Genomic DNA, 103,034 nt, shown 5'->3' with positions numbered 1-103,034 from the left:
CACTTGTATACGCTTGCCTCAGTTTCCTCATCTGCAAATGGAGTGAGTTCCACAGGATCATCTGTAATTCTGTTTAGTAACTTTTTTTTTCAGCATCTTGCCTGTTGGTGCCATTGGGCATTCAGAGAGGGTCAAGGCCTGGCCTCTGCCCTCCAGAAGGAGAGGGGACAGGCACGCACATGGATAACTCTAACAGAAGACACGGTCCCACGGAGCTGCTGAGTTCCTGAGCATGAGAGTTTGGGGAAGGGGTTTCTGGAGAGTTCAGTGGGGAGGCAGTGCTTGGCCTGGGCTTTGAAGGACCAGTAAACAGAGATTGTGTCTGTCCTTGCTGAAAACCACTTTGTCCTCAAGACAAAGACCAAATTTCCAACTAAGCACACAGGTTCCTCATGATCTCCTCAGCTCCCTTCTGCTGCTTCTCCACTGTTCTTTCTGTGCACTGTGATACTTGCAATTCTTGAAACATATTTTATACCTTCCCATGCTTTCCTTCCATCTTTGTGCATGCTAGTTCTTTTGACCGGGGACTCCCTCCTCCCTCTGTTAGGAGACAGCAGAGGGGACAAGCAAGGCACTGGGGACGGACTGGGGGATTCATATCCTATCTTTGCCACTGAGAGGCCAGTGGGGCACCTGCTGTGTTCCTCAATCCCTAGGTGAGTCAATGTCTTCATCTCCAAAACGGGGATACTGGGTAACAACAGTGACTCCCTCAAAGGGCACTGGTGAGGATTAAATGAGGTAACATACGCAAAGTGCTCGCCAGGCAGGCCCACAGTACTCACTGAATAAATATGGACAGTGTGGCCCACTCCTACTTGCATTTCAGGTCCTAGCTTAGTCATCACCTCCTCTGAGGTTGGCTGTGTGCTCCGGTAATACACGGATCTCCTCTTCTACCATAGCCCGGCACCTGTCATCCCCACCAGACTGCAAACTCTCCGAGGCCAAGAGCCTGTCGACTGGGTTGGCTGCTGGTGCGGACGCATAATAGGCATTCAGGAAATACTGAATAACACGGGGTGAGGGTCCCAGTGATCCGAGGGCGTGCAGAGGCTGTAGGGGGCAGTTCGGGGTGGGGGAAGGTCATGAGACCGAATGGGCAGGCGGACCTCAACTCTGCGGGGGACAGAGAGAGTGTAGGGGTCCAGGCTGTCCAGGGCTCCTTATTGCCCTGGGACTGACCCTGGGAGGGCTCAGCACCCTGGGAGAGGATGGTGCTCAACTTTAACCGGGTCGGCCCCCTCGGGAGAAAATGCAGCCTGACTGGTCGGGTGAGCAGGCTCGGCCCCGCCCCGCCCCGGCCCGGCCCCGCCCCCGGCCCCACCCCCAGGTCTTCCCGGTGCAGCTGGAGCTGCAAGTATCCGGCGCCGTCCCGCGTCGCCCCCGCGCAGGGCGGGCCCCGCACGCTTATTCGGCCCGGGAGGAACGCCGGCGTCCAGCCCGCTACAGACCGCCGCTGCGGGATGCTGCGCTCCACGTCCACGGTCACCCTGCTCTCGGGCGGCGCCGCCAGGACGCCCGGGGCGCCCAGCAGGAGGGTGAGTAGCTGGGGGCGGGACCCGCCGCCGTCCAGTTCCCCCATCCCGGCCGCCCTCTCTAGAGGGGACTAGGGATGGGAAAACTCGGGAACCAGCACCTGGCCCCGACGCCCCACCCTGGGCTCAACTCCCCGGTCCTGTGCCGGCTCTGGCAGTGACCCTCCCTCTTGAGGTTTCAGGGGGCCCACCAGCTGGCAGGAGACGGCTTAGGGGACTTTATGGAATTCCCAGAGATTTCCTCTCCTTCCTGCCTCTCTGTCAAGCCGAGTTTATTGGTGGCACCAGTTTAAAAATCAAGGAAGGCATTTGTGCAGTGTCCCTACCTTGAGACCGAAAATAAAGAATGTATTTAAAACTCAAACTTTCCTTCTTCCATTAATTAAAAGAAAGACGGCGTCACTTGTGTCCACTAGTGATAGGGTAATTCTGGAGTGGGATTAGCCAAGCCGGGCACCACTGTGCAAACCAGAACAGCAGCCGGCCGCCCAGGAGCCCAACTGTGTGGGACTCTGGTTTATGTAAACCACTTCTTTCTGATTTAAATATTAGCACAGTGACAACAGTGGCAGCACTGAAAGCCCGGGACAGCATCTCCAGGGAAGGTTTCCCTTTGGAAGTGCTGTTTCTTTTTTATCTTTGTGCCATCTTTTCCCATCTCTCCAGATGCTCTATAAAAGAAATACTCCATCTTTCTAACAGGGTCAACGCCTTCGAGCAACTGCCAGGGGCTTGGCTGGTGGCTTTTTAGTTCTTCCATTTATCATGATCTTCAGTACTTATCATTTGGTACCTCTTTACTCTGAGACTTCTGTAATCGTGTTTCCTCAAGATTTAAACAGGTAGTTAAGTCCAAAGCAAAACCCCCACTGGTCCTCCTGTCTGCGTGCAGGTCTTGGACCTGCTTATTTGCTTTTACATGTCTTAAGCGAGTGATGGTGGTCACCTTATAAGCTGTCTTTCTTTAGCTCTAGAAGAAAGATGTGTTACTCTTGGGCATAGGCCAACTGATGGATTCTGAGGTGTGCGTGTGTGTGCACTCGCCATACACTTAGGTTGTGTACACACATGCACGTGCACACACACACCTCAAAATCCATCAGTTGGCTCACGCCCAAGACTGACAGAACTCCAGTTGTCCAATCATTAGCATCATAGAATAAGATCCACACTGGGTACAAGGGGGTTTCCAACCACAGTCCTGGCCTTGCTCTAAGTTGGGTGTTTGTATTTTTCTATGGAAATCTTTCTCAATTTGAACACAATTGCAATTGAGAAAGAATGAAGTCACTGAAAAGCTAATCCTGAGCCCTGAGAGGATCATATGTGTAACCAGACTGCATGAATTGCGTGAAATTCTCTGTAACTTCCCTTCCAGAGCTGGGGATTAGTTGGGGTACCTAACCTAATATGGTGGATTGATGCAAAAGTGACTAGTATACCAGATCACATTTCGGAAGATTTTTGCTCAAACATTTCCTTCGGAGTATTTCTTTAATTGTAGGTGCTTTGGTGTCAGGCACATTGTGACACTCTTGAAAAGACTTTGCCTTTTGAATAGATGGCAGACATATTTTGGACTGGAGAACTCAGGGCTCAGGTTCAGGCCATGCAGGGCTGTCCTGAGTACACTGGTACTTGTTTCTGGAAAGAAGCTATCTAAAGGGTGTTGGGTTCCCCCCAACTTTATGGTTTCTAGTTCTGCTCATGATTTGCAGATGTTACAGGTACTATCTCTGTGTGTGCTGGGGATTGTGTGTGTGATGGGAAGCTGTGAGATGTTGATTAATTGATTTATTGAACATTCATAAACCTTTTTCTGTGTGGTAAAGGGCTGGCATTGGGGTCCACTCTACCTGTAGAGGCAGACATTGTCCCAAACTAACATCAAACAAAGTGGTGATGGTTATAGTGAGGTGAAGAGTTTACAAAGTTCTGTAGAAGCTAAAGTAAACGTTCTTCCTGAGACATCAGGGGAAGGCTCTCACTACAGGTATGTTTTTTTGAGATGGAGTGTCACTGTGTCACCCAGGCTGGAGTGCAGTGGTGTGATCTCGGCTCACTGCAGCCTCTACCTCCCAGGTTCAAGCAGTCCTCTTGCCTCAGCTTCCTGAGTAGCTGGGACTACAGGTGCACACCACCATGCTCGGCTAATTTTTGTATTTTTAGTGGAGACGGGGTTTCGTCATGTTGGCCAGCCTGGTCTTGAACTCCTGACCTCAAGTGATCCAGCTGCCTCAGCCTCCCAAAGTGCTGGGATTACAGGCATGAGCCACCCCACCCCACCTACAGGTGATGTTTGAGTTTAATCTTGCAGGATGAGTAGAATTTGTAGGGGAATTGACGTTATTGGGATACTGAAAGGAGGAATACTGGAATACTTGGCATATATAGTAATGTACTGTATAACCACATTTCGGTCAACAACAGTCAGCATATATGATGGTGTTGGAATGGTAGGCTATATCATATCTCCTAGGTGTGTAGTAGGCTATACCATCTAGGTTTGTATAAGTGCACTCTATGATGTTTATGCAATGACAAAAATCACACATGATGCATTTCTCAGAATGCATCTCCACAGTTAAATGACACATGACTACTTTATGATGATGGCAAATTGGACCTGCTTTGGCACAAAATGCCTGTTGTTTAGAAAAGCAGGAACAGGATGTCCTGAAAAAAAATTGTAGACCAAATAATCATTGGAAGTGTACCTGAAGTTGAAAGTTGTTCAGTAAATACTGTATTGTTCTGTTATTCCTCTCTGATGGTGGACAAGTGATGGTCTTGAACATGTTAGCCATTAAAATTGTGTTTCTGGTTCATCCAAAGAGCTCACCAAGTTTGGGACTGCAGGGGAAACCAGCCTATGTGCGTCCAGATATTCAAGCCAACCAGAAGTGGTGGTGACAGCTGACACTGAGCAGGGACTCCTGCGAGCCAGCTGCCAAGGGTTATGTGGCTGACTGGACTGTCACCAGCTAGCCTTTGTTCAATGGCTGCCACCTGCAATTTGTATTTCCTTCTTATCTGAAATCATCTCTCAAGGAAAAAAAAACAAACAGGTGGAGAGAGTAATTTCTGTCAGCTGATAAACAAAGCTCTGAAAGGCATTTATGGATGCCAACCAGCAGAAGTTGTGAAATTAAAAAAACTCCCTTCAAACCAGTTGTGCACTAAAAATAGTTTTATCTATGGCAACAGCAGGAAGACAAATTGACTGGAGAATAACCACAGCCAGAAGATGACCTTGGGGAATGGGGGGAAACAATTTTAAAAATATTGACTTTGCTTCATGCTTTTGAAAGGAATTTTATAAATGCCAGTTAGTCTTGCTAAATGGGCCTTTGAAATGGAAGGTTCGTTGTGTGGCTAGGTTGTGTGCTTTGTGGGGAAGGCATGTGTTGCTTTGTGGCTTCCCCGCAAAGCACACAACCCAGCCACACAACCGACCTTTCGGCATGATACTTAGTGCCGAGTATTTTTGGCTAAGCTGTTCTGCTCCCGGGCTGTGGAATGATAGACCTGTCAAGGATCTTCTCCAGCACCTTGCTCTCTTGATAATAAGAGACTGTTGACTGGTGTTGCTGGTATCATGACCCCTCACTGGCACAGAAAAAAAAACAAAACCCAACAAGGTCACAGGATAGGACTATCTCCTAGCCTGCCCTTGCTGATACTTCTTTCTATTTGGCAAAGGCTTCCTCTGTTAAACACTGGAATGGGCCTGCTAGTCATTGTTCCTTGGCTAATGTGCCCCTCTCCTATGTCCCATTGCTGCCTGACTGGCTGAAAGTAAAGAATTCTCTTTAGCTGACTTCTGAATGATCAGACAGGTGTTTACCGCACTCCCCTTTCTCAGGAGACAGGAACGTCTGTGCACATAAGCTCTCTATCATCCCACAGGTTCTGAGGAAGGGACCCAGATGTTGTGGGACCCTTGGCATCTGGTGGAAGGAAGCTGGCTGCAGCATTCATTGGGGAAGGGGAGGTGGATCCTGCTGCACCCAGAAAACAGACTGGCTGCACACAGGGCCCTCCTGAGCCAGCCCCGATGGGCTAAGTTGTGAGGGTTTGGAACCGTGGCGTCCTCTGGGCTAAGGGCAGGGCTTAAACCACTGCTGGTCAAAAATGACAGTTGTAGGCTCAGAAAAAAAGGTGCTCAGCTCTATGCTTTTTTTCTTTCACCTTGCCTTGTTTGATATAGGATGAACAGACGTGAATTCTGGAGACTCGTAAGGAAACTTGATTTCTCCTAGACATTTATGGAGATCCCATGGCTTTTCCACAAAAGATGTGGGATGTAATTTTGACCCATTTGTCTCTGGGGCACTGATGGAGTGCTGTGGATGAGGTCCCTGTTGTAGTTCACCTATGCCGTGCATCCGTATGTGAACAAGAGACCTGGAGGCTGGTGTCACCAAGCCCTGGTCACTGGGGAAGCTTTCAAGTCAATTAGCCTCAAATGTTCTTGTCTAATTGAGTTCAAGGAGCTGTGGGTGCAGGGCTGACTAACTAGAGACCATGTTAAATCTTTCAACCCAAGATACTTCTCAGCACTCATCATGCCTTATGGTCTTATGGAGTTCCAGTACTTCTCCAGCACACAAAAGAGCAATACAGTGGTGTTTACCTCTTTCCCTCTTTGGTGAGTGATAGTTTCTAAGTGTCAGCCACACTCCTGGCTCTTTTTCACTCTTAAGGGCCGGGGTGACCTTTCTAAAATGCTAAATCTAGTCTCCTGACTCCTCTGCTTCAAGAGCCTCCTCGGTACTGCAAGGAAAAAGTTCACACTCCTTAGGGTAGCATCCAGGCCCTCTGGTTTGGCCCATGCCTGTCCTGTTTCCCCTCCCTATATGTACTCTTCTCAGATATTCCGAATCGTTTGCCATTCCCCTGAGCTTTCGATGCTGTTCCTTGCCTCTTTGCTTTTCTTCATGTTTCTCCTCTGATAAGGGTTGTCTCCTCCAGGAAGCCTGCCCTGAACCCTGAACCCTCCTTCTCGTGTTCCTCTAGAGGCCTGTGCATGCCACCATTACTTGTGTCACCTATGATTGCCTACTGGAAGACAGGGCTTAGGAACCACCCCTCCCCAGACCTGGTGGAATAGGCACTTAAAAACAGAAATCTCACCAGGTCCTGCAGGAGCCACGGTTAACATTGAATGGGCAAATGGAAAAACAGGAAGAGAAGCTTTGGGTTAAAGCCATCCCATCACCTCTGACCCACCTGGGCAGGAAACGGGTGACAAATACGTGGGAATGCTGGCCCAGGTGAGGAGTTTGACAGTTCTGGGAAGTCCTCCAAATATTCGAGTTGCCTCATCCTGCTGCACAGTTGGAGCTTCATCCCTTTGATTCAGTCAGTGGTTCTCAACCGGTTATACACAGAATCACTGGCAGGCTTAAAATAACCATGTCAAGGCCTCATCCCAAACCAATTAACTGGAAACCTCTGGAAGTACGGAAAAGCTAGGAAGCTTCCCAGGCGATTCTAATATGCAGCAAGCTAAGAATATTTCTTTAAGCATTACTCTCTTCTATAGCTTTCTTGGAAATGCAGACACTCCTGGGACAGTGTTGCAGAAAGGACCCTTGGGCCTTGTGGGATGAAGGGCAGGGTGGTGGTGGGGCAGGGCGGGGGAGTCCTCACACTCCCAAGTCACACTGGTATCTTTGTGTGCCTTCATCCACCTGTGTTTTCTCTCTAGATCTTGGCGTTTGGGGCACATTGTGTGCCTGATACAGAACGCAGCCACAGAGAGCAGGAATGTTTTGTATGCCTCTGAGCTAAGACTGGTTTTTACAGGGGCCTGCAAAACCTAAATATTTACTGTCTGGCTCTCTACAGAAAAAGTTCGCCCCACCCTGATGTAGATAACTGGGCTGCAAGTTCAGGGCCACAGCAGAGCCAAGAGGTCTAATCTAGATGGAGCATGTTCCGTTCTGCATGCAGCCTGCTGCAGGCTCCTGGGATTTGCTACTTGTGCTGAGCAGAGAGTCTGGGGTCTGTTCCCCGCAGCCACACTTACAAGGGCCCCACCTTTTGTCATTAAGGGGAGCTGGGCAGGGACCCACAGTCACAAAGTGGAACAGGCCTGAGAGAAATGTAAATACACTCGGCTAATTTCCTCAGGGAAATCCATCTCTGTAAACTGTTTAGCAAACCCCTGTCACCTCCCTGAGTCATCTTCTCCACCCCCTTTTTATTTGAGATGGATATTTTTCCCCTCGGTGAACCCAGGTGCCCGAAGTTGAGAGCATGATGATACTGGATCTGCAGAGTACCCCCTAAATAAGACCCAGGCCATCCGTTCTCCACAAAAGGGTCAGAAACAAGGCCCAAGGGGACCCATGTCTCTGGGGCACTGATGGAGCGCCCCCAGAGGCCCTGAGTTGCCAAAAAGGGTTTTGTTGTGCTTTTTCTTGTGGAGGAAACCTGAATGCTACCTGTCCCTCCCTTGCTATCCCTCCCAGGGGGGTTGGTTTCAAGAAAGTGCAAGGCACTCCAGGGAGTTTCAGCTATATTCTTACTTTGTTTTCGTTCAACCTAAAAAAATTACAAAACCCAATGCTGAGTGAGTGCCCATCATGTGTTGATACTATGCTAAGCACGGTAGGGGCTATAAAAGTAGTGATGGTACAAAGCTTGCTTGATCACTCCCCCTGTGTTTTCCCTTCCATCCATGTTGTAGTGCATGGAACACAGGAGGCACTGAAAATGACCAGTTGGATTATTGAATGAACTCAGATTTGAATGTTAATCTCTTCCTCCAAAGATTTGAATGGCTCCTTATTGTCTTCTGACTAGAGCCAGTGCTTCTCTATCATGCATTTGTAGATTGATAGCTCAGCCCCTACCTATTTGTTCATTTTCCTGTCCTACCCAGGCTTAGGTTCTTATTCTTGGAACTTGCCAGCTTCTGTGCCCTTGGCACAGACTGGAACGCTTTGCCTGATAGCTGTTGTTGTTATGATGGTGGGTTCTCCAAACCTCACTGACCTGAGAAGTTCTTCCTGTCCTTCTATACCCAGCTCAAATGGTATCCCGAGGGACTTTCCCATGTACTCCCACCTCCCGTTAAGATTAGTGTTCTTCTTCCTATATTCCTGTGATAATAAACAATGCTGACAGAGTGCTTAATGCGTGCCAGAAATTGTCCTAAGCTCTTTACACACATTAGCTAATTTAATCCTCACAGCTTTCCTAAGAAGGTGCAGTATTGTTAGCTCTGTTTTACAACTAGGGTAATGGAAGTACTGAAGACTAAGTGGCTTTCCAAAGGTCTCAAAGCTAGTAGGTGTCAGAACCAATATTGGAAGCCAGGAAGTGCATTTTCACTGTGCTTTAACCACAAAGCTATCCTGTCTCCATACACCTTGTATTGGTTATTCCAAGTGTTCTTGATTGCCTTGTTGGGGTATATTTCTAGATTATGTACTCCTTGGGGGCACAGCTATTTTTTTTGCCATCGTGGTACCCTCATAGTCCCTAAAAAGTATTTTGCAAGTAGTGGGTGCTCATTTACTGAGTAATAAAGTACGCTGAGTACAGCTTCCTGCTTTGATTCCCTGGAAGAGACCCTTGCCCCCAGGGACAGCTGGTCAGGTAGCAGTGGTGTTCAGGGTAGGATGCAGTTCTTTACATTGTTCATAACACAAGCCCTGAACCAGCTGCTTTGGGAACCCCTGGGAATAAAGTGCCCTACCTGCCCTTCAGGCACTGCCAAGCCTGGGGCAGCTCTGGAGATTGTGTATATGAGTTTCAGGAGACCATGGAGATCAGCCTCGTAAAATGCTCGGAGGTAAGAAATGTTGCCTTGATGTTACTCAGGGGAAGATTTTCCCATGGGGAGATTGCTGAAAGTGAATGAATGGAGGGAGGTAGATTGTACTCAGTCAACTTTATGGGTGGTTCAGGGGTTACTGTCCTTAGTGCTTCTGTTAGGGATTCAGCCTACCTTTTAGACCTTTAGAATGTGCCTCTTGCCGCTCCTGAAGCAGTCCTGTGGAAGGATTAGTCTCTTTCTGGATCTGTCTCTTTCTGACATATTTTCTCCTAGTCTTTATTATTACTATTACTATTAATATTTTAATTAAAAACTTACATATACTTAACATTGTTGCCACCAACACAGAAATGTGTTTCCTTAAGAATATTTTCACCCTACATCTACACAAGTTATCAGGGAATATTTAAAAAATAAAAATAGGATTATTCTTAATGTTTTGTTCTGCAACTTTCTTTTTTCCCCATGACCATACATTTGGCTGTCTTGTAAGGAATATGTGTGATCCTGTTCTAAGCTGGGTTTAAATTGCTCCTGAACAGCCAGTCCGTCAGTAGGTCAGTATTTATTAAAGAAAAACCCGCTGTGCTCCTTAATATTTTGATAAAGCACCTCTGTTGACAAGAGTAAACTTTAAACAGGGTGCTGCAGTATCCTCAAGCACCTGCTGCAACTGCCAAGTGTCTTTGAAGTCGTGTGTTTTGTTTTACAAGTTCATTTTATTTTATGCATTCTGTTTACCTTGTGGCTTTGTATACCTCGGGGTATTGCTCAGTGTGAGAGCTTCATATAAGGGTTGCCCAGCCCATCATAGGAAGCATGTTGAGGAATATAGATGGGCAGATGAAGAATGGGCTCAAGCCAGGGGAGGGACCATCTCACTTTGGAGTGATTGGACCCGTGGGGTCCCCTTTCTGAAAATTATGACCATTAAGGACTACCCCTCTAAAATAATCAACCAACCGAAAGTCATCACTTACAGTGTTAATGTCTCTGATTCATTGACCAAATTGTTATTTTCATGGAAACAGGGCTGTGAGGCTAAGCAGGTCTGTTTCATTTTGAAGCATATAGTGTGATGATAACATCTAGATAATAGTGAAAATATCTGGCTGTGTGCAGTGGCTCATGCCTGTAATCCCAACACATTTGGAGGCCGAGACAGGAGGATTGCTTGAGCCCAGGAGTCTGAGACCCACGTGGGCAACATAGTAAGACTCTTTGTCTACCAAAATAAAAAATTAGCCAGGCATGGTGATGCTTGCCTGTGGTCCCAGCTATTTGTGGGGCTGAGGTTGGAGAATCACTTGAGCCCAGGAAACTGAGGCTGCAGTGCTATGACTGCACCACTGCACTCCAGCCTGGGCAACAGAGCAAGGCCCAGTCTCAGAATAAATAAATAACCAAATCAAAATAAAAATATCTAATATTCATAGAGGCTTACTATGTGACACTCTCCTTTTATCCCATTTTACTCTTGAGATTCAGAGAGATTAAGTAACTTTCCCATAGACACACAGATAGTAGATGTTGGTGCCTGTGTGTGTGTGTGCGTGCATAGGATATATGTACATGTGTGCACACTCGTGTGTGTGTGTGTGTGTGTATGGGATGTGGTGCAGGAGAAAAGGACTTCCTTTTCCTTGCAGAATTATGCATGGACTAGACCCAGCCTAACAGGAGATTGTTGAGCACCACAGGTTTGGACTGTCTATATGGTCTGAGTTACACTTTGATGCTTGTGCAAATGGTTGAAACCAGTCTGAGGGGCCTGGAGCCAGAGGGTTGCCTTTCTCTGGAGAGATTAAAGATTCCCATCAGTGTTGTTGCCCATCAGGAAAGAGAGCTACCTGGTAGTATGGCTTGGTTTCTTTTTGGCCAACATGACTGACGGTGAGCTTTGAAGGTTGCTTGCAAAGTTGGCCGCACAAGAGGCAATGATAACCGTGGGGGTCAGGCCACATCTGATTCCGGGGTCCCCTGGGGGATGATGCTTGCCAAGAGGAGGATGAGGATGGAGAGGGATCTTGAAACCAAGTCATGTGATTTAAAGAACTGGGGTTGTTTCGTCCAGAAGAAAGGAGGTTCAAGGGACAGGAGGACTATCTAGAGAAAGGGGAATTATTTTGCAGTCCAAGGACAACCCTGGGTCCATTAGGTAGAAATTCTGGTGTAAGGTCAGATCAGGAAGTTAGAGGTGCCTGGTAGCAAAGTGCAATGCCTTGGAGGGCGGCAGTAGTATATGTGGAAGTGCTAACATGGGTCCCAAACCTGGGATCCCTAACCTGTTCATGGAATATGAACAGGCTGGTGCCACCTGTCAGGTACATTTTTGGGTGCTGGGTTTCTTCACAGGTGGGCAGGTTGAACTCAAGAGGTGTTTGACGTTCCCTGTAGCTCTGGGCTTCTAGGCTGCAGGTTAGTTTTGCTCAGAGGCCACCCTGTGGACCAGTGCAGATCTGTCACCCTGCCAACCAGACTGGGGCGGGGGTGGAAAGGGTTTGTTTGCTAGGGCTGCCGTGAAAACTACCACAACGCCAGTGGCTTAAACAACAGAAATTTCTTGTCTCACGGTTCTGGAGGTTAGTGGCCCAAAATTAAGGTATTGGCAAGGTTGGTTTCTTCTGAGGTCTACGAAGGAACTATCTATTCCAGGCCCTTCTCCTTGGCTGTTGACAGGTCGTCTTAATGTTTATATGACGTTCACCCTGTATGTGTATCTGTCCCCAGATTTTGCACTCTTATAAGGACACCAGTCATTTTGATTTAGGGCCATGCTTATGATCTCATTTTTACTTGATTACCTCTATAAAGACCCTGTCTCCAAATAAGGTCACATTCTGAGATGCCAGGAAAGTGGTTAGAACTTTAATGGATGAATTTTAGGGGGATGCAATTCAATCCATACTAGGGCGCAAACAGCACTCCCATGAATCGAGCCCATATGGCATTTCAGGCATGTGATGGGGGCCATGAGTATAAGAGCTAAGAATGAACTAATTTGAACCCAGAGACTGCCTGGGTTCAAATCTCAGTTCTGCCATTTCCCAGCCATGTAACCCTTCAGAGGCTTAGCTTACTTATCTGCAAAATGGGGCAGGTAATAGAATCTATTACCATAGGTTTGTGGTGAGGGTTAAATGAATAAATACCTGTAAAGCACTTAGAAGGTTCCTATACATGGTTAGCTATTACTATTATTACTGTTATTGTCCCCTTGTACTACAGATTATAGTAGTCCATTTTTCGCGCTGTTGAGTAGGAATATGACTTTGCTCCTAGTCACCCTTTGTCAACAGAATGTGATAAATCACACAAGTTGTAGCTTCTCTCACTGAATGGTGTAATGCTTTTTTATTTTTAACAGAAATGGTACAACTTAGACTTTAAAAAATCATTTAGGAACCTTTATGCAATATTTCTGTGAACTTTGTTGGCAACCTTTAATAAACTGACATGAGGATCTCAGTGACTAGTGACAAATGTTCATGCTGGTATAGCTAATTAAGGAGTCAGATGTCTTACCAACTCGTAAGCATTACATTTTCTTCTCCTATGCCTTTCCAGCTAACTGTCTTATTTTTAGTCTGTATTAAGTAAACAGGGACAGCTTTTTTTAAATTTTTAATTGTAGCAACGTACTTGTGAGATTTACCATTTTGACCCTTTTTAAGTGTATGGTTCAGTAGCATTAAGTGCATCCACACTGTTGTGCAAATGGCACCACCATCTATCTCTAGGATTTTTTTCATCTTCCCAAACTGGGATTCCATGCCCTTTAAATACTAACTTTCCCTGTATTTTTACCTGCTGGCCACCACGGTTCCACTTTCTGTCTGTATGATTTTGATTACTCCTGGTATCTCATCTAAGTAGAATCATACAGTATTTGTCTTTTTGCCACTGGCTTATCTCACTTAGCAAAGTGTCTTCAAGGTTTATCCATGTTGTAGCATGTGTCAGAATTTCCTTCCTTTTTAATATTGGGTAATATTCCATTGTATGTATAAACCATATTTTGTTTATCCATTCATCTGTCAACAGACATTTGGGTTGCTCCCACCTTTTGGCTATTGTGAATAATGTTGCTATGAACATGGGTATGTGGACTTTTTTGAAAAAAAGTTGTGATTAAACATGTACATGTATATTATAGAAAAATTAAGTATATAGGCAAGTAGAAAGCACCCTCCCATCTCAATAGAGATATCCACTGTACATATTTTGGCTTCTGTCCCTCTAGCTATATTTTTGCCTATACTTGTGAAATGAGATCATTCTATACATATTGTTATGGAACCTGAGCCATTGGTAAAGAAATGTTTGAAATGGATCAAGTGATGTGGTAGTTTCCTTCTTTGAGCCCCAGGGTGGTGGTTCCCTGTGCTGTACCAAGCTGGCCTGGTACTGTGAAGATAAGGCTGGCCTTATCTCCTGTATGGCTCCTGTATGATCAGGGCAGTGATCCCCATTGGAAGTAGGGGAAACAGGCTGTGAGAAGCCCAAGGTCATCTGGCTCTTTCTGCCCCAAATGCTGACTCCTAACTGGCCTCTCCTTTCCCTCTCTTCTAGGCAAATGTTTGTAGACTACGGCTGACCGTACCTCCTGAGAGTCCAGTTCCTGAGCAAAGTGAAAAGAAGATTGAGAGAAAGGAGCAGGTAAGGTATCTCTGAGGCAAAGCCCCAAAAAGTTCCAGTCTCTACCCTTAACCCACTCTCCCATCTCCTAACCAGGCCATTTCCAGAGGCTGAGTGTTTGCGCCCCTGTTGAGGAGAAGACCCCCTCAACCTTCCCACCTCATCTCCCGTCTTCCCAGAAGACAGAGAGCTCTCCCCAGCTGGCTCTGCCAGCGACGTGCCCTGCTCTTGTTTCTTGGTGAACACTGTGGCTTTGTGTTGCCTTGAAGCTGCAGGGACACTGGCCTTAGTGACAGGTGCTATGGCAGGGAATGTGGGTTTTTCTGAAACAGCCCAATCCAGTTGCATCAAAGGGCCTATTGTGAGCAGCTGGCGGGGCTGGAGCCTTTCTCAGCAGCTTGGAGCAGCAGCCGGGGGCCCTGCTCCCGCAGAAGAGAGGAAGGCCTGGCAGGCAGCATGGTGCGGGGAAAGGGCACTTTCTTGGCTGGGGGTAGGAGGCATTCCGCAAACATTTTTGTGCCAGCTCCTGTGCTAAGTCCTGAGGCCAAGAAGATAAGTATGTCCTTGCCTTGGAGGAATTTGCCGTTTTCTGGGTGAGACAATGATGATGCGATATTTCAGGTGTTAGGATCCATCCCTGTAAGACGGAATCTGGGAACACAGAGAAGGAAATAACTGACTGCTTAGGAGGTGACCGTGAAGTAGGAGGCTTGAAGGATAAAGAGGAGGTCCTGCTGACCTCTAGGCCTGTGGTCCTGGCCAACCCATTTTACTTATTCGTAATTATGGGGCACCTACTGCATTCCAGGCACTGTTCTAGACAGTAGGAGTATAGTAGTGAACAAAGCAGTCAATCAAATCTGTCATCCATGGAACTTACATTCTAGTGGGACAAGAATGAAAGTAAACAAAATAATGAAGTACATTTTATAGAGGTTAGGAACTGGTAAGTGCTGATGGAGACAAAGTAAAAGAAGAGGATGGGGTGCTAGGAAGTAGGCAGTACTTTTTCTTGTGCGTGTATTTTATATGATTATAAAATAAAATAAAATGATATGATATAAATGTCATAAATGGAGTCACGACATAGTGACCTCTTGAAATACAAGCCTTGCTTTGGGGTTAATCATGAATGTGGTCAACTATAAAAAAGAAAGCTTCTCATTGACGGCGAAATGTTTGATACTGTCCCTAAGTTTACCGTAGGCCTCTGTCTGTCCTTGTCGTCTCCTTCCCACTTTCTACCAAGGACAGAGAGCTGCCTGTGCTGATGCAACTGATGAATGCCAGGGAAAGGAAGTAGGGAGAAAGGAAAATGAAGTTCTGACTAGAGAAAGTGAGAAGAAGTAAAATTGCTGATCTGCCTACAAAGAGTGGATGAGTTCCACTAAAAAGATCCAGAAAAACAGCTAGTTCTGGGTTGCAGCAGGGAAAAGATGAGGGGGATATGGGACCTCTGGAAAATAAAGTGCCACTCAGAGACAAATGGGGTCCTAGTATCCTAGTAAAGGACGAGCAGCCAGTTTGAACGGGCTTTTACTGGCCAAAAATGGGAACAACTGGAGCATCAAACAGAATAATGACAGTCGTGGGTTATAACACAATGGATATTTTAAAAAATCCTTATGTTTATAGTAATAATTGGAGAAGAGGAGTAGAGGCGCAAGATGAGAGGATAAAAAAGGGAAGCCTCCTTTTTTAAATAGAACACTAGCTAATCAGTTTAGAAAATCTCTGTTTTGTAACCTCCAGGTATACTCATCAATAGATGCAAAAATAAGTTGGTGAAAGATTATTGTAGGTTACTCTCAAAGTATCACCCCAATGGATTACTGATTCTAAAGGGACAGTACCTTCACAGTGGAGTAGGCAGGCAACCAGCATTTCAACTGAGTGATTCAACCTAACTTCACCAATAGTGGGATGAGCTGATGTTACATGACTTCTGAGGTGATTCAGCTAAGAGGTGCACAACATCACATACGTAATATTCATGCCAAACTTGTTTAACTAATAATAAGGAAACAGAAAACCAGAATGTGGGACATTCTACTAAACAATTGGCCTGAATCCCTCAATAAATTCAATGTTATTTTTAAAAAAGATGAGAATTTGTTGCAGATAGCAGACTAAAGAGACTTAACATTAAATGTAATGAGTGAATCTGGATTAGATCTTGGCAAAAAAAAAAAAATCCTATAGAAGATATGCTGGGATGGCTATACAATTTTGTATATGCACTATATATTACGTATTATTAAATAAATGTTAATTTTCTTGTGATAATGGTACTATGGTTATGTAGCTGAGTGGCTCTTTCAGCTTCTGTGTAGCTTCAAACATTCTCCAAAGACAAAGTTTGGGAGTAAAAGTCCTAAGCAGAGAGTGGAAGTGGTCAGGCTTCAGCCGCTGCACACCTGCTGATGAACAGGACTGAGTGGGGCCATCTGTCACTAGGCAGTGTCCTCTTCTGTCCTCACTGCTCCTCTCCCTGCCTGTCCCTTTTAGAGCTGATGATATGGTCCAAGACATGGGCCTGGGCTGTGTCCAGGTGCTCAGAGCTGCTTAGAACACTTTTTGAAGAAGTGGCCTAAGTTGGAGTGAGGGACAGGACAAGGGCCTGGTGGCTGTTCCTGTTGGTACAGATGGTAGAGGAACTGGGGAATATAGTTTTTTGGAGTTAGACCCAAGCTTCGTGCCTTGGGAGATGTTTGAGAAAGTTTTCTAGGTGCCAAAACTGGGGTATTAGGTGCTGGAGGACCCTGGAGGGTCTGTAACCACTGAAGAAGAATCAAGTAATGCCACGGAAGGAGCCTTGTGTGTTTAGCGGTGTTGAGTGGAGTCAACAAATTGTGTGCCAGTTTGCCTGTTTGTCTTGAATAGTGCTTTTCAAACTTGTCAATAGGACCCTCTTTGAAAAAAAATCAAAATGTTTTACTGAACCCTTATATGCAAACCAAGCAAAAGTGGTGCTAATGGGGGCCCAAGTCCTCCCAGTCTCCCTTTACCCCTCAGCCCCCAGAAACCCTCCTGTGGATGCTTGAGAACTCCAAGGCCCTGAGGAGCACAGGACAGGCACTGCTGGGATAGCGTATGCACCAGGATACTTCTTACACCAGGTGGACCAGGCGTGCAGTCTAAGTGCCTGTGTGTGACACATTGGTGACTCATTGCAGAAGAACTGGGGTAGAGGGGAGGAGGGTGGGGCTGTTGTTTCCCTAGGGATGAAGTCCTTGGGTGGTGTCTGCCCTTGAAGTTTCTAGGGGTAACTGGGAGGTTGCTCTGAGTGATTTCATTACCATGTCCTGGCCAGGTTCCTGGCATGAGTCACTGAGGGCCAGGGCCATGCACCGGCGAGGAGACTCTGTAGGGGCCACTTCCTTGGATGTGGTTTCAACATGGCTTCCCCTCCTTGGAACCCATGGAATTGCAAGATGCCACGACTCTAGATGACCCTACGTGGTCACATGACTTTGGTTCCTTTGAAGAGGGATCATCTGTGTGCAAAGGCCAGGGGATTGGAGCTGGCTCAGATATGTGAATAGAAAGTTGTAAGTGGCCCGATTGACTTCTGTTGAAGTGAGACTTCTCAAGGATTTCCAGGGTCCTGTTAGAGCTGCAAATGACGAGGGCAGCCTGGGCCTTCCTCAGACTTTCACACTGTTGTGGGAGGTGTTTAATATTGCAGGGATGCTACAGTGTCATGGGACAGCTGGCCATGCATAGAGGCTGCTGCCATTTGGGCCATTCTTCCATCTGCTGTTCTCCAGTCATTGGAGAGAGGAATTACTCCCCATGTAGATGTGTTGTGGATGGCGTATTTTGCCCATTTCCACAAAGGTGTGTTTGGAGGCTGTCGGAGGCAATTACAACAGGGTCAGCACCTTCTGATGGAGTCAAGGGTTTGTGGGGGTGTATTTGGAGGTTTCCTACCCCTAAGGCAGATCCCCTGGCTGCCTGTTCCTTTTAGTCCTTCAGGAGACATCACCTGCCCCGAGACTGCTTTCTGCTGACCACAGATGAGCTCCCAAATGCACAGCTTCCTCATCCTTAAAGTAGACACAACGATGCCTGGTTTCAAAGAGTAAATGAGCTAATACATGCAAAATACCCACCACAGTGTCTGGTTTGTCATATGGATTAAAGAGATAATGACTAAACGCTGAATCTCTTCCCTTTGAATGCCAAACCCAGTGGCCCTGGGTCTTTGTTTTTACCCCCTTAGACCTTCTGGAGTTATTCTCCTGCCTGAAGCTGCCTGTCCTGCCTCTCCTCCTTCCTGACTTTATTTTCTATACACATAGCATCTCTTCCCTCCTCTTAACCCTTGCTGAGGCCCTAGCCATGCTTGGAGTCCCTTCCCTGCCATGTCTCAGTTTATCCAAGTCTTCCCTGTCCTTCAAGGCTCACCTAAAGGCCCACTTCCCTTCTGGTAACTTCCCTGACTTCCATGTGCTGTGGTCACTCTTCCCTTAACCTACAGGACACCCAGGCTGCCCCTTTCATTTGGCACCTAGCCATGTACTGCTAAGAACTCCATGTAGGCATACATATATATTTTTTGCAAAATTTGTGTATAACGTATATGTAGGCACATACACACAGAGAAATTAGGTTGAGTCTTTTTATTCTCTCTTCCCAAAACCTAGGTCTCTGCCTTGCACATAGTCGGTGCTTAATGAATGCTTGTTGGTTATGATGGTTGAGTTTTATATTAGCTTCCTAGGGCTGCCACAACAAAGCATGAAAAACGAGATGGCTTCAGTAACCGAATGTATTCTGTCACAGTTCTGGAGTTCAGACGTCTGGGATCAGGGTGCTGGTGGTGCCCCCTCTGAAGGCTCTAGGGGGAGAGTTCTTCTTTGCCTCTTCCAGTTGCTGGTAGCTCTTGGTGATCCTTGCCTTGTGGCATTATCACTCCAATCTTCACATGACATTTTCATGTTTCTGTGTCCAGATTTTCCCCTTTTTATAGGGACATCAATAGGGCCCAGTCTAATGGCTTTATCTTAACTTGCCCTGCTCTCCATATAAGGTCAAATTCCTGGGTACTGGGGGTTAGGACTCCAGCATATCTTTTTGGGGGACGCTATTCAACCCATAACTAGGTTCTTTGAGGAAATCACCTTGAATGATATTAACAACTCACATGAATTAGCCATGGGCTTTTATTCAAATATTGAACATTAAAAATCATTAATAATATGGGAGGGTGCTGATTAGTTTATGGGCACAAATTACATGTTGAGAAATTGATAAATGTAGAACATAATGTTTATAAACATGCCAAACATTGAAATTAAAATTGGTAATAAATAGTTTTGAAATTAAGTACCTATTGTTTTCAAAAAACTCTGAATTTATGTATCCATATTCTTCTCCATAGTCATGCGCAACAGATTCCTATGTGTATATGCAGGGACACACACACATACACACAGAGACAGAACCCACACCAGCTATTGCAGACTTAGCATATTGAATCAGGGCCTCACTGCAGAGTTGAATTTTAGGGAATCTGATTTGAGTTGCTTCTGAGTCTTTATGATGGTAAAGTCCTGTGCGAATAGATAAAATAGCTTGAGGCAGATACTGTTTTAAATAGCTATTGACATCCCCACTTTGGAGGTGTCCTTCAGTGACCTGTTGTTTTTAAAGAAGCTGTTTTCTCTCTAGACCTTTGAGAATGCTGAGTGAGAGAGAGCAGATGCAAGGGTATGGATGTAGAGTTGGGAATTTTCATAACCCAATAAAATGTTGAAAAGGAGGAAGTCTTTGCCAGTAGGTTTTATAGTCTTCTTTCCTTTAAAAGCCTTGGATGAATAAGCCTGCTGAGTTTTCGTCCTTGGTGTGACTGTTTACACAACCTCGCGGGTTGTTGCCAAGTGAGCGAGTGTGCTGCCATGATTCAGAGCTTCAGGTGGGGGCCGGGCTGCCCTTTGTGACAGCACACCAGGGACTCTGCGTGCCCCTCAGAGATAACAGCCCCTGGAGGATGGGGAGAGACCTAGGGTTTGAGTCCCGGCTTCCTCATGAACCCCTGTGGTGGTTGGGCCAGTCAGGTTATCTCTAGGGGTCTTCATTGCTTCTTCTAGCAAATAGAAGTGTTAGTCTAGAGCCAGTGTTTTTCCACACATTCCGTTATTCACGTTGGTAAATGTGGAAGTGCTCTTGGTAAAGTGGTCAGGGTGCAGCAGGTGGAGCTGAAATAAGATCAGGGCTATGTTGGCTGCCTCCAGCAGGCCCCCAACTCTTCACCTGACAACCTTGACAGACACGGAGGAGGAGCTGGGAATAGGGTCTGAAAACCCACTGGACTACACAACTCTTTTCCATTTTTTCTAACCTTCTGAGACTTTGTGATTCACTCCCCATGAAGAGAAACCAAGGACAGTTTGGGGGTGACTATTGCGCTGTCAAAGCCAATTTGACAACTGTGATGAGAATAGCAAAAAGACTAAGAAGAGGGTGGACAGACAGACAGACTCATTCAGATAGACATGTAGAGTTGAGTAGGAACCCAGATACTAAAAACTCACACCACTGATACTAGAAACTCCCGGTATCTACTAGTATGCTATCAGCGCACTAGGTGTTTTGTGTATTTTATTCCGTATATTCCTTAGACTGCCCACTGAAATTGGTGGTATGATCCCCATTTTACTGTTAAGGACCCTGAAGCTCTTTAAAGTACAGAAAATAACTTTCTTGGGGCACACAGCTAGTAGACAGTGGATTGGCAATTCCAGCTCAGGTCTGTGACGGGCCATGTTGCCATGGGAATATTGACTTGCATGCTTTCTCCTATCAGAGAAACTCTGTTTAGGATATTTACATTGTATCAGTCAAGGTTACCTAAGGTGTGTACTATACCCATGGGTTCCAGAAAAGCAGTTCCTGATTTTTTTTTTCTCCCATGTATTCTTCCCTTTTCCGCTGGGGTTATTAGGCCTAAGCAACTACTGTCTGCATCGAAGCTGGACACTAGCTGTACACTAGTCTGCATCGAAGCTGTACACTAGCTGTACACTAGCACTCCTGTCAGGGTGCTGTCATTACAAATGCCACTCTCTTTGGGACTTCTGCTTGGCTAGAAGCTTTCCTTTTCCTTCTCATCTTAAGCTTGGAAAGTGATCTTTTCTCCTGAGTTTACTTAGGAAGTGAGCACTATTCAGTCTTTGAGACTGTCAGAATTAACTAAATTAGTTTTATTTTTTAGAAACAGGGTCTCACTATGTCATCCAGGCTGGAGCGCAGTGGCTGTTCCCAGGTGCAATCATAGCACACGGTTGCCTTGAACACCTGGGCTCGAGTATTCCTCCTGTCTCAGCCTCTCAAGTAGCTGGGACTACGAGCATACACCACTGTGCCTGGCCAAGTATTTGATAAGCCGAAGGTTTCAGTTTTTCTGAGAATACGGGCCTGCCCATTTCTCCCTGTTTCTTTCCCAGGCTCTGGAAAGGCCCTTCAGGCTCAGAGGTGATGTTTATTTTTGTCCAAGAAAGCAGAACAGTGTCAAGTATGAGTAATGACCAGGGCCAAATAATTTGCTGAGATAGATACACAGGTTGGACAAGCCAGAGCACATTCCTGAAGTGCCAGCCTCTGCCTGCAAGATGGGCAGGGAACCCAGTGGCTCTGTGCTCAGTAGTCCTGGGTTAGCTGCTGCCCTCTGGCTGGAGAAAAGAGGTCTGAAGTCAGAAGTTTTGGAAATAACTTGGCTTCCAGTCTGGAAGTCACGCGAGTCACGTTATGGCCCTTCTCAATCATACTGGCAGCCAGGATGTGTGACCAGCTGCCCATCCTGGCCGGTGGGGCGGGGCGGGGGACTGGCTGTGTTAGTCTGCTATTGTCAGTTTGATGTACGTTCAGTGGCGTTTCCGCTCTTATTTCCCCTAAGAACCCTGATTGACCATGGGATTTTCTTGTTTTGCACAGATTAATCCTCAGTGTCAAGGATGAGTATACTCCAAATATTCCATCTTTCTTTTTCCCTTCAAAATGTACTTATGAAGCATCTGTTTATGCTGGGTACCAGAGATAGAGCAGTGAAAAAGGCAGATGTAGTCCCTGACTTTGTGGAGCTTGTTGCATTGTAGGATCCTATATTCTCATTTATGATTTGGACAATATCGTTGGCCTTGTTAACCCAGACTCTTTGATGGCCAGTAAATCCCTTACGAGAGGAATTTAGGCTGAGTTAGTTTTCTGTGGCTACTCTTTCTTTCTTTTTTTTTTTTTTTTTTTTTTTTTTTTTTGAGACGGAGTCTCGCTCTGCCGCCCAGGCTGGAGTGCAGTGGCCGGATCTCAGCTCACTGCAAGCTCCGCCTCCCGGGTTCACACTGCAAGCTCCGCCTCCCGGGTTCACGCCATTCTCCTGCCTCAGCCTCCCGAGTAGCTGGGACTACAGGCGCCCGCCACCTCGCCCGACTAGTTTTTTGTATTTTTTAGTAGAGACGGGGTTTCACCGTGTTAGCCAGGATGGTCTCGATCTCCTGACCTCGTGATCCTCCCGTCTCGGCCTCCCAAAGTGCTGGGATTACAGGCTTGAGCCACCGCGCCCGGCCGCTACTCTTTCTTTCTAAGGCACTGGCTGCCAGATGTATCTTTAGGGAGGTCAGCCATAGTGTGGGTAGATTTTAAGCTGTGAACACTCACGGGGAACAGCTTAATCCAGAGATTTTGTGTATGTGTTGAGAGTATGGAATGCCCTTTTAGTCAATTTTCCTTCTTTGTAATAACTTTCTTTTTATTCTACACATTTATTTGGCCTTTTATTTTCTTTTGTTTTTTGAGACAGAGTCTCGCTCTGTTGCCCAGGCTGGAGTGCAGTGGTGTGATCTCAGCTCACTGCAAGCTCTGCCTCCCGGGTTCACGCCATTCTCCTGCCTCAGCCTCCAGAGTAGCTGGGACTACAGATGCCCGCCACCACGCCTGGCTAATTTTTTGTATTTTTAGTAGAGATGGGGTTTCACTGTGTTAGCCAGGATGGTCTTGATCTCCTAATTTCGTGATCCACCCACCTCGGCCTCCCAAAGTGCTGGGATTATAGGTATGAGCCACCGTGCCCGTCCAGGCCTTTTATTTTCAAGCAGATTTTATCTAGTATTGTTCCATGCCCAGGAGGCTTTTAATAGGTCTAGAGTACATTTTTAAAAATTTGATTTTTTAATACCAAGTAGAATTATAAGGAGGCTTTTGATTTTTAAATTAAATTAAATTAAATTAAATTTTCTTGAGATAGGGTCTTGCTCTGTCGCCCAGGCTGGAGTGTAGTGGTGTGATCATGGCTTACTGTAGCCTCAACCTCCTGGGCTCAAGCAATCTTCCCACCTTAGCCTCCCAAGTAGCTGGGACTACAGGCACACACCACCACATCCAGCTAATTTTTGCATTTTTTGCAGAGATGGATTTTTACCATGTTGCCCAGGCTGGTCTCAAAATGCTTGGGCTCAGGCAATCTGCCTGCCTTGGCTTCCCAAAGTGCTGGGATTATAAGTATGAGCCACCGTGCCCGGCTATAAGGAGGTTTTAAAAAACTTAATTTTGGAGAGTTTCAAACATACAAAATGAGACTGGATCGTGTAATGAGTCACTGGCCCTTTCCCCAGCACCACCTACCTCAATACATGGCCAATCCTGCCTCATCTACATCCATGCTATATAAGGAAATAAATATACATCATCTGTATCTCAGCATGTTTCTCTAAAAGAGACTGTTTCTTAATATCATCATAATGCTCTTCTGCCTAAAACGTAATACTTTTCTTATTGGGAGGTATTTTAAAGGATACAAGAGGAGAGAAATTTAGCCCCAAACATCTTGCGCAGCATATCAGCTTTTTTCTTTTTTTCCTATGTTCAGTTTTTGACCAAAAGCATGCTGACATTTTATAAAAATGATAGACATCTCTGCTCCTAGCAGCTTTTCTGGGTATACATGTTGTGACTGGGGTAAACATCAACTGTCTATTCCTCCATCTAAGAAGAATAACAGGTATTCGCTTCATTTGGACCATATTTATGTACCCTGAGTAATTCTTAGACCTCTCTCAACTTCTAAAGTTCCCTATTCATTCAGCAAATAGTTATTGAGAGACCATTGCATGTCAGTCACTGTTAGATCTGGGAATTACGGTGGAAAAGAAGACAAACTGGGCCCTGGACTTGCTGGAATTTCAGTTGATAGGGAAGCAGGCCTTCCCCACACAAGGATACTGACATATCCCAACAGTCGCTGGGCTGCAGCTGTGGCGAGTGTCGTGGGGAAGTGCTGTGAGAGTGGACCGAGAAGACCTCAGGGGTCCGAAGGGTCAGGGAAGGCATTCTTGATTCTTGAGGAAGCGACATTTCAGCCCGGCAGTGCAGATCGAGGGAAGAGCACGTGTGATTACCTTGAAACAAGAAGGAGGTTGGCTCCTAAAGGAACGGAAGGGAGACAGTGAGGCAGGTGTGGGGTTGGGGATGGGTGGGGGAAGTGGAAAGAGCCCCCCACCCTGGGCCTGCCTCTTCCAAATGGCCCTGAGACCTGAAGGCAGGCTCTTGGCTTCCCTGTGACTGGAGACCCTGGGATACCACATGGAGACGTGAGTTCCAGTTGCTCTCCTGACTGTAGCACTGTGGTGAAAAAAGAGCTCCAATTTGGAAAGACATAGGCAGGCACTCGCAGGCTGTTACCCTGGAAGAAGAGAAGTAATACTAGTTACACAGTAGGGTCACTGTGAGGATTAAAGGAAATATTATATATTGTATATAATGTAATATATGTTATATTATATACAATATGTTATATAACATATATGTTACAATGTATGTTATATGTTATATATATAATAAAATCACCTGACAACAAATGTCTTCCCCCTCCTCTTTCTTCAGTAACGTTCTTCTTCACTTTTCCTGTCAGGGCCCATCAGCTACTTGGGCTGCCTCAGGAGTCCCCTCCCCTGGCGTGGAGAGGACTCCATCTCCACTGCGGGTAGAGTCCTGGGGCCGTGCCCTTCCCGGGGCCCTTTTATTTAGACCCTGACTTTTACACAAATGATCAATTCAAACATAATGCTTTTTTCTTTTTGCCAAAAAACATTCAAAGTCCACAAAAGAACATGAAGGAAAAAGTGAAATCTCATTTTCCTGAGGAAACTGTCGTTAGAGATCTGGATTCCATCTTTCTAGAAGTTTTACATACACAAACACACAGTCTTAAAAAACAAAAATTTGAAATTTATGATTTTTCACTCAGTGTATCTTGATCTCTTTCTGTGTGTACAACTTTGAGACCTGGGCCGCTCAGGAGTGTTCTACAGACCTCAGTGTTCCTGGCATTGCTTGTGTTTTCCCCGCTCCGTGGCGGCCTCATCTCCCTGCCCAGGCCAGGGGCAGGATCCTCTGTGTCCAGCCACCTGAGTTTTCCTGCAAGCCAGTTCACCTCTGAAAGCCTTTGCTTTGCAGAAATGCGTTTCACCAAAGCTCTGTGTCGTAATTGGCTTGTTTTTGAGGAACTGCGTGGAGTCTGTGACTGAAAGATCTTGCTTTTGTTTCCTGGTATTTGGGGAGTTTCATTAGAGCTTTTCCTCTTCCTGGTTATATGTCCGGTAAACTGGGGATAACTCAATGCCAGTTTGTGACTCTGCTGCAAACTATTTAACAGCTCAGTTACCCAAACTTAAGCACAAATGTCAGGGTAGCATCAGTGCTTTTGGGACCCAGCTGTAAGGGACTCAGGAGGAAGCGTTTACCAGAAGCAAGTACAAAGAATCACAGCCCCTTGCATCCATCTCTTTCCAAGTGTGGGAAGAAGGGCGAGAAGCAATGGTTGTTGTATTGTCTTACTTTTAAAAAAGCTTACATTGAAACGAAGCAAAACAAAACAAAGAACAAGCAAGATAGAAAGGTATAAATAAAATGACAAAAGTCCATCCTGATCTCTAGCGCCCCCACCCTACCCGAGGTTCCCTCCTTAGAGACCTGTAAGATTCATCATCATCACGTAGCTTTCTAGACCTTTCTTTGATTTTGTAAACTTTGAATGAATGGGATCATAAAGTACTTACTGTTCTGCCACAGTGAATGATTTCCAAATGCAGACTAAAGTTTTGTGTATTAAAAAATATTTTGTGGGCCAGGTGTGGTGGCTCATGCTTGTAATCCCAGCACTTTGGGAGGCCAAAGCAGGCAGATCACTTGAGATCAGGAATTTGAGACCAATCTGGTCAAGATGGTGAAACCTTGTCTCTACTAAAAATATAAAAATTGGACGGGTGCAGTGGCTTACGCCTGTAATCCCAGCACTTTGTGGGGCTGAGGTGGGCGGATCACAAGGTCAAGAGATCAAGACCATCCTGGGCAACACGGTGAAACCCCGTCTCTACTGAAAATACAAAAATTAGTTGGGCATGGTGGCACACGCCTGTAGTCCCAGCTGCGCAGGAGGCTGAGGCAGGAGAATTGGTTGAACCCAGGAGGCGGAAGCTGCAGTGAGCCGAGATTGCGCCACTGCACTCCAGCGTGGCAACAGAGTAAAACTCTGTTTCAAAAGCAAACAAACAAAATACAAAAATTAGCTAGTGTGGTGGTACACACTTGTAATTCCAGCTACTTGAAAGACTGCGGCAGGAGAATCACTTGAACCTGGGAGGTGGAGGTTGCAGTGAGCCAAGATCACGCCACTACACTCCAGCCTGGGTGACAGAGTGAGACTCCGTCTCAAAAAAAAAAAAAGCGTTTTTTTTTGTTTGTTTTTGTTTTTTTTTCAAGTACATGGCAAGAATCTCTGTGTAAAGGCAGTTGAAAAGTTAGCAGGAGAGCAGAATTACCCTTATGGAATTTGGGTTTCTGTGCTGTGGGATTGTCGAGGTACCTGGGTCCGCCCCAGGGAAAATTGAGAGAAGACCAGTTTGTCTGGAGTCTCAGTCCTTGATCTTGGATTTTTTCTTACTTCTGTCCCTTCTGTGTTGTGAAGGCCCCTACTCTGTCCCCTGCATCTAAACATAACCTGTGGTATGGGGAGGTGCTTAATGTCAGACAGAATCACAGAGCCAGGCTTGAATGTAGATGTCTGTCTATAAGCAAGTTGTCTAACCTCTTTGAATTTCAGTTTTCCCAGCTATGAAGTGGAAAGTACAGAAAGGACAATTACTGTGTCACAGAGTGGTTGCGAACATTAAATGTGCTTAGGAATATTTCTAGCTTATAGTAGGCGCTCAACAAATCTTAATATACCCCTTTCCTGCTTGCTAAGCCTTCATTCTATAAAAGCGTGTTAAGGCTTGGACATGTTACTGTTTCTCAAGGGTATTTGCATTTCAACAATGACCAAAACTTTAACTGAAGGAATTAAGAACCAGCCAACAGGACTGGGGGGATCCTTTTGGGCTGCAGTCGCACCACCTCTTCCTGGCTTTTCAGAAATATTTCATGAATGATCACAACAGGTTACGTACTAACACTACCCCCTTTTCTCAGAACTTGGCCCCAGGACCAGCCCTACCCTCAGAGGACAGTTTGGCTGCTAGATGACCGCCAGCCTCAACCTTGTGCATTGTAGGCCATGTATTTAGTGATGAGGTTGGAGTCATATGGAGAAGCTGGGATAAGGGGAAAGATAGCATTATTAAGAGCATGAGGTTTCAAATGCTTGCTCTTGTTACTAGGACAACACAAGTCCATCTGGTATCTTTGTGGGAGTTACTCCTAGGTGAGTGGACGGGCCCTTATAGACATTAGCAAAGGGTGCTCTTCCTCCGGGATACATGCAGCCCAAGCTTATGCCAAATCAACTTGGTGAACAGAGACCAGGTGGGATTTTTGCTCCCTCCATCTCCACTGCCAGGCAATGAGTGCTGGGCACAATTTGCATAATCATACACAGTGGGCCCATTATTACAACTGTTTGCATGAGGCTTAAAGAGTCATTATTCTTTTTCTCTTTTCCTACTTTCTTTTAGCATCTTGACCTGAGCAATGGAGAACCTACCAGGAAACTTCCTCAGGGTGTTGTTTATGGTGTGGTGCGAAGATCAGATCAAAATCAGCAGAAAGAAATGGTGGTGTATGGGTGGTCCACGAGTCAACTGAAGGAAGAGATGAACTACATCAAAGATGTGAGCCATTTAAGAGTTTTTGCCCCCATCTGTTTTCTTTTTGTAGCATGCAAGAGGATGGAGTTGGAAGCATTGAAGTGAATGTAATAAGGTATTTTGAAAGAATTCTTAATGTTATCATTTTGGCTGGAAATGTTTCTGTGTTTGGTTTCTGGAAATGGTAATGTTAAAGTACAGATGTAAATCTGCAAGGAAGGAAAGGTTGAACTTCTGCTGGATGGATGTTACTAGGTAAGTATACTTAGGAGAGCAGATGGCTTCCTCCTTCCGTGTAGGGTTTGGAGGCTCTTGAGTGGTTTTTCTTTATCACACTTACCAGTCCCAAATCCATCCCTGGCAAAAGGAATAGGAAGAAATGTGGCTGATTCGGACCAATCAGTTGGGTTGAAACAAATGCTAGGAAGTCAACCACAATAGACTTTGTCCAACCAAGCCAATCAATGCCATTCACTTCCTTGTATTTAATAGTTTATTTCCTATCTTTTAAATTACATGTTCTTTTGAGAAAATTTGGGAAATACAAATATGTATGAAGAAGAAAATAAAATCACTCATAATCTCACCATTCAACCAAAGCAACTGTTAACATTTTGGAGTATTTTCTTCTCTCTCTCTCTCTCTCTCTTTTTCTCTCTCCATTTCTTTTCATTCCATCCTGTGTTCCCCTAGATTGACTGATTCCCCTCTTGACCAAACCACCCAGCTGGTATGGAAGAGGAGATGGGCTGCTCTGACACTGATGGGCTCACATTATAGACCAGTGGCTTAGAAAGTGCTTGTAAGAGGCAGTGTGGGGCCAGGGAGTCACCCAGGCCTGTGAGCTCACAGTCCTTGCTTTGAGCTCCAGCTCTGTGTCTGGCCCAGCAAGTCACTTTTACTCGGTGCATACTTCAGTCCTCAGGCTGAGATTGTGGGGGTTGGCTGGGCTTTAATACCTAAGGTTAAAAACACAGCTCTGTGAGCCCCATTTTATTTTGTGGGTTTTCAGATAAGATGCAGACTCACGATGTCTTAGCTTTTGTGTGAGTTTTTAAAAGGAACATTTGTTGAATTTAAAAAATAATAAATGCTTAGCAGAAAGTATGAGGAAAAGCCAGAAAAATTAACATGCATATACATAATGTGTATGACAGCCACCAACCTCAAACTCCTAGTTATCCCAGCTTTCAAACATAATTTTAAAACTTTATTTTATTATATATTTTTGAGACAAGGTCTCACTCTGTCATCCAGGCTGGAGTGCAGTGGCACAATCACAGCTTACTGCAGCTTCTACCTCCCCAGCCTCAAGTGATCCTCTTGCCTCAGCTTCCCAAGCAGCTGGGACTGCAGGTGCGTGCCACTACCCGTAGATAATTTTTTGTAGAGTCGGGATTTTGCCATGATGCCCAGGCTGGTCTCAAACTCCTGGACTCCAGTGAACCTCCCACCTCAGCTTCCCAAAATGCTGGGATTACAGGTGTAAGCCACTGTGCCTGGCCTCCAGACATAATGTTTAACCTTTCAGAATATTCAATTCTTGAATTTCCTGTTAAGAATAGCTCAGACATTTTAACTTTCTTGTATTTTTTTCTCAAGGAAATATATAGACCTTCCTCATTTAAATGCTCCAGAGGCATGGCTCCTCTCTTAATAACCTTCTAAACAGAGTCCTGAGTCCCAGATTGCCCAAGACAAAGACAGGAGGAGATGTTGGCTAATCCTAAGTCGTGGATGACTTGTGCCAAAGTCACATGACCTGGAATTACTACCCTCCACTGTGATCTGCAACTTAAAACTAACTTTCAGGTCCCTCCTGCCACAGGTGGCTTCGGTATCATCCCTGGCCTGGTCGTTGCAGTATTTGCCTTTAGCTCAAGATTCCACCCACTCAGCACTGGGAGCAGCGCAAGAGCCAGCTCAGGGCCACACGTGAAAGCCGTTCTGCCTGCCTAGAATGAAAAGTTGTACTTTTAACCTCATTTTCCCAAAATGTTTGTAGTTAATGGCAAGAAAGTAGACTCTATTTTTAGAATTCATATCAGGAAGTCTTGGAGTCTTGATTCTCCTTTCCCCCAAATCTCCACCAATATCCAGTAACCCCTAATAAACATGCTGTCTAATTTAAAACAATGTGCTTCAAAATTAAACCTTCCAATACTATGTCCTAAACACTTCCATTCTAACCAAACTGCTGCCTTTAGGCCCTTCCTAAAAGAGAAATTCTGGAGTGTGCTGGAGAAAACTCCCTTGAGACTTCCTGCCCTTTTTGAGGATTCCTGAGTATTTCCCCCATCCTAGGGACACCAGAAGAAGAGAGGAGACAGGGACTGTTTGTAAGGTCTTTTGTTGTGTTTTTAAAGTTTTTGAGGTCCTGCTAGGCCTCTGAAAGTAGTACTGTAGAGAAACTTGAACAGTGTTTGTGTAAACAAGTGTTTTGGGGATCACTTGAACTTTTGTTGTGTTTACTGCCTTGTGTGTTATTGGTGATTATTGAGGAACTGACTTTCCAATTTATGGGCTCTCCAGGGTTCATATTTCACTTCCTTCCATTCCAGATATTTAATTGCTCTTTGGCAGTCAGAGCAGAGAGAGGGAAAATTAGAGTTTGCTTTTTGGTTTCTTTGCTCCTCTTAGCCATGAGTCTGTTAAAACACATTCTATTTGTAAAAATACGTGATGGGAAAAGGGCAAAACCTTGCCCAAATGTAATTTGAGGGTGATAGGTGAATTTCAACAAACTATTTTTTCTTCAGAGTTCATTTGGCTAATTAATATTTATTATTATATTTATGTGTAATTATCTAGAATTATATGTAATTAATATATCATATTAACATATATTTTAATATATTCTATATTAATACATGCCTATATATTTTATTATGTATATAAATATACATATAAAATTATACATATAAATTACTTGGATAATTCCTATCTAGTTTCTAACTAATTGTTGGGGGTGACCTCCCTTAATTTCCTGACTGTCTTGTTCTTAAGAGTATTTTTATGTGGGTTCCTTCTTTCTTTAGAGTTTCTTAAAAGTTTTGGAAAGCTTGTATGAAAATGTTATAGCTTGATCTCTAACTAGTATCTCTGTGGGCTACAGGTGAGAGCCACTTTGGAAAAAGTGAGAAAGCGAATGTATGGAGACTATGGTGAGATGAGGCAGAAGATTCGACAGCTCACCCAGGAACTTTCAGTAAGTCATTCTCTCAGTTGCTTGGAGATAGGGAGGCATGGCAGAGCTCAGAGTGGTCTCTCAGTTGCTAGTGTCTAAAGATATTAGAGTATCTAGTCTTGTTTATCAATAGAATTATATTTTAAATAAACTGAGGAAGTTTTTATCACAGAATGAAATGTGTTACCTAAAGGGACATTTTTTGTGGCAAGAATAATCTTCTTCATGTTCAAAGCATTCCCACCAAAGTCAGGAGCAAAACAAGGAAGCCAGCTATCACTATTATTATTTAACATTGTTCTTGACATACTAGCCAAACAAGAGAAATAAACATATAGGTTTAAAAATGGCACAGATAGATGGAAAACTATCACTGTTTACAAACCATATGATTGTATACCTGGAAAGCCCAAGTGAGCATGAGCTGATGAAAGAAAAACTACTATGAACAAATAAGGAATTCGTTATTTGTAGCAGGGTATAAAATTTTATACACACACACACACACACACACACAGAGGATATAGAATTAATATATACAAACAGGTTTCAATGTACAAAAAATTTCCAAAATGTCATCAACAGAAAAATACTACATACCTAGGAGTCAACTATAATAAGTGGAAAGAAACACCATGTGCTTTGAAAGGAAGACTCAGCATCATAAGATCCACGTTACTGTACCAATTTGATGTGACCCAATAAAAAGACCACAGCACTTTGGGAGGCCGAGACAGGCGGATCACGAGGTCAGGAGATTGAGACCATCCTGGCTAACATGGTGAAACCGTGTCTCTACTAAAAAATACAAAAAAACTAGCTGGATGAGGTGGTGGGCGCCTGTAGTCCCAGCTACTTGGGAGGCTGAGGCAGGAGAATGGTGTGAACCCGGGAGGCGGAGCTTGCAGTGAGCTGAGATCCGGCCACTGCACTCCAGCCTAAGACCAACAGGTTTTGTTTTTTTATAAGTGGAGTAGGTGATTCTAAGGTTTATATAGAAAATAAATAAAAAGAGTTGCAAAAATAAGAAAAAAGAGCAATGAGAGGGAGTAGCCTTATTAAATGTTAAAAGAAAGTGAAAAAGCCTCAGAGAGTGAAACAGTATCGTAGTGGCACATAAATAGACAAACATCAGTTAAAAATACTCCAGAAATGTACCCCAATATGTGATAAATGTAGCATCTCAAAAAAGGAAGGAAAATGGACTAGTCAATGTGCGCTATTAGGAAAACTTACGTGCTGTTGGAAGTCTTATACCTGGATAAATTCCAAATGTACCGAAGATTTAAATGTGAAAAATAAAACCCAAAAGTGCTAGAAGAAAAATATGTGTGAATTCATTTATACCCTTGGGGTAAGGGAATGCCTTTTCTTATTATGACATAAAATCCCAAAACTGTGAAAGGAAAGGCTGATAACTTTGACAACTTTAAAATGAGAAACTCCTGATGGTAAAAATGTCAAAGTCAAATGATCGGGAAAAATTATTTGTCCTTCATGTCATAGATAATAGGCTCATTTTCTGAATATTTAAAGTTCCCCCACGAATCAAGAAGAAAAAGGCTACAACTCATAAAAATAGACAAAAGATTTGTAACAGGTACTTATACTAAAGGAAAGATGGAGAGCTCTTACGTGTATGACAGGATGCTCTGCCTCCCCTGTCATTTAATGCAGGTTAAAACCATCCCATGATATAATTTTTATCTATTAGACCCGCCAAAGTGCAAGAGGCGGGCAGGACATTGTTCACAGGCCTATGGGCAAACAAGCGGGTTGCTGATGAAAATGCAATTCGCTATTACTCTTATAGAGAACAATTCAGCATTATCGATCAAAATTACAGATGCTTAGATCCTTTGACCTAGCAATTCTATTCCTCTCACATATGAAGAAAGACATAAGGATAGACTTATTTATTACAGCATTGTTTGTAATAGTAAAATCATTGGAAACCTAAATGTCTATCAAGAAGGGGAAAGTGGCCAGGCACTGTGGCTCATGCTTATGATCCCAGCACTTTGGGAGGCCGAGGCAGGTGGATCATTTGAGGTCAGGAGTTTGAGACCAGCCTGGCCAACATGGTGAAACCCTGTCTCTACCAAAAATGCAAAAATTAGCCGGGCATGGTGGTGCAGGTAGTAATCCTAACTCCTCGGTAGGCTGAGGCAGGAGAATCACTTGAGCCTGGGAGGTGGAGTTTGCAGTGAGCCAAGATTGTGCCACTGCACTCCAGTCTGGGTGACAGAGTAAGACCCTGTTTCAAAAAAAAAAAAAAAAAAAAAAAAAAAAAAGGGAAAGTAAGATAAATTAGGTATCTCTACAATAGAATATATGCAGTTGTAAAAGAAAAAAGAAAAAATGCAAGTAAGCCCTTGAAGGGGAGACACAGAGAGAGATGTAGACGGTGAATAAAAGCAAGATGCAAGAAAATATGTAGGAAAATTTTGCTACCATTTGTATAAAACAGGAAGAGAAGAGAAACATATCAGGATTGTTCTGTGTGTGCACAAAAAGTTACTAAAAGGATAATCCAGAAAGTAATGAACTACTGTTTCTAATTGGGAGGCAGGAATGGGCAGGTGGTAACTGAGCAGGGTGGTAATTTTTTATAAAAATATAAAAGTAACTTTATACTTTTTAAATGTTTGCACCGTGTGAGTGTATTACCTACTCAAAAATTTAAGAAAAATAACCTTCCTCTAGTTTAGCCAAGCTAATGCTTGTGGACATTTAAAAAAATTGGTTATTAATAATCTCAGAGATAAAAGTCCCTGTCTATACGACATACCTTCCATAAGAGTTAGTATCTGTGGGGAAGAAGGGCAGTTACAACAGTCATGCATTAGAGTTCAATTTATGGCTGGGCTGTGAGATTAAGTGCTTAAGTAACACCTACTACCTTGATGATAGGAGTGGGGCTATGTAAATTTATCCACCCAGCTCATTCCCACTGGCATGTGGGAGGACATTTGTGAAATTCTCACCTGCTTATGGAAAGTCATTCTGCCATGACTGTCATCAAAGCCAAAGAATTGGATTTGCAATATATGCGTAAACAAGACTCTGCTCCTCGCTTTCCATCACCGTCTCCTACACACCCTCATTTTCTCATGCTAGAATTGTCCCCGAAACCCTGTCTCTCTGCCTGCAGGTCTCCTCCTTCTCCAAGCCATCCTACATATTGCAGCCAGATTAAGGTTGCTAAATGATTGCTGTTGAAACACACTGCTGAACACAAAGCTGCCACGTGCTCCTGGGCCTGGTCTGCTGCTTCAATTCTGTCTCCACTCTCCAGGGTGCACCTCCTGCTCTGCTGGGCCAGGGCTGCTTCCTGCTGCTCCCAGAGGACACATGGGGGGCCTTCCTGGAGACTTCTACCCTCAGTCCTAACTATATCTAGCCTCTTGCCAATATCTAGGTCAAGACTGGCCTCTGACTCAGACATGTTAAACACGCACACCCAACAAAGACAGCAGCAACAACAGCAGCAACAAAACAACTCTTTTGTTTTGTTTTGTTTTTTAAATGAGATGGAGTTTTGCTGTTGTCACCCAGGCTGGAGTGCAATGGTGCCATCTTGGCTCACTGCAACCTTGGCTCACTGCAACCTCAGCCTCCAGGGTTCAAGCGATTCTCCTGCCTCAGCCTTCCACATAGCTGGGATTACAAGTGTGCGCCACCACGCCTTTCTAATTTTTGTATTTTTAATAGAGATGGAGTTTCACCACATTGGCCAGGCTGGTCTCGAACTCTTGACCTTAGGTGATCCGACTGCCTCGGCCTCCCAAAGTGCTGGGATTACAAAAACAACTCTTGAGAATTGAGTGAGACCAAAGCATATTCTCTCCATGGTGACTACAAACAGCAAGGTGGCTGCAGAAGTTATTTCAACTGGGTTCTAGTTCTAGGAGTGCCGCTTCTGAGCTTTTTGACAATGAGCAAATCACATAACCTCTCTGATTATTTTCTTCCTTGCAAAAGACAACGTTCTGACTCCTGCACAGTGTTGTTGAGAGGGCTCAGCGAGGGTCTGTGAGTAAACACTCACCAAAGGAAGAGGATTCTTACCCTTCTACTCTCTGGGTCGTGCAGACGTTGACTTTTAATTTAAAGCTTTACTTTAGATATTGTTGAAGTAGATGTGGCTTCTAACTGAAGAAAGTTCCAGCCTAACTGAAGATTGTCATGAACGTGTAGGGATTGATTTTGTGTGACTGTCTCCTTGATCTGTCCAGGTTTCCCACGCCCAGCAGGAGTATCTGGAGAATCACATCCAAACCCAGTCGTCTGCCCTGGATAGTTTTAATGCCATGAACTCAGCCTTGGCGTCGGATTCCATTGGCCTGCAGGTACTCGTCTGGTTACTGCTATGACAGGGCAACCCAGCTGAATCAAGAGGGGGGCCTGTGCCTTTGTAGAAAAACAAGTCACAGAACATCCTCAGCTCATCGTTCAGAATTCTTTAAGCAGAACCACTGTGAAGACTTATGTCCAGAAGACAGTGAAGGAAATTGAACGAAGCATTTCCAATCTGAGACTTTAAGGCTTTGGTTTTGCTCTCACTGAAAAGGGAATTTAGACCCTGAGTTTAGTGTGAGAGATGTCGCTTGCTCCACCAGATACCCGAGTGGTCCTTAGCATCAGTACCTAACCCCGCACATCAGCGCTCATCCTCCAGCCCCAGTGCCACAAGAAGCACCACCTAATCACAGAATAACACAGACTTCACCAAAGACAATCTGTACTCTTTCATGGCAAGCAATAGAGAAAAGGCTTGTAAACACTTTTTTATAATTAGAAATTATTTTGTATCAGAAAGAATCATGGGTATTCCATGTCTTGTTGTAGCAGACAGGGAACCAGAAAGACCCAGTATCTTATATTTGTGAAAATGCATGTTGTTATCTCACTTTGAGGGATTGTTTTCTTGGTTGATTTGGTTTACTAGGAGCCATTCAAGTGCTTCCCATTCTTACTCTGACAAGTCCCCTAACATGCAAATTAACTTGAAAATGTTCAAAACAAAGCATTATATGTGTTTGAAATAGCTTCCCTTGGTCTTCATTTCCAAATATGTGAACAATAGTTTTTACCTCTCCTCCAATTTTATTTGGCTTTTTTCTTTTTACCCTCCTCTCAGAAGTTCCAAAAGCTATTTCAAATCCTTTCTGGTTCTACATAAGTAATTTATCAGATAAACAAATTTTCATGTTGGGATTCTCCACTTCCCCTAATTCTCTGGTAACAGTTGGTATGGGCAGCAGTGACAACAGCAAGGCTCGGCCACTGTCCTGGAGTGGGTCTGGGTGGCCTCGTGTTTGGGTTCGTCTGGGATGCCCATTTCTGGTGGGGCCTCTGAGTCCCACCCTTTTCCTGGCTCTCTTGAGTGTATGCCAGCTTTCCCCTGGCCTCAGGCCAAGCCCCACTGGTTCTGGTTTGCTCAGTAGCCTTTGTTTTCCCTTCCTCCTGTGGTCAGGGGGCTTGCCAAGGCTCCCTTTCCTTCCCTGTCGGATGCCATCTTATTCCCAGCCCACCAGCAAGGGCTTTATCTCACCTGAGTTCAGACTTAGTTGGTATTTTTACTACATCTCTGGTTTTTCTTCCCAGAAAAAAAAAAAATATATATATATATATATTTGCTAGTCTTTTCTGGCAATTCTTCTGCTTTGCCATCTGGCCAACACTCTGGCATTTACTCCAGAGGCCAGCTGTTTGACTCTGACCCAGGCACGTTGACTGATTCCTAGTTATCGTGCAGGCTCTTAGTCCTGGAGAGCCAAAGGAGCCTTATAGCTAAAACCGCTGAGAGAAAGTGACAAAGAGACAGAGAGACAGACAGACAGAGAGAGAGAAAGAGAAGGAGAAGGAGAAGGAGAAAGAGGTGCCATCTCACAGCAGGAAACTCAACTTGCTGGAGGAAGAGGGCTGATGTACGGTGTACTCCCACTGATGCTGAGGACCACTCAGGTACCTGGTGAACCAAGTCTGAAGGTAGCTGGTTTCTTCCTTATGCAAGATCCCAGCCTCTCCCACTGGCCCACTCTACCCACTTTCATTATTATTGACAGGGAGGCCAGACCCTTGGTTTGATTCCATAGAATGTCAGCGCTAGAAAGAACTGAGAGGATCTCTAATCCCTTTGTTTTATGAGTAAACAAACTGAGGCCAACAGAGAGAAATGACACGAGCAAGATGCCTACCTAGTGACAGAGCCAGGATTAGAAGAATCCTGGTCTCTTGGGCCAGAGTGTAGGTTTTTTTATGGATACAAGAGTAGCATCTGTGAAGCCAGTGGGGCTGGGGGAGTGGGTAGCTGGCCTAGGTGGTTTCTAAAGCCCCTTGAAGCTCAAATGTTCTGTGACTCCATGCTTCCAAATGGCTTCAGTATTTCCTTTAGTATCTAATCACCTCCTTCAGAAATTCTTTTTCTCGATTCAAGTAGGTTTAGGAGCAAAAGGCTTATATTGCCCAAAGTAGAGGCTGAGGAATTGAGGAAGCTTCAGAGACTGATCATCTAGACAAGAGCACAGAGGTGTTAGAAATAGTGCCCAACACCAGGGTTTTCACATCTTCTAATGCAAAGTTGTAGATGACTGGGGACATAGTACAAGATGCCTTTCCAATGGCAGGGATTCTATGAAGGCCATTTATCTCTAAGGAGAGTTAACCAAGTAGAAACCAAAGCAGTAAATAGCAACACGATTTTTTTTCTTTTTCTTTTTTTATTATTTTTTTAGAGGTGGGGTGTTGCTCTGTTGCCCAGGCTAGAGTGCAGTGGTGTGATCATAGTTCACTGCAGCCCCTACCTCCTAGGCTCAAGTGATCCTCATGCCTCAGCCTCCTGGGTAGCTGAGGCTACAGGTACACACAACCATGTCTAGCTGGTTTAAAATTTTTTTTTGTAGTTGCCCAGTCTTGAACTCCCACCTCGGCCTCCCGAAGTGCTGGGATTACAGTCATAAGCCATCACGCATGGCCAACACTATTGATTTAAACATCCTCGCTTCAGTGTAGCCTGGAGCAAAAATCACTTGTCTGCATTACCAAATTCTGTTCCTTAGTACTTCTTTATTGCTACCCCTCTCTGCCTAAGGGAGGAAGGTGAAACGTTTGCAGGTATGCGAGTATTCTCAGTCATGTTGTCACTATCCTGGCAGGCAGTCTAGAAGCACAGAAGGGATAGCTCTTTTAAGAAAAAGAGGAGGCTGGGCGTGGTGGCTCACGCCTGTAATCCCAGCACTTTGGGAGGCCGAGTCAGGTGGATCACAAGGTCAGGAGTTCGAGACCAGCCTGGCCAATATGGTGAAACCCCATCTCTACTAAAAATACAAAAATTAGCCAGGTGTGGTGGCAGGCACCTGTAGTCCCAGCTATTCAGGAGGCTGAGGCAGGAGAATCGCTTGAACCTAGGAGGCGGAGGTTGCAGTGAGCCGAGATCATGCCACTGCAGTCCAGTCTGGGTGACAGAGTGAGACTCTGTCTCAAAAACAAACAAAAAAAAAAAAAAAAAAGAAAGAAAAAAAAAGAGGAATATCTTTATTCTATAAAGCTCATATTTTGTTTTCTGATTTCATTGTGGCAATTTGGGAAATACAGAAAAAATAAATAAGAAAATAGATATCCATAGCCCTATCACATAGTGAAAACTATCATTCAGATTTCCTCCTAGTCTTTTTCCCCCCAGTGCATAAACATGTATTTGAACCAATGCTTATACATAGTTTTCAAAATGGGATTGTACTATACTGTTTTCAAAAGCTGGTTTTTATTTTCCCATGTGAAATGATGTATTATAACACTTTTCCTTGGAAGGGCTCCATTTTAATCCGTTTCCATCCATCCTAAGCAGTGACAAGTGGTGTTGGCAGCAGCTATGGGATGGTATGGGAGAGGCTTTCAGTCCCACCAAGCTACAGGGGCAGACCTCTTGGCCACCATGGGAGACCCGCAGTCCCTCACAGCACAGGGTCCCAGACTGGCAGCTGCTGGAGCCTAGCACAGCTACCCCAGTGGTTAATGATAAGGGGATTTCCCAGTGCGTGGTGCAGCCCATGTGTTTTCACGCCACCGGATCTGGTTTTGTTTTTGTTTTCATCCTCACAGAAAACCCTCGTGGATGTGACTTTGGAAAACAGCAACATTAAGGATCAAATCAGAAATCTGCAGCAGACGTATGAAGCATCCATGGATAAGCTGAGGGAAAAGCAGAGGCAGTTGGAGGTAGCGCAAGTTGAAAACCAGCTGCTGAAAATGAAGGTGGAGTATAAAAGCCTAGATTTATTTTCTATGAACCTTTCTCCTCTTTCCTTCTCCCTTTTCTCTTCCCATCTTCAGCTTTTCCATTTCCTTTTTCCATTCTCTTCTTCACTGGATTTTTTTTTTTTTTTTTTTTTTTTTGAGACAGAGTCTTGCTCTGTCACCCAGGCTGGAGTGCAGTGGCACAATCATGGCTCACTGCAACCTCCACCTCCCGGGTTCAAGCAATTCTCGTGCCTCAGCCTCCCAAGTAGCTGGAATTACAGGTGTGTGCCACCACACCCAGCTAATTTTTGTATTTTTAGTAGAGAAGGGGTTTCACCATGTTGGCCAGGCTGGTCTCAAACTCCTGACCTCGGGTGATCCGCCTGCTTTGGCCTCCCAGAGTGCTGGGATTACAGGCGTGAGCCACCGTGCTTGGCCCAGATTGGGGGTGCTTCATAAATGCCCCCCTGGGCATGCCTTTCTTGGCCTCCAGTGGCCTCAAGGGCTATTTAGACACTCACCATGGTACTGCCGTTACGTTACTGAGAACACGCTTGGGATGCCCACAGATCTGGGACGTCAGAAGCCTTGGAGATCTCTCCCTTCACTGTTTAGATTTTCTTTGAGGTCCCAAGGCCTTTCTGTTTGGCTTGACAATAAAGAGCTGAGGGACACACAATTATCTGGTACTTGGGCTGTGACCCCTTCTCAAGAAGAAAGCTGGTGGGTGACTAGGGACACTGGGGGAGTGTCCCATTTGGCCCCCTGGGCTGGGAGCGTTCCTTAGCTGGACTTCTAGTGCCCTAGAGGCATTAGTGCCCCTCCCAAATTTAAACCGTGGATAGACTTCCTACCCAGTGACAGGAGCAGATCCGTGAATGGCTCCTGGAGGGCACTTAATAAATTATGTCTTGGATGAATTCCTTTGTATGTAAGTCTGTGGTTTTAAAATTTTGCTCAGCGCAGACTCAGGCTATAGTATGGGTAGTGTATCCACATCGTTTGTTGCTCAAAGTAGAATATGTGAGGGAGTGAAAGGTGGTACTATTGGTAATTTAGTTCACTTCACAGGGGTGGGCTGGGTGGGGAGGAGGGGCTGCCGGTGCACTGCCCGGTCTCTGTATTGCCACCCTCGGGATCTGCTGCCAGTTCCCCTGGCCTGCCACAGCCATGGGGCAGATCATCTCCTCTCTATGTTCACTTCTAACAGGGCAGCTCTTCTTTTCCATATATTGCCTTTCTCAGTAAGAGCTAGTTTGCGGGGGTGGGGGGTGGGGGGGAGCTTATATTGCTAAAAAAGCCTGAAATTACTGATTTAAGTATTTTTTTTCAGCTGAGGGGATTTATTCAATCATTCATTCTACAAATATTTATCGAGTGTCTACTCTATGTGTGTGTCCTGTTCAGTCCTGTTGGTTCCAGAGGTGGCCTGTCACCAGGCATCTGGGGACATCATTAGGCTGCTTGGCAATCTGGCTGCTTCCCTGGAGTCCAGGCCTTTCACTCCAGCCCACAGTTGCCTGTTGTAGAGACTGAAGCTTGTTTTCATCCTGACAGTGGAGTTAAAAAGGTTTTTCCCACTCCTCCTATTTTACTCCCCAAATTGAAAAAAAAAAAAAAAAAAAAAGCTTCAGGAACTCAGGGTATGTTACATGACCTGGAGGCAGAGTGAATGGGCCTCCAGGGACAGAGCCCTTCCAGCGAGCTGTGCGTGCACTGCAAATGGAGCACACAGCACACAGGGTCTCTCTCAGCTGGTGATAAGCTCTGTTCAGGATTTTCCACTTTGGGACTTTGTGGTGCCAACACTTGCCCAGTGATGAGAAGGGAGAAGTCAAGGGCATCAAGAGAGACTTGTCACATCTTGGAAATAAACATCATGTCACCTATTGAGGTTGTAGAATGCCTCCCTTTTCCAGAGTTTAGGTACGCAGCAAACTCAGCTGTCTGCAATAGGCAATAACCTGGAAGGAGGGAATGAGAGCAAACCTTCTGCAGCATAAAATCAATGGCGGGAAGTCTGTGTGTGAGGACGTGGCCTGGCAAACGGGAGGCACCAGCCACTACCAACCTAAGCCCTGCCCACCTGCAACTCCACTGACTTTTTCTTACCTCCTAAGCCAGGCCTGCTTTAGCACCAGGGGTGCCAGCTTAGTGTTCCCCACGCTAGGCTGGAATGTTTCCAAAAGCAACATTTAGGAAAGCACAAAGGTGTGGAAAGGGTGAGTCCAGATTTCTCCTTTGAGCTTAGCTGGTCTTACCTAGAAACTGGCTTGGCCAATGCAACTAATGAGATTGCTTGGAGTTTCTACCTTTTGAAAGAGTCACTCATGTGGAGGATACCTTTGTCCTGAGCCTGCCCCCAAAATTCATGTGAAATGCCACTTTTTATTTTTCTGTGGCTCTGCTCACCCCTCTTCCTCCCTTTCCCTGTTAGGTCTTGCTGCGTCTCTGCCGTCGAACTCAGTGGATGGGCTCACTGCCTCTGTGAGTCCCCACACGAAATGCACAGAGTGGAAGCCGCCAACTCCCCTGGGCCCTGCCAAAGCCGTCATTCTGAAATGAGTGTCTTTGTAGGTGGAATCGTCCCAAGAAGCCAATGCCGAGGTGATGCGAGAGATGACCAAGAAGCTGTACAGCCAGTATGAAGAGAAGCTGCAGGAAGAACAGAGGAAGCACAGTGCCGAGAAAGAGGCTCTTCTGGTGCGTGTGTTGTCGCTGCTGATGTAAACTAACCAGGAATTGTTGGTTCATTATTGGTGGTGACGTTTACTTAGTAGTGTTTATTCTTAGAGGTGGGTTAGTGGGCTTGGCCATGGGTTAGGGATCAAGGAATTATTCATTGGCTCATTCACTCCCCTCCCCTCTTCCCGTCTTCCCGTCTTCCCCTCTTCCCCTCTTCCCCTCTTCCCCTCTTCCCTTCTGCCTTTATTCATCCCCATCCCTGCTCAGAATAGCCCCTTGTCTCTGTCTCTAAATACACACCTTTTTCTAGCTCATCTGACAATTTGCCAGCATCTAAGCAGATCCTGGGCTTGCCTGCAGTTGTGCCCTCCCTCCCTCCCTCCCTCCGTCCCTCCATCCCTCCATTTGCTTCTCTCTACTTGAAATTTCCTCCTTCCCTGTCCTTGATCTTGCCTAAGCTCCCTAAAAGCCTTAAATGCCACCCTCTCCATGCATGGAGTCTCCCAGTCACAAAGCCAGAAGTGTTATCTGCCCTTAGGAAGCTCACTCTCTCTCTCTCTCTGCCTTTACTGTGGAATTCTTTTATACCTGCCATTAGAGTGGGGCTGCTTATCTCACATCTTGGCTTTTCCAGGAGATTATAAGTTCCTGAAGGCAGGGACCTCATGTCTGGCTCATCTGTGTCCTTAGAGGCTTAATACATGTTCTGATGATTGACTGGGTTTTCTTGTTAGTAATGAGCTGATGCATTGCATTGTGGGAGAAGGATCTGGGAATTCTGCATTCGATTCCAGATCTGGTTCTAATTCCCTTTACACTTCTGGCAAATACAATGACATTCCGAGTACCTACTCAATGTTATTAAACATTTATAGGCCTTTTTCACACCTGTTGGACATAAAAACTCAAGTAAAAAAAGGGGGAAAAAAGTAGTGAGGCCCATTAACCAGCCACACGATATATCTTTATTCATAGGTAAGAACCAGAACCAGGAGGTTGAGTTCATGATCTGTGAGACACTTTCAGGTTCCAAGGTCATGTTTTAAAGAGAAATCATGATCTAGAAGGCCAGAGCTGCTTGGATTCTGATGAGTAGCCTCGATACTCCATGCCTGTACTTAGGAGAGTATATTTCTTTTGCAGGAAGAAACCAATAGTTTTCTGAAAGCAATTGAAGAAGCCAATAAAAAGATGCAAGCGGCAGAGATCAGCCTAGAGGAGAAAGACCAGAGGATTGGGGAGCTGGACAGGCTGATTGAGCGCATGGAAAAGGTAGGACACAGCGTTGGGCCTATGCCCCACTTGCCAAACTTTTCCCTGCAGGTCTGTCTGAGATATGAGAAGCCCTGGATACGAATTCCTCTCACCTCCCAAATTTACAGATAAAAAAAAAAAAAAAAGACAAAGCTATAAAATAAAGTATAAGAAAGTCCAACAAAGTTCTAATTTTTCGGCCAGGCGCCGTGGCTCACACCTGTAATCACAGCACTTTGGGAGGCCGAGGTAGGTGGATCATGAGGTCAGGAGTTCAAGACCAGCCTGGCCAAGATGGTGAAACCCCGTCTCTACTAAAAAAATACAAAAAATTTAGCTGGGCGTGGCAGCAGGCACCTGTAATCCCAGATGCTCTGGAGGCTGAGGCAGAGAATTGCTTAAACCTGGAGGGGCGGAGGTTGCAGTGAGCCGAGATCGCACCATTGCACTCCAGCCTGGGTGACAGAGTGAGACTCCGTCTCAAAAAAAAAAAAAAAAAGTTCTAATTTTTCCCATGGTAACTATTTTGATGCTTTTTAAAAATTTTACTTGTGAAATTCTTTAGAAAAATTAATATTTTAGCAGCCTCATTTTGCTGTTGCCCCAGGCGTGAACTTAGTTTATCCATTGAATTATCAAGCCCTATTTAGGTGTTACATCAACACAGCAACCCTGTTGTTTCTGGGGCATGTGTCTGAAGAGTTGGCTTTTCCTTGACATGCTGGGGACTTGAGGGAGTGGGGAGGCCCCATTTCTCTAGGCATGGTCAGCAGGCTGATGAGTGGGCTGCGGGGACTTCAGGAAGGTGGGAGTTCAGCTGGGATAATGAGGCCTGCCTAGAGAAAGGGAGGAGGCCAGGAATTAAGCAGGAAGTGGAGGAAAAGGAGGAAGTGGTGGGAGAAAGGAAAGAGAAAAGGAAGGAAGAGAAGGAAGAGAAAGGATGGGTGACCTTTAGCAGGTGATGACTGACTTCTGGACGCAGGAGTTCAGGGCTGAGGTTGTGGCTGGTTTCTGGCAATGGCTTCCTGGCCATTGCAGGAAGAAACCAATAGTTTTCTGAAAGCGATTGAAGAAGCCAATAAAAAGATGCAAGCGGCAGAGATCAGCCTAGAGGAGAAAGACCAGAGGATTGGGGAGGTGGACAGGCTGATTGAGCGCATGGAAAAGCGCATGGAAAATGGCTCCCTGGCCATTCCCAGAGCTTGCAGAGAGCAGTGACCTGCCAAGACCCTGGCATTATTAGCACCCTGTGACTCATTCGGGATGCGGAGAATCTCCAGTCTGATGATGGAGGCAGAGGAGGGGCAGCAAGAGCAAGGTCACTGTCAGGCTTCATGTGATTCTGAGAAGAGGTCGCCTGACCTCATGGTGTTTGCAGCATAAGCCCCTCTACTGTTCTCTAACAAGGCGAGGTGTCGCCAGTATGGGAACTGCATTAAGTTCAGTACTTTGGAGCTTCAGAGCTCACTGGGTGCTTCTTTTTAGCTCTTTAGCTTTTTACTTGGGAGAGACGGGCAAACTAAAGAGTCAATTACAAGCTTACTTTTATCCCCTGGGAAAACAGAATCCCATCTTTTATTGAAGAGTAGATGATTGGCTTAGTGAGGACTAACATTAGTATTGACCAGAGTGGGTAGTGGTGAAGATTGGGCAACAAGGGGGCTTTCTAGAACTTGGGTGAGCTTTCTCCCACATTACTGTCCTCTTACAACAGCAGAAGATGTCAGTTAACTCAGATTCTCACTCTCTGGGTGGCAGGTTTTTCTGCAGCATAAAGAAGCAAGGTGAGCAGGCAGCATAGCGGGGTAGTCTGGGGAGAAGCTGTCATAGAGAGAGACCACAGGTAGTGGTTATGAACATAGGCTTTAGAATCAGCCTGGGGGTTTGAATCTTTCTAGTTTCTTTCTTTCTAGTTGTTTGCAGTTACTTGATTTTTCCAAACTCAGTCTCCATTTCTGTAAAATGCTGATAATGGTACTTCTTATTCTTAGGGCTTTTGTGAGCAACGCATGAGAAAAATCCACGCCAAGTGCTAAGTGTGGTTCCTTGTATATAGTAAGGGTTCAGTCATTTGTGGCTGTGATTTTTACTTTGTTACAAGGTTGCCTAAGTGTCTACCCTCAGAGTCAGGTTGTTTTTAGCTCGACCCATTTCATGCTTATCTTCATCGTACTCTTGAGGTTCTGCAAGTTTCTTGCCTTTCCCCACTGATTTTCGCATGGAGCCCTCATGTGGGGTGAATGGGTAGAGCCAGGAAGCTGGTCAGGCCAGCCCTCCTTGCCAGCATTTAGGAAACACAAAACCTTCCTCAAGTGGTGTTGGCTGCTTCTTTAGTGATTGGAAATTTATTGTCCTTTCTCTAAATCTTCCTTTCCATTTAGGCTAGAGAAATGCTGTATTTATTGAGCTGAGATTAGATAGGCCAATTTATGCTGTTTCCTTTCCAGGAATAAATCTTTGAGAGCAGGAATCTGGCCAAATCCCTGTCTCACACTACGTGAACGGCATGTCCCTAGGCAGGGCTATGGCAGTGTACATATCCTGCTCTCAGTTTTGGATTTTGCTCAAGGACAAACCATGTGCTTTTGAATGGCTTCTCTGCCATATACCTTAGTGTACTGTTTCTCTTGTTGAGCATTGTATTTCAAACACCTTTTTTTCCTGATCAGTAAAAATCCTTTAAGGAGTGTTCTCTACCAGGGACCCTTCTGGAGAACAGATAATCTGGGCAGTGGTTTCACAGATGTTTACAAATGTAAGAAATAATTGTGCAGTGTACACTTAAGATTAGTTGTGCCTCAATTAAAAAAAAAAACTGAATGTTGTAAGTGCGCTGTAAGTTAGACCTTGCTCTACTTTACGACAGCTTTTTTTTTTTTTTTTGGAGGGAGACATTCACTTGTGAAAGCTTTTATCACTGTTATTTCAGGGCTAATGTAAAACTTCCAGCCACATGGGGGCAGGAGGAACGTTCTGCTCAGGTCAGGCCATAAGAATGTGCATTTGCTGTAGAGATTTAAAAACAGTAACAAAACCCCAGTCAAAGTTGATCTACCTTTGTTATTTTAAATATTTCAGTGATATACTCTTCCTGCTTGAGGTGGACTGTTTCCCCACCCCTTTGGCCTACCTCTTTGTATACCACTGCTTAGCTTCAAAGTTGTGGCAGTTAAATTTTCAAAGATTTGCGTTTAATAATTTGGTAGAAAAGAGGTTTGGAATTTATGTAACTAGTAAGAATTTGCAGGGTAGAATTTCTGAACATCAAGATGAGGACCATTAGTTCTCAGAGAAGGACCTAAAGTAAAATAATCTCCCAGTTAGTGAGTGGGATTTGATAAACTTCCATTTTAAGGACATTTGTTACACTAACATCTGTAATGTATTGTTAGTGCAATTTCAGTTATGAAGGGCACCATGTCTTTATGAACATTTTTCAGCTTTGTCCAAAGAAGTGACTCCAGACTCCTGTTTTGGACAAACTCCTAAATATACATAGATATAGCAAAGTGTACAAAGTGCACAGCATGGTGCATGTATGTTTCCTGTTGCTACCATAGCAAATTTCCGCAAGGTTAGTGGCTTAAAACGACACAAATGTATTATGTTACATTCCTAGAGGTCAGAAGTCCTAAAATCCAGGTGTTGGCAGAGCTGGATTCCTTTTGGAAGCTCTTGAAGGGAGTGCACTTCCCTGCCTTCTCTAACTTCTGGAGGCCACCTGTACTCCTCAGCTTGTGGCCCCCTCCTGCAGCTTCAGAGGCAGTAGCAGAGCATCTTCCAGGCTCCTTCCCTCTGATTCCAACCCTGCTGTCTCCTTCTTAGAAGGGCCCAACTGGATAACCCAGGATCTCCCCATTTTAAGATCCTTAACTTAATCACATCTGCAGAGTTCCTTTCTCCATGTCAGATAACACATAGGATTCAGGAATTAGGACATGGACATCTTTGGAGGGCCATTATTCTGACCACAACACATTTTTACAAGTGAATACACCTGTGTAAACACCACAGGTTAGAATATAGGATATTGCCAGAATTCCAGAGCCTCTTTTCTTGACGATTCAGAAAATAATAAAGAATTTTACAGTACAACAAGCCACCAATTTGAAGTATTGATTATCGTTATTTGGAGCTATACATTTTCACTGAGCCTGGGCTGATGGAATACTTTTAGAAAATAAATCGTGAATGGTTTTATTTGGGATGTTTGTCTCTGACCCATAAATATATCTATACATACACAATAACTGACTTGGCAGTTTTGAGCCTTGTTTGGGCTTTGCTGAGCAGGTGTGTGAAACCCAGGGGGTGTCGTATAAACTTGGACTCCCTAGTGCTAGAATTGCTAAATAGACATTCTCTGTCGAACTTGGGATCCATTGATTAAAATATCAGTTTCTGTTTGTTTTAGGAACGTCATCAACTGCAACTTCAACTCCTAGAACATGAAACAGAAATGTCTGGGGAATTAACTGATTCTGACAAGGAAAGGTAAGACGTAATGCCTTTCATCTTGTAATGGATTTAGGTTGTGGACATGCTGTGTTTTTATGGCCTCATTTGACCCTTGCATTTTCATTTGTGTGGTTGTCCCTTGTTACAGACTTAAGCATACGTGACATTGGGCTGATAGCTTCCAATATGGAGCAAGTTTCTTTGGAAGCCTCCAGCCACATCTTGCAGACCATGGCTGGTTGTTAGTGTAGTAGAACATGTCAAATACTTTCACAAGTGCAGAAGTTCAGTCTATTAATGTTCTCCATCGCCTTGAACTCCACAGGATACACCTTGTTGATGAGAAAACTCATCAACTGTGACTAATACCATTTGCTTTGGAAACTAATTTTAAAACATCTTCCTTTGTTTCCAAACTTTGCTTAGTAAAACCTTGCATTGTCCTCTGGCTGTGAGTATATAAAGCTCTGCATGAAAAGCACGGTATAGTACACTGTGTCTTCTAGAAATCAAAAGACAGAGAGGCCATTCAGGAGTCTCTAGTGAAGGAAAACAAGGTTGAGATGATTTGAGTGTTTCGGGCAAGTGACTTAACCTCCCTGAGTCTTGCTTGTGCAGCATGGAAATTCATCTTTAAAGGGGGGAGACGGGTATGATGGTGCTAACGGTGCCCATCTCACTAGGTTACTATTGTTAAGAGAATTGTTGGACTTGCTGCCTGCCAAATGGTATGTGCTGAAAAAATACCCATTTTTCCTTCCTCAGTTGCAATTTCAGAGTTTTCAAAGTTATATGAGGCTTGCTAGTCTTTAACATAGTGCTGAGGCAGAGATGGGGCACAGGAAATAGACCACCAGACCATTCCTCCAGTGCTCAGCCCCAGCGGCCCCAGAGAATTGAAGAGTCCAAGCAATGTTGGAGAATAACTTGTGCTGTTGTAAAACAAAAGTATGAAATGTCTTGTGATGTGGCTTGCTCTGTTTTGATGTAGAGAAGGTCTTTCAACTTGTCCCCCATTTGCCAAAAATAAAGGATATGTAGAGCAACTGTGATTCCAGACTTTTCGGTACTCTGCCATTGATTTCAGATATTTTATTGTGTTACTGGACCCCTTCTTCCCTGTCCCCCCATCAAAGTAATTTACTGGATGTTCCAATATTTTATTAACCCCAAAACAGATAGCTTCTCATATCTGTAAATGGTGCAAAAAAAATTATTTCTCAGTCCCTGGAAAATAATCATCCTTTTATGGGATAACACTTGCAAATGGGAGCTTGAAAAATAATTCTGTGCCCCTCGGGTGTGGTAGTTTGTTGGTAATCACACTACTTTGTGTGGCCGTCACACGAAGTAAGAAGAATGGATCTTAGGGTTTGATTTCTTGTTCTTGGCAGTATTTTTAAATTTTTTTAAGTTTACATTTTTTTTTAACCTAACCTTCCTCAAAAGATACATGTTTTCTATTTTTATTTTTATTTTTGTGTGGAGATGAGGGTCTTGGCATGTTGCCCAGGCTGGTCTCAAACTCCTGGCCACAAGCAATCCTCCTGCCTTGGCCTCTTGAAGTGTTGGGATTACAGGCATGAGCCGCCATGCCTGGCCCTCTTGGCAATATTCTTTAAAGCTGTGACTGTTGCTACTGCTGTTGCCGCTTTGGTTTAGGACTCATTTGCTTTTTTCTCCTATTTGTGTTAGGTATCAGCAGTTGGAGGAGGCATCAGCCAGCCTCCGTGAGCGGATCAGACACCTAGATGACATGGTGCATTGCCAGCAGAAGAAAGTCAAGCAGATGGTCGAGGAGGTAAGCATCTGTAAAAGGTCACAGGCCTGGGATTGCTTCCTGTGGTGGGGAAGCATCCCCAGAACAAGTCTGCCTTGCCGTTCCGTTTCCTGTGGCTCACAAGCCGAGGTGCTCGGGCCACTGCCATCTAGGCCCGGAGTGGGATTTCCCCACATGTCCCCCATGGACTGGTGATGATGCCCCTAAAAGAGGGGTCTCCTCAGGTCAAAGGGTTACAGTTAAGAAAACTGGAAAGTGCAGTTCCTAAACTCACCCACTGTCAAAGGACAGTGATAGCCTGCGTGAGTACCCACAGCTCAGGGGACCCAAGGGGGTGATGGGAAGGGTCAGTTTAGCCCAGGTCCCTGCACTGCCTCCATAGCCATCCATCTCTCTCTCTCGGCTGCCATTCTTGTCCTTTATCCTTTTCTGGGTGTGTCTTTCATTCCCTTTCCTTGTCTGTTTCTCTCTTTTTTCTCCCTCCTTTCTCATTCTCTTCTCCCACTCCTGTTTCTTCTTCCTTTTCCTTTACCACCATCCTTTCTCTCCTGTCTCTGTAACAGGAAACCGAGCTATACATTTACTGTATGGACATAGTTCACTATTCTCTTTTTTCTAAATGGAAAAAAATGGGTAAGTTGAACATTTGTATTTCTCTAAGAGGAACAATTTTGTTTTAACTTGTGTCAATGTAATCTGCCTCTCTCGTGGTGATGTTCCAAAGAAGAAAGTCCGTGCTGCGTAAGGCTAATCACATATTATTGTAGTTTTCTTCTTGCTCAACTGAAAAATCCGATGGAAAAATCTGATAGAAAAAGAGCAGTTAGTACTAATAGGGTTATAAGAATTCCCTCGAGTCTAATTTTCTAACTTGCAAAGAAAAGGTTTCAATTTAATTAAATATTTGGCTGGCAGTAGAAAAATGAAAAAACATTTTCCTTATATTAAGCACTACTTTAAAAAGTTGTGTTTTATTAATGAATTATTAAAATTAAAAGCATATCTACTTCTAATAAATCATGTACATGACAGATAAATGGAAGATTAAAAATATATGTATTTTATTAATCTCTAATATATTGGAGATATTAATGTTGTGGGGTTAAGGTCAGAGAATCGTGAAGATGGGAAGGGACATCTTTTTTTATTGTGTGTAGGATAGACATACACATTAGATAAAAGTTTGTCCGTAAATGAGAAGTGCAGTTATACTGTGTTGAATCATGTACATCTTATATTGGTTCACACACAAGTTTTTGGGGAGCAGTGGAATAGCAGAGGAAGCCATGCACGCACCTTTGCAATCGTTTTGTGCATCCAGGCAGGAGCACTGCCCATGACAGTAAGGGGGAGGGAGATCCTGCCCTATGGTCAACATTAGGTAGATGTCAGAAGTGTGTTTTCCAAGGAAAAGCATCACTTTGCCACAATTAGCGTCTCAGTGAGCCTTGGCTGTTGGCGCATAGTTTTTCTGCTTTCGAATTTCACACCCACGAAGCCTGGGGCAAGGGCATCCCTATTTTCCCCCATGTGAGTCTCTAACTGTGGGTACTACATTTCTCCCACCTCACCACAGGGGGGTGTCTGTGTCATTCTTGTATCTAATCATTAGCGAACTATTGAATAAAACCTCATACTGGTTGGCTTCTGATTCATTTAAACCCTTACCTGTAAGAGGTTAAGGCTGTACCAAATCAGAGGCACCTGTTTTTTTTAAAAGACACTTTCAAAGAAGTTTAGAATTCTCCATTTCCTAACCTACTTCCAGAATATAACAAACATACCAATTTGAAGGGAGTGAAGGAGGACACACACACATAGAGATGTACATACACATACCAATGTGTGTGTGTATAGGGATGCATATAAAGATCACTGTCCATGCTTTGCTTTTTTCTACCTGTGATTTCGTATCTTCCAGATAAGCTTCTGTAAGCTTTGATGTGGTCTGTGGTCTGGAAGGCCCAGTCATTGGAATGAAATCACCAGCTAAAATTTAGGATGCCATCAGAGTTAGCACCCCCTAGGGGCTGTATAGCCACCACCAACAACATGAACAAAAAAAGAGAGAGACACTTTTTATTCCTAATAATTTTTACTGCCTGATTTAGAAAGTTTGTGTTTGCCCAGCATACTACATTAACTTATATAAGAAACGGATAGCTTAAAAAATCTCAATTGCTATAGCCGTTTATGTGAATACATTTTTTAAAAAGTTAGAAACATGGTCAAGGGGGATGGACAGATGAGCACATTCAGAAGAGCAAGACCAGGTTGGAAAAGAGTTGAGAACCTGAGTAATTCAGGGAACTGGGAAAGACATGCCCAAGGTGGGATGAGAGCTGAATTCACATCTTAGAAAACATAAGGGAATATGTTTTTGTTTTGTATTGTGAAAGAAGGCCAGGCCAGAACCACTGGGTGACGCTTTCAAAGAGGCAAAATGCAGCTCTTCATTCAAAGCAAAGAAAATATTTCTAGTCCTGGCTGCACTGGTAAGGCATTTAGCCCTTTATCATGAATACATTCCTTACAAAGTAAGAAGCTGATTTAGAAGTTCTCTAGTGTTCTTCCACAAATTCTGTGTTCTATATAACCTTAAATACTGTGTGGAGGAAGTCTGGTAACTTCAGTTAAGTGTTCATCATACAAAGAATTCTCTACTGTTTACTATGCTGTGCCTGTTTTTATGAGCTCAGCCTTATCATTATGTTGCATGATGAGCAAAATCAGCAAAGTCGTAACTAAATCACTTCAGCTCACTTGGAGCAAATTTTGAAAAATCCAGACTACTGAATTGGTCACTTGTGAAATTAATCTTGAAATCTGACTCTAGAAGAGAACTGTGTTTTCATCTGTGAACTCTGGCTCCCCAGGCATATAGGCAGCCTTTAAGTGTAGTGGATGTTAGCGACCCTTTTTCTTCCCTCACATGGGTCTGGAAGCTCGTCTTCATCATAGCCTCACTTTCCCCATGGATGGGAGTCTCGCTTTCATCCGTTGTTGGTATCATTTTCACCATAATGTCCATGAGGAAACTTAGTTTTTTTAGATGATGGGCTTCTATTGTTTAGCTCAAAATGTCCAGGTATTACTACTGAGATCCTTGGGAATCCTTAAATGTTAAGCAACATGTTTCTTCTCACCTCAGTGGAGCATCTTTGTATCATAGTAATAATAAATAATAAGATAACAAATAATAAAAAGTAGCTGGCCCAGGTTTTGTCATCCTTAGCTCAATAATGACTTGATTTCTATGATGGGAGACAGTAGGACTCGTACTATGTAGGAAGGGCTCATGGTGGGGGTGAGCCCTTTTGAAATGAAGGATTAGTACATATCTTACAGGGTCAAGTTCATTGAGAAAAGACAACGCAAAGCGTCTTCTGTAAAATGTGGGGCCAAGTACCTCTCACTAGGCTAGGTCTTTCTACTGAATTAAGTCTCCTTCTGTCATGGATGTCAGGGGGTTGGGGATCTCCCCGATTACTAGTTCTTCCAGCTGATTCTGACTTTGATAAAAATGAAAAAACAAAGCCAAAAAAGCCCCACGTGTGCCTCTTATAGTCAGAAAATACAGAGAAATGCCGAGGGATTGGAACGAAAAAGCCCTCAAGGGGAAATTAATTCAGTCATCCATTCAGCAGATACCCACTAGCCCCGGCTTCATGCTGGGGCTGGGTACACAGTGGGGAGTCATGCAGGCATGGGCCCTGCTGGCACGGATCTTACCCACTGGTATCACCCGAGTTCCAGGGTAGTCTTGCCTTTGGGCTTTATTATCCTGTTGAAAAGCCTTGTTGGGATTGGTCTTTGGTCTCGAATCAAGCTGCATTCTTTAGATTGCCAGGAAAGGCACCGGGAGAGCTGAGAGGAGTAAAAAGTGAGAGAGCATCCTGAGGCCCCCACAATGCCCCTCTGCTCACACAACTTTGAGTGTGACTTCTTCAGTCCACAGAGTCATTCACACCCTCTTTACTTGCTGTCACCATGGCTCACCTGCTGCCGACCAAAGCAACTCTCCTGCCAAGGGGAAAGTGATCTGGAGGAAAAAATAAATTATTTGCCTTCCAAGAGGGTGGATTTACATTTTTGCCAATGGGCAGGGATATTATTCAGCTGAATGAACAGTAATTTCTTAAGAGATTTTGTTTTTAGCTATTTCCCAGTACAACCATTAGGCATCCTTTCATTTTATCATGTCTTTCTTTTGATTTCCCATTGCCACTTGTGATATAGGAAATGTTTCTTCCAACAGGGTCTGAAGGGAGTTTCTTTTCATTTGCAGAGGAGGCATTTTCTTTAGACGTCTTTTGCTGAAAGCAATCGCACTCTACCCCACTTTGCTATAATTGAGATGTTTAATAAGTGCAAAGGTGCAAGGAATTGATTTTCTCAGTGCTTCTCCACCCAAGCTGCACACTGGAATCACCTGGGGAGCTTTAAGACATGCCTGAACCTGGCAGATGGGATGGAGGCAGACTGAGCACTGGGTTTTGTTTCGTTTTAAAAACTCTACACGTGATTCTAATATGTAGCCAGGATTGAGAATTGCTGTCCTGGATTCTCAGAGCAGTGGCCTGGCTCTCCTTGCTGGGTTTCATGTTCGTGCATTTGGCCAGCATCCCTCAGAAGCTCCTATGCCTGAGGTGGGAAGCTGCTGGTGAACTCAGCATAGGAAGGGCTCAACAGAAAGCAAGCCTGGGAGACAGTCAGCAGGGACCAGGAGCACAGAAGTGAGAAAGCTGGTCCAAGTCTGTGACTCTCTGGGCACTGTCAGGGGACCTTCACTTCTTGCCATCCCCTGGTCCTGGGAGGATTCTGTGACAGCTCACTCTTTTTTTATTTTTAATTTTGTTTTAGAGACAAAGTCTTGCCCTATTGCTCAGGCTGGAGTGCAGTGGTGCAGTCATACCTTTCTGCAGCCTCCAACACCTGGGCTCAAGTGATCCTCCCCACTCAACCACCCAAGTAGGTGGGACTATAGGCACGTGCACCCACGCCCAGCTAATTTTTGTATTATTATTATTATTTTTCATATAGAGACTCGGTTTTGCTATGTTGTTCAGCTGGTCTTCCAACTCCCGGTGTCTGGCAATCTTTCTATCTTGGCTTCTCAAAGTGTTGGGATTACAGGCGTGAGCCACTACACCTGGCCTGGTAGCCTAATCTTAATAGCTGTACTGGCCTGGTGGTATCCAGATAATACAAACTTCCCAAAGGCTATTTAGACCCATTTAGAGAGATGTTTCTAAGGTGGGATGAGGTACACTTGTTAAACAGATAATAGAAACTGAAAGGGACAGAATCCAATCCACTTAAGTCCTTGAAAGCTGGACTACCACGAACAGAGACTAAGAGTGATTCTCATGGATCCTGTTCCAACTGTGCATGTATGCACATGTCTGCCTTGCCCTGGTTTAAATTATTCACTTCTGTCTATACAGAAGACATTACACTTGGCCACATGGTATCCCTTTAGAAAGAGAAGAAAAAAAATCTTGGTAAAATAATTATATTAACAATGACCACTTCTCAAGTTTAAGGCAAAGCAGAATATTATTGTGTTCCTAAGGAATGATTTCGAAAGTATTTAATGGTCATCTCTTAGATTTTTTTAAAGAGTGATGCTATAGTCATAATGCAGCAGTTCCTTGGGGGAAACAAACTGGATCAGGGAGAATAGATGAGTAATTCAGAGAGTTGAGGCTTTGAGTATCTGGCTGTCTAGCCAGTTGGCCAAACAAGGCTTTACGTTACTAGTCCCTAAATCCACATGCACCTGCAGTTAGAGACCTTTATGTGTATATAACGAAAGATGGCCTAGAAAAATAGCAACGAGCATGGACTTTAGCATCAGACAAACCTGATTTATTTATAACTAATAAAGTTATTAGTTTCCTTGTCTATAAAATAGGGTTAATAATAGTATCTACCCAATTTTTTGTAAGAGTTCAATGAGATGACATGTATAAAATGCACAGCATGTTAATTGGATCATAAGAAATAATAAATATTAGTGGCTGTTATTATTACCACCAGTAAATGGGTTCCTGCTGTGTATACCTAAAGTTAAGTGAGTTAAAAGCAAAAGTAGCTATGTTGATTTCCTGACCAATGCACAGGGCTGCCTTTCATCTTTCCCTTTGGGAGTTTTGTTGGCCACATTCAATCTTTGGGTATATTTCTCTCTGCTCTTTTGTGCTCTGTGCTGTTTTCTAGCTTAGCCGTCAGTCTCTTGGCAAGAATTATTTATACAAAAAGCAATTTTTAAAATGTAAATTTTCTTCATCGCAAATATCTTCCATTTTTACATGGTTCAGTCATTTGCTGGCACACAATTTAATTTAAAACTGTTGTGTGGCATACTGAAATGTGCCACACATGAAAGCACACTCTTACTGAATGCCGTGTGTTTAGAGAATTTCAAGTACTTCTCATAATTTGTAATTAGCCATATGGGGGTAGGGGAAAGGAGCCATAGCACTGAGCCCACAAACCTAATCCACTCAATTGAACTGTCTCCAGATCATGTCGCACGAACTCTTCTCCAGATTTAGTCTCCGGCTCTTTGGAAGATGATAAATTGGTAGCCTGCTCTGGGTTGGAGGCGATTCCTTTATTGTTCGTGATTAGAAGAACACTTGTACACTCTCTGCTGGGAAGAGGTGGTATTTATCTATGATGAGCCAATGAACAAAACAGGAAGGACGTATTATTGAAAGGAAAATTTGACCATGTGGGGCTCTTGTTTGTGAAAACACCCACATACCGTCACCCTGACTTGTACAGCCTCAAGCTGCAGAGTCAAGAGAACTCACAGATCCACAGAATATTTTTAGGAACTTGAGTAGACATCGAAGAAGGAACTGCAATGGAAAAGACTACTGTAAAACCTTTCAGAAAGTTCCAGGTGGAGGCTTGGAAGATGAATCTTTACTTACGGAAAAGCTGCCAAAGACATCTGCTAAGGAGATGGGAAGAGAGCTTGAAGAATGTTAGTGCTCTGGGAAGGAAGTGCTCCCACCAGATCACCCCCCAGAAAGTACAGAAGCAGCCAGGTGTCCATGTGGTTTGGTTCTATTTGTATATAGGAGGTGGCCCTGAAGGTGTCCTTTCTGAATGGATATCAATACTCATCTTAGGACTCTTCTAAGAGGAGTTTAGCTTGCTTCTATCACCATCAGCATTTTGCCTGAATTGGTGCAACCAACTTCACGAAAATGAGTGTATCTGATAAAGAGAAATCTATTTGACTGAAATATGTTGAACTGAAACATCCTTCATGTATGCTTTATTTTTACAGAGGTCTTTCTTGAGATTGCTGCAGGCATTGGTGTTTTATCAGAACATGACGGTTTTGCTGAGAACTAGCAGTAGTAGCTGCAGTCATAGCAATGGGTGCCATGAGTCTACATAAGCTGGGAGACTGGGCTGGTGGAGTGAGTGCGTTCAGAGGCCCAGTGTCCCTCAGATGTTGGCTAGTTCTCCACTCTACCACTCCTTCATGGCAAAGCAGGCACAAAGATGCTTTCTTGCTAATATTTGCCTTTGCTTTCATTTAGATGCTTCTGCCCAGCGTAAGCAAGGAGGGAGGGGATGGGAAAGAAGCAGATGAACACTTCTCCACATTAGTAATTAACTGTTAATATTGTTCACCTGTGCACGGTGCTGTGTTTAGCCACAGATCCCCAGATACGATGCTGGGTATTTAGACTTCCACTAGAGAGACAGAGGCAGATTTGAGAATCTCATCTGGATGTTAGCTTAGTGTTGTTACCTACACTGCTTTTGGGGGATACCTTTATTGCTGTAATGTTTTTCTAAGTCACTGGCATTTGTTCTAGCAGCATTGATTCATTACCAAGTTTTTAAAAAGGAAATAATTAAGAAAATGCAATGACCTTTAGAGAAAATGGGTCACCCATGTGAGTCCCGCTTTCAGGGTGGTGTGCTTTCTTCTGCTTTTAGAGTTTCTTTTCGCTTTTGGGCTATGAACAGTACCTGGAGGCCAGGCAGGCCTTATTCTGGAGCAGATAGTGAGTGAGGTTCCTGGAGTACTGCATAGCCTGAAAGTGCCTCCTAAGTGGATGCCCTCCACGCCTCCTGCACTTGGCCCTGGCACTGGGTCCTAGGCTCATTGTTGATCTTCTTAGATCTGGGTTCCTTGCATCGCAGGACCTACCTCAGCCTGCTCTTGTCTGCCTTTGCTGTGTGACCCTCAATTCACCTCTTTCCTGCCTGTACTGTGATATGGGTGAGCTTGACTTACTGCTTGTCACACCTGAGTCATATGCTCAAATCCTGCCCCGCCACCGCTTTCCTCCCTTAACTGGATCCTTAGCCTTGGACTCCAAGGCTGCAGCTCTGTCTCATGGCCACTCACACCCCACCCAAAGGAGGTGCTACTCAAAAGTTTGAGGCAGGAATGATTTATCGTAAATGACAATGTTATAGTTTCTAATTCTAGTGTTGAACATGGTATTATTCACTTATTTATTTTAAAACCTTAGACACTTTATCTAAAATGTCAATTTTTAGAAGGTATCAGAGCACAATTGTGGCAGCCTTTTTTCTGTATGTATTGTATGTATTAAAAAAACAGGTTTACTTTATGACAGGTGTTGGTTACTGTATTCACAGTATAAATTGTCTTTTCAAGGGAAAAGATATTTTCTTTGGAAATGTTGTTGAACCTATGTTCTCTTTATTGAAATTGTTCTAATTGACCTTGAACTGTTTCTCAGACACCTGGTGCCCAGTTTCTGGCCGTAGACACTATGTGAGGCTAAGTAATTCATGTTTCAGGTCACTACCAGTCACGAATGCTTCTCTCATTCCAAGGCTATGCATATGGATGTCACACTCCCATGCCAGTCATCTCTGGAAGGTATTATTTGCCCAGTTTTTTAAGCATGGGAAACTGAGGCTTAGAGTCTTAAAAAATAAGTAGCTGGCAGTCTCTCAGCAAATAATGACGGTGCTGCACTTCACACCCAGATTTGTGACTCCAAAACTAGCCTTTGTTCTTTTTTTCTTGTTACTTTTTAATTGGAAAAAATTTTAAATTGCAAAAAGTTGTAGAGAATGATAAAAAACAAAAACCCATGTACCCTCTTCTAGGATTAACAAATGTTGCCATTTTGGCACATTTGTTCCTGATTTTTTTTTTTTTTTTTTTTGAGACGGAGTCTCGCTCTGTCACCCAGGCTGGAGTGCAGTGGCCAGATCTCGGCTCACTGCAAGCTCTGTCTCCCGGGTTTATGCCATTCTCCTGCCTCAACCTCCCTAGTAGCTGGGACTACAGGCGCCCACCACCTCGCCCGGCTAGGTTTTTGTATTTTTTAGTAGAGACGGGGTTTCACCGGGTTAGCCAGGATGGTCTCAATCTCCTGACCTCGTGATCCGCCCGTCTCGGCCTCCCAAAGTGTGATTTTTTTTTTTTTTTTTTTTTTTTTTTTTGAGACGGAGTCTCGCTCTGTCCCCCAGGCTGGAGTGCAGTGGCCGGATCTCAGCTCACTGCAAGCTCGGCTTCCCTGGTTCATGCCATTCTCCTGCCTCAGCCTCCGGAGTAGCTGGGACTACAGGCGCCCGCCACCACGCCCGGATAATTTCTTTTTGTATTTTTAGTAGAGACGGGGTTTCACTGTGTTAGCCAGGATGGTCTTGATCTCCTGACTTCGTGATCCGCCTGCCTCGGCCTCCCAAAGTGCTGGGATTACAGGCTTTAGCCACCACGCCCGGCCGATTTTTGTTTTTAAATAAAAGAACACATCACAGATAAAGAAGAGGTTCTCTTTTTACCCCTCCCCGATTCTATTCCTTTTCCTTCTTTCACCCTCTCTTCTATTTCAGAGGCAATTTGGTCTCTAGCTGGGCCATGCCTTGATGATCTTCCTGTGTGTATGTATATATAAAATTAGTATATGGCTTAGTTTGTGTTTTAAATTTTATATACATTTTAATTTATATATTAACAATAAATTTTATTGTACATATTTTGTGACTTATTTCTCCATTTTGTTTTTGCTGTTATTCCATATAGATCTAGATTATTCATTTCAATGGCTAATATCCTTTTGTTTGAATATATTGTAACTTATTTATGCTATTGATAGACATTTTTATTCTTTTACAAACAATACCAACATGTCTCCAGGCTTCTCTAATTAGGAAATATACTTAGAGGAGGCATTGCTAGGGCGTGGGATTGGCACAATTTCACCTTTTCTTGATATTGCCCAATCGCTGCCCACAGTGCCCATACATTTCCACCAGTCACATGTGAGAGGGCAGATTTTCCAACTGCTCACCACCACTTGGCACTGTGTGGACTATAATTTTGGCCAGCTAGGAAATGGCATCTCATTGTTTTCATCTTAATTTGCGCCAGCCTGATTGCTACTCATTGAAACTTGTGAGGTTGGGAAACTTTTCTTAAGCTTATTGGCCATTCAAGTTTCCTCTTTTATGAAATGGTTGTTCATATCATTTGCTCATTTTTATGTTAGGTTGTTTTTCTTTTTTCCGGCTGACTTGTAGGAACTCTACCTCTTATCAACATTCATCATTTATCAAAAATTATTTGGGTGCCATTATCTTCTCCTAGTCAACGTTTTTTGTTTGTGGTATCTTTTATAATACATAAGTTTTTAATGTTGGCAGAAGTAAAGTTAATCTTTTTGGCTGTGTTGTGTGTCTTGTTTGATGTAAAGATAGTTTCTGTAATAGTTTTGAAGTTTGATTGTTCATCTTTAGGTCTTCAGTTACCACCTGCACATCCATCCTCTCTATCTTCTTTCTTACTCTGTTTTTCTCCATAGCACTTATCATCCAATAATATGTCATGCAGTTTATTTATCTGTTTTGCATGTGTATTTTATCTGTTGCCTGTTTCTTTCCACTAGAATGTAAGTCCCATGAGGGCAAGGACTTGCATCTATTTTGTTTGTGGCTGTATCTCTAACACCTGGGATAGTCACTGACATATGATAGCTGCTCAATAAATACTTGTTGGACAAATAAATAATGATCCATGTAGAATTTATTTTTGTGTATCATATGAATAGGACTCCTTTTATTTTTGGCTCACAGAAAGCTTGTTTCTCTAATAGCATTGCCATACTGATTTTTTTCATGTCACTTTCATCAAGCTGGAGTTGTTTCCCCTGTGCCATTGTCTTTGAACAATCCTGTTTTCCTGCCCATCTGCTCAAGACTGAAGGAAACCCATTCCTTGGGCTTAAGAGTGGGAATAAGGATGAGGAGAAGCCAGGTACAATTTATGGGGAGCTTATGGGACAGTTGGTACACATTTAAGAAGAGCCTCTTATGAGCATGAGTGCAAAAATGGACATGAGTTCCTGCTCTCAGAGAACCTTCTGGCTGACATTTAAACTCATTAGAACTTGAGGCAGTATGTCATAGGTGCTGGGAACACAGAAGCTGGGAAACTTAGTGGTTAAGTTCATAGGCTTTGAGTAAATTCAGTCTGCTTTTGCATCCTGCCTCTGCTACTGACTAGGCTTTGTATCTTGAGCAAATTATCCTCTCCAAGGTTCAGTTTCCTTACCAATAATATGGGAATGGTCATAACATTGCCTCCTCCAGAGGTAGTTATAACAATTGACTGATATGATGTGTGCTAAATGCTTAGCACAGTTCCTGCCAGTACAAACTAATTCTGATGTGGGTGGAGTCTTTAGGGAGGAGGTAGTGTTTGACCAGGCCTTGTAGGATGGGTTGGATTTTTCTAGGCAGGGAATGAATGGGTGGACATGTCAGACAAGATATAGAATAAATAAAAGCAAAAACATGCAGACCAGAAAGTATAGGGTGAGTTCATAGAGCATTCATCTAGTTTGGATGGTATGAAGGAGTGAGAAATGAAGAGGCTAGAAATAAAGGTCGACACCAATTGTGATGGTTTATTAGCACCAAGCCAAGAAGGATGTCCTTCATCACTCTGCTCATAATTCCTCAATGGCTCCCCATTGCCTGATCAGATCTGAGCTCCAGAGTGGTGCCTCTGGCCAGTGAGTGCTGGGGGAGAGGAGCAGGGAGGACAGCGAGAAGGCTCCAAGGAGAGCCCTGGCTAGTGCCGGAGAGTGTTCACTTTCCATGCACTTGAACTTTAGGAAGAGCTTTCAAAATGCAATTTTTTAGCATCATCTTTGTGCCAGATGTGGAGCTAGGGGCTTCCGTATATATGTATTACATGATTTTAAAACAGTTCTCTCCCTGGACACTCCTGTTCAGGATTTGGTGTTTTGTCTCTGAAACTGAATTCATCAAGGAAAGCACAGAGGTAAATAAGCTTCTTCCCTATCTCCATTCCACCAGTCTCCTCTTGAATCATAGAGGGAAAAAAAGAACAGCCTAAAGAATTAGGGCCCCAGCAGATCCTTTGTGACAGACATGTCACATATCAGCCTTCTTCCCAGCCCTGCCAATTCTCCAGGACAGCTTGGCAGCCATAGGTTGTCATCACAGGGAGGATGGAAGCAAGCAAACCTCTGAACAGGGTGTGGTGTGAATAGGACAGCCTGGGCCTTGCCCTCACAGACACTTACTTGGGTCTTAATCTCAGCCCTATCAGCATCTGGATGATTGTGAAGGGAATGAATGAATGTTGAAAGTCTTGGAACCTCCGTTTCCTGGTCTGAAGGTGATAACCACATAGGGTTGTTTCTGAGAATCATGAGCTAACCCAGCAAAGTTCCTGTAGCTTGCACGCTCCTTCTTTCTTCCTTCTCAGAGAATGTGCCCAGATTGGGAAGCAGTTTAACCGTCCTTCCCTGACATTTGTATAGCCAAGTCATATTTAGGTATCCGGGGGAGCCAGAGTGCTCCTCCTCTCCTTCAGGAGAAGTTGGGTCATCTTTAATATAAGATAGAAATCAAACCAAATTACATTATTTTACCTCAGAAGCCAGTTGCAACCGATCCTTTTGAATGGTATAGTTCTATTATTATATATTACTTCAAACTTAATAGGAAAAAATTGATTAAAATATGTGCCATGTTCATATCTAGCCTGGCTGAATGCCACAAGACACATTAATTGAAAATGAATTTCCACAAACCCAATCAAGCATCATGAAGATGAAAAATGTACCTTTTCCCCTCCATTCCTTCATTGATTTTTCATTTTCCCCACTCGGTGCTTCATTTAGCAATTTTTCAGTTTCGTTTTGTTGTGGCCTTAATTCATTTCCTTTACTCCCCCCCAAATGAGATAATGTACCATTTTCTTCATCCTTATTAAACTCTTCTTTCGTGCTGCATTAGTGCAGGGCAGATTCTGATCTTGTCATATTTCTCTATGCATTTTTTTTTTGTTAAAAAGAGGCTGAGCTTTATTCTTTTTATTCTTACATTTTGTGGTGGCTTTTATCAAAGAGAATGCACTTTTAAAAATACAATAACTATGAAATTACAATGTTACAGGACTTCCAAAATAGAATTAATGAATGCTAGAGCAAAACTAAAACACTTTTTTCAGAGGAAGAATGTAAAATATCAATTATTCTCATATTCACAGCGGGTGTGTGGAGATCAAACACAATTCCTCTTTTGTTAAGGGAAATGGAAACAATGGTTTGCCAGATCATAGAGGGGTCAAGAGTTGGGTTAAAGACACGGCACTGTCAGGAAAAGAGCAGGCAGAGGGAGACAACGGCTGAAGCCTGAGTGAGCTCTAGAAGGTTCTGTCCCTGACCCAGTCAGTTCACCATTTCCCTGGATTTCTAGGGGTTTCGAAAACAATAACGGTGATCTTCAAGGTATTTCTTTGTAAAATTTTCAAATTTTCAAATAATGTATTGGCATAAATTTCCCTTGAAAAGGCTGTAAGAACTCACAATAAACTATCGTATTGCTCTATTTTGACCTAGAATTCACAGCCCTAGTAATCTCATTTTGATTAGATGCTTTGATTGGCAGTTATACATCTTCGATAAAGTTTTCAGTGTGAAAATGAATTATTCTTTTGTAAAAGCTGTTTTAAGCAGAATGTCTATGAATGAGGGCCCGTGAGAAGGAATAACAAAGCAGGGGTGTTGGGGATGGTGGTTGGGGAGCTTTGGAGTATTTATGAACCTGTGGTTGAGTTTTGCGATGTGTGCAAGTACACACAGCCCCGACACTCTGATTTTGAAAACAATGAAATGAAAATGAAATGAAAACATTATAAACAAATTTCAAATAAAATAATTTAAAATGTTTATTTCAGGGGAAATTTATGCCATTACATTATTTGAAAATTTGAAAATTTCACAAGGAAATAGCTTGAAGTTCTCCATAGAAATCCAGGGAAATGGTGAACTGACTGGGTCAGGGATGGAATTTTCTAGAGCTCACTCAGACTTCATTCATTTAAAATGAAAACAAAATAAAACAAATTTAAAATAAACAATAATGTCGAATAAATGTTCAAATATAATAAACTTAATGTGGATTTAAAATATTGAATTCCATTTTCCTTATAAGATTTAAGCAGTTTGATTAAATGTGACCGTTTCAGTTTTGTTTTTCATTTTCTGTTTTTAAAGAGTTTATTTGAGCAGGCAGCACCAGGCCACAAGCAATTGAGGGCTTCACCTAGGGCACTTGAGGGAAAAGCTTTTATAGGTGTTTATGGAAACAAGACAAGGAAAATATTTGATTGGTTAAAGCAGAAAGTCCCTACTTAGGCCACACCTGTAATCCCAGCACTTCGGGAGGCTGAGGCAAGAGGATTGATTGCTTGAGGCTGGGGGTTTCAGAACAGCCTAAGTAACATAGCGAGACTCTGTCTCTACAAGAAATTAAAAAATTAGTCAGGCACAGTTGATCACGCCTGTAATCCTAGCTACTTGGGAGGCTGAGGTGGGAGGACCTGTTGAGCCCAGGAGTTTGAGGTTGCATTGAGCTGTGATTGTACCACTATGCTACAGCCTAGGTTACAGAGGGAGATGTGGTGTTAAAAAAAAAAAAAAAAAAAAAAAATCCCTATTTAAAGGTTAGTTGGTGTTTCCTGATTGGTTAAATTTTAAATTTCATCTTCCTAAGCCATGATCATTCACTCTGAGCTGGGTTTCAGTTTGCTTAGGTTAGAACCCAAGGCACTGGAGCCACCTCAGCCTAATGGACTCCCAATTAATTATGTTAATGGTTCCCCTCTTTTGGCTAGCCTTTCATTTGTGAGAGATTGATCAAGTTTTGGTGTGACATTTTCTGTTACCATCGTGGCTGGGTTTTCTTTGTCTCAGCGGGAAACTCTTAAGTATGCCGTCAGTTTTAACCTCCTCCTATTATCAGTAAGAGCGGACAGGAGGGGAGTTGATTGTACACATGACACTCCCAGTACATAATAAAAGTGATGTGCACCTTTTATATGCTCTGGTTTGGAGTGTGTCCTGTTTTACATAAGGCATTTTTCGTGTTTGTTATCCTTTGCCAGCTGGCGAAAGAAAATACCCTGAAGCACAATTTATTAACAGCCCATGTCAAGTGCTGTCCGGTATTTAACACTCATTTGCTGCTGTGTTTTCTTCATTCATTTGTCTCCACAGTCCCCAAGTTCAATACTGAGTTATGTTTCATGAGTCTTGCACAATTGAGTGCTACTCACATAACTGCAATGCGAGAGCCATCTCATTTCTGTCCTCTGATGTGAAATGGACTGTGTCCTCCATGTTACTAATGGAAAGAAATTCCAGGAAGTTGAGAAGCCTCACAACTTCCAGCTGTGGATTCCTCACTGAATCCATACCAGAACCATACTACATTTTTGTACAATTTCACTTTGGTCTGGTTGACATATAAGCTCTTTTAAAACATATTGGGGGAACTTTTTTTTTTTTTTAAGATAGCAATCTGTTTCTAAAGCAGTTTTTCTTTAAATGTGTGGATTGGCAAGGGTGATTTCAGCTCCTGACAGAAGTTATCTTTTATATGAGATATTTGATGCACTAAACACTTGTTCCCTGTGGGTTTGGGGCCTAGTACAAGGGAAAGAAGTCAACCGAGGATGGCAGTAACCGTGATGTGTCCTAACAGGGGTAGGTTCAAAGGCTGAGCCATCACAGAGGAGGGGGACATGAAGCCAGCCTGGAGGACTTGGAAAGCACCGGCCTGGGAGGTGGCTGTGGGTGGATTGTGACAGTAGCAGTTTTTCCGGTGGAAAAGGGGATGGAGGGTGGGGAGGCATTCCTAATGGAGACACCAGCCTGTGTGTGCAAAGTCCTGGAGGCAGGACCATAGTGTGTTCATGCAGGGCTGAGACGATGGAGTGTCCTAAATATAGGGTTCATTGTAGGGACAGTACGGGCATGAAATGAAAGTGGGAAAATAGGGAGCACAGCGGAAGGGCCTCCCGTGCCATGCTAGTGAGTCTGAACATTAAAAATGTAGGGGGTTTTTAATTGAGAGAGTGAGATATTCTGCATTTCTGGTGCCAGAGCATCTGTATTTTGTAAAAGCTCCCGCCATGAGATTCCAGCATGTGACCATGGTTAAGGATGATTACTTAGCTCAAACTACCTATGCAGGTAACTCGATTGTAGCTAATGGGGCAGGGGAAAGCCATGATCTGTTTTAAGAAATTAAAAGAACTTTTGTTTCCCCTCCCTCCTTAAATATCAAACTGGCCTGTATTCTTAGAGACTAACATCCTGCATGATTGATCGGGCTGCAAGGCACATATTCACATATTCAGTCTGAGTTACAAAGAAACATACTCATCAAAACAAAAATTAGAAAAAATTATATTAATATCAGTTAAAAGGTCCCAGATTTTGTGAAAATGTGTTTTTCCCCTTGTTCTGTAAGGGGGCCTACTATTTCATGTTTAAATTTAGCTGTTGCAAGATACTGTTCTTGCATAAATCAAATAGGTGAGGTCCAGAAAATCAGTGCTTCTAATGTCTCAGTTCTTAATGCCCTGATTGGAGCCTGGTGCGTTGCGTCATTTACCACCACCTGGTGACAGCTAGAACTAAATGCAGCTTTGTGAAGGGTAAATTGAAGGTCAAACTTAAACATGTAATACATCAAGAAGTGAGAGCAAAGGTGCCTAATGGATTTCTTGCATACCAGCTATATGGTACCCTGGATTTTGGAGTAACTCCTGATTTGGGGGTTGCTCTGGGGACATGTGTTTAGCAAGATCATCTTGGTCCAACTGGGACTCCACGTGTCTGTTCCAGACAGTTTTTGTCCTGAAGTCTATGGGATGGATTGTTTAGGAGTAGCTGGATGGATTCATTGATTCATTCATTTGTTATCTGAGAATATAAAGATGATCAAGGTCTTTACTCTTGGGAAGCTCACAGTCTAGGGAAGGAGAAACATCAGTAATCACATAATAGTAGCTACCTTTTTAGTGTTTTTCATATGCTAGGTGCTACAAAAGACAATATTTCAAGGTTCTTTGAAGTTAGTAGTCAGAAATAATACCAGCCACACAAGTGTGTGACTTAAAGATTGTGAAAAAAACAACCAAAGGCTTGAGAGTCAGATGTTCCTAGGAGGCAATCAAACCCAGGAGCATGTGAGTCTACTTATTTTAGAAACTGAGTGCATCACTTGGGAAAGGCATGGGAGGTTCTTCAGGGCAGACCACTGGGGAGACTAAGTTAGGATTCAAGGTTGGCACCCCTTGGGGCCAGCAGTGCACTGACTCTGCCAGCCGTAGCATCCTTTATGCTCTTATCTGAACAAGTCAATTCAGATCACAGAATATACTAGAAAAGATGTTTCTGTAAGAAATGTTCCAGGATAAAAGCTAATCTGCACAGACAGCATTCATTTAGCACAATAGCATAATTGCTTCTTGGAGCACCATTGCCGAAAACCATGAGCCTTGTTAGAAGCTACAGCACCCTCAAATCCTACTGCTGTCCGGCTCCTTCTCCCCAGAACCAGGTGTCTCTCCAGGCTAGCATCAGCCCTCTGCTCTCTCATGAGAATTCCAGAGACCTTCTCCCTACAGCATTCTCTCTAGGTGATGTATTTGCCATTGATTTATTTTTTAAACTACAATCTAGGGGACAGTGACCAGTAGAATCCTCTCAATATCTTACTATGAGCTGCTCATTAAGATGTTTTAAAACCACCTTTCTTGCTTTCCTTGCCTCACAAGCCACTCTGATTTCTTCAGAGACAGTGAAACGAGTGTATTTAACATCACTTTTTACATCATTTGATTAAATATTACCCCTGACTTTCTTGGAACTTTTTAGTTCCTTTCATTTAAAGATTTTAAAAGTCAACATTAACAATCTTAATACTATAAAAAGGAAAGAAAAAGGCACACTATGAGAGTATTTTTTGGAAATTATTTCTACAAAAATGGAAGGAAGTTTACACAAAACAAACTTTAACCCAACCACAACCCCAGAAGTATTTCATTTATCCAACTTCTGTTCCAGCTTTTACTTTCATCATTGTAAACTTTTGCTTTTCTATCCCTTGAGGCTTTTTGTAAACTTTCCATTTTGCAGTGTATTTGTTTTTAGTGTTTGTGTAATATACTCCATCAAATTGATATTTTGTAATTTATTACCCATTCCTTTAGTGCTAGACATTAAGGTTATTTCCATTTTCTCTCTATTATAAATAATGGGAGCAAGAACATCTTTATATATAGAGCTTTTTCCTATGTTTGAATTATATCCTTAGGATAAATTCCCAGGAGTGGGATTAGTGGATCAAAGGGTATGAACAGCTTTATGGCTCTTAATATTTATTGCTAAATTGCCTGAAGGGTCATACTAATTCACAAAGCCACCTGCAACACAGGAGAGGAGCTGCCCCTCCCAGCCCTGCCAACACTCATTTCTTCAGTCAATAGTTTTGGGCAAATTTAATAGGTAGTCAAGGGTAACCCATTACTGTTTTTAATTGGTAATGTCTTTAATTATTATTAACATTGGACATTTTTTCTTATGAGTGTTTCTATTCTACTTTGTATGGTTTACTTTTCGTGTCAGAGGATTACATTTTTTTGACACCATGTGAAATTTAAAATATTTGATAATGAAAATGCCAAATGCATGCAGAACAGAGAGAATAATTGATGGAGCCCTCTACGTTACCCAGGTTCAGCAAATAGCAAGATTTGGCCATACTTGCTTTATCTACTCCTTCCTCTTTTTTCCCCTCTTGTGCAGTATTTTAAAGCAAATCCCAGACATTCTGCATGTGTTTCCTATACACTTCACCATGCATCTCTGAACATATGGACTTTTTCTTACATAATTATAACACCATCATCACACCTAACGAAATTAATAATTCCTTGCTGTTATTTAATACCAACCTGCAATAACATTTTCCGAAGTGTCTTTTTTTCTGATGCTTTGTTCCAATCAGCATACATTGTGTTTATATTTAGTTATGTTTCTAAAGTCTCTTAAGCTAGAGCATTGCTGCCCCCATCTCTCCCAACTAGTTTTATTCCTACTTAAGGACTGAGTCAGTTGTCTTGTAAAAATGTTCACATTCTGGATACAACTTTTTGTGTTCTTATTAGCTCTAGAAGCTTGATTAGATCAAGTTTCAACTTTTCGGAAAGGCAAGAACACTTCATGGGTGATGTGTGTGTTTCATCGTATATCACTTCTGGGGTGTAGAATGTCTGGTGGTTCCACCTTGGGTGATGCCAAGGCTGATAATGGAGCCAAGAGGTGACAACCCAAAACATGGTTGAATGTTTCTTCATCAGCTTTCACCATCACTGTTTAATCTACTGATGATGAATGCTTAAAGCCATTATTTCATAGAAATTGCAAAATTGTGATTTTCTAATTCTGTCGTTCCTTGGCTATTGATTAACTGGAATTATTCTGTCAAGTAAAACTTTTCCTCATAAACTAGGGCTTTTTAGAGTCTCAAAATGCATTTTAAACAAAGAAGGCAAGATAGATGCTTTATTTTTTCCTCCAAACTGCTTTCCAAGTAAGGAGTTGATGCCTTTTTTACATCCATTGGAGTTCAGTGAGCTGTTACTGTTTTTTTTTTTAAAGAAATATAATACTTATGTTCTTTGATATCTGTATATTTCATGTGTTTTACTCAATTACACTCATTATTATTTTTGATGTTCAGAATGTTCCATCCTTGGCCCAACGGTAGACACCTCATGTCCTTGTTTTCAGGCGTAACAGGGTATCTCAGGTTCATCTAGTTTATTTTTTGTCCCCTGAAATGAGCCATTCCACCAAGATGTCCTGTGTTTTTTCAGTGGCGAATGCTATTTAGAGACCACAATCTGGACATGTTATGTTCTTATTGTTTCCAAATTTTCTCAGTAGATAGAATAGGGATACGTATTTTACAAAAGAAAATAAAAAATGAATTCGTACTGATATTGTCATTTTAAGTTGAACAAAACTTTGTTTACTTCTTTGATTTCATACTTGTATTGCTTTCTCTTACAGTAAAAATCTTGGTCCCAAACATGATGATACTACAATATATATCAAATGGTTTCAAAATAACTTCAGTGTTACTACTAACAGTCTTCCAGTGAATGAGAGATTGCTTTGCAGCTCTATTTATCTTTGATAATCCACTAAGAATATTGAGTCAAATTACTGTATTCTAACAACACTTGAATTAATACTTCTTACCAATTTGTGATACACATCATTTCTTCAATTCAGTTTGTTCTCAGATTTTAGGGTTCACTTTTTTCTTTTTGGCTTCATTGTATTTTTTGAATCTATAAAATAATGCTTTCAAAGTTAAACTTATGTAACTAGGCTTATGTTTATTACATAAACCTATGTAATAACTTATTCTTTCTCCTTCACCTAAGTTCTTCCCTTTCCCTATTGGTAACTGTTTATTAATAATTAGGGTTTATTTTGTTTTTGCCGTGTTTCTTTTGCAAATAAATATGCATTCATGTGTCCCCGCCTGTTTTACATCAAAGCGAGTATACTGTCTACCTTGAAATACACTTCTTCAGTGTTTCCGAGATCTGCATTTTTTGGAAGGTTACATAGACCTCCATCATACCATGGTTTATATAACCAGTCACTTATTGATGGAGTTCTGTTTTGTGTTTCCTAAAATAACAAAAATCCTTTGTTCATATCATTTCATATTTTGGCTGGTGTATCTTTGGGATCTATTCCTAAAAATGGAATTACTGAGTCAAAGGGTTAATGCATATGTACTTTTTCTAGATACTGCTAGATTCACTTCCATAGGAATATTGTCATTTTGCACTGAGAAGGATTTTAAAATTTGTTTTGTTTTGATACAGGGTCTCACTTTGTCACCCAGGCTAGGGTACAGTGGCACCATCATAGCTGACTTCCACCTTGACCTCTTGGGCTCAAGCAATCCTCCCACCTCAGCCTCCCAAGCAGCTGGGACTACAGGGACACACCACCACACCCAGCTAATTTTTTGATATTTTGTAGAGACAGGGTCTTACTATGTTGCCCAGGCTGGTCTCAAACGCCGAGGCTCAATCAATCCTCCTCTCTTGGCCTCCCAAAGTGCTGGGATCATAGGAATGAACTACTGTGCTTGGCCTGAGAGTGCTTTTTAAAAATTATTCTGTGAGCACAAAAATTTAATATGCAAGAGTTTTGGAAAGTTAATGTGTTATTAATGACCCTACATACTGTTCCCATTATTATGCATAACATGGCCTGGTACAGAGTACTCTGGTTCCTGCCTTCAGGGAAGCTACGGTTTTTCTAGGGAGACATGATTGGAAAGCAAAGAGTGATCTAAGATACAATATATTATAAAAACAAAGATGGGTCTTCTTAGGAAGCCTTTCTTGCTTACTCCAGGCCACATGAGTCTTCGGTCCTCTGAATTTCAACACTTTTAATGAGACTTCTAATGATCCTTTTTTCAAACCAACTTTTGACACTTGGTTGAACAAATATGAATGTATTAAATAACACAGCCAAATGTTTGAAATGCAGGCTGCCCTATAAATTCAAGCTGAATAATCATTTTTTGGAGAGTTGTATCTATATTTCCCAAAGCACATTCTCTGGAAGATCGACTGGATGTTTTAAAGGGTTACACAGTAAAATCAGTGTGGAGATGTTGGATTAATCAAAGCTAATTAGCTGTGACTCCAGAATCATGTCTGCTGCCCCAACTTCGCCTGTTCACAAAACCCCCCTGTCATGGAACGTCTCGTGTTAATACTGTTCCGTGAAACACAGAGAATCAGCACGGAGGCTGTTTCAATGAAAACCATCCAGCCCCACTGGAAATGAGGAAAAATAGAAATAAAAATAAGAATAAATGAAAACTAAAGGCATCTATTCCAGTTGATAAACTTGTACTTGTACAATTATATATTTTTGGTTAACAATTTTCCATCCCTTTCTTTCTAGATTGAATCATTAAAGAAAAAGTTGCAACAGAAACAGCTCTTAATACTGCAGCTTTTAGAAAAGATATCTTTCTTAGAAGGAGAGGTAAGAATCTGTGTTTCTTGCAAGTTGATGTCTTCCCTACCATTAAATTTTATGTTGCTAAGCCTACCACCAACACTTAATTAAAAATATGGCTATTTCCCGGCCTTGTAAAATTGATTGAGGGTTAAGTGCCAGCCTCGAAAATGAGGTTCTGACAGCTGTTTTTCCTTTACCGTCAGACTCTCCTCATTCCAGTTGCTGCTCACTTCTGCTTTTTAGTTCTACTTTTTCTTATTAAAGAATCATCCTAGCGAGCCTGATAAGCTGTTGATTAGCACTGATAATTCCCTACATTTGTCCAGTGCTTTATAATTTGTGAGATATGTTCATGTACATTCCTCACATGATTCTCTCTGCAACTTTCAGAAAGGCAAGACTAAGATTATTATCTCTGTATTGATAAATGAGAAAACAGAGGTACAGAGATGACAGGTGGTTTTGCTGAAGGTTGCCCAGCTTAATAAATGTCAGAGCCAGGCTAAAAGACTCCTAAATGCAGTGCTCTCCTATCACATCGAGTGAAGATGTTTTAGAGGGGACTTAATTTTACCTGAAACTTTCAGATGCTTAGTATTCTTGACTTTCTGGCTTTTTGAAAGTCATTTGGGGATTTTGTAAAGGTTCCAGAGAAGAAAATTATGGGGTTGGAAGAACCTTACAAGGTTAGGTATTAATAGAAGGAGAAGTCAAAATCTATTTGCTCTAAAGGTTCTTTATTAAGAGCTTGGCATTGAGCCTTTGCCTTTTGAGACTTCGTGAAAAGCTGGTTTGCCAAGCACCTGTCCTTGTCTGTGTTCCTTGTTATAGTCCTTCCCCAGTGAGAGAGCCCGGCAGACAATGATGAAGTAAGAAAAAAGAGAAAGAGAGAACTTCGATTAAGCCTGGGTGTGTGTTGGACACTGTTAGTTACTTTGGATATGTTCTGTATAACACAGAAGTTAAGAGTGGAATCCAGCTTACCCAAGTGTGAACCCTGGATCTGCTTCTTATCAGCTGGGTGATTTGGGGGAAGTTTCTTATCATTATAAAGGAGGGATCATAACTGTGCTACGTGTGGGTGACGGTGAAATGAGAATGTATAGAAGGTGCCTGGCATGTACTAAGCACTCAATAATTTTAAAAGTATTATTGTCGTTCTCTCTTTATTAAAAGGGATGCCCTCTGAGTTAGATGATATTTTCCCCCTTTTATAGATAGTGAAACTGAGGTTTGGGGACATTAGGAAGTCTGCCCAAAGTTACAATAGAGATGGGTAAGCCCGGATCCAGAGCCTGAGCTCTGAACCACCATGTTTGAGTGGGTAGTGAGCTGGGCCTTCATTTACTCTGTTTTTGAAGGGTTGCCTTACAGCAGTCATAACCAGAAGTCCCTCGTGGCCCACAGGGGCCTGGTACCAGATTCAAAGCCCAAGAGTCTCTGTCTTTTGAAGCTGAGTAAATGGGTGTTTTCCCCATTTCCACTCCTGTCTTCCCCTCCACAGTCATTGGCTCAGCGCCAGCCTTGTGAATGAACATTTCTGTTTCTGAGATTCCTTCCTGAAATTGCAGCTCCCTGTGGGAGGAAGCACACCTTCCCCAGTAAGAGTCAGAAAATGAGTGCCCTAGTGGAAGCCCATGTAAGCCCATGTGTCCAAAGAGGGAGCAGTCACAGGAGAGAGGAAAGACGTGCTGACAGGAGAGGCAGAAGGTCCCCCAAGACTGTCCCCCACGCCCACCTCTGGCTGTGCTGCTAAAGCAAGCTCTCCTACTGGTAGATTCTTAAATATCCAAGGGAATATTGCACATGGGGAGTAGTCTTAGAAATCGCTATGTTTGTTCATGCTCAGTGTATTAAACTCATCTCTTACCTTAGTTTGGGTTGCTCCAGACCTTGAAATGTGGAGTCCAGATAGTTTATCTGGGAGGTGATCTCAGGAAGCCCCACTAGGGGAATGGGGAAATGAGACAGGGAAGGGAAGAGAGCCAATAGCGGTGCCATATTAAGGAGGTCTCCCTAGGGACAGCTGAGGCTCATTCCTGCTGGGGATCTCTGGGAGATGGTGTGGAAGTGACCCTGAGCTTTCCTTACTAGAAGACCAGAAAGCTGGGGCATTTATCCACTAACTCCCATCAGTCATTGGCTGAGGCCCACTCCAGAGGGTTGTGGTAGTTCCGGCCTGCCCTCGGCAGAGCCAGTTGGACTCTGGTGGTCAAAGGAAGCCCCCACATGAAGAATCACCAGTGGCCTGTTAGGAAACAGGAATGCCCAGAGGATGTTGGGGGGGTGGGTGGCAGTGTCAGCTATGTCTATCTGATAAGCAAGACTTTGAAAACCAGTTTTTTTGAGCATATCAATAATGATTATCAATTTGGTTGATTAAATTCCCTGAAACTATTTAAATTCTAATACAAATTCAGTATGGCTAATTGCTTTTGGCCACTTCAGACATCCACCTTTACAGCAGACAATATATACAAAATACGTTACATAATGACAGGATTTAATAATACATTTAGACTTAAACCTATTCTAGAATACTAAATATCATGGGTTTTAATTTATTTTGTCATTGTTTCTGTTCTTGTTTTTTTTTTTTTTTTTAAAGTTTCCTGAGGCCATTGTTTTACTTCTTTCAATATTTTCTGAGGGTAACATCATTTTGACACCTTCCAGACAGGTGCCATCATCTTTGAGATCCAAAAGAGAAAGGATGCCTTCTCCAAATTGCTAAGATTAGAGGATGTGGGTTACATAGGTTCTTGGTTGGGTCACAGGACTCTCAGTGGCTTCTTCCAACGTGACTCAAACTCAGGACTCCTTATCACTGTCTTTAGCACTATTAAAAATACATGTATTCTTTATCAATATTTCATCATACATAGCTGGGCCATGTAGAGATCTCCTCTCCTAGGAGATCAGAGGTGACATTCAAATACTTGGTTTTCCTCTTTGACTCTCAGACTAGTTGATAATTTACACACACTCTGCTGACGCTGTTCCTTGCTAATTGTGAATGATCGCTAATGCTGACACGTTGCTGCTCAACTCTCCACCTGATTGCTCTACGGTACGGATGCTGAGCAGTCCTTCTCCAGGCCCTGAAGTCCTGGGGTGACCTAACTTACATGTTCTTTTGTTATTCTTTCTAACATAACACAGAAAACTTTTAAATAGATATCTAATTAATACCTCCTAAAAGAAACCACAAAAGTTTTGGTAGATAAATCTGGTAACTCCCCTTCTTATTAATAAGTAGCTACGTTTGTTAAGGGCACAATTGCAGACTCCATACTCATACTACCTGAGTACAAATCTCAGCTCTGCCACTTAGTAGTGATGTGATATTGAGCAAGTTAATTAACTGTCCTATGCCTCAGTTGGCTTATTGATAAATAGGAACTCTCTGTGAAATGGCTTCCTCTCCATAGAGTTGTTATGACGATTAAATGTGTTAATACTTAAGTGATTAGAAAAGTACCTGGCTCATGGCAAATGCTGTATGTGTTACTGTTTCTTTAATTGCCTGGGTCCCAGGGTCTCTTTCATTATCATTGATAAATATTTTAGATTGATAGCTATGTCCCATAATGAATCACTCTTTCTCTTTTGCTCATCCTCAAAGTTGGAGACTGGCATCAAACTCAGCTGTGTGATAATTTAAAAAAGAGAATTTCACCTTTAGGTGAAGAAGAGCAGGGATTGGACAGGCCAGGTCCTACTAGCAGGCCATAGGGCCCAGAAGTCCTTTGTCTGCAGCAACCTGAAAGGTGCATCCCGGGAAGGTGAGGCTGGACGTGAGTCTTATAGGCTGGCAATATTGCAGCTTCTTTTAGCAGTTGGCCCCAGTGTTTGTTGAATTCATAGGTGTTTGGGATTCATATCAAGTCTTAGAGTTTGAGTGTCATAAGCTGATGGTCTTGTATGATGTCATTGCTCCTATTATTTGTTCTGGCTCCATGCCCCGGCAGTATTTGGGGATTTATTGATCATGCCTGTGCTTCTCTTAGCCACAATGCTGTTGGTTTTAAAGAAGCAACCCTTAGTTTCAGACTGAAGAGCCTTAGTTCTTACACATGTCCTCAGTCCAGTTCCTAGCTGTTCCCCAAGAATATTTTAGCTGTTCTCCTTCTTGAGCTACGGGTTCAGGACTGCACGGCATATCCAGCGCTGTGCTGGAGCTGCTTCATACCGGTTAATGAAAGTGGAAGGCATGCATCGCTTCTCAGGTCTCCATTCGGGGATGTCATGTTGGTCACTTGAAATTAGCTATGGAGGAGGTCTTTACATCACAGAAATTGACATATGTCACAATCAGAGCTTTTTAACCTAGGGATTTTATTTTCAAAAATTTACTAGTGCACCATTAGTATTACATAACTCTGCAGTTATATCTAAGGGCTTTGTGTTTTTACCCTGACACCTCTGCTTACAAGCAGAGTGACTCTGGGCGGGTAATTCTACCCCTCTGAGCATCAGTTTCAGCGTTTGTGAAATGGGGATAATCACTCCCACTTGAAAGAAATTTTTTATGATTAAATAATATATACAAAACACTTAGAATTGTGCTTGGCACAGTACAAATGTTAATTCTTTCTTAATTACTCAGCCTTTTGGAGACTTTGGTTCTGACTCACATTCTGCCATTATCTGTGCATGACCTTGGGCAAATCATGCCACCAACAGTCTGGGCTCAGGTACTTCATCTTTAAAAAAGGGAAAAGGCTAAGATCAACTCTGAGATTATTACCATTTTTAATGTTTGAAAACTTTGTTGAAATGTTGAAATCACATTAGGCTCCTGGACAAACAGTGAAGGGAGGACCCTCTACCTCATCTTGGTCTCAGAGAAAAGGACAGGCCCTTTTCTAGGTCATGGCTGACACTCTAGAACCTTTCTTCTTTTCTTTTAAAACAGAGAATATGGATCATTTTAGTCCCTGGATTCATCATTTGTGCTTACCTGTGTTTAAACTCATTAGATTTGGAACTCCCTCCTCCCTCTGCCCCAAACCCAAATGACACAGCAGGCTCCTAAAAGCTTGCTCTAGCCTGGCCCTGTCAGACTACATTTTCATCAACCAATTTAAAATCTTCTTGATCCCGCTGATAAGTGAGAACATGCGGTGTTTGGTAGACATAAACATGGGAACAATAAACACTGGGGATTACTAGAAGCGGGAGAGAGGGAGGGGGAAACGGTCTGAAAAACTACTTACCAGGTGCTATGCTTATTACCTGGGTGATGGGCTCGGTCATACCCCAAACCTCAGCATCCCGCAATATACCTTTGTCACCAACCTGCACATGCGCCCTCTGATTCTAAACTAAAGGTGAAAAAGAAAATCTTCCTGATAACAAAAATATGCCCATTCTTTTTTCTTTCTCTTTTTTTCCAAACAATTTTTTTATTAGCTCAACTTCTAGAGAAGAAGAAATATTCTCCATTTCCAATAGAGAAAATGTTCTTAAAATAACATTGCAAGCATTTATCTTCATAAGCTTTTTGAAACTCTGAACAGATTTCGTTACACTTTTCTCTGTTGGAAATCCTACACTTACAGCTCAATTCAAAAGTCAGAGGAAAGGAGTCAAATGTCTTGGTTTTGTCCATCCTGCATTTAATGTGTGCTGTGTAACACCTGAGCCTCTCAGTGTGTCTGTTGTGCATTCTTGGAACTATTATTAATTTTTGTGTGTAATGTTGGAGTGGCAGCACCAGGCACCAGGCTCCCCACATGCATCTTATGGAACACACATTCTGTGTATGTGCTACAGCCCCCCAGCTGCCCACACCCCTGGGCCTGAGGGAAATGGTGGGGGAGGTGACTGCCAAACATTCGTAACATAATTTCCAAAAAATGTTCAGAAGTGCTACACATTTTCTCCCTTCGCAGAGGGCACATGCGCCTCCCAAGCATCGGGCTGGTATTCGTTACACATACAAACACAAGGGGGTAGTGTTTGAAAGCAGGAAAACCATGCAATTTGCTTCTCAGTCCCAGAAGCAATCTTTTCTGTAGCACAGTCCAGGCAACAGTCTGAGGCTATTCTTTGTCGTTCCACTGTAGTCATATTCTGCAAGACTAAGAAGCAGATAGTCTTGTTTTATTGTATCAAGTCCGTTAATTTAATTTTTAAAAGTATTTCTTAAATCTGCCCCACACTCTCTAACTCTCCTCTTATTGCCCATGTTCAGGCTTTCATCATCTTTTATTTTTACCTTGTCAACTTAGTTATTTATTAACTTACATAAATAAGTTTCCGTTATTTATTAACTTACATAAATAATTGTTTCTGTTTAAGCGTATAATTCACTGAGTTTTGACAGTGTGTATACCCGTGAAATAACCACTGCCATCAAGATATAGAGCATTTCTATCACCCCACCAAAGATTCTCTCTTTCACTTTGCAACCCAGCTTTCCATTCATCCCTAGGCAATTCCTGATCTTTTTTTTTTGGAGGTGGCGAGTCACTTTTTATCACTTTTGGTCACTATAGATTCCCACTTAGTGGGAATCCACTGTATGATTTCCATTTCTAGAAATGGAATCCTATAGCATGCACTCTTCAGTGTCGAGCTTCTTTCACTCAGCATAATGATTTGAGACGCATCTAAGTTGTATGCATTCCCTTTTGTTGCAGAGTGGTATTCCGTTGTATGAATATATCACAGTTTATTCATTCACCTGACAAAATACTTTTGAGTTGTTTCTAGCTCAGGGCTATTGTGACTAAAGCAGAAGTGAGCATTACAGTACAACTCATTATGTGAACATAGTTTCAATTCCTCTTGGGTAAATTCCTGGTAGTGGAATAGCTGGGTTGTAAGAGGAGGCATAAGTTTAACTTTCTGAGAGACCGTCAGTTTTTCAAACGGGTTGTAGTAGTTTAATTTCCTACAGTTTTAGTGTACCAGTGTCTCCATATCCTAACCCAGACCTAGTATTGCCAACCTTTTAAATGTAGCCATTCAGTTTTGTAGCTTTTTTAGAATTTGTCTAGCAGGTTTTCTGGCTTTGAAAGCCCCCAAAATAAAAATAAAAACAAAAGAAAATAAACTGAGCCGTGCTAGGGGATATAGAGTGCTGTCTCATTGTGGTTTTCATGTGCAGTTCCTTGTCAACTGGTGATGCTGAGCCTCTTTTCTTCTTTTTGAGAATCTTTTCGTATGCTTTTTGCCATTTGTAAGTTTCATCTTTCGAAGTGTTTGTTCCAATCTTTAGTTCATTATTTTATTGAGCTTTTAGTTTTTTTACTATTGAGTTGGAAGAGTTCTTTATATATTCTGGATTCGAGTCCTTTGTCAGATATATGTACTATGAACATTTTTTCCCATCCCGTGACTTGCTTTTTTGTTTTCTTAATGATAGCTGAAGATACATATATACATATTTTTTTGCAATGGGGTCTTGTGCAGTCACCCAAGCTGGAGTACAGTGGTGCAGTCTTGGCTCAATGCAGCCTCGACCTCCTGGGCTTAAGCTATCCTCCTACCTCTCAGCCTCCTGAGTAGCTGAGACTACAAGTGCATGCCACCACGACGCTTGGCTAATTTTTGTACTTATAATAGAGATGGGTTTCACCATGTTGCCTGGGCTGGTCTCAAATTCCTGAGCTCAAGTGATCTGCCCACCTCGGGCTCCCAAAGTGCTGGGATTATAGGCATGAGGCACCATGCCAGGCCCTGTTGAAGAGATTTTTTATTTTTGGTTTTAAATTAACCATTTATTTCTGTTATGATTTGTGTGTTTTCTGTCCTAAGAAATATTCTCCTACTACAAGGTCACAAATATTTTCTCCTGTGGTTTCCCCTAAGAATTTTATAGTTTTTACTTTTTTATTTAGATGATCCATTTTAAGTTGATCTTTGGGTTTTGTGTGAAGTAAAGGTATTAATACTCCTTTTTTTTTCTACACAGATGCCCAGTTCTTTACTTTTAATGTCTCTTTAATTTCTGATATTGATTATTTGTACCCTCTTGATCTCCCTATCTTACGCACTCTATGTCTCTGTCTCTCTTTCTCTTTCTCTTCTTTGACCAAATAGTGGGTTATCAATTTTTGTTGATTTTTAAAAATAATTAAAATAGCTTTTGGCTTTGGTGATTTTCTCCATTGCGTGTCTGCTTTCTATTTTATTGACTTTTGCCCTGATGTTCATTACTTACTGCCTTCTAATTATTTTGGGATTACTTTGCTTTTCTTTTTCTAGCTTCTTGAGGTAGAACTTAGGTCATTGATTTTAGACCTTTCTTCTTTTTTAATATAAACCTTTAAAGCTATAAATGTTCTTCTAATCTCTGCTTCACCTGCATCCCATGAGCTTTGATATACTGTAATTTTATTATCATTCAGTTTGAAGTATTTCCTAATTTCCCTTGAGATTTTTCTTTGATTTATGGAGTATTTAGAAGCAGGTTATTTGATTTCCAAATAGTTGAAATTTTTGTTGATATCTTATTTTTATTTCTAATTGAATACTGTTATAGTCAGAGAACACAGCTTGTATGGTTTTAACTTTTAATTTATTGGGACTTATTTTATGGCCCAGCATATATTTTCAATTAAATTTTTGTGAAAAAATATATATTTTGCTGTTGTGTATGTTCTACAAATATCAATCGGGTTTAGGTGGTTGATAATATTGTTTAGATAACTGACATTTTTCTTGGATTTTGGATAATTGCCGAGAGAAAGGTGTTATAATCCCTTACCATGGTTTTTTACACTCTCTTTCTTTCTTTGTTAGTTTTTACTTTATGTATTTTGAAACTCTGTTACTAGGTAGATATACATTTTTGTTATGTCTTGATGATGAATTGATCTTTACAATATGAAATGTTGGTCCCTACCTTTGTTAATACTCTTTGTCTTGATATCTATTTTAACTGATATCAAGTTTTTACCCTGTTATATTTACTGTTTACATGATATATATTATTCCAGTCATTTATTTTCAACTGATTTGTATCTCTGTATTTAAAGTACATCTCTTATACACAATAGTTGGGACTTGCTTTTTAATACATTTTATAGTCTTTGCCGTTTAATTGGAGTATGTAGTTTACTAATATTTAATTATATTGATATGATTGGATTTAGATCTACATTTCATTATTTGTTTTCTGTTTGTTGCTTCTGGTTTGTTTTGCTTATTTTGCTTGCTTGTTTGTTTTGTTCTTCCTTTTTGCCTTTTGGATTATTTCAGTTTTTTAAAAATAACATTTTAATTTATCCATTGGCATTTTTGCTATATCCCTTTTCTCTAATATGTTGGTGGTTACTCTGGGTATTGCAGTATACATCATTAGCTGTTCACTGTCCACCTAGAGATAATATTGTACCATTTCTTGTAAAATGTAGAAATCTTGCAATGATATAGGTTCATTTACTGCTGTGCCTGTGGCTATAATTTTTATATGTATTGTATCTACATACATTATAAAACCATGATACATTATTATTTTTGCTTTAACGATCATATGCACTTTAAAGAAATTAAGAGAAACTAGATTCTTTCATATATACTCTATTTCTGAAGGTCTGATTTTTCTCTCTGACGTCATCTCTCTTCAGCCTGAAGACCTTTTATTTAGAATTTTGTGTAGTGCAGGCCAGGTGGTAAAACATTCTCTGAGTTTTTCTTCTCTGAAAGGCAGGTCTTTATTTTGCCTTCATTATTGAGAGATATAGAGCTCTAAGTTGCCAGTTTATTTCTCTTGGTACTCATTGTTTCTGGTTTCCATGGTTTTTAATGAGATATCTGTAGTAATTCAAATGATGATGCCCCTGTATGTAACAGGTTGCTTTCAAGATTTTTCTTCATTTGTGGTTTTCAGAAGTTTGACTGTGATGTGTTTCTCTTTGAATTTATCCTGTTTGGGGGTTTACTGAGCTTCTTGAATTTGTAAATTTCTGTCTTTCACTGAATGTGGGGAGTTTTCAGCTATTATGTTGTACAGTGATTTTTCTGCTTTAATTTTCCTCTCTTTTTCTTTGATTAAAAAATCCATACGTTAGGCTTTTCAAATTGCTTCACAGTTCCACAGTGCTCCATTTATTGTTTTCAGTCTTTTATTTATCTACTTTCAATTGGGTAATTTCTATTAATGTATCTTGAAGTTTACTGACTTTTTCCTTTATCATCTTCAGTCTTAAGTCAATCTGGTGACTTAAAAAAAAAATTCAGGTATTATACTTTCCTGTTCTAAAATTTTCATTTAGTTCTTTTTTTTTATATTTTCTACTGATTTTTTTTACTACTTCATTAATCGTTAGCATATTTTTCTTTGTCTCGCTGATCATTGTTATGATGACTGCATTAAAGTCTTTGTCTGAAAATTCCAACATCGGAGTTATATCAGGATTGGTGTCTGTTGATTCTCTTTTCCCTTAGGAATGGGTAATATTTTCCTGACTCTTTATATGTCACATAATTTTGGATCATAAGCTGGACATTGTGAGTGCTTTGTTGGGTTTTTGTTGTAAAAGGCAATGAATTTAGCCAGACCCAACTACATCCTGCTTGTCTGTGATGGTGATGGCAGATCTCAGTTCAGTTCTTTAAACATTAGCTGCAGACTTCTTTCATTTTTCTTCAGACATGCATGGTTCAGTCGTCTACCAGTGACTTGAGCTGAGTCTATATACAAGAGTTTAGTGTTTTCCCCCTACTCTGACTCTTCTCTTTTGCCTTCTCCCCTACTGTTAGTAGCCCTGGCATCCTTCTCCTGGTTTCTTCCACCAGAAAGATGATCTTTCTGTTAATATTTTACTATATCTGTACTGCCACCACCATGACTATGCTGCTCTCAGGGCAAAGCTGCCAGCAAAAAGAAAAATAATAAAACACAGAGAATACGGAGGACTACTTGCCACGTGCTTCAAGTTTCACCTCATCTCCAAAACTTGCCGGTCTTTGTTGACTTCTCTAGAGACCTCATTAGTTGTTTTTAATCTGTTATTCAGAATGTATAGCTGTGACTTGCAGCAGGATCAGTTTGTTGAGTGCATACTCCTTTCTACTGCAAATGCAACCCCCACTCTTTAGCTGAATAGTTGCAGTGGCCTTTCTGCTGCCTTTAGTCTTATTTTCCTCCAATCCAACTTTCGCTTGGGAGCCAGGTGATTAAAAGAAATTCTGGTGCTGACTTTGCGATTGTAAGATTGGTTTCTAACTTCTTGTAATGGCATACGTAGCCTTTCGTAACTAACTTCTGCACACCTGTGTAATGCAATAAGGTGCCTTTTGTCAACCCTGTGTGTTTCCACAGTTCTGGAATACTCATCTCCTTTGCTTTTTCTTACTCTCTTTCTCTTGCCTAACTCCAGAAACTCCACCCTTGTCCCCATTTTGAGTCAGATGTCCCCTCTGAGTTCCCTCTTAATATTCTTTGGGTCCCCCTATAATGTTACTTAGCACATTGTTCTCTTATTTGCTGCTGAGTTATCTGTATCCCCGCAAGACCAAGCTCCTCAAGGGTTGCAAATCATGCCATATTTCTTTAACTTCTAACTCTTCCCTCAGCTAATTTCACTGCCTGATATATAGTAGATATACAATAATTTTTCTACTGATTGCATTATATACTCATGGGTATACATTTTTTATTTCGATTTCTATGGGTATCTGTCATGCACACACAGAGTTCCCATGAAATAGAACAAAGGATTTGGGGTCACTTGTCCACTATTCACTGTGTATCAGTTGCGGCATATTTGCTAACCTTGTCTTTTAGGCCCCCTACCTATAGGTATTAGACCCAGCATGCTGTGAAATCCTCACGATTAAAGTCTTTACACTAAGAAGGGATAAGGCTCTGGGGTTACTGGAGCATCCAGCAAAGGCAGGCCTCTTCTGCCTTTCTCTTTCCTTGTAAATTAGAGAGTTTAGACATTGTTGGGGAAGCGCTCTCTCGCTCTCTCTCTGCGTGGGCGTGTGTGTGTGTGTGTGTGTGTGTGTGTGTGTGTGTGTATGTGTGTATGAATGCCGATGACTCTCTGGGAATAAGCCAGCACCATTCTTCCATACTGGGGATGAGGTGATAGATTCAGAGCCTATTGATCTGTCATAGCATGTCATCTGCTAAGGGATCTGGAGAGCATTCTCTTCCTTTACACCATTTCTTATTTATCAGAAGGGATTCATTGACCTTTACACTGTACAGAACATGGATTTTCACAAGAACTGATACTTTGCTCCTTGGTATCGACCTTTCAGAGCAGGAGCTACTGAATAACCCACATTCTTTCTTTCAAAACAAATGAGCTTCTGTCTCCATAGAACTTTTAAACTTCGTTGTGTTATCTAATGTCTTAGTATAGTGCCTCAGCTTCAGCTCCAACTTAAGAAAAGAGCAAACGATTTCATTTCTAGTTATGCAAATAAAATGTTCATTGTAAAATCAATTATAAATTTATTTATTCAGCAAATATTTATCTTGCATCTGCTGCATGCCATGCTTTGAGAATACAACCAGGAAGATAGATATGATCACTGCTTCCTGAACATTTGGTCTAGCGTTAATGAAAAATATATAGAAGGACTTTTTAAAAAGCATCCCCAAATCTCATACGCAGAGATAACCACTGTTCACTTCTTTCTGAACTTTTTTTTTCTTTTGGTGTTTTTGCCCTTTAGATTTCAGGCACCAGCACTTCATCTATTTTCATTTCAGTATCTTCAACTTCTTTGTCTATTTTCATTTCTGTATCTCTTGCTTCTTTGTCCTTCATTTCCCCCATGAGGCAAATTTCCAATTGCTGAGCATCTAATCTTTAACTTATGTAATGTTTGGCTCTGGCCTGAAAGAAAAAAAGTTTTCAGAATGTGCATTTTAATCCCAAGGAGCTTGTTCTACTTTATATGTGTGAGATTCTGAATTTTCCACACCTATGAAATACTAATTAAGTTATAGAGGTATTTCCTACTGTTAAATTAACAGACTTGCTCATTTTATAGTTTAATGAGGAGGTGTTAAAAGTTGGGCTGCACCTTATTTATAATGGCAAAAACGTGATAAATATCTAAATGCCCATCAATAAGGGACTAGTTAAATAAATAATGTATCCATACAATGGAATGCTATTAATGAATTAAAATAGTTTGTTGACACAAAAAGAAAACTAATAAAGATAGAAAGATAGCTGCAACAAATTGGTGGCTGAAAAAGCAGATTATAACATAGATTACAATATTTTGTTTTCATTTGTGTAAAATTGGATGCAGATGTCTGTACATGCATAGAAAGACATTTGTATGGATTCAATCAATCTATTTCTTCAACACCTATTGTGTAAGTGATGCTCTGTAAATACATTGTGATAGTTGCCCATGTTATGGGGCAAAGTCAGATAATACATATAAATTGTATTATACATATTTGGGGGGGAACATATTTGACTTACTGAAAATATCTTTTTTCTCGTCTCTAGAATAACGAACTACAAAGCAGGTTGGACTATTTACTAGAAACCCAGGCCAAGACCGAAGTGGAAACCAGAGAGATTGGAGTGGGCTGTGATCTTCTACCCAGGTATTTAGGAATTTCCTGATTTTTTTTTTTTTAATTCAGATTCCTCTTTGGCTGAAGAAAATACTTTCCTGGGCCGTTCTTAGCAGAATTGCATTCCTCCTCTCAAAAATATTTCTGCAAAGCCAAGTGGTGGCTGCTGAGGGGCTTGACTGGTTTCTGTAGGAACAGGGGCATTGTGCAGGGTGGAGGGGAAGGCAAAGGAGAGACCTGGGGAAGCCATTTAGAGAGACATGGGCCCTGTCAGTGAATGCATGCATTTCTTCCTTCCTTCATTCATTCAGCTAATGCTGTTAGTATCTTCCCTATGTCAGACAGTTTGACACAGAGAGGAACGAGATTTGGTTCCTGCCCCAGAGTACAGTCTGGAGGGAGAGACAGGTATGTAGGTAGACATATATAACAGTGTGAGAGGGGCATCGAAGGTGCTTTAGTGATATACAAGAGGGAGGATCTAAACCTTGAACAAAATTCATCTATTCCTCAGTACTGTAACAGGGTATTGTCAAGCACTGGATCCAGTTCATAAATACCTGCTCTGGTTGAGTCATCAGCAGATACGTGATAACTATAACCTGGTTTGTTCAGTTACATTCCTGAGCTAGAAGACTGACCTGTTCATTGTTAAGCTGCTTCCACGCTTGTGTCTCTTCCTGGTGACATTAGAGCCTGTAACACAGTAACCTGCCTCTGATAACTAACTCGCCATTTCTAGGTGCTCACAACTGTGCCCGGCCTAAAAAGGACATAAAACAAGTTTACAGCAAAGATGCTAATGACATGTGACTTGTGATTTAGGTAATCAAGGTCACAAAATGCCTGGTATCTTGTGTGCAGGAGGGTGGATTCTTGTGTGGACTGGGACACTTGTGTGTGCTTTACTGAACATAATACTCTAGAAAAATGTCGAATCCTGGAATCTTGAGTGGTTATAGCTGGTGGAAAATAGTGACAAGCCGATCACCAAGCTGGGGTGTGGAATACCTGGTTCTTGTCCTAGCAGCCAGCAGCAGGATGCCTTCAGACAGGTTCTTCACTGGGGCCTCAGTTTCTCGACTTGTAAAGTCAGTGATTTGACTAGGTAATTTCTCAGATCTCCAGAAGCTCTAACATTGCATAATAAGGCCTCCTTTCCTTACTTTATTAATTTGTATTTATTACTGGTATTATCATTTTTGTTAATTAAAATGAATCACTTGCCATTCTAAAAGAATTTACCAAAAGCAGAATTAGGTTCTTTCTTTGACAATGTCCTCAATTACATTGCTTGCCTTCTAGTAAAAAGGCATTTTTTATCATTCTGATATAATTAACAGAAAATGTTGAATATCTATATCTATATCTATAAACATCTATCTATCTATCTATCTATCTATCTATCTATCTATCTATCTATCTATCTATATTAGACTCTTGATCTCATCATCGTGTGGTACAAAGTACATGGTGAAAATATAACCAAAAAGAATGATCAATTGTGTTCAGAGACCTTTTTGAAATATAAATAATTTGGCCATTTCCCCACTTTTTGTATTTTTCAAAAGCCAAGTGGCCTAGTCCACTCTAATTGCCCACATAATAAATCTTGTTTGGCTAAGACGGGTACAAAACTATGTCTGAAACCAATAAATTGTTTGTTTTCTAATTCCCACATTTTGGCTTAAAACAAGCTTTTCAATTTGTATGCCCAAGTATAGCCTGAAGCAAACTTTTATGGCTAAGTTATGAAACCACAAAGCGGTTTTCATAATGGAAGTGCTGACAGACCCTTAACTTATGGCCATGGTGAACTTGGAAGCCACTTCAGTATCTAAAAGCAGCTTTTCCATAAATGTAACATTTGGTTTCCCCCAGGATCCATCTTAGCAGTTTAACTACCTAGGTCAATCAGCAGAGGAAATGAAAACTACATATCCGTGTTTCCGAAAAGGCAGAATAATATTTCATTCGTTTCCTCGCAAATATTTATTAAGTGCCTACTATGTGAAAGGCGCCAGGCAAGTCTGGGTGGGGAGGAGCCCGGGATCTTTAGGTAACTCAGGGCAGGGCAGCGGCCTTCCACCTGTACTTCTTGGAACTGCCTTACTCTGAGCTGGGGCTCCTGGAGAGGCCTCAGGATGCCTGGGGGGATGAGGAGGGTTAGTGAGGGGCTGGCCCGTGGGACCCTCCTTCCTCTCCAAAACAACCTGAGAAAGTCAGCTTTTAGTCTGTTTTGTCTGTTGGATTCCAAGTAAGATTCTGTTTGAATAAATAGCTCTATGGGCAGAAACAAATTGGAACTCCCGGTCTAGTTAATCCCCATGTTTTATGGATACCAGAATCGAGGCTCAGAGAGATCAAGTGATTCACTGGAAGCCACATAGCCGGAATTAGAACCAGGCCTTCTTGAGTCTTGGTGCAGTACATGAGTAGTTTGAAAATATGTAATAAACAGAGAGCTACTAAATGGTGGTGTGTATGTTCTAACAAAATTCCTGGTTCATACTTGGACTTCAGATTTGCATCTAACTAATAAAATACTCCATGGTATTGTCGAGAATATTTTTTAGGTTTTTTTCTCTAGAATATTTTAGACCAGTACAAGCATTGAATTAAGCCCGAGTTATGCAGAAGTGTTTTGTTCTTACTCCCTGTTCTTCTCCTACAAGGAATTCATCAGTGTGGGACAGTCAGGGAGGCTCAGGCTGTCCAGTTCCCTGCCCAGCCAGCTGCTAGCTGAGCTCAGCCTTGGGCAAGTTACTTTAGCTCTCTAAAGCCTCAACTCTTTCATCTTTAAAATAAGAATGAAGAGGATAATATCAAACCTCATTGGGTTGCTTTGAAGATTAAATAAAAACGTGTACATAAAGCATTTAGAGACGGGGCATGGTGGGTCACACCTGTGTTCCCAGCACTTGGGGAGGCCAAGGCGGGAGGATCCCTTGAAGCTAGGAGTTCAAGACCAGCCTAAGCCACATAGCAAGACCTTATCTCTATAAATAAATAAATAAATAAATAAATAAATAAATAAATAAATAGGCCGGGCATGGTGGCTCACACCTGTAATCCTAGCACTTTGGGAGGCCGAGGCAGTGGCTTGCCTGATCTCTGGAGTTCAAGATCAGCCTGGACAACTCGGTGAAACCCTGTCTCTACTACAATACAAAAAATTAGCCAGGTGTGGTGGCGTGCACCTGTAATCCAAGCTACTAGGGAGGCTGAGACAGGAAAATAGTTTGAACCCGGGAGGTGGAGGTTGCAGTGAGCCGAGATCACGCCACTGCATTCCAGCCTGGGCCTGGATGACAGAATGAGACCCTGTCTCAAATAAATAAATAAAAATAAAAATGAAAGCATTTTAGCATAGTAACTGGACCAGACTTCAGCACTTAATAGCTATTACTATTAATGTTAACTAAACCCAAACTCTGATTTTCTATGTAGAACATTGTATAAAATATAAATAAATTTGAGTATCCTAAGATGATTTCATTAACTTTTTATTGGTGGTAATTATTGATTTTATGAAACGGATCGATAGCCTGATCAAGTATATAGTGCTTCGGTATGCACTGGACTTTTCAGTTAAACTCTCTAGACACCCCCTCTAGACACTGTGTAAAACTCTGGAAGGCCCAGTGATTGATAAGGTCTCTGTCAGCTAAGACCTGAGAGTGGCCCTGCATGCTGCAGGCATGGGGTACTTGTCTCATTATAGAATAGCATGGCCTCTCCTACCCAGTCATCTGTACAACTGCAAGTGTTACATGCTGTGCTACTGCTAGTAGCATTTTTAGAGCTGCTCTACTTTTTTTTTGTCTTGTGTGAAAAAAAAAATTGCATTTAATTGCCAGGTGCGGTGGCTCACGTCTGTAATCCCAGCACTTTGGGAGGCCGAGGCGGGCAGATCACCTGAGGTCAGGAGTTTGAGACCAGCCTGACCAACATGGAGAAACCCTGTCTCTACTAAAAATAAAAAATTAGCCAGGTGTGGTGACACATGCCTGTAATCCCAGCTACTCAGGAAGCTGAGGCAGCAGAATCGCTTGAACCCAAGAAATGGGGGTTGTGGTGAGCTGAGATCGCACCATTGTATTCCATCATGGGCAACAAGAGTGAAACTCTGTCTCAAAAAAAAAAAAAAAAAAAAAAAATTGCATTTAGTTGATACTTAAAAACATTTGTTGGGTGAATAAGTGAAAGATACATACCAAGTGAGGAATGTAGGCAGGGGATCAGTATTATCACATCATTTATTTATTTAATAAAGGCCTTGGATGAAGTGATTCCTGCTTATATTTTACCTCTTTTTTTTTTTTTTTTTTCTCTCTCTCTCTCTCCTCACTAGAATATGAGCTCCATGAGGCAGGGATTTTCATCTATTTCACTAATTGCATTCTCCCTGGGACCTCCTTAGAGCAATGCTTGGCACATACTAGGCACTTAATATTTGTTGAATGGAGCCATCTCCCTGTAGCATTCGACAGTCCTTGCTAAGAAGAAAGGAAGGATTCCTCAGCCTGTTTCTTACCCTTGCGGGAGTTTTCTCTCCTGGTTCTCCAGCTATCTCGGTGGTCTGTCCTTCTCCAGCTTCTTTGATGGCTTCTTTTCCTCCTCCAATACCCTCGCTGTGGTAGTCCACATGGCTCTATCTTGGTTCCAGTACTTCCTGCAAAGATTGCATCCAGTCTCACAGCTTCACCTCTCCTCTCTGTGGCTGAGCCACAGGAAGTGTGCACCCTTCTCTTGAATACAAGTCCTTGTTCCCCGCAGCCTTCTGGGCACTCCCAGCTGGTGTCCACTTGGTCTTCATACTTGCCGTTGCATGGCTGAGTGTGCCATCTCTTTCTTCAAAGTCACTCCTTTTAGGAGTGAGTAAGAATACTGGCTTGGAAGTTAGACCTGGGTTTGAGTTCTGAGTCTGCCTCCTGCTGTATCTGCAGCTTTGGCAAATTCCTGCCCTCCTTGATTCTTATCTTGAAAAGGATGATTTCAGTGGCAATCCCTTTGGAAGCCTGTTGAGATGATTAAGTGAAGTAACAGGCATAGAATGTCAGTGGAAGTGCCCCGCATTTTTGTATTTCTGTGGCTGCAGCCACTGCTTTCCCAGACACCTAAACTCAGTATATTGCAGTCACTTCTGAGTCAGAGAATTATTTTGCTCCTTGACTCACTCACTTATACTGTGCTGTTCTTTCCTTCATGACTTGCCTCTTTCTTTCCTGTTCCTCCTGCTGCCAGTCTGCCCGAGACTGTCTAATCTACTCAGTACCATCTCTCTGCCTCACTTTCTCCTCCTCAAAAGCTTCCCCTCCTTCATCTAATCTTTGTTTTCCATAAATTTCTAGTGACAAAGGATCTCTTCATAAAGAGAGAGGGAAAGGGAAAGGGTGAGAGGAGACTCACTGTGGGTTCAGGAGTTTTCACACGTGCGCACACACACACACACATGTGTATGTGTGTATTTAAAGACTCAGAAGTTTGGTTTGAAAACTTTGATATATGTTAATGAAAGCCATTGAGAACAAGTCCCGGCCATCTAGCTTTCATTTACAAAGAAAAATGAAAAAAACGAAAACCAAAAGAAAAGTGACTTTTCTTTCTCCTGCCCTATAGTGAAACTTGGTTTCCAGCAAACTCATCAATTATGTCATAATAGGTGCAATTTGATGAAAAATATCCCCCATGGTCATAAGTGCTCAGCACGTAGTGAGTGCTTTAAAATGCTTATATTTTCGTATTTCTGTTGCAAAGACCAGAACACAAAGTAGCTTTTTGTCAAAGCTTTATTTGCTGATTCTGCTATTGTTTTCCCCAGGGGAACTGCCCCTTTATTGATTAATAAAAGGTTAACAATAGCCTAAATGTGTTAAGGCAAATGGTTGGGTTTCAGTTTTGTGCTTGAGATTATTTCTGTTCTTGAAATCCTGTTGTTTCCTAGTGATCAACAAAATAAAATACCCCACTTCTTTTTTAAAAGATCGGGATATGAGAGCCTGTTTTTGAACCCTAGAAGGTTCACTTTTATAAATATTTCTGCATTTTATGGGCTTTCAGGATATTGTCACTGGAGACTGTTTCTGTTATGTGGAATTTTCACAGGAGTTGGCACAAATAGCCATCTGGCTTCTGCTCCTGGCACTCCACTAAACTGCCTGGTCAGGTCCCTGGGGCCTCCTGGATCACCACGTCCCAGGGATTGCTCTCTGTGGCAGGTGACACTGGGACCCCTTACTTCTTGAAACTCCTCCAACCTTTGGTTTCCTTTGTAATTCATATGTGGGGTAATAGCTCTGTGGCTGGCTTCTGTGAGCTGCTGGATTCATGGAGATGATGGAGATGTGGCTTTCACCCTTACAGAAATTATACCTAGCCGTGGACACAAATGTGTAGACCAACAAGTGCAGGAAGATGCTATAGAGGCTTGGCGCGCTGGCCCATGCCTGTAATCCCAGCACTTTGGGAGGCTGAGTTGGGTGGATCATTTGAGGTCAGGAGTTCAAGACCAGCCTGGCCAACATGGTGAAACTCCGTCTCTACTAAAAATACAAAAATTATCCAGGTGGTGGTGGCACGCGCCTGTCATCCCAGCTACATGGGAGGCTGAGGCAGGATAATTGGTTGAGCCTGGGAGGCAGAGGTTGCAATGAGCTGAGATCATGCCACTGCACTCCAGCCTGGGCAAGAGAGAGAGATTTGGTCTCCAAAAAAAAAAAAAAAAAAAAAAAAAAAAAAAAAAAAAAAAAGCTATGGAGGTGTCAGAGGCCTCCATAATAGGTGTGTATGGGGATTGGGTGGAGAACACGGAGAATCTCTTTGGGGGAGACATGCAAAGTTTAAAATACACCCCCTGCCATGCTTTTAATACATCCTCTATCACCAGGTGAATGACTGGATGTGGGAAGTTAGGGGAAAGGGATTCGACTCCTAGGCTTCATGTACACATTTTGTCATTGCGTTGGTTGGGATAAAGAACGTAGCTGTGTGAAAGAACCCATAGGTCTCGGTGGCTTAGCACGGTAAAGATTAATTTCCTATGTCACAATTTAAGGCAGTTTGGTATAGGTTTCACTCCACACAGTCTTTCAGGAACGCAGGAATTCCTCCATCTAGCGACCCTGCCTGCACTTAGGAGTCCTCCTGGATTCTCCAACTGTATGCTGCATATAAAAGGGAAGAGAGAGAGCGTGGGGGATTTACGTAGAAGATTTTTATGGGTTAAACATGGAAGTAGTAGAAGTCATTTCTGCCTGTTTAGTCACAAGGCCCACCTAATGGCAAGAGAAGCTGGGAAATGTAGTTACGTGTCCAGGATTAAAAAGAAATGGGATGTCTTAGTCACCCAATCCTGTTAACTGTAACTCCCAAATATCTCCCTAAAATCTCCCTGCCACTTCCCATCCAGTGCTTCTGTCAGAATTCAAGCTCTCGTGATCTCTCTTTCACCTCCTGAACAAGAATTTTCTAACTGACCTGCCTTCAGAATAATCCTTCCCTAGTCAACCCTCAATAGTACCAGAGGAATCTCGCTAGAATAAAAATATGAGCAGACCATGGCCCTCCTTAAAAACGTGCTGTAGTTCCCTGGCCCCTTCTGAACTCTTAGCCAGGGACATGGGACCCTTCTCCAGCAGGCCTCATCTTCTGCCACTCTCCCGCATTGTGAACTCTTTGTTCCAGTCGTTCCAAAGGAGCACATGGTTTGCAGTTCCGCATCCGCAAACTGTGTGCTCACCCATCTCTGCCTTGCACATACTGCCCCTTCTTCCTGGAGTTCCCATCCCTGCTTTGCCCACTTGGTGAATGCTAGGCATCCTTCAAGATTCACCTTCTTTGTGTGAATTTCCAGATGTGAATTTCCTGGTGGTTCTAAATTGTTCTGCCCTCAATTTTCCCATCATGTCTTCATGCTTATTTTGTTCAGGTCATGGCGGGAAGGGAGGCTTGAGAGTTAAATGAAGGGACTGTTGTGGATGTTTGGGCAACATTAAGGGAAATAAACAAGGGACAGTGGCAAGCTTTGGAGCTAGCGACAGTGGAAGCTGTTACCACCTTTGCCTGGGGAGGCAGGGGAGAAAGCCAGGGGACGAGAACAAGTTGGGGAGCTATAGCTAGGGACCCTGGTAGAGGGATGCTGCCAACTACCAACCTGCAGCCTGGCTGGGAAGGGACAAATGTCCTGACCTGTTTGTCCTCTCATTCCCTGATCCCCTGCTACCACCTTGCAGTAGGCCAAAAGGAACTGAATTTGAAGGGCAAGGGAACCCCTTGATGCTCACCTTTCCAGGCCACAGAGTAGGGTGGAGAAGGGGGAGAGTAGGGCTGGATGGCAAAAGAAGAATGCCCAGCACAGCTGTTACATCTCTGTTATAGTTCCTAACACAGTACATGAAAATTTTTTATGTTATATCTTTCCCACCAGGTGACAAGTCCCTTGAATGCATGTTTCATATTTTTCTGAACCATGGATGCCTAGTACAACCTTTACAGGTTGCTAAAAATAACTTTTTTATTTTTAACCTGTCATAGTCTGTTCAGGCTGCCATAAGAAAGTACCAGAAACTAGTTAGCTTATAAGCAATAGAAATGTATTTCTCACAGTTCTGAAGGCTGGGATATCTAAGACCAAGGAGCCAGCAGATCCAGTTTCTGGCGAGGGCTTGCTTTCTGGTTCATGGATAGTGTCTTCTTGCTATGTCCTCACATAGCAGAAGGGATGATGAATATTTCTGGGGCCTCTTTTTTTTTTTTTTTTTTTTTGAGACGGAGTTTCGCTTTTGTTGCCCAGGCTGGAGTGCAATGGCATGAACTCGGCTCATCACAACCTCTGCCTCCTGGGTTCAAGCGATTCTCCTGCTCAACCTCCTGAGTAGCTGGGATTACAGGCATGCACCACCACGCCTGGCTAATTTTGTATTTTTAGTAGAGACGGGGTTTCTCCATGTTGGTCAGGCTGGTCACGAACTCCCAACTTCAGGTGATCTGCCTGCCTCAGCCTTCCAAAGTGCTGGGATTACAGGTGTGAGTCATGACGCTGGTCCTGGGGCCTCTCTTATAAGGCCACTAATCCCATTCATGAGGGCTCCACCCTCATGACCTAATCACCTTCAAAGACCCCATCTCCTAATACATCACCTTAGGGGTTAGGATTTCAACATATGAATTTGGGAAAACATAAACATTAAGTCCATTGCAGGGCCCGTTTGTAATATTTAAATGAAATATTAAGCTGCATTATCGTCTTTTTATTTTTATATGCGTAAACACCATTTTCTAGAGTTGTCTTAACATGTGAAGCATATAGGGGGGTTTGTTTCGTTTTCCTGACCTGCCTTTTCTCATTTCTCAGTCAAACAGGCAGGACTCGTGAAATTGTGATGCCTTCTAGGAACTACACCCCATACACAAGAGTCCTGGAGTTAACCATGAAGAAAACTCTGACTTAAGCACTCAGAGGCGCACACTTTTTATAGGTGGACAAAGGCTCTGGAACCCTGTGGCTTGAAATCCTTTGGGAAGGGTGACTCTTGTTTCCCCTATACACAGTGTAAGCCGAAATGGAAATCGCTGAGGCTCTGATCCACTTCTAAGACAGGAAGGAAAGTGAAGGTGGAGTGGGCAGGTAAGAGAGGGATATACAAGGTCACGTTTCAGACACCCACCCGGCATACCCTGCTGTACTGCGCCATCATTTGTTTTCTTTGTAGATACTGAAATCCTATCAGGAGGATTCCCTCACAATGTATTTTATTTGCTAGACTTCGGTTGGGAGGGAAAAGGACATTAATTTGAAGTTTCATGTTATTCATGCCAGGATCGTTTGATAGAGCATGAAGGTCTTGATTTCCCATAAAAGTATTAGAGGCAGCGTTTCTCTGGTACAGAGAGGCCTGTCCACAAGGAGCATGGGCACCCAGCCAAACTTGAACCTGGAAGGGAGGGTTCCCAGGCTGCAGGTGCTCTTTCCTCTTGGTCCCAAGCATCTGTGCAGGGTCATGGGAGCCGCAGTTAGAGACTTGTGTGGGCCAGACGAGCTTCATGCCAATGCGCTAGTCCCTTGGTTTAATTTGTGCCTTATGCTTTCATTGGACCAGCTGAAATCACTGTATTTATTCAACTTGTGATTTTTTTTTCTTTCTCACTTTAACTTAAAGAGAATTTTATATGTCATGGAAATTTAATCATTAAACGTTTTCAGTATCAATTGGTGTTTTTGTTAAACGAATGAATAATCTGTTCATGCATGCTGTACTTTGATATTATAACCTATGTCACATATGTTTAATAAATACCATATATTTTCTACTAATGTTGTCTCTGTGTTTCATCCATGACCATGTAGAAGGGGCAGAGAGCAGATCAGGCTCTGGAATGAGTGTCAAAGTCAGATCACATGATCTTCCAGACAGTACAATCCACAGAAGCATCTGTAAGCCATAAGATTGACTCTGTGTGTCAGGGGGCCTCTCTGTCTTTTTAATTCCTGAAATTTAGTTAATACACCATGTGGAAAAAGCAAGATACATTAATGATCACAAAGTACACAAATGGATTTTACTTTTAAACCTTTCCTCAAATCTCTCACCCCTTACTGTCTCCACTTCCAAAAAACCAAAGAAATAAAAAAGTAGGAAAGCAAAGCAACTCAGTTAGATAAATCACTGTGAGTCAGAACCATGCTAAGAGGAAAATGTGCATTTGGGAGCCAAATTTCTATTTAAACAATGTCTGTGGGACCTTGGGCGAGTCATCAAAGCTCTCTGAATATTCGTTTCATCCTTTAAAAACCTGGGATCATCACACCTACTTGATAGGCTGATGTGAGTGCCACGAGGTCATTCCCACATAGGGACTGGGCACTGCCAGGCACGTAGGCAGTGATTGCTGTCATTTTGGAGGTTTTAGAGCACTGCTGACTGCTGGTTGAGTCTCACCACTGGAGCTATTCTAGCAGCAAAAATCCATGCTCTATGGCAGCCACCAAAGAGGAGCACTTAGGGAAAAAGCTGTCCTTAGGACAGGAGATATGGAAGCTGGACTCAGAGAGAGGCAGAGGGTCCTGGAAGCCCATCCCCCTGGAGAAACTGGTCTGGAAGCAGTTTCTAAGTGAAATGCAGTGACTTAAAAATGTCAATTTTAATGAGACCAAGGTAGAAATGAAAACTACTCTGCCAACACTTCCACATTCACTTCTTTCTCTCTCTCTTACAACAAGCAAGGAAAAGAAAAACGTAATTTTATTTATTTTTTTATTATTATACTTTAAGTTCTAGGGTACATGTGCACAATGTGCAGGTTTGTTACATATGTATACACCTGCCATGTTGGTGTGCTGTACCCATTAACTCGTCATTTACATTAGGTATATCACCTAATGCTATCCCTCCCCACTACCCCCTCCCCACAATAGGACCCGGTGTGTGATGTTCCCCTTCCTGTGTCCAAGTGATCTCATTGTTCAATTCCCACCTATGAGTGAGAATATGTGATATTTGGCTTTCTGTTCTTGAGATAGTTTGCTGAGAATGATGGTTTCCAGCTGCATCCATGTCCCTACAAAGGACACGAACTCATCCTTTTTTATGGCTGCATAGTATTCCATGGTGTATATGTGCCACATTTTCTTAATCCAGTCTGTCAGGGATGGACATTTGGGTTGATTTCAAGTCTTTGCTATTGTGAATAGTGCTGCAATAAACATACGTGTGCATGTGTCTTTATAGAAGCATGACTTATAATCCTTTGGGTATATCCCCAGTAATGGGATGACTGGGTCAAATGGTATTTCTAGTTCTAGATCCTTGAGGAATCTCCACACTGTTTTCCACAATGGTTGAACTAGTTTACAGTCCCACCAACAGTGTAAAAGTGTTCCTATTTCTCCACATCCTCTCCAGCACCTGTTGTTTCCTGATTTTTTAATGATTGCCATTCTAATTGGTGTGAGATGGTATCTCATTGTAGTTTTGATTTGCATTTCTCTGATGGCGAGTGATGATGAGCATTTTTTCATGTGTCTGTTGGCTGTATGAATGTCTTCTTTTGAGAAGTATCTGTTCATATCCTTTGCCCACTTTTTGATGGGATTGTTTGTTTTTTTCTTGTAAATTGGATTGAGTTCTTTATAGGTTCTGGATATTAGCCCTTTGTCAGATGAGTAGATTGCAAAAATTTTCTCCCATTCTGTAGGTTGTCTATTTACTCTGATGGTAGTTTCTTTGGCTGTGGAGAAGCTCTTTAGTTTAATTAGATCCCATTTGTCAATTTTGGCTTTTGTTGCCATTGCTTTTGGTGTTTTAGACATGAAGTCCTTGCCCATGCCTATGTCCTGAATGGTATTACCTAGGTTTTCTTCTAGGGTTTTTATGGTTTTAGGTCTAACATTTAAGTCTCTAATCCATCTTGAATTAATTTTCATATAAGGAGTAAGGAAAGGATCCAGTTTCAGCTTTCTACTTACGGCTACCAATTTTCCCAGCACCATTTATTAAATAGGGAATCCTTTCCCCATTTCTTGTTTCTCTCAGGTTTGTCAAAGATCAGATGGCTGTAGATGTGTGGTATTATTTCTGAGGGCTCTGTTCTGTTCCATTGGTCTATATCTCTGTTTTGGTACCAGTACCATGCTGTTTTGGTTGCTGTAGCCTTGTAGTATAGTTTGAAGTCAGGTAGTGTGATGCCGAGAATTCCAGGGACCATTCTACAGCTTGGGCCTTTGTATTTTAAAATATATCTTCAACATATGGAAAATTCTAAACATGATTTGAACTACTCAAGAAGACTATTATAGAGATTTCCTAAATTGTACAGACTGAAACTGAAAGAAACTGAAAGAGATAATCCTTCCAGATCCTTTGTCAACATTAACTCTAGTGCCCCTCAACCTTCCGTCTAAAGGACTGACATTCATCAACCTCTTGATGAGCAGGGTATTATGTAAAATTGGGAGAATGAACTCTAACATTTCATAGTAAATTTATCTCACTGAAATGGAAAGCAGCAGTGTATGTAAAGGGTTTTAAAAAAATAAAAACAACATCCTATAATAATGCTTCCAATTAATATTTTCATTCCAGTCCTTCCAGACTTTTAAAACAGACACACACACACCCCACTTACTTTGTTTTTAAAACAAATAGGACCCTATACTGAGAAGCAGAATCGTGTGATTTTTAAGAACATGGGAACACTCAAGTCAACTACCTGAGCTGAATCACTGGTGTGCACATGGGTAAGTCAGAAACCTGTCTGAGGGATGTAAAATTGGAACTGGGAGAGTTCTTTCCTAATGGGGTTGGTGTGAAGAGTAAATGAGTTAATGCTTGCATGGTTCTTAGAATAGTGCTTGGCACATAATAAGTACTTAATAGATGCTACCTATTATCATTACATACTTTTGTAGTTACTTTTTGCTTACTTGATATATATAAATATATATATATACACACACACTTTATATAGTTTATATATATAGTAAGTTTGCTTACTTTATATATATACTTTATATATAGTAAGTTTGCTTACTTTATATATACATACAAAGTAAGCAAAAAGTATATATATGTATTATATATAGAAATATACACATATACATAAAGTAAGCAAAAAGCATACATATACTATATATATAATCTACACCATTGCTTCTTATAGGTAATTGGATTCCTTTTTTTGATGTGCCATAATTTATTTGACCTATCCCTTAGTGTTGGAATTTTGGATGTTGTCTTTACTTTTCTTCAGCAGTCCTCTGATGAACCATCTTGTGCACACGTTTTTGCACACTTGCCTGATTATTTTCTCCAGATCAATTCCTAGAGGAATTGTCTGGTCAAATGGCATGCACATTTTAAGTCTTTTGGTGCATATGGCCTGATATGGCCTATGGAAATTTGAATCCATTGAAATTCTCACTAACAGGCTGAGAATGTGACTTCCTGACCCTTTTGCCAACATGAGGAATGAGAAACAGAGTGTATAACATTGCTTTCTTTAGGGAGACCTGCCCCCAAAACAGGCGATGAACAAAGTTCCTTCAGCATATTGCCTGTGGATATCAGAACTCAGGGACATGCAGGTGTGAGCTGTGGGCCTGGAGGTTCCCTAAGGCCCAGAGAGTGCCCGGGCAGCCCATAGGAAACAGGATGAACTCGGAAGGAGCAAGTGTCCCTCAGGATCCAGGAATCAGAGAAGTCCTGCTGCTTAGTGAGCCAGCATCAAGAGTCTGTCACTCAGGCCACATGCCTAAGATGTGGTGTGACTCTGAGTGGGGCATGCCCCCTATTTCAGGGATAGCCTGGGACAGAGGATCAACATTTGCGAAGTGGTTGGAGGGTGCACCAACCAAGGCTGAACCCTGAGCTGGTCCATGTGTCCACTCTGAGCACCCACCTTCTCCCCAGTGAATGCCATCTGCCTGCTCCAGGAATTCTAGGGTGGTCACCAGGGCAAGAAGTGGGGGTGACAGGAATGGGTCCTGGCTGAGGCCCCACTGGGCCACGGTGCTCTTGTTGACAGCCAAACTGAGAGGGCCAGTTCAGTTCACCCAGCACATGCCAGGTGCTTGGAAGACAAAGACATGCGCCTCGAGACCCTTGCTCTCTCCAAAATCTTTTCCAGTGAGTCCAGGCCCTCCTGATCGTTCCCATGTCTGAATCACAGAGGAACTTATTTTCAGCCCCTTCTTTATTCTTACATCTCATGACCAGTCTTCGTGTCCATTTATTATCTCTCCAGTGACATAAACTCCTCAGGGACAGTGTCCCGTAAAGGGTACACTAGTCATTTGGAGGGAACCCATTGTGAATCTTGATAAGCATGAAGAAATCTACAAATGAGGAGTATTCCAGAAAAAAGCCTCGGCTTGGGGAAGTAAAGGATACCAGGAGTTACTGAGCTGGATGCAGCACACATACACAGAGTCTTTATAACAGTCCTGCCTGGAAGATGTTATTACCACCATTTCATGGATAAGGAAATTGAAACTCAAAAATATGTGAAAATTGTCTGAAACCACCCAGACCTGTCTGATTTCAGAACACAGGTGGGAGGCCTGGAGTCAGTCCCAGGTCTGCCATTAAATCACAATACCTCCTTGGTCAGGTCACTGCAGCACTCTGAGGCTCTGTGCCCAGGATGCAGATTTGTAATGAATTAAATGGAACTGCATTGCCCACCCAGGCTTGCTGCACAGATCATGGGATAGCGTTGACAAATTTCCTAGCAGTGCATCAGAGACATGCCAATAATTGACTCCTGCTACTATTACTAATAATTATTGGGAAACCAGTATTGGCACCAAGAATATTTGCAAACCCAAAGATTTCTTCTTATTGGACATAGAGACTTAATGAATGCTAGTGAATGGGATTGTGCAGAAGACAAATAGGAGGGGGTAAATGCCACTGGATAAACAGGCAGTTAAATAAACTGTATCTCCTTTTCTTTAGATGTGAACTTAAGAATAATTTATTTTACTTCGTCAGGGAAGGAAAGGCCTAAAAGGGAGACTAAAGATGAGTTTCTAAAAAAGAGAGAACAGAAGCAAAGAGACCAGAAGGCAAGTGCTGCTAAACCTTGGGGTAATTCATTAGGCAGGATTAGATAACTAATACATGGTGTGAAAAATATAGTTGCTTTTTCTTTTTGCATGAGGATATCTAATTGTTTTAGCACTATTTATTGAAAAGACTACCCATTTTCCACTGGTCATATATGCATAAATCTATTTCTATACTCTCTATACTGGTACATTGATCTAGTTGCTTATCTTGACACTAATACTATGCTGTCTTGTTTGCTATAGCTTTATCATTTGCCATAAAGTCAGGTAGCATAGGCTCTCTAATTATGTTTTTCTAAGTTGATTGGGCTATTCTAGGTCCTTTGCATTTCTATACGAATTTTACAGTCTGTCAAGTTCTACAAAAGGGCTATTGGGATTTTCCTTGGGACTGCATTGAATAGACAGGTCACCAAGGATAACATCAAGCCCTTGCTGTGTCAGGCCAGCTCCTAGCAACACTGCAGCCCAAGTTGGGAGCACTAGACTGGCTCCTGGATGTCAGTGACTGCTCTGCTCTTCCTTAGCTGGAAAGGTACTGGGAAAAACCTCCATAGTGTATTTTAGAAAAGGTATAGTATAAGCTTTGTGGGATTCCGAACAAAATATCATAAGAAACATTCATTTATGCCCAAGGGCCATAAACTTGATATAATCTGAATGCAATAAATTATAAATAAATGGCAAACAGTTCTTGATGGTTTTCTCTTAATTTTTCAAGTTTTAACATAGAGCGTTTACAGGATTCACCTTCCTGATTTAGGGGTAGGAGGGGGGTTGAGAAATAATTAGTAGGCAATTTTTTGGCCCTGGGACTTTTCTTGTAAATGTTTTCTTTGGCAGCCATACTCTTGAGAACAGGAAGTTACTCTCTTGTTACAGATTTAAGACTTTTCTGAGCCAAATAACAGAAAGCTGGATTAGTTCTGAAATGAAGTGGGGGGAAAAAAACAACTCTAGGCTCTTGCTGGAGATTAATGACATCTTGCAAATATTTTAATTCTCCCCTTTCCTCTTAACTTGCTACCTCCTAAACAAAACACACTCAGACTGAAAAAAAAAAAAAAAAAAAAAAAAAAACTTAACTGATCACTTTGTAGCCCAACCTTAAAATAAAATATCTTTATGGTGCCCACAAATTTATGTAAACATTTTTGGGGTGTTAAAGGGAAGGGCAAATAGGGCTGTCTTAAGTTGATCCTTTTTTTTGGTTACAAAATCCCCAATATGAAATTTAGAGCATAAAATGTAGTTGTAAAGACGCTAATTTTTCTGATAATCATGAAGATTCATAATTTTATTTGATCTTTTTAAAATGGCTTTTTAAAAATAGGTAAGAGTGTTTAATCAAGCTTCGAAAACTATGCCTATATGTTTGAGATGGTTGCAAACAATTCTTTAGGAATTGTTCCCAATGACAGGATTATATCCTTTGACTACAGTACCTATTCATCTGACTATAAAACAAAGGAATTATTTCCTCCAAAAGGACTGAGTCCTCATTGAAGGGTACTAAGGTAGAAATAAAAATAAAATTCAATTTTTACACTTGATTCTAAAAAAAGAGTTATAATCTTGATGAAGTTTATAATCTGGAGGAACATTAATTCCGTGAATTATCTGAGAACCATTTTTGAGGATTCTTTTTAAAATTGCTTTAAATGTAAAAGTTCTTATTTTTTGCGAGGATTCTTAAAACACAGAAGGCCTTATAAAAACTTTGAGATTCAGAGGTAAAGAACACTTTCCTGTAACAAGTATATATCTTCTACCAGTAATCTAGGAAGTTTCCATGGTATTAATTGTAGCCTCAGAAAATAAAAGAGTCAGGTTAAGTGTTTTATTTACACTTGCCTCCCGTGCCCAAATTCAAACGCCCTG

General features: G+C 42.3%; 1 protein-coding gene and 1 pseudogene across 3 annotated transcripts; both read left to right on the top strand.

Annotated features, from left to right (window-relative positions):
* Positions 1-1,389: 1,389 nt before the first annotated feature.
* On the top strand, positions 1,390-95,900 carry MYZA (myocardial zonula adherens protein). Of its 3 annotated transcripts, none has more exons than XM_011754685.3 (13): positions 1,390-1,544; positions 13,906-13,992; positions 27,918-28,073; positions 31,165-31,257; positions 35,475-35,588; positions 39,343-39,495; positions 42,058-42,183; positions 43,309-43,437; positions 47,834-47,913; positions 49,573-49,678; positions 72,016-72,099; positions 85,515-85,615; positions 94,941-95,900. In XM_011754685.3, exons 1-13 carry the CDS (start codon positions 1,470-1,472, stop codon positions 95,035-95,037), a joined length of 1,401 nt encoding a protein of 466 aa, XP_011752987.1. In that variant the 5' UTR covers positions 1,390-1,469; the 3' UTR covers positions 95,038-95,900. The 3 variants fall into 3 exon arrangements, with proteins under 3 accessions (XP_011752987.1, XP_011752994.1, XP_070922889.1); XM_071066788.1 differs by lacking the exon at positions 1,390-1,544 and adding an exon at positions 3,215-3,268; XM_011754692.3 differs by lacking the exons at positions 72,016-72,099; positions 85,515-85,615; positions 94,941-95,900 and adding an exon at positions 56,186-58,777.
* On the top strand, positions 79,052-79,108 carry LOC112428767 (U7 small nuclear RNA; annotated as a pseudogene).
* Positions 95,901-103,034: the final 7,134 nt, after the last annotated feature.

Source organism: Macaca nemestrina, chromosome 7 (genome assembly GCF_043159975.1).
Source record: "Macaca nemestrina isolate mMacNem1 chromosome 7, mMacNem.hap1, whole genome shotgun sequence".
Lineage (NCBI taxonomy): Eukaryota > Metazoa > Chordata > Mammalia > Primates > Cercopithecidae > Macaca > Macaca nemestrina.
This window is presented reverse-complemented; position numbering and strand designations above follow the sequence as displayed.

Coding starts and splice junctions, on each gene's coding strand:
- MYZA (XM_011754685.3), top strand. CDS start 1,470: ATGCTGCGCTCCACGTCCACGGTCACCCTGCTCTCGGGCGGCGCCGCC. Junction 39,496..42,057: donor ACCAGCTGCTGAAAATGAAG/GTGGAGTATAAA, acceptor GTGTCTTTGTAG/GTGGAATCGTCCCAAGAAGC. Junction 47,914..49,572: donor ACTGATTCTGACAAGGAAAG/GTAAGACGTAAT, acceptor TATTTGTGTTAG/GTATCAGCAGTTGGAGGAGG.